Source organism: Pseudorca crassidens, chromosome X (assembly GCF_039906515.1).
Source record: "Pseudorca crassidens isolate mPseCra1 chromosome X, mPseCra1.hap1, whole genome shotgun sequence".
Taxonomy (NCBI): domain Eukaryota; kingdom Metazoa; phylum Chordata; class Mammalia; order Artiodactyla; family Delphinidae; genus Pseudorca; species Pseudorca crassidens.
This window is the reverse complement of record NC_090317.1, coordinates 29,013,276-29,157,454: the sequence shown is the minus strand read 5'-3', so window position 1 is coordinate 29,157,454 and position 144,179 is coordinate 29,013,276. Positions and strand designations below refer to the sequence as shown.

General features: G+C 40.3%; 2 protein-coding genes, 1 long non-coding RNA gene and 1 pseudogene across 6 annotated transcripts in view; 2 read left to right on the top strand and 2 right to left on the bottom strand.

The window, feature by feature from the left end:
• The window catches only part of LAMP2 (lysosomal associated membrane protein 2), a 35,807-nt gene extending 10,936 nt beyond the window's left edge, over positions 1–24,871 (bottom strand). Inside the window, exons 1-8 of one of the 3 annotated variants that reach the window (XM_067723295.1) lie at positions 24,652–24,871; positions 13,801–13,919; positions 12,893–13,106; positions 8,224–8,382; positions 7,109–7,296; positions 6,181–6,303; positions 2,845–2,908; positions 2,257–2,421 (exon numbers count right to left, since the gene is read on the bottom strand). In XM_067723295.1, coding sequence (XP_067579396.1) covers positions 2,257–2,421; positions 2,845–2,908; positions 6,181–6,303; positions 7,109–7,296; positions 8,224–8,382; positions 12,893–13,106; positions 13,801–13,919; positions 24,652–24,715 — 1,096 coding nt within the window. In that variant the 5' untranslated portion in view covers positions 24,716–24,871. The remainder of the gene's footprint in view (positions 1–2,256; positions 2,422–2,844; positions 2,909–6,180; positions 6,304–7,108; positions 7,297–8,223; positions 8,383–12,892; positions 13,107–13,800; positions 13,920–24,651) is intronic. The other 2 variants (XM_067723297.1, XM_067723296.1) reach the window with 2 other exon arrangements.
• A 57,859-nt stretch (positions 24,872–82,730) lies between these two features.
• Positions 82,731–115,721, bottom strand: CUL4B (cullin 4B). 2 transcript variants are annotated; one of them, XM_067723324.1, is made up of 21 exons: positions 115,605–115,721; positions 114,317–114,865; positions 112,111–112,226; positions 102,247–102,350; positions 100,718–100,787; positions 99,876–99,949; positions 98,914–99,076; positions 98,545–98,634; positions 98,164–98,246; positions 97,462–97,529; positions 96,415–96,533; positions 95,617–95,809; positions 94,157–94,261; positions 93,552–93,662; positions 93,004–93,095; positions 91,787–91,894; positions 90,802–90,915; positions 89,688–89,793; positions 88,414–88,586; positions 85,935–86,087; positions 82,731–83,833 (listed from the first exon to the last, which is right to left on the bottom strand). In XM_067723324.1, the coding sequence occupies exons 1-21, from the start codon at positions 115,630–115,632 to the stop codon at positions 83,738–83,740; spliced, it is 2,715 nt and encodes a 904-aa protein (XP_067579425.1). In that variant the 5' UTR covers positions 115,633–115,721; the 3' UTR covers positions 82,731–83,737. The 2 variants fall into 2 exon arrangements, with proteins under 2 accessions (XP_067579425.1, XP_067579424.1); XM_067723323.1 differs by having other exon boundaries at positions 93,010–93,095; positions 115,605–115,720.
• On the top strand, positions 115,083–137,940 carry LOC137217068 (uncharacterized). Its single transcript, XR_010939999.1, has 3 exons — positions 115,083–115,120; positions 124,283–124,329; positions 137,876–137,940. It is a non-coding gene; the product is annotated as an uncharacterized lncRNA (long non-coding RNA).
• Positions 135,893–136,304, top strand: LOC137216934 (large ribosomal subunit protein P1 pseudogene; annotated as a pseudogene).
• Positions 137,941–144,179: the final 6,239 nt, after the last annotated feature.

The following is a 144,179-nucleotide window of genomic DNA, read 5'->3' as shown; positions in this document are numbered from 1 at the left end:
GATATTCAAAATTCAGAAATGCTCTTATAAGATCAACTTAAAGTAATTAAGACAGGTATATTTTAGTGATAAAGCTACATAAAATTATGCAGTGTCCTAGAATTAAAATCCTAAACCTTATTTGTCCTTTCATTCATGTATGTGTATATATATAGATATATATGAATATACACTCATTTATATCTGAGTAAAACACATACATGTGTCTGTATTTCTTTGTATATATTCCAAGTGCTTTCCAAAATAGGAGTATTACTTTATCAGAAATGAAGAGAGCTAATCTAGCCACATAGCTACATAGCAGGATTAGACTCTTGGTGGTAGAGTGAATGTCTTTTGGGAAACTCGGAGCAGATCAGGAAGGTTTAACTGTGGGATTAAAACAGCCATGCTGGCTCTGGAATCCTTTAGAGCAAAGATCGGGCAAACTATAGCCCGTGAGCCAAATCTGGCCCAAGGGCTAAAAATGCCTTTTGAACATTTCTAAATGATTGGAAAAAAAACAAAAGATGATGATTTTGTGATTCATGAGAATTATATGAAATTCAAGTTTCAGTATCCACAAGTAAAGCTTTACTGGAACACAGCCTCACTCATTTGTTTATTGCCTGTGGCTGTTTTCATGCTACAACAGCAGAGCTGAATAATTGTGACAGAGACCACATGGCCTCCAAACCCTAACACTTACTGTCTGAGCCTTTACAGAAAAAGTTTGCAGATTCCCGACTTCAAGTATATGCTTTTAGTGGCTGCAAAAGTCAAGAAACTGGGACCTCTTACTAATTTGAGTGTGTTTACCACATTTATCAATCTGGTCAGGGCTGGCAGCCCACAGGGGCTATTTTCCCCATTTCTAGACAGTAGTCTGATCCAGTAAAATCCAATCAACACTCTTACCTTACTGAAAGTCTATTTCCTCTCCTAAACAGTGAATTATTACCAGTGTGTTGTATTTATAGGTACCCACAGTCAAGAACCTAGCTCCACAAATAGATTACGCATTCATTATCAGTACTAAATGTTGTATACTCCTTTGGGTGACATTTCTAATTCTATGTACATAAAAACCAAAGTTTCAAATTAGAGAAAAACCACAGCTGACTAGACAAACAGGCTTGAGCGGATTTTACACTGCAAATGATTTTAAGTTCTAAACACAAATTTGGACCTAAAATTAAGGTAATAATGTAGGGGAGATCAATAAAGACTCAAAAGTAAAACTATTAAAGGATCAAAATAATTGAAGTTTGTAAGCAAAACTGACAAAGGGGGAAACGAATTCTTGAAAGTACTTTTAAATTGTGATTAACCCTTCTAATCACAAGAATGGTAGGGTGAAGAGCCCAATTTATTCTGGCCTAACCAAGTCAGGCTAGGTGTTCAGCACTACTGCAAAACTGCTGAGCAGCTCACAGCACATTCACTTTAAACACAGCTTCCACATTTCCTTCTAAACCATAGAATTAATTGTTAAAAAGGATGTGGATGACTGGGATGGCTCTGCTGGGCAGAACTGTGATCCACAAACCGTCAATTTTAAGTAATTGGTTTTAAAGGACAAGTCAATTAAGGAATTTTATGTACTTTTTCCTCTTCAAGCAAATTTTAATCTTGTAATGCCAAATGCATCTTTCATATTCATATAAACACACTGTAATAAGCCCTTCACAAAGCTTTCGCTAAAAATCTGATAAATACCACCATTAGCCCTGAGTAGACCTTCAAAAAGCCTCATTCACACTGGCACATGCTTTTAAAACTCTCCAGATCTTTCTGGCTGGCCAAAACATAGGTCATGATATCTGAGGCTTTCCTACTGCAATCTTTTGTCTTAACAAAATGAGACCAAACTGCTTTAATTCTGGTATGAAAATGTTTCCAGCGAGAAGATGGCCCCAAGAAGGCAGAGCAAGATGCTCAAAAACTGCTGCTCCCAAGTGCCACCCTTCCCACAAACTACAACCCATGGAGAAATGTCTACACCTTAAGTAAAGCTCACTTAAATCTCCTCAGTTTTAGCTTTAAAAACTTTGTTGCAAATGGTTTTGAGATCACAAAACAAATCTAATTTGAGCAAAATGATGAGCTAAATATAGTTACACAACTTGCTCAAGGCTATGAGAACTCTACAACAGAGTCTAGAGGTGAATTCATATTCCTGTATTTCAGTGCTTATATTCCCATGACTCAAAGGAAAAGCCACCCAGCAGTCAACCTAAGACCATAAATTATTAATAAAACTTGCTTGATTCTTACCTGTAGAATACTTTCCTTCCATCACATTGAAAGGCTGAACCCTTAGATCAAAGGTATTTATCTGAAATGCTCCAGACACTGAAACAGTCTGCTCTTTGTTGCACATATAAGAACTTCCCAGGGGGGCATCCCAGTAGCTGAGATTGTTATTTGCAATGCTAAAAACTTTAAGGGGGAAAAAAAAAACATGTTAGTAACTTCTTATCCCATCAACAACAACAACAAAAAAAAAATGGGACAGTCCCCAGGATTTTTCTGTGAAATATGGGGGCTTAGGGTACAGGGTCTGCCCACAAAAAGCCATTCTTAAGATCACTAGGTTCCGCATCTTTCTATAGATGTTTCTACAGTCTAAAACTCACTCACATCGTTAACTATTATCTACCATGCTTTGAAAATATGGGATACTGCAAAAGATAGAACACTCTAGTTCTAAGTTACTGATTTTAAGTTATGGTCAAAGTACAATTTTGACATAGAATCTTCTGGTCCATTAAATAAGGCACTATTTGGTAACAAGATAATTACAGTTTCTATTCTTTCAGTGTAACCCATACTCTTTTTCCCAGAGGCCAATGTTTTGCTTACCAGAGCCGTTAACCAAATACATGCTGACATTCACCTCCTTTAGATAGAATCGGTTTTCATTTTTCTGTGTGAAAAAGAGCTTCCAGTTAATCAATGCATCACAACTGTCTACAGGTACAGTTAATGTCTACAGAAAGAAAGCAATCTAATACTATTACCCAGAAGATAAAACCATGGATTAGACCTGGACCAGTAGAATAAACTGCAACTAAGTAAAGGGACTCAAAATGTGACAGAAACCCTTTCCCTCTTCATTTTGTTTCCAACTTTTGGACCAGAGGTGTGCTCATATGGTTCTTAGACACTCAGCAATTCACTCCCTCCATTCCATTCTTTCTATCACTTTCCGAGCCCTCACCACCTCTAGCCTGGATCACAACAGCCTCTTAACGGGGCTCCTTGCCTTTCAGCCTCTCCAGCTCTAACCTTTCCTTCGCTGCTATTTTCTTTCTGAAGCACTCATCTGATTAGCCAGTCATTCTAATTATTTCAGTGCTTTTAGTATGTACAAGGTAACATATCTAAGTGTTCCAGGGAGCCATCAAAATGGACCAGATATGGTTCCTGCCCCCACCGCGTTTGCAATCTGCCAGGTAAGAGAAGATAGATATAAATAAATAACCATATTACAAAAAAGTGATAGGTTATGAAAATTAAAAGACGAGACGTTACTTCCAACTAAGGGAGGAGCAAAGATAACACAAGCTTAGGGGTGGGCCATTTGAATTGGGTAGGATTCAATTAGGAAACAAGCAGAAATGAGTATTCGAGAAAGCAACCACATGAGTAAAGGTAGTCAGAAAATGAGCATAATCACAAGCACACGAGCATTTGAGAACTTACAAAGTGACAAGCGCTGTTCTTAAAACTTTACATATGAGGCTTCACGGAACGGAAGAATTACAACACCCCATTTTGTAACTGAATTATGGAGGGTGTTGAGTAACTTCCACAAGGCTACACAGTAGTCGGTGAGCTGGGATTTGGCACCAGGAAGTCTGGCTGCAGAGCCTGGGATGTGCACAGGGAACAGGGTAAGGGAAGCATGAGATTCATATAAAGGGAAAGAAGGAATCATAAAGCTGGATATGCAGGTTACATTGCATGGCAGGGAGGGGAGGCGTGAACTACCCTGGCATGGAATTTAGATGTTTTCTTGTCGGCAAAACAGGTTTCTGAGGAAGAGCTGAGCTTCAGGAAGATCAAGCTGATGCCAAAGTACATTGGGGGAGGGGAGGAAGAGATGGGACTAGTTAGGAGGCTGTGTGAAACATCCAGGTAAGAAGTAATGCAGGCCTGAATCAGTAGGGAATGAAAACCAGGGGGCAGACTAAGAGAATTTCAGGAGGAAGCATAAAGAGGACCTGAACAACCTTATCGCATCTCTCCTTGGCTTGGCATTCAAGGCTCTCTACAATTAGTCCCAAGTACTCTTCCAAACTTATCATTCACTAAACATGCTACATGTCTCATTCTCCACCTGGTCTTGATTGTGTTCCTTTATCCAGGGGTAGCTTGTACTTTTTCACTACTCCCCACCTTCTCCCCCATGTGTACAAATCTGACCCATCCTTGAAGGTCCAGCTTAAATGCCATCTTCTCTGTTAAACCCTCCTGACTCTACCCTAGCTAGAATTAATGGCTCATTCTTCTACACTCTTATAGCACTTTGTATCTTCCTCTGGTCTAGCACTCATCCCACAGCACTCTACTTGCCCAAAGAATCAATTCCAAAAGCCAGCATGACATTCAAGGCCTTCCATAAAAATGGTAATTATTAGTACATTGCTATCTTTACCACTAATCCATGGGCATCTGAAGAATACAGGCCTTCCTCTTTGTATCCCACCATAACATCCTGCATATACACCAAATTCAATAAATTATCCTTAGAAGTAAGTGTCATGATAGGATTGAAGGTGAGATGGGCCCCACTGAACTCTGGTGACACTGCAGACGTTTCTTGATTTTTCAAAGTACCTATATCATGGTTAAAATGTCACTATTTTGAATTACATTTTAGAATAGTCTGCTGGGCAATTAAATATTGTAATCATTAAATATTACATGTTTCCCCATGAGAGTCAGAAGAAACCATGTTCCTGTTAGGATCTTACCTCAGCTAGAAAGATCAAGCTCAATCACTCAAAAGGGGGTGAATCTAAAATATTACTTTCTTCATTCTTATTGACTATAATATAATCTCTGTGAGGTAACTTGGGAAGCCTGCTTTTATCACACTGAAGATGACAAGCTTAACTAGACATTCTTAATAGTGATTCACTGGTCATATATGTACTACAACGGAGTAATTATTTGAATGCTGGAAAGGGGAAGGTTTTTATAAACCTTTCTAAAATATAATCCTCAATTACTCAGCATGTATTCCATAGAGAAAAGAGGCTTTAGACTCAAAATACCAAGTTCAGACACAAAACAAAGACATGCCTAACTTTTCATATATCAGACGTTGAGACTATTTCCCCATCCCTAGATAAGAGTAATCCGATTTGAAAGCAGAACTGTTTTTTAGGCCCTTATACAATAACTTTGGTGGTCCAACATTTTCCCTCATTGATAGCCTATCTTCCCCATTCCAATCTGCTGTAACATGTGTACATACACATACACACACACACACACACACACACACACTTTGAAAAATTATGGGGTAACAACTGCTTCTGAGAAGGTGGAAATAAAGGTCCCCAATGATCAATTTACGCTACCTAGAAGCAGAACATGCATGGAAACTTCTGCTTAGGGTTCAGCCCTTGATGCGATCATGAACAACAAAAACCTGAATGCTGCCATTATAAACTATCCTGACGTAATGCACGTAAAGTACTTGCACAGAGCCTTGTACATAGTTGAGTACTCAATAAGTGTTAGCTATCATTATTACTGATACTATTATAAATATATAGCCTTGAAAAAGCCTAAAATATTATAACAGACAAACATGAGAATTTTCTAACCAATAGTAGAGAAAATATTATGGAACTTACTTTGTCTTTTATAAATAAACTTTATTGTAACATATATCTATATGGATAGATTAGACTTTTTTTTTTAATATGGGTTAATTCTTACTCCTACCCTAAGGTCTACATAAAAACAGAAGAGCAGAATTCGAGTCCAGCCCACAGAACATCGAAGTGACCCTGAGGGATTAACAGGGATCAATGGACTGTATACACTTTATAATTGAGTAGTGTTGAAATGGAAAATAGAGGTAATTATCCCTCTCAACAAATACACACACACACACACACACACACACCTTTTTAGACTTTCAGATGTGCTCCCCTAAGTTTTGATAAACCCGTTACTCACCACAGCAAAGACAAAGTCCAGATACTTGATGCTGCTGCTGCTCAGCCTAAGGAGAGCAGTTTGAGGATGGCAGCTGCCAGTGAAGTTGGTTGTGTTGGGATTGATGTTAATAACCGAAGCAACCTTCAGGGGAAGAAGAGGGAGAGAGGTACAGATGAACCATAAAAATCTACAGCAAAACCTTATACTCTAATAAGACCAAGTTCGTGGAGAACAAAAAAATCCTTTTGTCTCCTAGATATGGATACTTAAGTGTTTGATACCTTACTTTCAAAGCTGGCCCAGGTCCTCAAGCTATGACTCAGAAGACTTAAAAAAAAAAAAGGAAGACAACAGGAAAGCTTCCTCAAATAATGAGCCAAATGAAAACACATTTTTTAATGGAGCACAAGAGCCATCTGTCTAGCTTGTTTAAAATCCCAGGACTCTGAAAATGGGATTGGTTTGCTGGCACGCCCTCTGTAGCCCCAGTAGAGCACTGCAACCAGAAGTGCCATCGTACACCCCTACCTCTATCTGCCTATCTACCTATACCATTCAAGTCACCAAATAGCTGGAGAAACAGCTGCACTGTTCCACACCTAGTGTGGTTCAGGTAAAAGTGTGAAGGAGTTATATTTTAAACTAACTGAAATAAAGATCAACTGCTCGTATTCTGATCTACTGATGGCAAAAAAAATCTACACCCCAAAGAGTCCTTTAAACTACTAGGTTTCCTGCTGGCCAATACAACACCTTGACAGTGACATTAACTCTTCACGGTTATAATAACTCAAATTAATCAAAACTCTACAAGTCAACACAAATCTCTATTTAAAACTGCATCATTCTAATAACACTACTCTTGGGGTGAAGTCTGGACCCACTACATTTGAAAGGAGATACAGAAAGAATGTATCAATAAAAACAGGCAAACTATAAACTACACCTTATCATGAGTAATGTTCAGCTGCAGCCCCATGGTAGCCAGAAGACATGTCCCATTGCTATTTACAACTGAATAGGATCCAACCTCTGGCTTTTCCTTTGGAGAGGGTGTTGTAGTAGGAGATGGCACAGTGGTGGGAACGATGGGCAGCACTGTGGTTAAAGTTTTATCTTTATCACACAAAAACTCTGAAACAAAGGACAAAATAAATTTTTTAATTCATAAGGCCAGGGAAGAGCAAAATATTTCTCACAATAAAAGTCCAAAAGGGTTATATTTAGGGTAGAGAATATCTTAATAGTATTATTTTAAACTAAATGAGGCAGAGGTCCTCAAACTGCTGCTTCATATGCAGACAGTCTTAAGAGTTATGACATGGCAGACAGGCTCCAGACACATACAAATGCATTATCTACTCATGCGTGGCCACACACTCATCTTTTCATACCCTTAAGTCCCTTTGTTCCCCCAAAACTTCATCTGCCTCTGAGGTGAAAATCAGAGGTTTAAGTTTGAAAACAGTTTGCCCCTACCTAGGCCTGCCCTCTTCTTTTCCACATATAACCACTATAAGGAAAAATACTGTTTTTAACTGAAAAAAGTTTAAAAATCATTGAAGGATTTAAATACAAATGAACCTTTTATTTCAACCTCTTCTTAGGAAGTGTTGGTAGTTTTCCAGAACTGGTGCACGAGAAATTATTGTATTGCCAATAAAGTCACATAAAAGTCACAAAATCAATTTATAAAAGTCAAGATTAGAACACAGAAATCCCATTTCTCAGCCTTCGTCTTGGATCTTCAAAAGCTGAAGAGCTGAGGATCAAATGCTATCTGAGGATTTGTTCAAACAAAGATTAGGTTTTATCCAGTGAAAACACTGCAGGTAGCACATTTTAAAAGACCATTCCACAACATGTACATCAGAAACTTAAAAGTGCAAGTTCCACAAGAATAAGAATTGCTGTTATTTATAAAAACTTTACAGTGCAGAGTAAGGTGTAAGTCTTAACATATAAATACTTTAAGATAACGACTTCAACTAAAGCTACCTGGTATACTCTAATCTTAAGTTAGGACCCAAGTATAGAAATATATATATTTTAAGTACTCACCTTTTGTGCTCACTGTGCCATTTTGGACAAAAGCTTGTACATGAACATCCCAATAGTGCTGGACAACATCATTCTTTCCTAAGGTTAATAAACTATTGCATCTAAAGATGTCATTCAATGGAACTCTGAATGCCACATGGTCAGAAACAATAAAAACTCCTGTAAAAGAAGATTAACAGTAGCTATTTCCAAGAAGGTAGGAGGAAAGTGATCATATAAATATACATTAGAATTTCATCTCCTTCTGTCTGCCTGCCCCACCCCATTCCTGAAGTGACAAAAGACAAGGCCTGTTCAGGAACTGACAAATTCACTGTGGCTGAAACACAAGGAGTAAGAGGAAAGACGTGATGGGGATTAGGAAGGAAAGGTAAGTTGCAGGTGGTCACACTTTGAAGCATCTTCTATGATCTAAGGACAGGTTGGGCTTTATTTTGTTAGCAATAGCAGGTCAGCTTCAGTTTTTAAAGCTGGGAATAACAAATGTATCATTTATTTTAAGGAACATAGCAAAACTGCAGAGGTTAGGCAGAGCAGAAAACTTTTAAGGAAAGTCATTTAAGAGGGAAACTAGTTAGAAGGCCAATGAGCTGGTTAAGGGGAAAGGCGAGGAGGAGTTGCCTAAACCAAGATAGTGAGGGGCAGTAAGAAGAGAGTAAAGAGGCCAAATTGAAGACACAGAGCTAAGGTAGAATCAACAGGACTTAGCGATAAAACAAAGAAGAGAGATGGAATAATCAACGATTATTTTTGTGCTACTATCCCAAAGTAAGTTATAGTAACTAAAATGAGTTTTCGAAACCTTTTCCTGGATAGGATTTAAAGACTATTCCATTTCAGGAAAATTTCAGAATATGAAAGCAATAAGTTACCACCTTTCTGTGCAGAGTTATTATAATGCCTATATGGTGAAACTTCAAAAGACTATGATCACACTTATCCACCCAAATGGCTTAGCTTCTTTTGGAGAAGCAAGGAAGGAAGGTATTCAAGGCCCTTAATATAGGCTGCCTTCTGTGCCTCTCCGTCACATAGCAAGGCAGGACTTATGCGCCTTGGCACCCCCTAACGGCCAAAGGAAAAAAAATTTTAAACCAATGAACCAGAACATTTTTCTCCAAAACTGTTTCCCACTGTTAACATCAGTGAATAGATGTATGAACTAGCTGTATGTAGATAGGCCTCAAAAACAAAACGAGTGCAAAAACAAGCTGTAGACATACTGGAGTTACACTATAAATCTATGTCATTTTTAGGGCTTCCTTGGTGGCGCAGCAGTTGAGAAACTGCCTGCCAATGCAGGGGACATGGGTTTGATCCCTGGTCCGGGAGGATCCCACATGCCGCAGGGCAACTAGGCCCGTGCGCCACAACTACTGAGCCTGCGCTCTTGAGCCTGCGAGCCACAACTACTGAAGCCCGCACGCCTAGAGCCCGAGCTCCACCACCGCAATGAGAAGCCTGTGCACTGCAATGAAGAGTAGCCCCCGCTCACCACAACTAGAGAAAGCTGCACGCAGCAACAAAGACCCAATGCACCTAAAAATAAATAATAAATAAATTTATTTAAAAAAAGAAAAAAACATCATCAACAGTCTATTTAAGGAAACCATTTAAAAATCTCAAATAGTCGCAAATATTACACAGAAGCTAGCAATAAAAATTGCATCTTTCCCTGTTTAAAATAAAAGGGATGAGGGAATTCCCTGATGGTCTAGTGGTTACGACTCCATGCTTTCACTGCTGAGGGCACAGGTTCAATCCCTGATCAGGGAACTAAGATCCCACAAGCTGCACGGCGTGGCCAAAAAAAATAAAATTAAAATAAATAAATAAATAAAGGGGGGAGAGACTGGCATTAACCTTTCAGAGTCCACAGTTTTTCCATCAAATCTGTCAAATTAAACCCCATCTGCTTTTACTGCCACCCCCCTTGGTCTGGCTACTCATTACATCATCACTTGATTCCTATAACAGCCTCTTAAACTGGAATCTCTGCCTGTAGTCTCCTCACTTCCAATTAATCCTGCAGAACATTCTTTATAAACTACTGTCTCTGCTTTTGTTACATCATTCTCCTGCTTAAAAACCTAAAATGGTTCCCCAGTGCCTACCCCATCAAGCTATAAATGCCTTTCCTTGGCTTCCAAGGCCCCCTATAATTTAGACTCACTGCACCTAGCCAACTTGATTTTCCTTCTACTACACACACAGCCTCTACTTTAATCAGGCAGCTCTCCACTTACTGCTGTGCAGACTATGCTTCCCCCTGCTGGAAATATTCTGCTCAAAATTCTCCACTTATTCAAAATCTACCATTAGGCCGAGTTTCAGCTCAGGCCCTCCTTCTCTACACCAAGCTTTCTCACTCCTTCAATGCACGCTGACCTCTGCTCCTCATCAGGACCTCTTGTCCACAGGCATCCACTGATGGGCTCAGGGACTGTGTACCATATACAGTTTACTCTGTACTTTGAGAGGGTCTAGAGCTTTCCTCACATTGTCAGAAAGATTTATGAACCCTCCATGCCCAAAACACAAACAATAACAAATTCACAAGGATCTCAATGCTTTCCAATTTATCCATGTAACTTGGGTAAACAACTTCACTTTGTCTCTCCAACTAGTTTTTAAGCTCGGTGAAAGTCAGGGGCAAATCCTAATACTAGTTCTGAAAGACAATATATGGCAGAAAGCTAAATACCAAGATACCCAATAATAAACTTTCTTTAGTTATCCTCTCAAGCGAAGATATCAGTAAAAAGAAAACTAGGATTTAATTTCCAAGTCTCAGTTAGTGATACCTCCCAAGTTTTACACGAGCTCATTCACTTCTGGATCTTTAAAGTATGATCTTTTGATATCCCATAAATCCAAATGAATCACTCATCCCCAAGTCCAGGAAACTAAAGCCCATCTACCTGTGCTTCTGGGGTCAGGATGAAATACTATCTGTGAGAAATGCTAAGCTACTACAAACACCGTGTTAATATCCCAATCTCAGTGGAGGGGGGAGAAAGGAGAGAATTATATCCCTAACAAGACTGAAATCTCTGGGGGCTTCCCTGGTGGCACAGTGGTTGAGAGTCCGCCTGCCGATGCAGGGGACACGGGTTCGTGCCCTGGTCTGGGAAGATCCCACATGCTGCGGAGCGGCTGGGCCCATGAGCCATGGCCGCTGAGCCTGTGCGTCCGCAACGGGAGAGGCCACAACAGTGAGAGGCCCGCGTAATGCAAAAAAAAAAAAAAAAAAAAGACTGAAATCTCCATTATCCATGCCTTCAAAATATTTTAACACACATTTCAGTTCTAGTAGTCACAACAACGGCCTAATTCCCAATGCCTTCCCAAGTTCATTTTGACCTAAAATTCTCTCAAAATAGCAGCAAATGTTGATTTCAGTCATCTTACATTTTTTTAAAACTTTTTTCCCTTACCTTTTTTACTTTTCAGCCAAAATCCTACCTAAATGGTAAAAAAGATTTGAAGATGAACTATTTCTGCTGGTCTCAGGTTACTAAACTTGTACACATTTAAAATAGTTGCAGCTCTATTTACAATAGCCCAGAGATGGAAACAACCTAAGTGCCCATCATCAGATGAATGGATAAAGAAGATGTGGCACATATATACAATGGAATATTACTCAGCCATAAAAAGAAACGAAATTGAGCTATTTGTAATGAGGTGGATAGACCTAGAGTCTGTCATACAGAGTGAAGTAAGTCAGAAAGAGAGAGACAAATACCGTATGCTAACACATATATATGGAATTTAAGGAAAAAAATGTCATGAAGAACCTAGGCGTAAGACAGGAATAAAGACACAGACCTACTGGAGAACGGACTTGAGGATATGGGGAGGGGGAAGGGTGAGCTGTGACAAAGCGAGAGAGAGGCATAGACATATATACACTACCAAACGTAAGGTAGATAGCTAGTGGGAAGCAGCCGCATAGCACAGGAAGATCAGCTCGGATGCTTTGTGACTGCCTGGAGGGGTGGGATAGGGAGGGTGGGAGGGAGGGAGACGCCAGAGGGAAGAGATATGGGAACATATGTACATGTATAACCGATTCACTTTGTTATAAAGCAGAAACTAACACACCATTGTAAAGCAATTATACCCCAATAAAGATGTTAAAAAGAAAAAAATAAAAAATAAAATAAAATAAAATAGTTATTAGTAAAGGATTTTCTTATTCATTCAACATTTGTTGAATGCCCACTATTGAATGAAATAAATAATAGTAGTTAAGTGCATGGACTCTGTAAGCTCAACACACTTTGGTTCAAACACCAGCTCATGCACTTACTAGCTTGTGTGACCTTTGGGAAAGACATCTAATCTCATCAAGCCTCATTCCCTTTACCTGTAAAATTGAGATAACATCTACTTCCCAGGGTTGCTGTTAAAGATTAAGTGAGATGCTGCTGGCAACACACTTAGGATACTATTGATACATGGTACATAGTAAAGCACCAAGCAATGACAGCAAATATCCTTACTGTGTCCAACACTATGCCATGCAAGGGAATACAAAGACATGATGTTTCCATTACAAACAGGAGGACAGACTTGCATAAGGATGGCTTTTAAATTATTTACATTTCTTTTTATTATTAATCAAGAGCAAGAGAACACAACACAATCCAATTCTTAAGGTTACCTTTTTCTTTCGCATCAGGAAATGTTGTGTTATCATTCGTGTTGTAGGAAAATGAGATACTGTCGATTGAATAAAAAGACTTCTCCTCTGTAAAATTCACAATCCAGGAAAAACCAGATCCAAACTGCACTGCGATTTTGGGACCATTCTGGTCATCCCCACAAGAGCTTCCATTGTACGTTGCAGGACCAAGGTCTGAAATGGTTACAGTTTTCTAAAAGAAAAAAAAATCTGGGAGTTAGGCCCAAACAGGCAGCAATGAGCACAAGCATTTCCAAGTGGGGTGCCACTGCAGTTGACTTCACACCCCCCGTGGCCAGCCTGGCCCGTCTGTGCTGACCAGTCTCATATTCTTCAGCTACACACCAGTCCCTCTGGACAAATCCATGCAAGTCTAAAAGGAAAAGGAAAACCGACCTGAACCTCTGTTATTAAGTTGATTTTTTTAAAAAAATCAGATTGTAAGCAGGCAGGACCTTAACCAAAAGAAATAAGAAGGCAAAAAGGATTGAGAGGATACCCCACCCCCGCAAAGGAGACTTTAATAGCAAGCTATTAAAAAAAGGACAAGCTTTGATGTTAGTACATGTTACAAACACGATAGAAGTAGTTAGACCATACAGAAACACCATACAGTCTTCAGATTATTTGCCCTTAACCAACTCCAAAAAACCTCTGAAGAACTGATGAATTAAAATATTCATTCCTAAATAAATAAATAAAATAAAAAATATTCATTCCAACACTAAATAGAATACCTTCAAGTGTACATGCTAAAATAGCTCCACAGAATTTACACGTTAAGTCAGTTAACATATGAAATCTTATTTGTATAAATGAATACAAAGGCTAAAAAAAGTAGAAGTAAATTCCTACTATAAAACTCAAAGACAAATAAAAATACTTACATTATGTTTGTCTGTGGTCTCATAGCGTATTGTGAAATTCATCTGCCATTTTGCATAAAGGCAAGTGGCGTTTTCTGAATCTGTCAAATTAAGTTCCAATGCATAAGACGAGACAGCTCCTAGATTAAAAAGAGTAAGATTTTTAAATTGGACTACAAAAACATACATAAAATAAAAACAAGCTCTATCCAGCACTGAAGTTCAACCAGCTCTAAAATGAAACAAAGTATTTTTAATATATATGGTAACTTGGTGATTATCTTTTTATCGAAATCCTGTTGATAAAGTTAGCAATACCCCTTCCCCAAAAAGTTTACTCAACATAGGATGCTCAGGTAATGGCACAGACTGGTGACGTTTGCCTTTTACCTCCTAATAATCGTTTCCACACTCTGTGCTTTGCTAGTTTTGTTTTGGGCAATTATAGTTTACTTGTTAGGACTTTTGTTTTTTAAGGTAAATGAGGTGAAGGGGAAGCGTGGGAGGGGTGTTAAACTCCTGCTTTTCTCAAATCAGCTGGTGGAACTTTCTCTACATAAATAATGATAGATCTGATTTCTGTGGTCTTGCTGCTTTAAATCCTGTCACAAGCTATGTGACCTATGACACTTAGAAGTCTTGGCAAACTATTTTATTCCAACGTGAAAAAATGATGATGTGGGCCAGGGCTAAGCGTGTGTACCATATGACCAAAGGAACAGTACTGCAAAGGTTGTTAGATCCATAAGCAAAAGGTTAATTTTTATAAATGCAGCATTCATCATTTTTGTTTCATAATAAAATCCAATTGATTAGAAAGCCTAATTAATCTTTTGACATGGGACTTCCCTGGTGGCGCAGTGGTTCAGAAATCCAACTGCCAATGCAGGGGACATGGGTTTGAGCCCTGGTCCAGGAAGATCCCACATGCCACGGAGCAACTATGCCTGTGCGCCACAACTACTGAGCCTGCGCTCTAGAGCCGGCAAACCACAACTACTGAGCCCGTGCTCCGCAACAAGAGAAGCCACCGCAATAAGAAGCCCATGCACCACAAGGAAGAGTAGCCCCCTCTCGCCGCAACTAGAGAAAGCCCGCGCGCAGCAATGAAGACTCAACACAGCCAAAACTAATAAGTAAATAAATTAATTGATTAATTAAAAAAAAATCTTTTGACACGGACTTAAAGTCCCTTCCTACATTCTCAACCTGCTACCTCTCTTTTAGCAGAGAAACCTTTCAGGGACAAAAGAGCCTTGGGACTTTTCAGCTAACTTGACTCTGATCTTCTACACTAGGTTAAACATGGGGACATTACCTATTGCACTGAAGAGCCCAAGGACTCAAAATACGATACGCCAGCACACTTACCAGCAGCAGAAATGATGGGCCATCATCTAAGGATTTTCTTCACTGTCTCACACATATACCCAAGGGGTGAGCTGTTTCCTGTTAAGATAGCTGCATAGCCTTGAATGATACCTGAGCACACCAGCGTCACCTACAAGTGGGGACATGCTATAGACTACAGAGAATAAAGTCCTAAGAGGAATACCAAGAAGGCATGCCTCAGCAACAGCTTTCAAGCTGTACACAAAGCTCCCGTCATGCTCTGCATGCTCTGGAGACCGGGCTGCCTCACCAAGCCTGAATCTGATATGCTAAAGCTTGTGGTTGCTGACAATGCCTAAATGTATTGGCTAAGGTCCCAATAAGACCTTGTGAGGCCCAAGTAGGTTTTACAGGCTTTCTTTTCTCAGAACAATCTGGAATGGAGCTGGCATCACTGATCCAAGGCTACCCTGCAGTGGTGTTGAGAACTGCAGCTTAGAATTCTTCTAATCACCTGGAGGCCTGCTTTCCATACACAATCTCTCTTGGTCTTGTTTAAAGTCCCTCGTTTTAACATATTCTCCTTGTGAATATTCAAAGCATTCAAAACTATCAGAAACAACCAAGAAAAGTCTGGCACGTATTAATCATTTTCTTTCCAAAGATATTAGAGTAACAAACAAAACAGTGTAAAACAATGATTAGTATCAACGTGTGCTGGGGTGGAGAACTCCACGCTATGGAGCAGAAGGCACAGGTTGTGGTTCACATTTGCCACTACATTAATATCAAAACAGCCTATCTGCCAACCCATAAATGAGAACTGAGAAATGCTCTGAGGGTCCAAAACATTCTGTTCTCATGCCTTCATAGTCCTTCTCGCTGTGAGAGCTATGCCTTCACAGGGCTTCCTTGGCATCCCAGTCTACATCTCCAGCTGCACAGGAGCCACTTTTACTCAATGCCTATCACCTCAAACTCAACAATTCCACAATGAAAATCTACTCTTCGACTTCCTCCAATCGGAGCCCGCCTTCTCAGCCTCACTGGCTTGAAAGGAAAGGCAGGACCTTGTCCCGACACTCAGGCTCAAAAGGTTTTGGGAATTAGCTTCTACTTCATTCTCTTTGTTAAGTCCTATTGATTTTTTTCCCTTCAAATCCCCTCTGAAATCCAATCCCTTGCCTTTTATTTCTTTTTTTTTTTTTTTTTTGCGGTACGCGGGCCTCTCACTGCTGTGGTCTCTCCTGTTGCGGAGCACAGGCCCCGGACGCGCAGGCTCAGCGGCCATGGCTCATGGGCCCAGCCGCTCCGCGGCATGTGGGATCTTCCCAGACCGGGGCACGAACCCGTGTCCCCTGCATCGGCAGGCGGACTCTCAACCACTGCGCCACCAGGGGAGGCCCCTTGCCTTTTATTTCTATTCCAACTCCACCACCACACCCCTAACTTACTATAGATACCTCCTAGCTACCCCTAGAACTGCTGTCAGATTAATGGTCCTTAAATACCTCTTCCTGGGGCTTCCCTGGTGGCGCAGTGGTTAAGAATCCGCCTGCCAATGCAGGGGACAGGGGTTCGAGCCCTAGTCCGGGAAGATCCCACATGCCACGAAGCAACTAAGCCCATGCGCCACAACTACTGAGCCTGTGCTCTAGAGCCCACGAGCCACAACTACTGAGATCTGCGTGCCTGGAGCCTGTGCTCCACAACAAGAGAGGCCACTGCAATGAGAAGCCTGAGCATCGCAACGAACCGCAACTAGAGAAAGCCTGCGCATAGCAACCTAAGACCCAACATAGCCAAAAATAAATAAAATAAAAACTTCTTTTTAAATTAAATACCTCTTCTCTCAGGATACTTTCTTGATCAAAACCTTTTACTGGCTCCAAAATTCCCACATTAAATTTAAATTCCTCTGCCTGACTTTCAAAGTAATCTTTAATCTTGTCCCAACCTATTCGTTCAACTTCTCTCAAGCCATGTTCCCAGAACACACCCTTTAATTTGCCTGAACTTGTTCCACTGGTCCCATTCGCCATGCTCTAGTCAACCTCCCAGGCTTCTACTGCTCCTAACATTTGAAATCTACTTGTTCACCTCAGGAGGGATTTCACTCTTTCTCGCGGTCCCAAAATCTGAAACACCCGCCACCCTGCCTTTTTGTTACAATTTCTGGCAAATATCCCCACCCACTACAACAGCTGAAAATGTTAGATACTTGCTTTCCCAGCCTCCCTTGTGGTAAGGATGGCACTTACTTATACTAGGCTCACCCAGCAAAGGCATCCACCCCAGATTCTGAATAAGAGGGCGGTGAAATGCAGCCAAGAAGGGAACTATCACACTCAGATGGAAGTAGCTACAGCAGGATCAGGGTCCCAGGCAACAAGGCCAGAACAGCTAATGGCAGTGGCCAGCAGTGCAAGCTGCAGGTTAATGCTTGGTGATGGCAGTGCAGTTCAGTGGCATGTGTTAGGGTACTGAACTAGGCTTTGGGGTATATAGTCAAGAGCTCCAGTAATTCTGAGTTACCTAATGAACATTTTTTTATAAAGTAAAAATTTACTGATGTGTTACATACAGAAAAGTACACAGCATACATTCGGAAGGGATTTAAAGTGCACAAAGTATACAGCTCAAAGAATTTTCACAAACTGAACCCGCCTGTGTCAGGAAACATTGTGTCAGGAACATTCCAAGTACTCCTCAAAGTCCCCCGGTTCCCCCTTCCAGTTACGATTTCCCTCCCAAGGGCAGCTGCCATCCTGTCTTCTAACAGTATAGTTTACTTTTACAACTTGGTGTAAATGAAATCATTCACTATGCTCTCTTTTGTATCTGGCTTCTTTCACTCAATATTATGTCTGTGAGATTCACCCATGCTGTTGTGTGTAACTGCAGTTTGTCATTTCTCTCTGTGTATAGCCTTCTTTCACTACTTGTCTATGCTACTGCTGATGGGCATTTGGATAGTTTCCAGTTTGGTTCTATTACAAATGGACACATCGGTGAACACAGGTGAACACAGGTGTATGTGTGTCTATTGGGTATGTGTCTAGGAATGAAATTGCAGGGTCAGAGGGTTTGCACATGTCCCAATATCTTTTTAATAAATTCCTTTTCTGCTTAAAAAAAAAACAGTGAGATTTTATTTGTTTCTTACAATTAAGAACCCAAACTGATATGCTGTCCACTTTTCAGCAGCCATTTTCTCCATAAAGATTTCCTTGACTACAAAAGCCCTCAAGGAGCAGTCATAGTGCATAGCCCCACACCTGAGTGTATTTTACACTATCATGAATTATTCATTTATTTTATGCCTGTAAATCCTGTCTCCCCTACAGTCATAAGCTCCAAAACAACAGTTTTCAACTGTTACTTCGCAACAAACTGATGTGCCATGGTAAGTTATAGTATACAGCAAGTAATTTGTTAACTAATAAAAAAGTAACAAAGTCCATGAATGAATGATATACATGGATAGATTCAAGATTCCCTTTTCATAAGGTCTCTGCCACTCATTTGAATTTCAATATGCTCCCTTAAACAGATGATCTTATCTATGCCACAGCCCCCAGGCGTGTGTCTTTTATATGAATGTCATCCATCACAAGTGTCATGGTGGGGGAGACCATGTTTATTACTTCCCTCTATCTCCTATCATTCCTAGCAGTGCAGAATACGTATTAGATTCTCAATAAATACTGATTGATTAGATCAAGGTGAAAATACCATGCAATAACGACCCAGAACACAGCTTAATCTAATTACAGGAAGAGCCTTTAGCTCTTCCAAATCATGAACCCAACCTATCAGGCTTCTGGGTACTCCCTCAACCCCCATGTCCATTTTTCGCAATAAATTTTGACATGGATTTCAAGCTAGGAATAATCCTTTTCCCAGAAGTTAAGTTTATAGTTGAAACATTTACACTTTGGTAAAAAAATCTTCAGCAAGCCGTTTCCATCCTTATTGAAGTGTTTGAGTTTCGAATAGCCAAACCATTTTTGTCTAAAAGGCTTTGACATTAAAAAACCACAGCTGAATATATCCTAGAGTGTGTAATTATAGAGCTGACAGTTTATTCTCCAAAGAGAAGAAAAAGGCAAAATCAACTTTCTCAAATTCAAATATCCTCTTAATCTTGTTTCCAAAGAGATCATTTATAGGTTCTTTTAGAACTCAGAACAAACTCTGTTCTCCAAGCATGGCACACTGCAAAAAGTGGCTAGGTTTTTATAAGTCTATTTGACCCAAAGTGTAGTTGAAAAACATACATTTGTAAACAATATGGGGGTGGGGTGGGAACATAACACTAGTGGTAAAACAAAACCAATAAAAAACAATGATCTAAGAGGCAATATAATGGGACGATTAGGAGTCCCATCACTGGCATTGAAGAGCTAGAATTCAAATCAGGCAGTCCAATTTACTAGCTGTGAGACTCTGGGCAAGTTAACCTTGCTAAGAATTGTAGTGTGTACTTCACTTCTCCAATACATTCTTCGAAAGCATGAAAGCCCTTCAGAGCTAAGAGAACTTTGCCAAGCAAGTTAGAGATTCCAGCTTAAAAGTTTCCCTTCTAGGGGCTTCCCTGGTGGCGCAGTGGTTGAGAGTCCGCCTGCCGATGCAGGGGACACGGGTTCGTGCCCCGGTCCGGGAGGATCCCACATGCCGCGGAGCGGCTGGGCCCGTGAGCCATGGACGCTGGGCCTGCGCGTCTGGAGCCTGTGCTCCATGATGGGAGATGCCAGAGCAGGGAGAGGCCCGCGTACCGCAAAAAAAAAAAAAAAGTTTCCCTTCTAGTAAACACAGCACCTAAAGGGATCCTTCCCTAATTTTAGGTATGTCTACTTTCATCATACTTAGTTATGGACTCTTGTCCTCAAACTCATCAATTCAGAATGAGGTTGAGCAAAGGGTCTTAAAAACAAAACAAGCCAAAAAAAAAAAATCAGGACATAGGCAACAATATCTATTTACTCTTTCTTTTCAACTCATAGGTCTGTTAAGTCAAATTGACTGTTCCTCAATTCCTAATATAAGTACGATTACCGTTTCGGTTTCTGATACTCTGGATTTCTGGTAAATCTCTTAAAAACTAAAAGTAATAATAGATTTTAAGCTATGAAATAATTTTTTTAAGGTCAGAGAGTGGGTAAGGAAATAAGACTCAACACCATTCAACTAATGGAAAGGGCTTATTGCTGAGTGCTGTTTGGCAGACCTCCAGAATTCTTTTGCAATGCACAGCAGGATACCAACAAGTACTTATAAAGTACACTTTTGGATCTGATGGGATCTCTGATCATTTTAATCTGAAATTATGATTGGAATGCTTTTGTCACTACAGGAGGAAGAGCAGTCTTCCTGCACCATGGAGCACTGAAGTCAGATGTGAATATCTATAAATCCTATCAGATGTGATAACCAAGGACTAATGGATGAATAATAAGCCTGTCCTTTCAAGTATCTTTATTAAAGCTAGAATAATTTCAGCAGAATCTTGAAATCAAAGTTATCAGTGGTAAGGCTACAGAAAAATCTCAGTGCTTACTTTCTTGCTTTTTGATCACCTCCAAAAGATAGAGATTGGTTCTTTGTGGAAACCTTATTCTCCTTTTCACCTAGGACTTCCTAGCTCCCCAGGTGAACCTCCACTACTATGTAGGTGTATGTGAAGGGGTACAGGTAAGATACTAGCATTATTGTATGGGATTATAGTTTAATAAGTTGCTATCTGTACTGCTTAGCACTGATCTCGAAGTTCTCCAACGGAAAACACACACAAAATATCTTGCAAGACCTAATTTAAGGTTCACAGAAGAAAAAGGAGACTGAGTTGGTCTAGTTCACCGTCATATCCCCAGTGCCCACCAATGAAGACCCTCAACAAAAATTTACTGAGAGGTAACCATGTGCCACCTGGCCCTGTGCTAGGGAGGCAATGGGAAGTAACAGTACAGAAGACAGTCTCCACTCTCAGAGACTAAGACCACAGGGGAGACTTGACTATTACTGGGGGAAAAAAAGAGTGGAAAATAGGCTAGCCTAATAACCTAAGAGTTTGGGAAAGACAAGATTTACTCCTATTCCTCCAAATAAGTCACCTGGCTGGCCTCCTTCCAACACTCAGGTCTCTGCTCAAATGTCAGCCAACAGTGAAGGCCTTCTGACCACAAAATGTCAAGGAGGGTCAACCCCACCACCCACTCCCTATCGTCTGCTCTTCTTCCTCATTACCTGCCTCATTTTCTTCACAGTGCTTATCACTGAAATTCTATTATTTACCTGTTGGGCTGTCTTCCCCCACTAAAATGTAAGCTCCGTGAGAGCAGGAACCTGATCTGTCTTCTCCACTGCTCTATCTATCCCTTTCACCTAGTGGCTGGTACACAAAAGTCATTCCTTAAACAACTGTGGAAAGGAGGGACTCCTACCAGTGAAGTACACACTCAGGACACTTATATCAGGTTTTTTTCCCACCCAGAAAAGCCTCAACCCTATAAAAACCAGACGTCAGACTAGTTACAGCAATCAATAACCACAGAAATCTGAAATCTATGTCACAAAGGGAACATAAGCAGTGATGCTACGAAAAGTTTTTCACCACTACTCTCTTTGTAATGCCTCTATACAGCTTTTCTTCATAAAGGTCTCTAGTCAGTTATAATTCATTCAAATAAATACCAGCATAACTTAATCTCTGTGAAAAAGACAAATACATAGGCTCTGAGAATTCTTTTCTATATTTACTCTAGAGCAACTATTTTTAAAAGCTACCTGCTGCAGCTGGGATAGTGTTATAAAGTTACAAAGTGAAAACGGCCCAGCTGGAAGCGAATGAGACCATAAATTCAGGAACAGATCCTCCTTCGTTGGTACCCTCTGCAGTAGTCAGGAACAGCATGAAATTCATAGCAGGTACTTTACAAATATTTCTTGACTTTTCAAAAAACTATTCTTGGTATCCATTTTGATATATAAAAGTAACATGCAAAACCCACCACGCAACTGAAGAATTGCTAAATTCTTAAGGAAAAAAAGAACACATGGAAGGAGTTTGAGCTCCACACTGAACCAATAGCTGGCAGCACAAGCAACTGTAGAGAAAAGGGAGTTTCCATTTCATCCCGGTACCTCTGAAAAATCTGACCTACCTACATTATTAACTTTTACTTCTCCAAACCCTGTTCTGAACTTGAAAGTGGAGGGAATCAATCTTGGAAATCTTCCAAGAGAATGAATCTAGTTAGTCCCAATCAATAAATGGCAAACTATCAGATGAGCTGATGGGTTCTTTTATGTGCTTCTTTTTGCCTGTTTATTTTCTGCAATGAGCAAGCACTGCTTTTGTAAAAACAAAACAAAAAAAAGCTTTCATTAAAAAAAATTTAATGACATGAAAGTCAACAAGACAATGATTATTTTTTTTCACTTTCTCTAAACAATAACAGTGTTGTTTGTGCAGATCCAATTGGCAGTGAACTACTGATTACCAGATGCCTTGGTCAGATGTGTTCTAGTCAGTGATAAGGTGCTTTTCGTTGTAAACAATCCTCTCTTAGGGTCGCTTGGCCCTCACTGAGTACTTCACAGGGGAGTTAAGGCTTCGAACTGTGTTTGAGCAAAGCCTCTGTGGCCCACTTTCAAGAAGGGCTACAGAAGAGTTTCCTGCACTGTGTGCACAGCTGGACTCTCTTTTGGCATCAGGACCCTTTACTCTATCCACTGAAGACCTCAAAGAGCTTTGGTTTATGTGAGTTACATCTATTGGTATTTGCTGTACTAGAAATTAAAACTAAGAAGTGAATAAAACACATCAGACCCATGAGAGTGGTGATGTCATCACACATTCATTCTATAGCCTCTGGAAAACTCCACTGTACTGATGAGAGGATGAAAGTGAAAAAGACAAATGTCTTAATATTATTCTAGAAATAGTTTTGATCTGACAGAACCCCCTCCCCCGGAAAGATCCTTGAGAATCACTAGATTAGATCATCAAGACCCCTTCCAACGCCATGGATCTGGAGCGAGATTTCTCATCTTTTGGCACTACTGACGTTTTGAGGTGGATAATACTTTGTCGGGGGTGGGGGAGTGCTGTCCTGTGCATTGTGGGATGTTTAGAAGCACCCCTGGCCTCTTCCCACTAGATGCCAAAAGCAATCCCCAATTGTGACAACCAAAAATGTCTCCAGATATTGCCAAATGTCCCCTGGTTGAGAATCCACCATTCCAGGGTGTTGATTTTATTCTACTGAAATGTGAATTACAAAATGTGCACCTCTCACTGCCTTCTCAAGCCCCTAATATATCTACTTCCTCTCTACTCCCATCTGGATCTATTCCTTCTGATCTTTTATTAGGTCACAAACAGCAAGAGTCAGTGGTAGCAACAAGCACAGGATTTATCAGTTCAGGAAGAGATATTCTGGTCAAAGTTCACCTTTCAGGCATTAAAAGGCCTCAGGGACCCAATGCTTGGGGGTGGGGTGCATCATAGCACCATCAGCCAACATTCAGCCAGTCATTCTTAGGACCTGGTAACAACCCAATCCTTAGGAAATTACCTACCCTCCTCCTCCTCCGAAAACGAGGTAATAGGCCAGTTGTGTGAGAGGGAAGAAGAAATGGAGCTTCTGAAGGCAAAGAGGCAGTATACAAGACTCAGATATAGCATCCCTCTAAAACCTCAACATCTGGGGACATTTCTGTCAGGGTCTAGCTGGGAGGAAGTAACAAAACTGGTAAAAAAAAAAAAAAAAAGGAAGAAGAAAAAAAACCCCACGATGTCTTCAGCACCTCCAAGTCAGATATTCACTCCCCACCAAAGTTCCTACTCATCCCTTTTAGTCTCCAGAGGTTGGGTCCAAGTTTTCTCCCCTGGAAACTGCCCCAGCCACCTTAGATCCCTTCCCCATCAAAACTCCAAGTACCAAACTCCAATCCATCATCATTCTTCACCTCTTTAATCACCCTTCCTCCACAGCGTCAAATTCCTACCCCCCACCACCCAAGCCTCTCACTGCCTCTCAGAATCTACTCGTATCTGTTCCCCCCACTTACCCCAAGCTTTTCTCCACGCAGGCAGTCTCTTCCCTCAGTTTTCTCTCCCGCCCCACAGTTTTCCACCATCTTCAAAACTCTTGCCTGATACTAGGACCAAGATTCTAAATGTCTATGACACCCAGAATCTGCACGTACCGCCCTCCTATGCTCATCACTCCTTAGTATCTCCCCCAAGTTACTCTTTCTAACCCGAGGTGCTCCACTCCTCTCTCTTCCCTACCTACTCCCTCGGCGTCCACCCCCCCCCTTACTTGCCCCGTTATGGGCCCTTCTCCCCTGCCATCCCTCGGTCGGGCCTTCTCTAGGTCATCGCTCGTCACCTCGGGCCAAGCGCCGAGGCCCAGTGTCAGTCGTTCAGCTTCTCAACCCCCTCTCCCCGGACCAGTCTTTCAGGTTGTGGCCTCTGAACTGGGCGCCCCGGGCCCAGGCTCAGGGACTAAGCAGGAGGGCCCGACAACTCACCCAGGACGAGGCAGAGCAGAAGGAGCCCGGATCCCGGAACCGGGGCGAGGCGGAAGCACACCATGATCCCGCAGGGCAGGCTGCTGCGGCGAGAAGTGCAGCGACAGCAGAGAAAAGCCTCGCGGAACCGGGTCAAGAGCGCCGCTGACCACCGACCACAACGCTGCAAAACCCAGGACTCGGCGCTTCAGCACCGGTCATAAGACCAGGGGCGGGACTCTTTCTTGCCTTCAGCCAGTCACCGCGCTTGAAGGCGGCCAGAGGGGTGGTGATGCATGGCCCGGTGGGCGGGGTGACCACGCCCTGGCTTTTTGGTTCACACTCATTCTTGCGCTCCTAGGAGATGGGTGCGGACGGCCGTTTCTAAGGCTAAAGAGAAACGAACTTTTTTGGGGGGGCAGGGGGGCTAGATGGCAGAGATTATTTCAGTTCCGACTCCTTGAGGAAGGAGAGAATACTTTTGCTGGAGTAAAAATGGTTGCTAGGCATCGCAACGGAATACCTACAAAAATAATACATGATTATTCTCCAAACACTGATGCCCATGCAGTTCATGTCATTAAAAGGACAAGGGAGCTAGAGGGTGATACAGAGTCACTGAACGCCAGAGCAGGGCTTGGCCTTGAAGTTCACCTAGTTACAACACCCTGTTTTTCAGATGGGGAAACTGAACTCAGAAAGAGGAAGAGTCTTATTTAAATATAGAAAGAAAGAAAATGAGAAAGAAAGAAATAAAATAGAAGGACAAAGGGAAAAAAACAAAGATCATCCATGTTCCTACTACACAGAAAGACACTGTTATCTATCTATCTGTCCATCCTTCAGGTTGTTTTTCCTCTGCCTATACACATGTAAATATTCTTTAATTAGAATTCATACTAAACATACTACTTGGTATAGTTGACAGTTGGACGGATGAAACCTGAAATATTCAACAAACGAAAGCATTCAAAAACTATAAAAATCTCAAGTTGGGATAAAGCACTGATTCTCAAATATTAGTTTCCAAAAGAATTATATGGGGATTTTTAATAACATATTAACTCCTCAACCTCATTCCCCAGAGATTCTGAAACAGTAGATCTTTGGCAGTCCTAGGAATCTGTTTTTATTTTTTTAACAGGAACCCCAAGTAATTCTGATTCCTATGGTCCCCAGACTACATTTTGAGCAACACTAAAATAGAGCTTCAAAATCACCTAGTCCAGGAGATCTTAATCTGGTTCCAATGGATGAACTTGGGGTCGGGGGGTGTCTGTGAATCCCCAAAAATTACATGCAAGGTTTCTGTATGTGTATTTTTCTGGGGAAGTTTATAACTTTTACTGATTCTTAAGTGGGACCTGTGACTCCTCACCCTAACACCCGCCCCTGCTCAAATATTAATATCTAGCCCCCACTGTCTTTTGCTTTAATGTGATTAATTCCTGAAAGTGAGAACACTTAGCAATGAATGTGTTCTGTCATGGGTGAAACTGAGTCATGAGCAAGTGACTTCCTCTAAGAGGGACTGACATACACTACAGTATTAGGCACTGCCTTTAGCAAAACAAGGTCATTTGACTGCCCCACTATCAATAAACCTAGGCAACAGCTATGTCCTGAAGAACCCACAATTGAGTTGAGCACTCAGAAGTTGCCCCCCCATTCTTAATGGAGCAACTCTCTCCCTTCTCCCTCAGCTGTAAACTGCCTAACTTTAATGTTCAGTGAAATTCTAAGTTCCAGAAGAAGAGACAAAAGAGGATGATGGAAAGAACATTGGATGGGCAGTCAGAAGAGTTGGGTATGAGATACCACTTACTGGCAGCATGACCTTGGGTGAGTCAATTCATCTCTTTGAGCTTCTATATCTTTATCCAAAAATAACATAGTGTGACTAGAGCTGTTTCTCAATCCTGGCTGCACATTGGGATCACTTGTAGGGCTTAAAAACTAGAGATGCCCCTTGGTCCCGCCCCTTGAGATTCTGATTCAGTTGATATGGAGTTGGGCCTGGGCATTATGTTTTTCTCAAAACTCCCCAAGGCAATATTAATGGGCCAGACATGATCTCTCTAAGGTAGCCCCAGCTTTACAATTCTAGGATTCTATGAGAGTAAAAAGAAAACAAAGTGTCCCAATGAGTCAAACATTCCATTTAACAAATTGTTGTCCTGAACTTCTTGCAGATGTCATCAAATGAAAGCATGGAACACAGAGAGATATCAGCGGCCTTACAAGCGAAATCCACCACCATCACCACCTTTTCCCCTGGCAAAAACAAATGCTCATTCCTTGACTGGGACAGCCTCCTTCAGGAGACAGAACAATGTTTTGGGGGTGGTGAGTAAAGGTTGGGTTATTTTGTCAGAAGAAACAAGCCAAAAATTCTCAAACCTTTGTTTGGTCTGAGTGTCCATACTTGCAGTTGTTTAATGTCCCCTCCTCCAACACTGTGAGAACTACTCCCTTTTTTGTGCACTGTCTCCCATCACCCCCACCCAGTTGAAAGAACTTGACCAGAGCTCTTCTGCAGGAGAGGCAGATCCGTATGTGGGACTAGGGTCCATGGTTTGAGGAACTTTGTGAGATCCCCTGGGATCTGAGCTTCACATCTGTGGACTTGATTATTGATACTGCTGTAAACAGAGCGCTTTTACGTGCACTTCCTCTCCTACCCGACCTCGTACCCCCACCTAGGGCAAAACTCCTCAGTCCCCCACCACCATAGGTAGATTCTGACTCTTTGGAGCAGCTCTGAGAGCTCATGACTTTTTAGCCAGGCAACAGGGAGTCACCGGCAAACACTGCCCTAAATGTGAACACACTGAATGGTGGCAGAAATAATGACCCTCTCAGAGTTGGTAAATGACAAAACAATGAGATGTGTGGGTCCGAGGGAGGAAATGAACAAAAAGATACAGATTTAGAATGGAAAAAATGACAAATGCTTATTAAATAAACGAGCGACCCTGAGGTACTGGTGCCATCTGTTGAACGAAGAAAAACCCACTGTCTAAAAGTTGGGAGTTCTGTTTTATTGGGGGAGTTTACTGAGCACTATAGCCCGCACCCGAGACAGCCTCTCAGAGAGCTCTGAGGAAGTGTTCCAAAGAGGCAAGGGAGGAGCCGCGATATAGAGGAGTTTTTTGCTGGAAAAAAAAAAATGTGGTCAAACATGAAAAATTACTGCTAATCACAAAAAAAAACAGACATCTCAAGTTAATGATTTTAGTGCTTTTCTCTGTATGGGAAGATGCAAGAATCTGGGCTCATTGCAATTATTCCTTAGATATGCATCTTCCCTATCTAGGGCCACTATCCTGTTTTCCTCCATCCTGAATGCCCCTGGGGCGCACTGTTGGGGGTGGCTGCCGAGGCTGCTGGCTTGGTGGTGGGCGACATTCTTTGTTTACTGAAATGGCAGGCTACATTTTTTTCTCCCCACATCATGCAATTATTTTATTTGCATTCTTTCTCTGCCATTTTTCCTTTCCCTACTCATTTTTTTTTAGTTTCTCCTACACTCCTTTTTCCTTTCCCCTCTGGCATGGCCCCCTTTTCTGGGTAAGCCTCCAAACTGTGACTGTACGGTCATCACTCAGCCCAACGGAAAGGTCACAGTGGGCTCAAAGGGCTGCCAGCCTCGAGCTAGAGTGCGCTGGGTGAGTGGAAACAGGCCATTGGAGTTATTTGTTTCCCCCAGCAGGATTCTTCTCGACCTGTCCCCCAAAGATCTGGTCTAACCTGCTAATGATTCTCAACTTGCAGCATGCATCACAATCACCAAAAAGGCTTCTGAAAACACAGATCACTGGGCCCTACTGTGGAGTTTGAGCCAGTCTGGGGTGGGGCACGAGAATCTGCATTTCTGGCAACTTCCCAGGTGATCCTGATGTTGCCATTCTGGAAACTCTGAGTAAAGAGACCCCAAACCGAGGTCACCTGTCCTCTGGGGAATGGGGTTAAGAGGTGGGGGAGAAGAGACTTTCATTAACTTCTACAGTATTTCAATTTTTACAGCAATCAGATTTTTTTTGTAATAATGGTTTTTAAATTAATGAGTGCAAATCATTTTAAGAAATCAAATAATTTTTAAAGTATGAAATTTAAGGGAAACACACTTTCTAAAAAAATTTTTAACATCTTTATTGGAGTATAATTGCTTTACAATGGTGTGTTAGTTGCTGCTTTATAACAAAGTGAATCAGCTATACATATACATATATCCCCGTATCCTCTCCCTCTTGCGTCTCCCTCCCACCCTCCCTATCCCACCCCTCTAGGTGGTCACAAAGCACCGGGCTGATCTCCCTGTGCTATGCGGCTGCTTCCCACTAGCTCCTGGACTCCAGTCCCACTCCTCAAAGTAATAACTGGTAACAATCTCTTTTTCTCAACTCTTGGGAAAAAATTATGCATGTACCTGCATATATATTTACATTTTTTAAATTAGATAAATACGAGCATGCTCTACATATTGTTTACTGACTTGCTTTTCTCACTTAGTGGCATATCTTGAAGATGGTCTTTAAAAGTCGTATAGCTTTGCCTCATTCTTCTAACTAGCTTTCATTGCGTAGCTGTACCATAATTTATATTTATTTATTTAATTTTGTCTGTGTTGGGTTTTTGTTGCTGCATGCGGGCTTTCTCTAGTTGCAGCGAGTGGGGGCTACACTTCATTGCGGTGCGCGGGCGTCTCATTGCGGTGGCTTCTCTTTGTTGTGGTGCACGGGCTCTACGTGCACAGGCTTCAGTAGTAGTGGCACGCAGTCTCAGTAGTTGTGGCACACAGGCTCAGTAGTTGTGGCTTGTGGGCTCTAGAGTGCAGGCTCAGTAGTTGTGTTGAATGGGCTTAGTTGCTCCGCGACATGTGGGATCTTCATGGACCAGGGCTCGAACCCATGTACCCTGCATTGGCAGGCGTATTCTTAACCACTACGCCCCCAGGGAAGTTCCTGTACCATAATTTATAAAACGCAAATATTCTTAAACCCCTCTTCCCCAAACAAATCCCTAGATCTGTCTGCAGCATCACCCTGTGGTTAACATAGGAATTGCATCACATAACAACACCATTAATAATAAGGGAATTTTAATAAATTACTTAGACTTATGTCACTGTTTTGAAAAGTGGAAACTTGCCACAAGGTAAGCACTGCTGGTGTGGCCGGAGCAGAGTGAGGTCCAGCCATTGTGATGCTGAAGTGGATCTTTGGAACCCATTCAGCCATCTGATTATCATGCAACATTAGGAAGGTCATTCCATGCTCTGTGTGCATCTGATATTCCTCGCCACACACCCCCCTCCGACTTGGAGGAGAAGGGACATAGCTGATGGAAGGAAGTTACTTCTTAGAAGAGGGACAACTTTAAACACTAGTTGGTCTCGTGTGTGTGTGTGTGTGTGTGTGTGTGTGTGTGTGTGTGTTTCACTTTAATCATTTAAAGAGGGGTGGTATAGTGCAGTAGTTGAGAGCAGGGCTGTGGCATTGTACTGCATCGATTTGACTCCTGCCTCTACTACTTACTAATTGTGTGACCTCTGGGCCTCAGTTTCCTCATCCATAAAATGGAGATAATAATAGTAGTACCTATGACGTAGGATTATGGCAAGGATTGAATGAGGTACATGAAAAACTCTGACAAGTAGTAAGCACTTGACAAACATTCCTGTTACTGTTATTAGTCGTAGTAATTGTAGGGTTCCCTTCTCTCTGCCAGTGTGTCATAGACCTAATGACTTCTCACTGGTGCTCACTGATTAAGGAAGGGCCATTGCTATCCTTCATATTTAAAACTTTTTTCTATATAAATGCATACATGTCCAATGAAGAATGCTTGTAAAACATTGCTAAACACCAAGAGGAAGATTAAAATAACCTGTGGTCCTACTTCTGCCTAGAACATTCCTTCTCCTCCCACCTCCTCCAACACCAGGCTGGCTTCTGCTTCTCCTTCAGGTGACATGACTCTCTTCCAAGAAATCTACTTTAACCAGTCAAGGCTGAGTTAAGGGGGTTTCACCAACGTGCTCCCCTAAAGCTCTGGACTTCCCTCATCATGGCGTTCAGCACACTGTAATTGTCCGTTCACTGGCCCAGACCCCACCGGAGCCTGTGAGCTTCTTTAGGGCAGAGGACATGGCCATTTTTTGTTTAATTTATTTTTTATTGAAATATAGTTGATTTACAATGTCGCAATAATTTATGCTGTACAGCAAGTGGGACATGGCCATTTTTTTCACCGATCTATGCTCATAGTAAGCGCTCAGTAAATGCTTATCAAATTCACGAATGAATGGCAAGTCTCAGAATAGGTTCTCGCTTTTGGAGATCATATGGCCTAAGTGCTGAGCTGGCGGAATGGTCTCCCCAGCAGAATATTTCCCAAGTTTTTTCCATCTGTGTCACATCAGGGAAAGTGGCAAGATACATGCCTTCTTTCCACTAGACCAGCCCGCTGACCGAGGACAAACTGCTAACTTCCGCTTCTACCACTTTCTCTTCGTCTATATGTCTCTCTGTCGCACTCTCTCTTTCTTTCTTTCTTTCTTTCTGTCTCTCTGTCTCTGTCTCTCTCTCTCACACACACACACACACACACCCCTCCCTTAGCTCTTCACTGGAATCTCCACATTCTCTTTCAACTGAATAGATTATGAAGGAGAGGGACATTAGGACCCACAAAACTGTGAGACTGTGTGTTGCTTAGGCAATAATGTCATATCATTCCCTTCCTTTGCAGTTGGGGTTTGGAGGAGAGGGTTCAGAGTCAGAGGTTCTTACCTCCCCACTTTATGACATTGTTGATAGTGACAATAACCTGAGGCTTCAAGTGTAACTGAGAAGGCTGCTGCCAGCTCTTTGGAGTAAGATGGCAGCCACTTACTGCAGGCTCCTGATAGGGAATGATAGACATTTAAAATCAGAAGAGCTCTTGTCTGCTTCAACCCCTTCATTTTGCCCAGGGAGGTCAAGTTACTTGGCCAAGTAGGCAGCAGAGCTGGGAATAGAACTCTTACCTCTGTATTTGTTGCCTAGTGCCCTATTCTCAGTTAGCTCAGACCCTGTGCTCTAAAAGGCCCCCTTCATTAAAATTTCATGTCATTGAGAAAGGCCAGGAAAACACTGAGGGCCCTGTTCAGTTCCGGAATTTATTAAATGGAGACCTTAGCGCTCTTATGAATTGAAATGTGTAAGTTTCCTAGCAACTTCACTCTTCCAGATGTTATTTATTCCCTTTTCCGGCTGACTGTTCATGGAAGTCCTTGTTGGCTTTACAATGGGCTTTGAGGAAGACAGTCCATCTGGTCAACTCCTTCATTAGGGATGTAATAGGAGGCACGAACAATAAGTACACTTCACTTGATTCCATCCCTTTCCTTCCATCCATATCCCCCCCCCCCTTTCTCTCCAGACACAGTGATTTCTGAGAGCCAGGGTGGCTTCCAGGGTAGACACAGCCACCTGCAGACCTGTGAAACCAGGATTCAGATACCAACCTTCCTGCCGCATCCAGCACAGGGCTCGCACCTAACACTCGCTCACGCTCCTCAGCATAAAACCCAGGAAAGCTGGTTTCTGAGCCCAGTTTGGCCACTACTCACTCCGTGGCCTGTTCAGGTCACTTAATCTCTTTAGCCACTTAATCACAATTTCCTCTACTGTCTAAGGGTTTGGACAACAGCAGTGTTTCTCAAAGTGTGTTCCAGGGAGTCCATGGGCTCAGAGGAGGTTTCTCAGAGCAGATGGGCAGGACGTCCTGACTTTCACTCCACATCAACAAGAATGGCTCCAGTTTTCTCTGTTTTATGTATTTTTTTTAATTACTGCTAGATCTTTACTTATTTATTTAATTTATTTATTTTTGGCTGTGTTGGGTCTTCGTTGCTGCACGCAGACTTTCTCTAGTTGCGGCGAGCAGGGGTTACTCTTCGTTGCAGTGCGCGGGCTTCTCATTGCAGTGGCTTCTCTTGTGGCAGAGCACGGGCTCTAGGCGTGCAGGCTTCAATAGCTGTGGCACGTGGGCTCAGTAGTTGTGGCGCATGGGCTTAGTTGCTCCGGCATGTGGGATCTTCCCAGACCAGGGCTTGAACCTATGTCCCCTGCATTGGCAGGTGGATTCTTAACCACCACACCATCAGGGAAGTCCCCAGTTTTCTCTGTTTTAGATCATGGGTTTTTGTGGGAAATTTTGCTTGAACAAAGGGCTCTGTGGCTAAAAAAAAACTGCAAGAAACTTTGGACTAGAAAATCGCCATGGTCACTTTCAGCTGTAACAGTCTAAAATCCTAGCTTCTTTCTGGGTTTCCAAGATAGGCCTGTCTGATAATGAAGGATTCTGGTATCTTTTGTTCTAAAAAGAGCAGCTAAAATGAGAAGACTTGAAGAGCACATCCATGGCAGGCCTCTAGGGTCACCTCTAAGCTGGTGGCACCAAAAAGATAGTAATGGCTACACGTGTCCTATATGCCAGGGATTGTTGTAAGCCTTTCACATGGAATTCTCACAACTCTATAAAGTAGGTATTATTGTCTCTGTTTTACAGATGAGGAAACAGAAGCACAGAAAGGTTAAATAACCTGCCTGTCTTTGTCAGCTCGGGCTGCTATAACAAATTACCATAGACTGGGTGGCGTAAGCAACAAATATTTATTTCTCACAATTCTGGAGGCTGAGAAGTCCAAGATCAAGGTGCTGGCAGATTCAGTGTCTGGTGAGAGCCAGAGCTGGTTGACAGACAGCTACCTTCTTTCTGTGTCCCCGCATGGTGGAGACATCATCTCTCTCATGTTTCTTCTCATAAGGGCACTAATCCACCCTCATGACCTAATTACCTCCCATAGGCCCCACCTCCAAACATCATTACGTTGGGCATTAGGGCTTCAACATATGAATTTAGGGGGGACACAAACATTTGATCATAGCACTGCCCATGGTCACATGTCTATTAAGTGCAAACCCTGGCAGTCTAGCTCCAGTGTCCATGTTCCTAACCATTACCCTGGTTGTACAAAGTCTCTAGCACCAGGTGCTGTTTCTAATCTCTGAAAATCCATCTGCCCATTGGACATACCCACTCAAACAGCTCATTGTCACCTCAAACTTAATTTCTCCTAAACCAAACTCATCATTTCTCTTGTTCCCCAAGCCAGATGACCCTTCCCATTTCCTTTGTCCTCATGAAGATTTCTAGACTTTGTTTTTAATGTCTTAACTTTATCTTTAATCCAGCTCCTCCATACCCAAACTAGCCACTCACCAAATGCTGTTGATGTTTCTTTTACTATTTCTCTTGAATCTATCCTTAGCACTCTATTCCCACCCTAGACCAGGCCGTCATTGTCTAGCTGCTCTCCTTGACTCTAATCCTTCTTACACACCAATGTCACATTGATCTCTCTCAGATATTGCTCTTACCACATCCTCTTACTACTCAAAACCCTTTCGCTAGCTCTCTCTTTCTGACTATATTAACTCTAGATTTTTCTGCTTGGCTTTTAAGGCCTCCACAATCTAGTTCCTCTCTACCAAGCCAATCTTATCTTCACAGTATACATTCTCTTCTCTAGCTTTGTCGGTCTCCTTATTGCTACATAAGTTTTCATTGACATTACATCTGTGGCAGACACGACTTGTTGCTTACCAAAGAGTCATTCCCCCTACTTCCTTAGTGACAGAACCTTGATTATGTTACAGGTGAAAATGTGCACAGCTCCAAGAGATGAGTCACAATTGCTCTAAACCACTCATGCAAGCCTTTGGTAGTGATGGATATAGGAATGACCAAGTGACCTAGTTCTGGCTAATGAGACATAAGGAGGACTCTGAGGGAGCTTCTGGGAGAGATTTTTCCTCTCACAAAATGAGATGAATTGGAAAAACACTCCATCAACCTCTTGCTTGAGGTACTAGAATTAGGATGTGATGTTTGGTGCTGTGGCAGCTATCTTGGAACCATGAGGGGAGACATCATTGTTGCACTGAGGATGTCAGAGCAAAAAGACAAAAATGTCAATGATATGGTTGAGTTGCTACACAAACCCTGGGACTGCCCACATCACAACTTCTTGTTAAGTGGGATAATAAAAGTCTGTATAACCTTAAGTCACTGTTAGTTGGGGAACTTTGTTGCTTGCACTTGAAGTCATCAGAACTAATATCCTTCATCCATGAAGCTGTCCATTTGTTCCACCAACAATTCAAATCCTGAAATGCTTTCAAGATGCAGTTCAAACCCTCCTTCTCTGGTGAGCTTATAAACTAGCATTTAACATGTGTCCTACAGTTCGGTACTTCATTACGATGTTTTGTATAGCTTTTCACTCTAGCTTCTCCGAGGTCCATTTTGACTTTCCAACCAGACTAAGTTCCTTGAGGAGCATGCCTTCTACTAGCATATTTTTCCCCAGCGCTGCCAGCAGTGCTTAACATGGTGCTGCAGTCATCAACCTTCCTTGTCTGAATAATAATGGTGTCTGTAAACTATTGGAATGTTTAGTGCTGAATAAGAGGCACCTTATGTCTCTCCTCTCAATAAGTTCTTTTTTTTTTTTTGCAATAAGTTCTTTTTTTACTCCAGCACAAATAATTCAAAGTCCAAAGTAAGCAGGTGACATTTTATGAGCTCAAAGGGGTTTTTTTTGAGATTTGACACGTTGTTAAATATTATTTAACCCCGAAATCTATACTGTGGAACGAAACAGACTCATAGACATAGAGAACAGACTCGTGGTTGCCAAGGGAGAGGGGTGTGGGGGAGGGATGGATGGGGAGTTTGGGATTAGCTGATGCACACTAGTATATATAGGATGGATAAACAACAAGGTCCTACTGTATAGCACAAAACTATATTCAATACCCTGTGATAAACCATAATGGAAAAGAATATGAAAAAGAAGGTATATATATATATATGTATAACTGAATCATTTTGCTGTACAGTGAAAATTAACACACATTGTAAATCAACTATACTTCAATAAAATTTTAAAAAAGAAAACAGAACTTTAGGTATACAATTTTATATATAAAATATAGATTTTACCTAAAGATGTGAAAAAAATCTATATTGTGGAACATATAAATTCGTGTTTCTCAGTCAACTATACTTCAAAAAAATCTGTGTTTCTCAATAATGACTGCACAGTGGAATCACCTGAGGAACTTTTTAAAACATACAGATGTCAGGATCCCACCTCCAGAGATTCTGACTTAATGCCAGGTGTGGTCTGTTTGTCAGAGGTTTTAAAAGGTCTCTGCGTGATTCTCCTGTACAGTCAGGGTTCAGACCCACTGCTATAGATCACTGTGTGGAAGTCCTAAAGCAGGGTTCTTAAACTCTAGTGTCCATAAGAATAACCTGTGCTTTATGTCAAATGATAATTTCTGAGCCTCACTACCAGAGAATCTAAGAGTCTGGTTGGGGCCCAGGGATCTGCATTTTTAGAAAATAGCCAGGTGATTCAGGTGTATTTGGTCTGTGGGATACATTTTGAGAAACTCTATCCTAAATGAAAACATATCTAGAAAAGTCTGTGGTCCATTTACTTGCTTAAAAATATAGTTTTGGCAGAAAATTAATCTGTCGCTGTTGTAAGTCAGATATGGGAAAAGCAATTATGGTTCTCTGCTCTAAAGAAAAAAAAAAACCCAAGATTTGTTCAGTGTTTAATGAATCACACCGAAAGACAATGCTAATTTCCAATGCGTTAGAAGTGACTATAAGTATGGAAAAGAAAGAAGAAAATTGTGTTTTAAATGATAGGAATATTTTCCTTAAAATTAAGTGGTCATAAACTTTGCAAATGATCCAAATCTAGGAGCTCGAGCTATTCTGATGATTCAGATTCAAATGCATCAAGATTTCTAACAATGTGGAACAGACTGGTACAGTGGGTCCAAACCACTGAGATAAAACTAAACAGAGATCAACATAAAGTCTGCTTTGACTTTTTTGTTTGTTTGTTTTTAGTGTTTCACAGGTACAGGATGGAAGAGACCATACTTGGCGAAAAAGATCTGCAGGTGCTTATTACTGACAAGCTCAATGTGAGTCAACAGTGTGACTCTTAAAAAAAAAAAAAAAAAAGGTGTAAAGTGCAAGCTTGGACCACTTAGGTAGAAAACTCGAGTCAAAAGAGGTGATATCCCCATGGACTCTGCCCCGGAGTCATAGATCCAGTTCTGGGTGGGTTACCACAGTTTTGGGACATTAAACCAGAAAGCCTCCAGGAAAGGGAGACCAGAATGGAGAGAACTGCGAGATCTCCCCACGGGGACTTGCTCATGCTGGAGAACAGAAGTCCTCACGGGGTAGCTGTCTTCAAAGTCCTACAGGTTGAACTGGAGAGGACATAGGAAGATTAGTTTGAAGTCAGCAGCCAGGATTCAGTTCAGTAGGAAGGAAGAGTTTCTAACCATAAGATCTTAAAAAGTAAGAACTCGCACTGACTTGTTCTGAGTCACTTAAAGTGTATTACAAAGAAGCTGAAGGAGCATTTATCCAGAAAATGCAAAATGCATTTCAGCACTAAAAGAAAAGTTAGATAAGATGACTTCTAAGCACTCTATCAACTTAGATCCCACAGCTTTCTGAAATTCCTCGTGCCTCAGTAGTTGTTAAAGCAGGGAATTTACAGTGAATGAAAATACAAAGGACGGCGATGTTATAAAAGGAAAGGGACCACGTGATAAAGAATGCAAGCAGCCTATAGAAACTGGAAAAAGCAAGGAAACTCATCTCCCCCCAGAGCCTCCGGAAGGAATGCAGCCCTGCTGACACCTCGATTTTCGGACTTCTGACCTCCATAACTGTAAGATAATAAGTTTGTGTTGTTTTAAGTCACCAAGTTTGTGGTGATCTGTTAAAGCAGCAACAGAAAACTAATACAACCACCCCTGTATGAAAGACTAGCAAGTTTTAGGGACTAAGAGCCCTGAGCATTTTGCCCCCAAAGTTGGCATTTATAAGATTTTGATGGAAAATGTTGTTTTTGTTTTTTTGGTTGGTTTGCTTGCTTCCTTTGCCACTTAAAAGTCCCAGAATAAGAGCACATGCCAGTTTTCAATGGTCTCAATAAAGAGTTTGGTTTCTCATCTAGCCCTCTAGAAACCTGCACATCTGGACAACAATTGTGGGGCAGTGTGAGGCCCTGTCTCCGTTTTCCGTGCCCTCCCCACCCTTCCCTCCCCTCTGCCACTCAACTTCCAGGAAATCTACCTAGAAACATCTTCATCTGATGACTTCTTTCCAACTCAGGGGCTGCTCAAGCACTCATACCTTCAACTTGCATCCTTGCTAACATCTTGCTTTGTAATCTAGTATCTAGCCATTTACTCACTTAAGCAAGATGCTCTGCCCCTCTCCATCCGCATTAGCGGCCTTTCTGTTCTTCATGTACAGTCACACCCCCGGGCCTTAACACTGGCTGTTTTCTCTGCCTGGAACATTCTTTTTTTTTTTTAATTTATTTTTTTATCGAAGTACAGTTGATTGACAATGTTTCAGGTGAACAGCAAAGTGATTCATATATATATATATTTTTTCTTTTTCAGATTCTTTTCCATTATAGGTTATTACAAGATATTGAATATTGTTCCTGTGCTATACAGTAGGTCCCTGTTGTTTATTTATTTTATATAGAGCAGTGTGTATCTGCTAATCCCAAACTCCTAATTTATCCCTCCCCCACCCTGCCCTGAATAGTCTTCCCTCAGATATCCAGATGGCTCTCTCACTTCTTCCAAGTCTTTGCTTACCTGTCACTTTCTTAATGGAGCCTGTCTTGACTACTCTATTTAATACTGAAACACCCTCCTACACCCACACACACCCACACACACATACCCATACACAAACACTTTCAAACTCCCTTTTCCTGCCCATTTTTTTTCACAGCCCCTGTCTCCTCTTAACATAAAATCTAATTTATTAATTATTATGTTTATTGTTTAGGGTCTGTCTTCCCCCACTAAAATGCTAATGACACAAAGTGCAGGATTTGTGCCTTTGCTGTTCACTGATAGATCCTAAGCATCAGGTACAGTGCCGGGTACGTAAAAGATACTCAGTAACCATTGTTGGAGGAATGGATTTATTCTCCTCCCTGTGCTGACACTAGGCCAGATCAGAGGGTACAGCTATGAAAGAATAAGACGCCGTGTGACCTAGAATCGGCCTGCCCAATATTACACACAGGTTTGATTTTTTTAAAAAATAAATTTATTTATTTTTGGCTGCGTTGGGTCTTCATTGCCGTGCATGGGCTTTCTCTAGTTGCGGAGAGCGGGGGCTACTCTTTGTTGCAGAGCACGGGCTCTTGGTGCACGGGCTTAAGTAGTTGTGGCACGCGCGGGCTTTGTTGCTCCGAGGCATGTGGGATCCTCCCGGACCAGGGCTCGAACCCGTGTCCCCTGCATTGGCCACTGCAACACCAGGGAAGTCCCAGGTTTGATTTAGTTTGACCGGCCAGGCTATAAACACCTGGGGACAAGTACACTCTTACTTCCCTCTAGTCCCCAGGCGCTCAGTCCCTATCTCCCCCTCCTCCCCACGCCTAATCACTGTGCCGGTGCTTGCCTATTCTCTCCAAGTTTCTCTCCTCTACTCAGTGGAAAAGAGTGGGAAGGGAGTCACATCACTCCTGTCCCTGATCTAGATACTTGTGGATATACATGGTGTTGAAGCGCTGTGGATAAAACACAAAGGATGCTTAGAACATAGTTTTGGGGTTTTTTTCAGACATATATTTGTAGGAAAACCTCAAACAACTCCCAAACTAAAAAAAAAAAAAAAAAGTTCAGGTGTGTATTACCTTAAGCAAACCCAATAAATGAGAACTCAAAAACTGCTGAGGGGCAGCAGAACAGATCAGCCCAAGATGTAACACTTTGCCATGTGTATTGTTTTGAGATGAAGGCAATTAAACTCCAGCAGACTCAGGAAAAGCTTTTTACCTCCCCCTTAACTGCCTAGAAGAATTGAGGTAGGGGGCCAATACGAGGAAGAGAGCTATTCCCAGAGAGAACTTTTATATCACAAAGACTCCCTTGCAAGGCATGGCAAACATTTGTTTACTAAACATTTCCTCTTCCCATCTTCCTGTGAATTGTTTTCCTCCCCTTTGAAGCCCCAGACCCCTACCCCCTTCTCCTTAGCTCAGGAAGGTACAGAAGCCTTAAGTACCTGGCTGCCAGGGACTCGTCATTTTCTTTGTGGGTCTTCTATACATATGTAATTAAATATAATTAAAATTGTTTTTCTCCTGTTAATCTGCCTTATGTCAATTTAATTATTAGATCAGCTAAAGAATCTAGAAGGGTAAGAAAAGTTTTCCGCCCTTACACTTATAAAGGTAGATTTGATCTGGGAGTGGTTATTTGCATTTCAAAGGATGCCTCACTTCACAGAAAGAATTTACCACAGGGCTATTTCAAATAGTTTACTCAATTGAAAATACTGAAACTGAATGTCTCAAAATGGAGGATTAAGTGAAGCATGTTACATTCATACAATGGACTATCAAAGGGTCATTAAAAGTTATACAATGGGAAAATGCAAACATTGTAATGAGGGAGAAAAAACTGGAAATAAACAAAATTGTATAATTACAATGATTTTTTTTTTTTTTTTTGCATTACGTGGGCCTCACTGTTGTGGCCTCTCCCGTTGCGGAGCACAGGCTCCGGACGCGCAGGCTCAGCGGCCATGGCTCACGGGCCCAGCCGCTCCGCGGCACGTGGGATCTTCCCGGACAGGGGCACGAACCCGTGTCCCCTGCATCGGCAGGCAGACTCTCAACCACTGCACCACCAGGGAAGCCCTACAATGATTTTTTAAAATACATGATAAAAAGCCTGGAAGGAAAGACTCCAAATTATTAACAGGGATTGTTTCTGAGTGTTGAGATTGTAAATAACTTCCTTTTTGTCTTTTTAAAAAATATATTGGTTTATTTAATTTATTTTTTTGGCTGCGTCAGGTCTTAGTTGCATGCAGGATCTTTTGTTGTGGCACATGGGATTTTCATTGGGGCATGCGGGCTTCTCTCTAGTTGTGGCCTGCAGGCTTCTTTCTAGTTGCAGCACATGGGCTTCTCTCTAGTTGTGGAATGCGGGTTCTCTCTCTAGTTGTGGTGCACGGGCTCCAGGGCGCGTGGGCTCTGTAGTTTGCAGCACGCCGGCTCTCTCCTCGAGGCACATGAGCTCAGTAGTTGTGGCGCGCGGGCTTAGTTGCCCCACGGCATGTGGGATCTTAGTTCTCTGACCAGGGGTCGAGCCCGCATCCCCCTGCATTGGAAGGTGGATTCTTTACCACCGGACCACCACGTAAGTCTCCTTTTGTCTTTTGAATTGTCTGATTGTCCACATTTTCTATAATAGCTGTAGTATTTTTATCATAAAGATTAAAATAAACTTTTAAAAATAAAAATCAAGGTTTGAGTTTTAAAAATTCAATTCACACAAAACTTCAGAATTGTCACTGCTGGGGTGTGTCTGGTGAGGGGGGGTGGATTCCAGGACATCTGTTTATGAAGTCTTTATATAATTTTCCCATTTGTTTAAAAATAGGTCTATAATAATCCAATAACTAAGGGAGAGGAGTGGGAAGAAAAAAAAACCTTTTAAGATCTTTTCGAGAAAATGTGTGGCAGTTGCTTCCGTGGAGAATGAGGGAGGAAACTGTCAAGTGATCATTTAAAACCCGTATCTTATCATTTTGCGGGCTTGAAATGAATTGGTTAAATGAATTTAACCCGTGATTTATTTGTTCTTTGTATCCAATGGGAGAATTCCCCATAAAAGTTCAAAACTGGTAGATAGGACTATACAAAAAAAGGTGAAGGCGGTGATGACAAACCAATACATTAAAGGAGGCCGTTCGGAGAAATCGCTGAGTCAAGAGTCGGGCAGTCACGTGAAGATTTTAATAAAAACGAAACTTAACCAGAAGTGGTTGGCTCCCTGCCCTCTCCACCCCCTCTTGGTATTGTTACAGGAGCTGGGAACACGGGTTTCCGTGCTTTGGTTCCTCGGCGGGGCGCACCCGGACGGGCCAGGCCGAGAGAGGTGGCGGAAGGAGAGGGATCTTGGCCCGCCTGTCGCGCCTTTGGACATGTGGGTCAGCGTTTTGGGAACAGGAACAGATCGATCTGGGCGAAACATTGGCTTTTTGTGTCTCCTGCGTTTGGTACCTTCGGAGGGCCCGTTGCAGCTGTGGGCGGCCGCGATTGCTGCCAGCGGTCAAGGCGACCTTGCTCAGCAAAGCGACTATTGTACTTTGAGCTAGTGACTCCGGAGGCTTTGCCGCTTTCCAGGCATTCCTCCAGGAGCTTTCTCCCCCTGTAGGCCTAGCCTTTAAACGCAGTTTGTTTTTGCAGTGCGATGGTGCTTTATTCTTGGCCTTGGCGCCAAGAGTAGCCTGCAATTCTGACCAGTTAGTCACGGCCTCTCGGAGAAAAGAACAAAAAAGTGCGGCGGTCCTTTATGTCTAACGTTGGTGATTCTGAGTTCACCGACAGTAGTTGCTTTGAAGTCTTTCTCCAGCGCACTTAGTCACCTGGTATCCTTTATGGCGCAAGAATCTGTACCAAACAAAGCCTGGCTCCTCTCCTGGGTTGGCTGTAGATGACTTGGATAGAAAGAGACACCACAACTGTTTCGTTCATATGCATATTTCAAAGCTCATGAAATTGTACCTTTTAAATATGTGTAGTTTATTGAATGTCAGTTATGCTTCAATAAAGCTGTTTAAAAGGAACACAGAGGATTAACTAATAAATGGTAATCAAGACTATGTAAGTATGGGAATACCTCAGAGATATTGCGGGTTCGGTTCCAGACCACAGCAACACAGTGAGTGACACGAATTTTTTGGTTTCCCAGTTCATATAAAAGTTACATTTACATTATATTGTAGTCTATTAAGTATGCAATAGCATCATGTCTGAAAAAAACGTACATACCTTATTTTAAAATACTTTATTGCTAAAAAATGCTAACCATCATCAGAGCCTTTAGCAAGTCATAATCTCTGCTGGTGGAGGGAGGGTCTTGCTTCCACGTTGATGGCCGCTGACTGATCAGGGTGGTGGTTTCTGAAGCCTGGAGTGGCTGTGGCAATTTCTTAAAATAAGCAAAAATGAAGTTTGCCAAATTGATTGACTCTTCCTTTCACCAACGATTTCTCTATAACACGCAGTGCAGTTTAGTAGCATTTTTAAAATAAATTTCTTTTATTTTATTTATTTTGGCTGTGTTGGGTCTTTGTTGCTGCGAGTGGGCTTTCTCTAGTTGCGGCGAGCTGGGGCTACTCTTCGTTGCGGTGCGCAGGCTTCTCATTGCAGTGTTTTCTCTTGTTGCGGAGCACGGGCTCTAGGCACGTGGGCTTCAGGAGTTGTGGCACGTGGACTCAGGAGTTGGGGCTCGCGGGCTCTAGAGCACAGGCTCAGGAGTTGTGGTGCACAGGCTTAGTTGCTCCGAAGCATGTGGGATCTTCCTGGACCAGGGCTCGAACCCATGTCCCCTGCATTAGCAGGCGGATTCTTAACCACTGCGCCACCAGGGAAGCCCTGTTTGATAGCATTTCACCCACATAGAACTTCTTTCAAAATTGGAGTTGTCAACTAAAAAAAAAAAGCACAATGTAAAAGTTGAGAATTATGTTTTATTTGGTGGACTTACTGAGGACTATAGCCCAGGATACAGCCTCTCAGATAGCTCTGAGGGACTGTTCCAAAGAGATAAGGAGGAGGGGTGTGTGTGTGTGTGTGTGTGTGTGTGTGTGTGTGTGTGTGTGAGTTTTTGCCGTAAAAAAAAAAATGTAGTCGAACAGTAAAAGAGTACTACCAGTCACAAAAAAACAGCCATCTCGTTAATGATTTTAGTGTTTTTCTATGTGTGGGAAGATGCAAGAGTCATTGAAATTATCCCTTTGATGTGCACCTCAACTATCTAGGGCCAGTATCCAGTTTTTCTCCATCCTGAATCCCTTCAGTGTGCACCGTTGGGGGCGGCTGCAGTGACTGATGCCTTGATGACCACCGTCTCCTTTGTTTACTGAAATGGCAGATGACATTCTTTGTCCACTGAGTGAATCGTCTCAAACCCTGCTGCTTTATCAACTAAGTTTATGTAATATTCTAAATCCTTTGTCGTCATTTCAACAATCCATTAAGTTCTCTGTCTTATATGGGCACTGTTTGTGCTGCCCCAAAACAGTTACAATACTAATGTCAAAGATCACTGATCACACATCACCATAACAAATATAATAATAATGAAAAAATTGAAATATTGTGACAATTACCAAAATGTGACAAAAACACCAAGTGAGTAATTACTTTTGGAAAAATGGCACCAATAAATTTCTTGATGTAGGGTTGTCACAAACCTTCAATTTGTAAAAAATGCAGTATCTGAGAAGTACAATAAAATGAGGTATGCCTGTAACTGATAAAATGCAAAACTACATTTCTTTTATCTGTCACTGAGTGGTAAAAAAATTAATATCAATTGCCCTTTTTGGGTGACTTAGTTATTACTTATTTTAAAGCCTTCAATTTCTGTAAATATAGGCACATGGTTTTATTTGCACAGTTTTTCCTAGATGAGGATATTTTGTTAGTGTTTTATTTATAAGGGCTGTGACACCTAAGAAAACACAAAGCCACCATGCCTCAAAACCAAATAAAAACAGAAGGAAAAGAAAACATCACAGACCAGTAGGATGTAACAGGACCAGAGTCAGGAATCCGGCTAGGGAGTCAGGCTGACCTAGGTCTGAACTCAAACTCTGCTACTCAGACTCTGCTAGCTGTGTGAGTAGAAGTGAGTCCCTTATTTTCTCTAAGCCTCAGCTCCCTCACAGAGTCCTGAGTGAATCAGGGTCAGCAGAGGAGGAGCAGAAAGTGGGATCATTTGGCTAGAGCCCCTACTGTAGATGGGAGAATGACTATCACACAGGTATTGATCCTAAGTGAAATCCATGGAACGCTGGTGCTAGAGGCTGGGAGTCTGATGAATGTCTTCAAAATCTGGAAGCTTGGGGCTTCCCTGGTGGCGCAGTGGTTGAGAATCTGCCTGCCAATGCAGGGGACATGGGTTCGAGCCCTGGTTCGCGAAGATCCCACATGCCGCGGAGCAACTGAGCCCGTGTGCCACAACTACTGACCCTGAGCTCTAGAGCCCGCAAACCACACTACTGAGCCTGCGTGCCACAACTACTGAAGCCCACGCGCCTAGAGCCCATGCTCTGCAACAAGAGAAGCCACGGCGGTGAGAAGCCTGTGCACCGCAACGAAGAGTAGCCCCTGCTCACCGCAACTAGAGAAAGCCCGCATGCAGCAACGAAGACCCAACACAGCCAAAATAAAATAAAATAAATAAGTTTATATTAAAAAAATCTGAAAGCTTCCCAGGCCTTGAAGACCTTTAAGGCATAAATGAGATAATAATGAATGTGAAGGCTCAAAACAGTACCTGATACATAGTAAGGACTGCACTTAATCAATGGTACCTATTTTTATTTTGTTATTATTGGTGGAGGAACCACCTACCCCATAGTATCGTGAGCAGAGCGTTAATGAAATAAAGCAAGTAAAATTCCTAGCAGAGAGCCCGAGTCGTAAGGCATACTCAGTGGGTATTAGTTCTCTTCCCCCTTTTCTCTCCTTACTTCTCCTTGTTCACCTCAAATTCAGCTCACTCCATGAAGCTTTCCCTGCCTCACGTCCTGCAATGCAATGCCTGCGGCCTTTCCTGTGGCTGTGGGCCAGGACACGGAAGCATCGTGAGGGGGACCTGGATTGTGTCACCTGGTGCTGAGCTGCCCTGGACTTTATGTTCTTTAGCGTAGCTGCTGTGAGGGCAAGAAGTGGAGTGTCACGGCTTGGGTTTTCCAGAAGCGTATGCTGAAGTGGAATTGGGGTTGCAAGATGTTTAGAGATCAATATCTGCGAAAGGAAGTCGTGGGAGGCGGGACTGGGCAGAGGGAAAAGTCGAACAGTGATGCTAGCGTCACAAAGCCGTGGCCACCCCACGGGGAGGTCTGGAGCGAGTGTTGCCTGGCAGAGTGTCCCTCAAGGGGCTGACAAGTCCAGGCCTTTATTCTCCTCTCTCTCTCAATCACCGGAAGCAGGCTGCCCTGGCAAGAGCATGACCTCGTGACCTGACGTGGAAGCCAACCCTGAAGTGGCTGACCACTGGGGTCTGAGCACAGTCTCCGCAGCTGGGCAGCAGGTCCTTCCTTGAACGGGGATCGGGAGGGTGTGTTCTTTGTGTCCACCACATCGGGGGGTAAACCAACAACGCAGTAACACATACCAAATTGCTGATTGTTCAGAACACTGAATTCCAAGCGTATCTCAACATGTTAAGGAAGAGGATTGGCAGTCATCCCTTGATAGAGGAAAAGTGAGTTGAAATGTCTGTGCACCAGACACTTCTACATGTGCCGTAAGAGCAAAGTTTGCTCTCCCCAAGAGGAAAGGAGACCAGACTATTGCCAAACGGGTCCTGTGCTATTGGTAGGGTTTTATATAGCATGGGAGCAGGGTAAGTTAGGATGAGGAACCGTAAGGGCTAGAGGCAGACTAACTCTTAGCTGAGGGCTGCCCCAGAAATCGATCAGGCCTCACGACAATGTTTCTCATCACTTGGGATGCATGTTAAATTCCCAGACCCACCGCCTCTACACAATTCTACTCAATCAGAATCTCTCAGGTTAGACCCAGGAATCAGCATGTTTAATAGGCATCCACGTTGCTTCTGCAAGTTACAATTTTCAAACCCTGCAAATCTGAACAACAACCAGTGATAATCTCTCTTTCTAACCCTTTCCAGATAAGCATAATTAACCTCCCCATGAGGGATAAAAGGAAACATGCCCAGATCACAGCAGCCAGGGACAGCTCTCAACCTCAGGTTTCAGGTAGTGGTGAAGGATGTATTTGACACTGTCCAGCTGCCTGCCACCTGTACACTGGCCAGTTGTTCCCTTGCCTGTGAGTTCCAGATATGAGTTGCAGAAGCTGCCAGGTCACTAGTTAGCAGGGTCAATGGGAGATGTTGGAAAATACAGGTTAGGTGTACATGAAGGATGTGTCGGAAATAGAAGCTAAGCAGTCCTGCTAGACAGTATATAGAGCAGTCTGAACATTCTTGCAACAGTGGTTGTGTAATTTATGCATGGTATAAATCTACAACTATATTTTATTGATTGATAATGCTTTTCTATTTTACAGTAAATCCTCTTAGAAGTAATGAGTACCAGTAAATGAAAGTATGTGTTTATAAAAATCTAGGCACCTGGGGCTTCCCTGGTGGCGCAGTGGTTGAGAGTCCGCCTGCCGATGCAGGGGACACGGGTTCGTGCCCCGGTCCGGGAGGATTCTGCATGCCGCAGAGCGGCTGGGCCCGTGGGCCATGGCCACTGGGCCTGCGCGTCCGGGGCCTGTGCTCCGCAGCAGGAGAGGCCACAGCAGTGAGAGGCCCGCGTACCGCAAAAAAAAAAAAAAAAAAAAAAAATCTAGGCACCGAGTTTGATGTTATATATGTAGCTCACACAAAATGTCTATTGATGTTTACCATCCATGGAGGCTGCAGTGATATAACTTACCGCACAGAAACCAGAAGAAGCATCACCATCTACTTCAGAAGTCAGTACATAGTTATTCTAATAACAGGCTCGGTGTTGGCTGAATTAGCCAAACAAATGGTTCAGTGATATCAACTTTATATCAGTGCCTTCAGGTGCTTCAAATGGAAGAGAAGCTAAATTAATAATGGTTCAAGGACTTCCCTTGTGGCGCAGTGGTTAAGAATCTGCCTGCCAATGCAGGGAACATGGGTTCAATCCATGGTCCGGGAAGATCCCACATGCCATGGAGCAACTAAACCGGTGTGCCACAACTACTGAAGCCCATGCTCTGCAACAAGAGAAGCCACCGCAATGAGAAGCCCACGAACCGCAACGAAGAGTAGCCCCTGCTCTCTGCAACTAGAGAAAGCCCGCGTGCAGCAACAAAGACCCAACGAAGCCAAAAATAAATAAATAAATTTATAAATAATAATAATAATGGTTCAGTTATTTCCTCCAATGCATGGAATCAAATAACAATTTTGGAAGTTAATTTTGATGAAGGTTAGACATTTGTCAGCATTATAAATGCTACTGTAAGTTTAGTAACAAAGTGTAACATTGAAGGTAAAGTTTTGTTCTCAGTGATAAGATGAACACAACTTTTTAAATTAATTAATCAATTAATTTGCTTGTGCTGAGTCTTAGTTGCGGCAGGTGGGCTCCTTTAGTTGCAGCAGGTGGGCTCCTTTAGTTGCAGCTCAAGGGCTCCTTAGTTGTGGCACGTGGGTGCCTTAGCTGTAGCAGGCAGGCTCCTTAGTTGTAGCTCGCCGGCTCCTTAGTTGCAGCACATGGGCTCCTTAGTTGTGGCATGCGAACTCTTAGTTGCAGCATGCATGTGGGCTCTAGGTCCCTGGCCAGGGATCGAACCCAGGCCCCCTGCATTGGGAGTGTGGAATCTTAACCACTGTGCCACCAGGGAAGTCCCCAAGATGAACACAAATTTTTATTTTAACATCTTTATTGGGGTATAATTGCTTTACAATGGTTAGTTTCTGCTGCAATATTATACCTATTGAAAGAGAAGCTGTAGTGTCAAATTTCCAAATATAGTTTTTTCTACATATACTACTAGGGTCCAAACTTGGTTTTGTATATGACAAAGTTAATGTTGAATACCCAAAATAAGAAATAAAAACCCAGCATATGCTTTCTCGCTTTGCCCTCCATCGTCAGTCAGACGTTAGAAATGTTTGTGCTTTTGAAGAACCACTTTGTCAGTCCACCTAAGTGTCCTACAGTGGTATTGAACTTTTTACAGAGTTCTCTGAATTTGGGGTTATTTTATTCAACATCAGTTGGAAATATTTAATGAAAATATTCAACAAATAGAGTCCTAAAAAACAATCTCTTTGGCTTTTGAAGCTCTCAGCAAATAACAGCAAAAACAGGAAGGCATTGGAATGTATCCCTAAAAAAGGATTGGGGGCTTCCCTGGTGGCGCAGTGGTTGAGAGTCTGCCTGCCGATGCAGGGGACGTGGGTTCGTGCCCCAGTCCGGGAAGATCCCACATGCCGCGGAGCGGCTGGGCCTGTGAGCCTTGGCCGCTGAGCCTGCACGTCCGGAGCCTGTGCTCTGCAACGGGAGAGGCCACAACAGTGAGAGGTCCGCGTATCGCATAAAAAAACCCAAAAAACCAAGGGTGAGCATGGATGTGTATATTGCAGGTGGGGGAGTAGGTTCCATTTGCAGTAACATGGATGGACCTAGAGATTATTTTTTTTCTGTAGAGAGACAGATATGCCAATGAAACACCAGAAAGAAGATATCTGCTGTGTTCCAACAAAACGCTATTAAAAGTTTGAATCCTAATTACAGAAGTAATATATGTTTATTAAAGAAAAATTGGAAAATACATACAGTTTCAAAGAAGGGGAAAAGATCTATAATTTCATCACACAGCTATTAATAACCTTTATGTCCCTTCAGACTTTTTTCAACATATAATGCCCAGAAAATGCATATAATATCAACTGGACCAATACCCTAAATACAATTTTGTGCTCCGATTTTCATAATTTTTTTTGAATTTTATTGATTTTTTTATACAGCAGGTTCTTATTAGTCATCAGTTTTATACACATCAGTGTATACATGTGAATCCCAATCGCCCAATTCAGCCCACCACCAACCCCACCCCCCCGCGGCTTTCCCCCCTTGGTGTCCATACGTTTGTTCATCTCAGCTTCTGCCCTGCAAACTGGTTCATCTGTACCATTTTTCTAGGTTCCACTTACATATGTTAATATACGATATTTGTTTTTCTCTTTCTGACTTACTTCACTCTGTATGACAGTCTCTAGATCCATCCACGTCTCAACAAATGACTCAATTTCGTTCCTTTTTATGGCTGAGTAATATTCCACTGTATATATGTACCACATCTTCTTTATCCATTTGTCTGTCAATGGGCATTTAGGTTGCTTCCATGACCTGGCTATTGTAAATACTGCTGCAAGGAACATTGGGGTGCATGTGTCTTTTTGAATTACAGTTTTCTCTGGGTATATGCCCAATAGTGGGATTGCTGGATCATATGGTAATTCTATTTGTAGTTTTTTAAGGAACCTCCATACTGTTCTCCATAGTGACTGTATCAATTTACATTCCCACCAACAGTGCAAGAGGGTTCCCTTTTCTCCACACCCTCTCCAGCATTTGTTGTTTGTAGATTTTCTGATGATGCCCATTCTAACTGGTGTGAGGTGATACCTCATTGTAGTTTTGATTTGCATTTCTCTAATAATTAGTGATGTTGAGCAGCTTTTCATGTGCTTCTTGACCATCTGTATGTCTTCTTTGGAGAAATGTCTATTTAGGTCTTCTGTCCATTTTTGGATTGGGTTGTTTGTTTATTTAATATTGAACTGCATGAGCTGTTTATATATTTTGGAGATTAATCCTTTGTCACTTGCTTCATTTGCAAATATTTTCTCCGATTCTGAGGATTGTCTTTTCATCTTGTTTATGGTTTCCTTTGCTGTGCAAAAGCTTTTAAGTTTTATTAGGTCCCATCTGTTTATTTTTGTTTTTATTTCCATTACTCTAGGAGGTGGACCAAAAAAGATCTTGCTGTGATTTATGTCAAAGAGTGTTCTTCCTATGTTTTCCACTAAGAGTTTTATAGTGTCCGGTCTTACATTTAGGTCTCGAATCCATTTTGAGATTATTTTTGTGTATGGTGTTAAGGAGTGTTCTAATTTCATTCTTTTACATGGAGCTGTCCAGTTATCCCAGCACCACTTATTGAAGAGACTGTCTTTTCTACATTTAATATCCTTACCTCCTTTGTCATAGATTAGTTGACCATAGGTGTGTGGGTTTATCTCTGGGATTTTTATCTTGTTCCATTGATCTATGTTTCTGTTTTTGTGCCAGTACCATATTGTCTTGATTACTGTAGCTCTGTAGTATAGTCTGAAGTCAGGGAGTCTAATTCCTCCAGCTCCGTTTTTTTCTCTCAAGACTGCTTTGGCTATTCAGGGTCTTTTGTGTCTCCATACAAATTTTAAGATTTTTGTTCTAGTTCCGTAAAAAATGCCATTGGTAATTTGATAGGGATTGCATTGAATCTGTAGATTGCTTTGGGTAGTATAGTCATTTTCACAATATTGATTCTTCCAATCCAAGAACATGGTATATCTCTCCATCTGTTGGTATCATCTTTAATTTCTTTCATCAGTGTCTTATAGTTTTCTGCATACAGGTCTTTTATCTACCTAGGTAGGTTTATTCCTAGGTATTTTATTCTTTTTGTTGCAATGGTAAGTGGGAGTGTTTCCTTAATTTCTCTTCCAGATTTTTCATGATTAGTGTATAGGAATGCAAGAGATTTTTGTGCATTAATTTTGTATCCTGCAACTTTACCAAATTCATTGATTAGCTCTAGTAGTTTTCTGGTGGCATTTTTAGGATACTCTATGTATAGTATCATGTCACCTGCAAACAGTGACAGTTTTACTTCTTCTTTTCCAATTTGGATTCCTTTTATTTCTTTTTCTTCTCTGATTGCCGTGGCTAGGACTTCCAATACTATGTTGAATAATGGTGGTGAGAGTGGACATCCTTGTCTTGTTCCTGATCTTAGAGGAAATGCTTTCAGTTTTTCACCATTGAGAATGATGTTTGCCGTGGGTCTGTCGTATATAGCCTTTATTATGTTGAGGTAGGTTCCCTCTATGCCCACTTTCTGGAGAGTTTTTATCATAAATGGGTGTTGAATTTTGTCAAAAACTTTTTCTGCATCTATTGAGATGATCATATGGTTTTTATTCTTCAGTTTGTTAATATGGTGTATCGCACTGACTGATTTGTGTATATTGAAGAATCCTTGCATCCCTGGGATAAATCCCAGTTGATCATGGTGTCTGATGCTTTTAATGTATCATTGTATTCTGTTTGCTAGTATTTTGTTGAGGATTTTTGCATCTATATTCAGCAGTGATATTGGTATGTAATTTTCCTTTTTGTAGTATCTTTCTCTGGTTTTGGTATCAGGGCGATGGTGGCCTCATAGAATGAGTTTGGGAGTGTTCCTTACTCTGCAATTTTTTGGAGGAGTTTGAGAAGGATGGGTGTTACCTCTTCTCTAAATGTTTGATAGAATTCACCTGTGAAGCCATCTGGTCCTGGACTTTTGTTTGTTCGAAGATTTTTAATCACAGTTTCAATTTTATTACTTGTGATTGGTCTGTTCATATTTTCTATTTCTTCCTGGTTCAGTATTGGAAGGTTATACCTTTCTAAGAATTTGTCCATTTCTTCCAGGTTGTCCATTTTATTGACATAGAATTGCTTTTAGTAGTCTCTTAGGATGCTTTGTATTTCTGCAGTGTCTGTTGTAACTTCTCCTTTTTCATTTCTAATTTTTTTTTTTTTTTTGCAGTACGCGGACCTCTCACTGTCGTTGCCTCTCCCGTTGCGGAGCACAGGCTCCGGACGCACAGGCTCAGCAGCCATGGCTCACGGGCCCAGCCGCTCCATGGCATGTGGGATCTTCCCGAACTGGGGCATGAACCCGTGTCCCCTGCATCGGCAGGTGGACTCTCAACCACTGTGCCACCAGGGAAGCCCTTCATTTCTAATTTTACTGTTTTCAGTCCTCTCCCTCTTTTTCTTGATGAGTCTGGCTAATGGTTTATCAATTTTGTTTATCTTCTCAAAGAACCAGCTTTTAGTTTTATTGATCTTTGCTATTGTTTTCTTTGTTTCTATTTCATGTATTTCTGCTCTGATCTTTATGATTTCTTTCCTTCTGCTAACTTTCGGTTTTGTTTGTTCTTCTTTCTCTAGTTCCTTTAGGTGTAAGGTTAGATTGTTTATTTGAGATTTTTCTTGTTACTTGAGGTAGACTTGTATAGCTATAAACTTCTCTCTTAGAACTGATTTTGCTACATCCCATAGGTTTTGGATCTTCGTGTTTTCATTGTCATTTGTCTCTAGGTATTTTTTGATTTCCTCTTTGATTTCTGCAGTGATCTCTTGGTTATTTAGTAACGTATTGTTTAGCCTCCATGTGTTTGTGCTTTTTCCGTTTTTTTTTTTAACCTGTAATTCATTTCTAATCTCATAGCATTGTCGTCAGAAAATATGCTTGATATCATTTCAATTTTCTTAAATTTACTGAGGCTTGATTTGTGACCCAAGATGAGATCTATCCTGGAGAATGTTCCGTGTGCACTTGAGAAGAAAGTGTAATCTGCTGTTTTTGGATGGAATGTCCTATAAATATCAATTAAATCTATCTGGTCTATTGTGTCATTTAAAGCTTCTGTTTCCTTATTTATTTTCATTTTGAATGATCTGCCCATTGGTGTGAGGTGTTAAAGTCCCCCACTATTATTGTGTTACTGTTGATTTCCTCTTTTATAGCTGTTAGCAGTTGCCTTATGTATTGAGGTGCTCCTATGTTGGGTGCATATATATTTATAATTGTTATACCTTCTTCTTGGATTGATCACTTGATCATTATGTAGTATCCTTCCTTGTTTCTTGTAACATTCTTTTTTTTAAAGTCTATTTTATCTGATATGAGTATTGCTACCCAAGCTTTCTTCTGATTTCCATTTGCATGGAATATCTTTTTCCATCCCCTCATTTTCAGTCTGTATGTTTCTCTAGGTCTGAAGTGAGTCTTTTATAGACAGCATATATATGGGTCTTGTTTTTGTATCCATTCAGTGAGTCTGTGTTTTTTGGTTGGAGCATTTAATTCATTCACGTTTAAGGTAATTATCAATATGTATGTTCCTATGACCATTTTCTTAATTGTTTTGGGTTTGTTTTTGTAGGTCCTTTTCTTCTCTTGTGTTTCCTACTTAAAGAAGTTCCTGTAGCATTTGTTGTAGAGCTGATTTGATGGTGTTGAATTCTCTTATCTTTTGCTTGTCTGTTAAACTTTTGATTTCTCCATTGAATCTGAATGAGATCGTTGCCGGGTAGAGTAATCTTGGTTGTAGGTCCTTTCCTTTCATCACTTTAAGTATATCATGCTACTCCCTCCTGGCTTGTAGAGTTTCTGCTGAGAAATCAGTTGTTAACCTTATGGGAGTTCCCTTGTATGTTATTTGTCATTTTTCCCTTGCTGCTTTCAATTTTTCTTTGTCTTTAATTTTTGCCAATTTGATTACTATGTGTCTTGGCGTGCTTCTCCTTGGGTTTATCCTGTATGGGACTCTCTGAGCTTCCTGGACTTGGGTGGCTATTTCCTTTCCCATGTTAGGGAAGTTTTCGACTATAATCTCTTCAAATATTTTCTCTGGTCCTTTCTCTCTCTCTTCTCCTTCTGGGACCCCTATAATGAGAATGTTGTTGCATTTAATGTTGTCCCAGAGGTCTCTTAGGCTGTCTTCATTTCTTTTCATTCTTTTTTTCTTTATTCTGTTGTGCAGCAGTGAATTCCACAATTCTGTATTCCAGGTCACTTATCCGTTCTTCTGCCTCAGTTATTCTGCTTTTGATTCCTTCTAGTGTAGTTTTCATTTCAGTCATTGTATTGTTCATCTCTGTTTGTTTTTTCTTTAATTCTTTTAGGTCTTTGTTAAACATTTCTTGCATCTTCTCGATCTTTGCCTCCATTCTTTTTCCGAGGTCCTGGATCATCTTCACTATCATTATTCTGAATTCTTTTTCTGGAAGGTTGCCTATCTCCACTTCATTTAGTTGTTTTTCTGGGGTTTTATCTTGTTCCTTCATTTGGTACATAGCCCTCTGCCTTTTCATCTTGTCTATCTTTCTGTGAATGTGGATTTTGTTCCACAGGCTGCAGGATTGTTTTTCTTCTTGCTTCTGCTGTCTGCCCTCTGGTGGATGAGGCTATCTAAGGGCTTGTGTAAGTTTCGTCGGACCTAGAGATTATTATGCTTAGTGAAATAACTCAAAGACAAATACTGTATGATATCACTTATATGTGGAAATGAATAAATAAAAGAATGTATATAGCAAAACAGAAACAGACTCACAGATATAGAGAACAAACTAGTGGTTACCAGTGGGAAGAGGGAAGGGGGGAGGGGCAAGACAGAGGTATGGGATTAAGAGGTATAAACTATTATGTATAAAATAGATAAACAACAAGGATATATTGTACAATACAGGGAATTATAGCCATCATTTTGTAATAGCTTTTAATGGAGTATAACCTATAAAAATACCAAATCACTATGTGTGCTGTACACCTGAAACTAACATAATATTGTAAATCAACTATACTTCAATAAAAAAATAAAAAATTAGATAGTATGTTAAAAAAGGAAAAATAGGGTGGTTTACAGAAATGAGCCAGTTGAAAGCATGAACAATTTGAAATTTCTTAACCATCAAATGCAAGTTTGAAAATTATTGCAGACACTTTAAAAAATTTAAAAATAATAATACCATATTGAAAAAATACATTCTTCACGAAGATACCAATGATGCATTATAAAAGGCAGGACTAAGAAACTGATCAGACTATTTGAACATGAACCAATATTAATTACTCTACTTACGCTATTTTTATTTTTTTTAATTTATTTTATTTTTTGGCTGTGTTGGGTCTTCATTGCTGCGTGCTGGGTTTCTCTAGTTGCTGCGAGTGGGGACTAGTCTTCATTGCAGTGTGTGGGCTTCTCATTGCAGTGGCTTCTTTTGTTGTGGACCACAGGCTCTAGGCGTGCAGGCTTCAGTAATTGTGGCACGTGGGCTCAGTAGTTGTGGCTTGTGAGCTCTGGAGCACAGGCTCGGTAGTTGTGGCGCATGGGCTTAGTTGCTCTGCGGCATGTGGGATCTTCCCAGACCAGGGATTGAACCCGTGTCCCCTGTGTTGGCAAGTGGATTCTTAACCACTGTGCCACCAGGGGAGTTAAAAAAATTTTTTTTTGGCCATGCTGTGTGGCATGTGGGATCTTAGTTCCCCCACCAGGGATCAAACTTGCGCCCCCTGCCGTGGAAACATAGAGTCTTAACCAGTGGACCACCAGGGAAGTCTTCTTATGCTACTTTTAAATGTTCAGATAATCAATATCAATAACTTACATCTTGCTTTAATATACACAAGTAGATTTTTCATTTTTTAAAAAAGGATTTTCTTTTTGACCCTGGGTTTTGCACTCCAATATAATTAAATCAGTTTGGTGGAAAACTTAATATTTCAAAAATTATAAGGTTATTTTTAGAATTCCCTTCACTCTCAAAAGTGTCTTGGTTTGGACAAGAAGTTATATTATCACCGTAAGTATAGCATACTTAGCACACTTGCTTTGGCAGCAGCTGGCCAGGGCTTCAATCCCAGCTCTGAAATTTAGTAGCTTTCTGACCTTAAGTAACTTATTTGATCTCTCTCAAACTCAGTTTCCTCATCTTTAAGATGGGAAAATAACAGAAACTCTTTGAGTTGTTGTGAGGATAAAATGAGATAACATGTATAAGGCACTTGGCACAGTGCCTTGGCTTATCTAGCACTCAATAACCATTATTGAATTATTGATAAATATCATTATCGTTTTTATTATTATTATTAGGCTATGTTCGTGATTGTTGTCAGACTTTATCACTGACTTGGCATCCTAACATTAGCACATTGCTTGCCTGATCTTGTCTTTGGTGATCAGGAAGATTCACCAAATTAAATTACTGCATGGACCAGCATTTTCAAGAATATTTTTCGTAGAATATTGGCATTGCAAGATGCTCTTCCAGCAAAGGGTTCTGCAGTCAACTGACAGTGGGAATCTATAGTCATGTCTTGCAAATTCAGAACATGTACTGTATTAGCACTGCAAAATGTGAGAACTCCTACAGTCAAGAAACACTTTTATTTTGTTTAACACCCCATTTTCCAAATTTATTTGATAATGTAGCCTCTCCTCTCTCGATTGTGTGTATGTGATACCTCAAAATTAATAGAGTATTCTACAAAGCATATTCCGCGAAACATGGATCTTGTCTAACTTTTTCATTTGAAAAATGGGAGGCCTAGTTGGGAGAAGGACTTTTCCAAGGCCACACAGTAATAGTTGATACATAGGTCTCGATTCCAGGTCTCCAAATCTTTGTACCTTTTCTTCTAGGAAAGTCTCTTTATATGTAACAATCTTTGTGTACGGATACAATAACGTGAAATGTAGGTTAATAAGTAGCTGTGTGATACCTTTGAAAATTCAAGGCCAAGGAAAATTTTATAATAGCCAGAGGTTTTGTATTGTGAAACCTGCAGCTTTAACAGCCTTCACGTTCTCTGGGACTGAGGGTTTCTGCACATAAGCAGAAACCGCAGATCACAGGGACTGTAGATCACAGTTAATGGGACATTGTCTCTTGAACTGACACAAGATGAAAGCCAGAGGGCGCTCGTTCCCAAGGCTATCAATTTAGATGCAAAGAGTAGGAAGACACAGAAGCAGCAAGTTTCAAAAAGACTGAGGAAGACAGAAGATACTATGGCTGAAGGCATGATAATGTTTAAGATATAAAGCCATGGAAGACAAATCAGAAAAGAAAGGGAGGCCAAATAGGAGTACATCAATGTATAAAACTTCTGTTTCATAATCAACAAAATGAAGAAAAAAATATAATTTGAAAATAGATATGTGTATGTATGTGTGTATTTATGTATATACATACATACATATATCCTATACAAATCTGAGACCAGCAATTTTCCAACCAGCCAAAATATGTCAAGTTCATATTAGATGAAATAAGATAGAAATAATTGCTAATATTTATTAAGCACATTCTATGTGTTAGGTATGTGTGCTATCTCATGAACACTTAACCAAGCCTATGAAGTATTATTAGAGCATTGTCCTCATTTTACACAGGTGGAAACTGAGGCTTAAAATCTTAAATAACTTGTCCAAGTTCACACTACTAAGTATCAATAGAATAAACAGCTGAGACTCCAAGTGTCTCCTTCCAGAGCACCCAACTACTCCTCACTCCCTCCCCATGGGTTATAAGGCCCTGTGTGGCCTGGCTCTGGCTTCTCTCTGCAGCCTTTCTCATCACAATTTGCCTCCAGCAGGACTGAAATACAGTTCCCTGAACAGGTCATGTTCCTTGCATAGGACCCTCTTTCCTCCATCTTTACCTGACTCAATCCTACTTCTCTTTCTGGTCTCAGCTTAGACTTCACTTCCTCCACAAGTCTCTGCTCTGCAAGTCTGGCTTAGGTGACCTTCCTCTGTGCTTCCATAGCTCCCCATCATTTCATCACACTGCATGGCAGTTGCCCTTTCCTGATCTGTGCCCTCTGTTAGATTGAGAATTTGGGGAGAGCAGACACTAGATCTCTCTTGCTCCCGACTGCATTTCAGCTCCTGGCATAATGCCTGGCATATAGTAAAGTTCCCTATACACACAGAAACTCCTCTATCTGAGACATTTCTTAGAGCCACAAAGCTGTATGGAGGGCAAATGTCATTAACTCTGTCTGCCACCAGCAGCTTATTGACTGTCATTTTGGTCTCTGGCATTGGCATTCATTGGATGTGTTTGCTGTGATTTTGCCTAGGTTTGAGCAGTTTAATGAACATTATTAACATATATCTGATACATACAAAAGCAGTGAGAGTGTTGAAAGTCCTAGTAATAAGTGACGTAGGGTTACAATAGAAAGGAAATTAGAATATGAAAATTACAAGTGCTGCACAAAAATATACATGAATAGTTGAAGAATAGTAAACATTCTGATGGGCAAACACTAGATCATGTAACATGTGAACAATGATGAGCCTATGGAGGCCAAAAAAGTCAAGAACTATGTATTTTGTCTGAGGAAATCGGTGTCCTAAGCTAGTTCCTAGAGCACCTTATTTTGGGGAGAGCTAGAGGTCTTTGCCCACTTTCCGGAAGTCATTTTTCAATCCTTTTACGACACTACTATCAGAGCTTCTCTGAAAACTATTATTGTGAAATCTTGAATTTAAAGATGTTATGGGAAAAAAAGACGTTATGGCAAAGAACCAGGATAATCAATCTTTATGAAAAAGGGCTACAGCCTTTAAAAAAAAAGCAAGTTCCTCCCATTGCATATCTCCTTGTTCCATTTGTATAGAATTTTACAAAATGTTATCTAGATTTTGTAATTTATTATAATTCCTTGAGTGCTTTTTAGAGGTCAGGCACTTTGGAACTCACTTAATCCTCACAATGTCTCTGTGAGACAGATATTATCCCATTCTACAGATTCGGAAACTATGGCTCTGAAAGGTTAAGTAACTTCCCTAAAGTCACACAACTATAAAGTGTTTATATTGGAATTGGAAGCATAATTTTGTTGAATCCAACATGCTCTTTACACTACACCAAGTTTTCCCTATTATCTAATTTCATCCTCACAACAATCATGCAAATGAAGGTAAGAAAATTATTTTCCCCATCTTCAGATGAAGACAGGGAAGCCCAGAAATGCTCAAGGTCCCACCATTAGGTAGTGATAGAGAAGTAAACTCAAATCTTTTTTTGCTGCACCTCACAGCTTGTGGGATCTCAGTTCCCCGACCAGGGATTGAACCCAGGCCATGGCAGTGAAAGCCTGGAATCCTAACCACTAGGCCACCCCTAGGGAACTCCCTAAACTCAAATCTTTTATTTCTAAGTGCAGTGCTCTTTCCAGCTCACCATAATTTTACTTCTTCATAGATTGGTTAAACGCTAATGGTTGGAGCCTTTGCAAGGGTTGGACATTCTTAATGGCCAAGGAGCGTGTGCCTGAGGGGAGGTGGGGGAGGGGCTGGTGTGCTCTTTTGGTGGGATGAGGAAGGGAAGCAGCAGCAGCAGAGGCCCTGGCCATTGGATTTTGTCCCCCAGCTACTAGGCACTTCCCACCGCACTGGCCTTTTGGTGACATTCCTAATCTGTCCAGCGAAAACTGTCCATCACTGACCTGTACTCCTCAAATGCAATCCTGGCCAGGCTATGTGGGGGCATGATAGATTTCGTGTGTCCTTTCAAAACACTGTGTTCTGGATTATGAGACCTTTGGACAATTGATTTGATGACAAATTGGTCTTATATGATTAATTGCCAGCTTGTGTCTTTAGGGAAATTGAACAGAATGACCCATTTGTGTATTAACTCTTTATATGCTATCCTGGAACCCAGGGCTAGCTGGGAGGGTCCCAGGGCACTGGGGCAGATATTAAAGCCTGAGGACAGATTCTGGTCAAATTTTTTGAAATGATTTCCCTGAGAGTTATATGTTTTGCATTTTAATGAGATTTGTACCCATTTCTGATGTGTTTATCCCTAAGAATTCCAAATATTACTATTAGTTTAGCTTGCCATTAATCTGATATTGAACTCTTTCTCATGCAGTTGCATAATACTTATGCACAATACTAATGCATAATACTCAAGATAAATGTATGGAAATGTAGAAGACTTCTGCCTCCAGCCAAGGGGGAGTAACAAGGACTGAATTCACCCTCTGCCTGAAACAAGCAAAAAAGAGAGAGAAAAAAAAATACAAAATTCATGAAACAATGATTTTTTAAGATACATCAGGCAATGAAGAAAAAGTGATCCCTGAAAGATGGTTAAAAAATAAGGTGAGTCCTCTGATCGAGACCGGCTACATAAGCTGCAAAGCCCAGTACAAAATGAAAAAGTAAAAGCCCTTATTCAAAAGGCAGGAAAAGGGCTTCCCTGGTGGCGCAGTGGTTAAGAATCCACCTGCCAATGCAGGGTACACGGGTTCAAGCCCTGGTGTGGGAAGATCCCACATGCCGCGGAGCAACTAAGCCCATGCGCCACAACTACTGAGCCTGAGCTCTAGAACCCACCAGCCGCAACTACTGAAGCCCATGTGCCTAGAGCCTGTGCTCCACATCAAGAGAAGCCACCGCAATGAGAAGCCCGCGTACCGCAACGAAGAGTAGCCCCCACTCACTGCAGCTAGAGGAAGCCTGCGCGCAGCAACAAAGACCCAACTCAGCCAAAAATAAATAAATAAATTAATTAATTAATTTAAGAAAAAAGGAAAAATGTTTTCCTTTCTTCCACATTCTCTCTCTTAACCCATCATGGTGGTTTTTATGTGCTACTTAATGTTACATTCCCTCAGACATGGGATACTTGAAGAGCAAGTGCAGACCCTCAGAGGTACCCAGAAGCTGTGCCCTCTGACAAGGCATGCACACACACGCTTGCAGCAAACCAGCTGTTGGCTTCTCCCTCATGCCACCAGCTGAATCAGTGCCCCCAGGAAGACGAGCCAGAAATCCCCACTTCCCATGGGTCTGACACCCCAAACCACTGTGGTTTAGGCAGCCCCAGAGTATTACAACTTCTGTGCCAGGATGGGTAGGTAACTGGAAGAAAGTAGGCAAGAGGTTCATCCCAGCTGAATCTCCTGTTGAATGTACTGTGGAACTGCCAGCTTGGGGCAGGGATGGTTGCCACCATGCCCCACCCTGAGATTCCACAGAAATAGGCATCTGATTCTGACTCTCCCTGTGCCCATGCCCAAGCCCCCACTGGAGAGAGAGGGTATCATTAGTTGCTGGGCGGGGGACGAGGGAGGAAGCTGAGGTGCCAGAGATAGGAGAGTGGTTAGCAAGAACTTATCCAAAGAGGCAGTGAGACAGAGAGAGGAAGGGCCACATGTGAACCCTGGCTCCAAGCCCCCAGTGTATGCTCTGTTGCACCACAGGATTTCACTTACAAAACACAAATATAAGATTATTATGAATTTCAAGATGGTGGCCACAGAGCATTAAATCCAAACATGGGCCCTTTTGGAGCTTGGGGCCCTGCACTACTGTAACAGGTCCATGAATCGAGCCTGTCTACCAAAAAGGGGAAACCAAGGCAGCCTGGCAGACTTCCTAGATTGAGTAGGCACAGCTGAGCATCTGGAGACTCCAAGGCAACTGGAGCACATACAAAAGAATACCAGAGAGGAGAGAACTGCACAGAGGCAGACCTCCAAAGATCTGCAGATGGTGCCCCTCAAGTGTTAAGCAGAAAACTAAGCAGTGCATTCACATGAGGAAAATAACTCACACAGAAAAGAACTATCTGAAAGAATTTGAAGAAAGAATGCCCGGTGCTCACATAAGGCCAGGAATAGTGCCTGTTCCCACCAGCCAGAATAGAAAACCTCATGATTCACAGGGCATTGAGTAGAGTAGACAGATAGGTCTTGCTGGAGTAGCAGAAAATAATCAACACTAGGAAGCTCAAGAAGATTCACAGAAGTACAAAAATATCCAAGACCCAAATGGTAAAACTGACAGTGCCTGGCATCCAATTAAAATAACTAGATGTGCAAATAGGCAAAGAAACACAACCCATAATAAGGAGAATAATCAATTGATCAAAAACAAAGCAGAGGGATTAAAGCTCCACAATCAACTTGATATACCCTGCATCTGTGGAATACCTGAATAGACAACCAGTCATCCCAAATTAAGGAGCCCTGTGGATGAAAGGCTCTTGGGGCTGCAGCCAGGAGTCAGTGCTGTGCCTCTGAGGTGGGAGAGCCAACTTCAGGACACTGATCCACAAGAGACCTCCCAGCTGCACATAATATCAAACAGCAAAAATTTCCGAGAGATCTCCATCTCAACGCCAGCACCCAGCTTCACTCAACGACCAGCAAGCTACAGTGCTGGACATCCTATGCCAAACAACTAGCAAGACAGGAACACAACCCCACCCATTAGCAGAGAGGCGGCCCAAAATCATAATAAGTCTACAGACACCCCAAAACACACCACTAGACGTGGACCTGCCCACCAGAAAGACAAGATCTAGCCTCATCCACCAGAACACAGGCACTAGTACCCTCCACCAGGAAGCCTACACAACCCACTGAACCAACCTTAGCCACTGGGGACAGACACAAAAAACAACAGGAACTACGAACCTTCAGCCTGCAAAAAAGGAGACCCCAAACACAGTAAGATAAGCAAAATGAAAAGACAGAAAAACACACCGCAGATGAAGGAGCAAGATAAAAACCCATCAGACCTAACAAATGAAGAGGAAATAGGCAGTCTACCTGAAAAAGAATTCAAAATAATGATAGTAAGGTTGATCCGAAATCTTGGAGATAGAATGGACAATAGAATGGACAAAATGCAAGAATCAGTTAACAAGGACCTAGAAGAACTAAAGATGAAACAAGCAACGATGAACAACACAATAAATGAAATTAAAAGTACTCTAGATGGGATCAATAGCAGAATAACTGAGGCAGAAGAACGGATAAGTGACCTGGAAGATAAAATAGTGGAAATAACTACTGCAGAGCAGAATAAAGAAAAAAGAATGAAAAGAACTGAGGACAGTCTCAGAGACCTCTGGGACAACATTAAACGTACCAACATTCGAATTATAGGGGTTCCAGAAGAAGAAGAGAAAAAGAAAGGGACTGAGAAAATATTTGAAGAGATTATAGTTGAAAACTTCCCTAATATGGGAAAGGAAATAGTTAATCAAGTCCAGGAAGCACAGAGAGTCCCATACAGGATAAATCCAAGGAGAAATACGCCAAGACACATATTAATCAAACTGTCAAAAATTAAATACAAAGAAAACATATTAAAAGCAGCAAGGGAAAAACAACAAATAACACACAAGGGAATCCCCATAAGGTTAACAGCTGATCTTTCAGCAGAAACTCTGCAAGCCAGAAGGGAGTGGCAGGACATATTGAAAGTGTTGAAGGAGAAAAACCTGCAACCAAGATTACTCTACCCAGCAAGGATCTCATTCAGATTTGATGGAGAAATTAAAACCTTTAGAGACAAGCAAAAGCTGAGAGAGTTCAGCACCACCAAACCAGCTCTACAACAACTGCTAAAGGAACTTCTCTAGGCAAGAAACACAGAAGAAGGAAAAGACCTACAATAACAAACCCAAAACAATTAAGAAAATGGGAATGGGAACACACATATCGATAATTACCTTAAATGTAAATGGACTAAATGCTCCCACCAAAAGACACAGATTGGCTGAATGGATACAAAAACAAGACCCATAAATTTGCTGTCTACAAGAGACCCGTATGCTAACACATATATATGGAATTTAAGAAAAAAAAAATGTCATGAAAAACCTAGGGGTGAAACAGGAATAAAGACACAGACTTACTAGAGAATGGACTTGAGGCTATGGGGAGGGGGAAGGGTAAACGGTGACAAAGCAATAAAGAGGCATGGACATGTATACACTACCAAACGTAAGGTAGATCGCTAGTGGGAAGCAGCCGCATAGCACAGGGAGATCAGCTCGGTGCTGTGTGACCGCCTGGAGGGGTGGGATAGGGAGGGTGGGAGGGAGGGTGACGCAAGCGGGAAGAGATATGGGAACATATGTATATATATAACTGATTCATTTTGTTGTGAAGCTGAAACTAACATACCATTGTAAAGCAATTATGCTCCAATAAAGATGTTTAAAAAAAAAAAAAATAAAAATAAAAAAAAAAAACAAAACAAAACAAAACAAAGCAGAAATGTTAGAATTAGCAGAGAATATTAAACCAGTTATAAATATATTCAACATGTTCAAAAAATTAAGTAGACACATGGAAGATATAGAAAAGACACAAAATGAACTCAGAGATAAAAACTACAATGTGTAATATGAAATATATACTGGATGGAATTAACAGCGAATTAGGCATTACCAAAGAACATATTAGTGATTTGGAAGGCATAGCAATTGAAACTACCTGACAAAAAAAAAAACAAAACAATGAAACTGGACCCCTATCTTATACCATGCACAAAAATCAACTCGAAATGGATTAAATAATTTAACATAAGACCTAGAACCATAAAATATATAAAGAACACATACAACTCGATAGAAACAAAACAAAAAAAAAACCAAACAAAAAATCCAATCAAGGGACTTCCCTGGTGGTCCAGCAGTTGGAGTCTGCCTTCCAATGCAGGGAATGTGGGTTCGATACCTGGGCGGGGAACTAGGATCCCACATGCCACAGGGCAACTAAGCCCGTACGCCGCTCAACTACTGCGCCCACACACCACAACTAGAGAGAAGCCCGTGCGCCACAATGAAAGATCCCGCATGCTGCAACAAAGAACCCATGTGCCGCAACTAAGACCCGATGCAGCCAAATAAATAAATATTTTTTAAAAATCCAATCAGGACTTCCCTGGTGGTGCAGTGGTTAAGAATCCGCCTGCCAATGCAGGGGACACGGGTTCAAGCCCTGGTGTGGGAAGATCCCACATGCTGTGGAGCAACTAAGCCTGTGCACCACAACTACTGAGCCTGTGCTCTGGAACCCACAAGCCACAACTACTGAAGCCCGCGCGCCTAGAGCCGGTGCTCTGCAACAAGAGAAGCCACCACAATGAGAAGCCTGTGCGCCGCAACGAAGAGTAGCCCCCGCTTGCCACAACTAGGGAAAGCCCACACGCAGCAACAAAGACCCAATGCAGCCAAAAATAAAAAAAATAAATAAATTTTAAAAATCCAATCAAAAAATGGGCAGAGGAACTGAACAGATATTTTTCTACAAAAGACATGCAAATGGCCAATAGGTACATTAAAAGATGCTCAACATCATTAATCAAGGAAACACAAATCAAAGCAATGAGATATCACCTCACACCTGTCAAAATGATTATCATCAAAAAGTCTACAAATAACAAATGCTGGTGAGGATGTGGAGAAGAGGGAACACTTATGTAAATTGGCGCAGCCACTGTGAAAAACAGTATAAAGGTTCCTCAAAAACTTAAAAATAGCCCTTCCATATGATTCAGCAATTCCACTTCTGGGTTTACATCCAATGGAAATGAAAACAGGATCTTGAGAAGATATCTGCCCTCCCATATTCATTGCAGCATTGCTCACAACAGCCAAGGTATGGAAACAACATAGGTGTGTCCATCAACGGATGAATGGATAAAGAAGATGTGGTGCGTGTGTGTGTGTGTGTGTGTGTGTGTGTGTGTGTGTGTGTATAAACAAACAAAACAGTTATGATTAAGAAGTAAATCTTTCCATTTGTGAAAACATGGATGGAGCTGAAGGCATTATGCTATGAGAAATAAGCCAGAGAAAGAGAAATACGGTATTGTATCAGTAACATGTAGAATAAAAAAAAAAGTCCAACTCATAGAAACAGCAGAAAAATTGTTGCCAGGGGCTGGGACAGGGGTGGGGAAAATAGGGACAGGTTGGAAAAGGGATACAAACTTTTAGCTATAAGATGAATATGGTCTGAGAATCTAATATAAAACATGGTCCCTATAGTACTTCCCTGGTGGGGTCCAGTGGTTAAGAATCCACATGCCAATGCAGGGGACACAGGTTTGATCCCTGGTCTGGGAAGACCCCACATGCCGCAAAGCAAATAAGCCCGTGCACCACAACTACTGAGCTGTGCGCCATAACTACTAAAGTCCGTGTACCACAACTACTGAGCCCGCATGCTGCAACTACTGAAACCTGCGTGCCTAGAGCCCATGCTCCGCAACAAGAGAAGTCACTGCAAAGAGAAGCCTGCGCACCGCAATGAAGAGTAGCCCCCACTTGCCGCAACTAGAGAAAGCCCATGTGCAGCAGCAAAGACCCAGCACAGCCAAAAATAAATAATAAACAAACAAACAAAACCATGGTCACTATAGTTAACACTGTATTGTATAATTAAAATTTGCTAAGAAGGTAGAACTTAAATGTTCTCACAGAAAAAATAAATGAGGTGATGGATGTGTTAATTAGATGGTGGAAATTCTTTCACAGTATATGTATATATATATATCTCCATATCAAATCACCACAATGCACTTTAAATATCTTACAATTTTGCCAACTATACCTAATTTTTAAAAATTAGTTATTTTAAGAGGATATCATTTGGGAATATGTCTTTCATTTGACTGAGGACCAATCTGAATATGAAGATCAACACATGTGTAGCGAACAAACATTTCAAGGCTGACTGTACAACTTTTAAAATTTCTCATCCTATTTGTAGTATAAAATATACAAATAGGGTTTCCCTGGTGGCACAGTGGTTGAGAGTCCATCTGCCAATGCAGGGGACACGGGTTCATGCCCCGGTCTGGGAAGATCCCACATGCCGCGGAGCGGCTGGGCCCATGAGCCATGGCCACTGAGCCTGAGCCTCTGGCGCCTGTGCTCCGCAACGGGAGAGGCTGCAACAGTGAGAGGCCTCCGTACCGCAAAAAAAAAAAAAAAAAATATATATATATATATATACACAAATAAAAAAAGGGTTAGAATTTTCCTGAAGACGTCTTTGTAAAGTATGTGGCCATGCTATGTATCATGAAGGGAGGGGGTTGGGGTAGGGAGGGGAGAAGTGGATGAGTTGGTAACTCCTTCACCTCAAGCTTCCTTGGGATAGTTACTTCCACTGAGATGACTTGGAAGTTTGAAGTGTGTTTAGGGCAATTCAGCACCCTTAGACCAGGTGTCTGCCATATGTCTGAAAACTAAAGAGAGCTATGGCAACAGGATGGAGGGATCTGTGTGGGAAGCAAATATACTTTCTCTGATTGCAGAAGTGACAGAAAGATGGCTACATTCTTACTGACCTGAACTTGAAGAGTTTATTGTCATAATACTAAATATGTTAAACATCATTCATCTAACATTTCTAAGTATCATGTTTGCTATAACGCTGGAAATTGAAGATTTATGTTACTTTATAGATATGTAGCTTACTAATATCTTGCTTGAAACACATCAAACTGGTTCATATTTAATATGGTTTGCCTTTTCTTTTACCAAAAAATTATTTAATGTAGTGTACCCTCCCTCTTATTGTTGGTGTCTTTATCCTAGAAAGCAGAAAAAATTAAAACAATAAACATTGCATGTTCCAAAGCTTGAGAAATCTTATACAATGATTTATTCATGGTTCCTAATATATAACTTCTGATTTCTTGATAATATACTACTTAGAGAACTGAAACTATTAACTGAAAGACTTAAAACAGTATAAAATTGTAACCAGAAAATTAATTTTATTGGCTTTTGAAAATTTTTGTCTGTGTTGGGTCCTCGTTGCTGCATGCGGGCTTTCTCTAGCTTCTGCAAGCGAGGGCTACTCTTCACTGTGGTGCGGGGATTTCTCATTGCAGTGGCTTCTCTTCTTGCTGAGCATGGGCAGGTTAGCTGTGGCACGTGGGCTCAGTAGTTGTGGCTCGCGGGCTTAGTTGCTCCGCGGCATGTGGGATCTTCCCGAATCAGGGCTCGAACCCGTGGTCCCCTGCATTGGCAGGCGGATCCTTAATCACTGCGCCACCAGGGAAGCCCTTATTGGCTTATTTTATAATTGTTCATATATCAGAAACATTCTTCTCAGTAACAAGAGACAAGGGACTATACATAAAAAATATAGCCATTAAGTAAGAACTCTTAAACTTGAGTTGTGGATATTATTCTCGTCATCACCTGTTTAGTTTGTGACCTAGATAAATGCTACTTGCATTAATGATTTAAAGAAGGAAATAATCTATTCTATTAAATATCTTCCCTGTCCTTGAATACTTGTACAGAACAAGGTAGTTTATAATAACAGTTAAATATCAGATGTATATGATCACTAAATCATTTAGTTTTCATTAATATTAAGATATATCAATTTGTAAATGATAGCAGAGATGCTTAACCCAAGTCTTTAAGAGCTCATTTATTTTTGACCCATTTTTAGGTATAAATTGAAACTTCTAATAATAATAAAAACTGCTTTTGAAAACAAACAAGCAAACAAAACTATCCAAAAGGAAACACAGAGTGAAAAATACCAAAAAATGTAAAGACCATTAATGAACTGTGTGACCATTTCAAATGGCCTAATTGGAGTCCATAAAGGAGGGAGAGGGCAGAAAAAAATATTTGAAAAAAAATAGCAAAAAACTTTCCAAACTTTATGAAAACTATAAACCCACAGATCCCAAAAGCTCAATGAACCCCAATTAGAAGAAACAACACCATAAGGAACACCGTAATGAAAGAGCTCAAAACATGTGGCAAAGAGAAAAACTTAAAAGGAACCAGAGGAAAAAAGGCATTTTGGAGGTTTGGCAGACTGCAGGAGAGGAGTGAACGTCTGTGGTTCTACTAAGTTTGGTAATCTGGAAGAAAATAAGTGAACTGGAGACATTAAGAGGCAATGCTCCCAGAGATAGCCTCATCCACCAGAGGGCAAACAGCAGAAGCAAGAAAAACTACAATCCTGCAACCTGTAGAACAAAAGCCACATTCACAGAAAGATAGACAAGATGAAAAGGCAGAGGGCTATGTACCAGATGAAGGAACAAGATAAAACTCCAGAAAAACAACTAAATAAAGTGGAGATACGCAACCTTCCAGAAAAAGAATTCAGAATAATGATAGTGAAGATGATCCAGGACCTCGGAAAAAGAATGGAGGCAAAGATCGAGAAGATGCAAGAAATGTTTAGCAAAGACCTAGAAGAATTAAAGAACAAACAGAGATGAACAATAAAATGACTGAAATGAAAAATACACTAGAAGGAATCAATAGCAGAATAACTGGGGCAGAAGAACGGATAAGTGACCTGGAAGACAGAATGGTGGAATTCACTGCTGCACAACAGAATAAAGAAAAAAGAATGAAAAGAAATGAAGACAGCCTAGGAGACCTCTGGGACAACATTAAACACAACAACATTCGCATTATAGGGGTCCCAGAAGGAGAAGAGAGAGAGAGAAAGGACCAGAGAAAATATTTGAAGAGATTATAGTCAAAAACTTCCCTAACATGTGAAAGGAAATAGCCACCCAAGTCCAGGAAGCGCAGAGAGTCCCATACAGGATAAACCCAAGGAGAAACATGCCGAAACACATAGTAATCAAATTGGCAAAAATTAAAGACAAATTATTGAAAGCAGCAAGGGAAAAACGACAAATAACATACAAGGGAACTCCCATAAGGTTAACAGCTGATTTCTCAGCAGAAACTCTACAAGCCAGAAGCAAGTGGCATGATATACTTAATGTGATGAAAGGGAAGAACCTCCAACCAAGATTACTCTACCCGGCAAGGGTCTCATTCAGATTCAATGGAGAAATCAAAAGCTTCACAGACAAGCAAAAGCTAACAGAATTCAGCACGACCAAACCAGCTCTACAACAAAATTTCTCTAAGTGGGAAACACAAGACAAGAAAAGTACCTACAAAAACAAACCCAAAACAATTAAGAAAATGGTAATAGGAACATACATATTGATAATTACCTTAAACGTGAATGGACTAAATGCTCCAACCAAAAGATACAGGCTCACTGAATGGATACAAAAACAAGACCCATATATATGCTGTTTACAAGAGACCCACTTCAGACCTAGGGTGGGTCTGAAGACTGAAAGTGAGGGGATGGAAAAAGATATTCCATGCAAATGGAAATCAAAAGAAAGCTTGGGTAGCAATACTCAGATCAGATAAAATAGACTTTAAAAAAAAGAATGTTACAAGAGACAAGGAAGGATACTACATAATGATCAAGGGATCAATCCAAGAAGAAGGTATAACAATTATAAATATACATGCACCCAACATAGGAGCACCTTAATACATACGGCAACTGCTAACAGCTATAAAAGAGGAAACCGACAGTAACACAATAATAGTGGGGGACGACGTTAACACCTCACTTACACCAATGGACAGATCACCCAAAAGGAAAATTAATAATGAAACACAAGCTTTAAATGATGCAATAAACCACACAGATTTAATTGATATGTATAGGACAGTCCATCCAAAAACAGCAGATTACACTTTCTTCTCAAGTGCCCACAGAACATTCTCCAGGAGAGATCACATCTTGGGTCACAAATCAAGTCTCAGTAAATTTAAGAAAATTGAAATCATATCAAGCATCTTTTCTGACCACAACGCTATGAGATTAGAAATGAATTACAGGTAAAAAACCATAAAAAACACAAACACATGGAGGCTAAACAATACGTTACTAAATAACCAAGAGATCACTGAAGAAACCAAAGAGGAAATCAAAAAATACCAAGACAAATGACAATGAAAACACGATGATCCAATACCTGTGGGATGCAACAAAAGCAGTTCTAAGAAGAAAGTTTATAGCAATACAATCCTATCTCAAGAAACAACAAACATCTCAAATAAACAACCTAACCTTATACCTAACAGAACTAGAGAAAGAAGAACAAACAAAACCCAAAGTTAGTAGAAGGAAAGAAATCATAAAGATCGGAGCAGTAATAAATGAAATAGAAACAAAGAAGACAATAGCAAAGATCAATAAAACTAAAAGCTGCTTCTTTGAGAAGATAAACAAAATTGATAAACCATTAGCCAAACTCATCAAGAAAAAGAGGGAGAGGACTCAAATTAATAAAGTTAGAGACGAAAAAGGAGAAGTTACAACAGACCCTGAAGAAATACAAAGCATCCTAAGAGACTACTACAAGCAACTCTATGCCAATAAAATGGACAACCTGGAGGAAATGGACAAGTTCTTAGAAAGGTATAACATTCCAAAACTGAACCAGGAAGAAACATAAAATATGCACAGACCAGTCACCAGGATTGAAATTGAAACTGTGATTAAAAATCTTCCAACAAACAAAAGCCCAGGACCAGATGGCTTCACAGGTGAATTCTATCAAACATTTAGAGAAGAGCTAACACCCATCCTTCTCAAACTCATCCAAAAAATCGCAGAGGAAGGAACACTCCCAAACTCATTCTATGCGGCCACCATCACCCTGATACCACAACCAGAGAAAGATACTACAAAAAAAGAAAATTACAGACCAATATCACTGATGAATATGGATTCAAAAATCCTCAACAAAATACTAGCAAACAGAATCCAACAACACAATAAATGGATCAGACACCATTACCAAGTGGGACTTATCCCAGGAATGTAAGGATTCTTCAATATACGCAAATCAATCAATGTGATACACCATATTAACAAATTGAAGAAGAAAAACCATATGATCATCTCAATAGATGCAGAAAAAGCTTTTGATAATATTCAACACCCATTTATGATAAAAACTCTCCAGAAAGTGGGCACAGAGGGAACCTACCTCAACGTAATAAAGGCCATATACAACAAACCAACAGCAAACATCATTGTCAGTGGTGAAAAACTGAAAGCATTTCCTCTAAGATCAGGAACAAGACAAGGATGTCCACTCTCACCATATTATTCAACACAGTTTTGGAAGTCCTAGCCACAGCAATTAGGGAAGAAAAAGAAATACAAATTGGAAAAGAAGACGTAAAACTGTCACTGTTTGCAGATGACATGATACTATACATAGAAAATCCTAAAGACGCCACCAGAAAACTACTAGAACTAATCAATGAATTTGGTAAAGTTGCAGGATACAAAATTAATGCACAGAAATCTCTGGCATTCCTATACACCAACAACAAAAAATCAGAAACAGAAATTAAGGAAACACTCCCATTTACCATCGCAACAAAAAGAATAAAATACCTAGGAATAAAACTACCTAGGGAGACAAAAGACCTGTATGCAGAAAACTATAAGACACTGCTGAAAGAAATGAAAGATTAGATACCAACAGATGGAGAGATATACCATGTTCTTGGATTGGAAGAATCAATATTGTGAAAATGACTATACTACCCAAAGCAATCTACAGATTCAATGCAATCCCTATCAAATTACCAATGGAATTTTTTACAGAACTAGAACAAAAAAATCTTAAAATTCGTATGGAGACACAAAAGAGCCCGAATAGCCAAAGCAGTCTTGTGGGAAAAAAACAGAGCTGGAGGAAGCACACTCCCGGACTTCAGACTATACTACAAAGCTACAGTAATCAAGAGACAGTATGGTACTGGCACAAAATCAGAAATATAGATCAATGGAACAGGATAGAAAGCCCAGAGATAAACCCACGCACCTATGGTCAATTAATCTATGACAAAAGAGGCAAGGATATACAGTGGAGAAAAGACAGTCTCTTCAGTAAGTGGTGCTGGGAAAACTGGACAGATATATGTAAAAGAATGAAATTAGAACACTTCCTAACACCATACACAAAAATAAACTCAAAATGGATTAGAGACCTAAATATAAGACCAGACACTATAAAACTCTTAGAGGAAAACAGAGGAAGCACACTTTGACATAAATCACAGCAAGATCTTTTTTGATCCACCTCCTAGAGAAATGGAAATTAAAAAAAAAAGAAACAAATGGGACCTAATGAAACTCTAAGCTTTTGCAAAGCAAAGCAAACTACAAACAAGACAAAAAGACAACCCTCAGAATGGGAGAAAATACTTATAAACGAATCAACGGACAAAGGATTAATCTCCAAAATATATAAACAGCTCATGATGCTCAATATTAAAAAAAACCCAATCCAAAAATGGGCAGAAGACCTAAATAGACATGTCTCCAAAGAACACATACAGATGACCACGAAGCACATGAAAAGCTGCTCAGCATCACCAATTATTAGAGAAATGCAAATCAAAACTACAATGAGGTTATCACCTCACACCAGTCAGAATGGGCATCATCAGAAAATCTACCAACAACAAATGCTGGAGAGAGTGTGGAGAAAAGGGAACCCTCTTGCACTGTTGGTGGGAATGTAAATTGATATAGCCACTATGGAGAACAGTATGGAGGTTCCTTAAAAAACTAAAAATAGAATTACCATATGATCCAGCAATCCCACTATTGGGCATATACCCAGAGAAAACCGTAATTCAAAAAGACACATGCACCCCAATGTTCATTGCAGCACTATCTACAATAGCCAGGTCACGGAAGTAACCTAAATGCCCATCAACGGACAAATGGATAGAGAAGATGTCATACATATATACAATGGAATATTACTCAGCAATGAAAAGGAATGAAACTGGGTCATTTGTAGAGATGTGGATGGACCTAGAGACTGTCATACAGAGTGAAGTAAGTCAGAAAGAGAAAAACAAATATCATATAGTAATGCATATGTGTGGAATCTAGAAAAATGGTACAGATGAATCGGTTTGCAAGGCAGAAATAGAGACACAGATGTAGAGAACAAATGTATGGACACCAACGGAGGAAAGCGGCGGTGTGGGTGATGGTGGTGGGATGAATTGGGAGATTAGGATCGACATATATACACTACTATATGAAATAGATAACTTATAAGAACCAAAGGTGAAATAAGTTCAGATGTAAAAAAGCAGAAAAAACTCATCACCAGTAGATCCCCCAGTAAAAGAAATGTTAAATGATGTCCTTCAGAAGAAAAGTGATACCAGATGGAAATCTGGATGTATACAAAGAAATGAAGAGCTTTGGAAGTGATAACTCCATGGGTAAATATGTAAGATTTAAAAAAATCATTTAAATCTCTTTATAAGATATGTGACTTAAAAACAAGAACAGTGTTTTGTGTAGTTTCCAACATATATAAAAACAAAACGAATAAAGATCCAGAGGGGAGAAATGGAAGAACACTACTGTGTGATTCTTATACCGTAAGTGAAATGGTATAATATCACCCAAAGGTAGAATATGACAGGTTAAAGATGTATAACTATAAAATCTAAAACAACAAAACACAGCTATAGTTAATAAACAAAAGTGAGAAAATAAAATCATAACAATGCTCAATTAATATTAACTTTATGTCTAATTTACCACTTTTTCCATTTATGAATCATATTTTTGATTTGATATCTAAGAACTTTTTATCATAAATCCCCATAGATTTTTCCCTGTTTTTTTCTAGAAGTTTTATGTATTACATTTAAGATCATGATAAAATTGGAAACATGAAGCCAATTTAAGAGATAACATTAAGTGTACCAACATTTGCATTGTAAGGGTCCCAGGAGAAGAGAGAGAGAAGGGGATTCAAAATGTATTTAATGAAATTATGGCTGAAAATTTCCCAAACCTGAAGAAGGAAACAGATATCTATACAGGAAGCACAGAGGGTCCCAAACAAGACGAACCCGAACAGACCCACACCAAGACATATCATAGTTAAAATGGCAAAAGTTAAAGATAACTAAAGAGGTCTTGGGACTTCCCTGGTGGTCCAGTGGTTAAGACTCCGGGCTTCCACTGCAGGGGGCATGGGTTGGATCCCTGGTCGGGGAAAATCCTGCATGCTGCATGGCGGAAGTTCTATAGGCAGCAAAAGAAAAACAAAATCATATACAAGGGAATCCCCATAAGGCTATCAGCTGGTTTCTCTGCAGACACTTTGCAGGCCAGTAGGGAGTGGCATGATATGTTCAAAGTGTTGAAAGGGAAAAACCTACAACCTAGGATACTGTACCCAGCAAGATTACCATTTATAAAAGAAAAAGAGATAAAGAACAAGACAAGCAAAAACTAAAAGATTTCATCAATACTAAACCTACCCTGAAAGAAACATTAAAGGGTCTTCTCTAAGTGGATAAGAAGAATGTATAGGAAAGGGAAAATCCCACTAGGAAAGGCAAATATATAGTAAGGACTGAGAATCAACCACTTAAGCCAGTATGAACATAAAAAGACAAAAAATGGTAAAAGCACCTATAACTAAAATAAACAGTTAAGGGATAAGCATGAAGATATAAAACAGGACATCAAAAACACAAAATGTGGGGAGGGGAGTAAAAAAAATGTAGACCTTTTAGAATGTTTTTGAACTTAAATGACTACTGGTTTAAAATTAGTAGATATAGGACTTCCCTGGTGGCGCAGTGGTTAAGAATCCACCTGCCAATGAAGGGGACACAGGTTCGAGCCCTAGTCTGGGAAGATCCCACATGCCGTAGAGCAACTAAGCCTGTGCACCACAACTACTGAGTGTGTGCTACAGAGCTTGCGAGCCACAACTACTGAGCCCACGTGCCACAACTACTGATGCCCGTGCGCCTAGAGCCCATGCTCTGCAACAAGAGAAGCCACCACAATGAGAAGCCCGTGCACCGCAACGAAGAGTAGCCCCCACTCGCCGCAACTAGAGAGAGCCCACACAGAGCAACGAAGACCCAACACAGCCAAAAAATAAAATAAAATAAAATAAAAAATTAGTAGATATAATTATAGACCAACACATGAACCCCATGGTAACCACAAATAAAAAACCAACAACAGATACACAAAAACTAAAAAGATAGGTACACAAGCAAACTACTAAGGAAAATCATCAAACCACAAGGGAAGAAACAAAAAGAAGAAATGAACAGAGAAGAACTAACAAAAACAACTGGAAGTCAAGTGATAAACTGGCAGTAAGTACACAACTATCAATAATTACTTTAAATGGCAATGGACTAAATGCTCCAATCAAAAGACAGAGGGTGGTTGATTTGATAAAAAAAAAAATACACTTGAATATGTTGCCTACAAGAGACTCACACCATAAACAAAAATTAACACAAAATGTATTAAAGCCTAAATGTAAGACCTGAAACCATAAAACTCCTAGTAGAGAACATAGGCAGAACAGTCTTTGACATAAATTGTAGCAATATTTTTTTAGATCTGTCTCCAAAGGCAAAAGAAATAAAAGCAAATATAAACAAACGGGACCTAATTAAACTTAAAATCTTTTGCAGAGCAAAGGAAACCATCAACTAAAGGAAAAGACGACCTATGGACTGGGAGAAAGTATTTGCAAATGATATGACCGACAAGTGATTAATATCCAAAATATACATAAACAACTCATACAATATCAAAAAAAAAACAATAAAAAATGGGCAGAAGACCTGAATAGACATTTTTCCAAAGAAGACATACAGATGGCTAACAGGAACATGAAAAGATGCTCAACATCGCCATTAGAGAAGTGCAAATCAAAACAGTGAGATATCACCTCACACCTGTCAAAATGACTATCATCAATCAGTCTACAAATAACAATTGCTGGTGAGAATGTGAAGAAAAGGGAATCCTTCTACACTGTTGGTGGGAATGTAAAGTGGTACAGCCACAATTGAAAACAGTATGGAGGTTCCTCAGAAGACTAAAAATAGAACTACCATATGATTCAGCAATTCCACTCCTGAGTATATATCCAGAAAAAACGAAAACACTAATTCAAAAAGATACATGCACCCCAGTGTTCACAGCAGCATTATTTACAATGGTCAAAATATGAAAGCAACCCAAGTGTCCATCAACAGAAAATTGGATTAAGAAGATGTGGTATATATATACAATGAAATATTACTCAGCCATAAGAATGAAATTCTGACATTTGCAGCAACATGGATGGACCTAGAGATTAGTATGCTTAGTGCAATAAGTCAGAGAAAGACAAATACTTAAATGTAGAGTTAAAAAAGTAGTACAATGAATGTACATAGCAAAACGAAAACAGAAAAAGATAGAGAACAAACTTGTGGTTACCAGTGGGGAGAGGGAATGGAGGACAGGCAAGTTGGAGTATGGGATTAAGAGATACAAACTATTATGTATAAACTACATAAGCGACAAGGGTATATTGTATAGCACAGAGAATTATAGCCATTGTCTTATAATTTTAATGGAGTATAATGTGTAAAAATACTGAATCACTATGCTGTACACCAAAACTAATATAATATTGTAAATCAACTATACTTCAATATAAACATAAGAAAATAAAGCTTCCAAGAAAAAAATATTCTTAAGACCTTGTGGTAGGGAAATACTTTTTCAACGATACAAAAAAGTTCTAAACATCAAGGAAAAGATTGATAAATTTGACTAAATTAAGAAATTCTGTACATAAAAAGTCATCTATAAGAGTGTAAAAAGTGGGACTTCCCTGGTGGCACAGTGGTTAAGAATCCGCCTGCCAATGCAGGGGATACGGGTCTGAACCCTGGTCCAGGAAGATCCCACATGCCACAAAGCAACTAAGCCCATGCGCCACAACTACTGAGCCTGCGCTCTAAAGCCCGAGAGCCACAACTACTGAGTCCATGTGCCACAACTTCTGCAGCCTGCATGCCTAGAGCCTGTGCTCCACAACAAAGAGAAGCCACCGCAATGAGAAGCCTGCACACAGCAACAAAGAGTAGCCCGGCCCCTGCTCGCCACAACTGGAGAAAGCCTGCGCACAGCAACGAAGACCCAACGCAGTCAAAAAATAAATTTATTTTTTTAAAAGTGTAAAAAGTCAAGCTACAGTGTATCATACAATTGTCTCTAGTCATATGCAGTTATTGAGTACATGAAATGTGACTAATCCAAATTCAGATGGGCTGGAGGTGTAAAATACAGTCTGGGTTTTGAAGACTTCATATAAAATGTAAAATCTCTCTAATAATTTTTATATTGATTTCATGTTGAAACAAAAATACTTTGGCTATGATGGCTGTGATGATTAACTTCATGTGTCAACTTGACCAGGTCACAGTGTACCCAGCTATTTGGTCAAACACTATTTCAGGTGTTGTCTCTGAGGGTGTTTTTGGATGAGATTAATATTTGAATTGGTAGACTGAGTAAAGCAGATCGCCCTTCCTAATGTGGGTGGGCCTCATCCAATCATAGGCTTGAATAGAACAAAAAGGCTGACCCTCCCATGAGTGAGTGGGAATTTCCTCCTGCCTGACTGCTGTGGTGAGACATCAGTCTTTTTCTGCCTTTGAACTCCAACTGAAACAGCTCTTCTTGTTTCTCCAGTCTGCTGGTTTTTTGGACTGGAACTACACCATTGGCTCTACTGACTGCAGATCATGGGACTTCTCAATCTTCATTACTGTGTGAGCCAGTTCCTTATGATAAACCTCTCCCTCTCTCTCCACACACACTCACTACTTGTTCTATGTCTCTGGAGAACCTTAATAGATTGGGTTAAATAAAATATATTAAAATTATTTTCACTTGTTTATTTTTGACTTTTTTATAATGGCTACTAGAAAATTTAAAATTACACGTGGCTCACATTATATTTCTATTGGTCACTGATGATCTAACATATATAAGGAACTTCTGTAAAAAAAGAAACAAATTTATATCCCCCAAGTGCTTTAGATATTGGAATTACCTGATACAGGATACAAAGTTACTAGTGTAAGAAAAATATTTAATTAAAAGAAAGAACCACAAAAATGAGCAAGCAACAGCAGATTATCAAAATGACTAGGCAGATTTATATAAGAAGCAAATAAGACTTTTAGAAATAAAAATATAAACTGTTGAAGTTAAAAGTTTGGTGAATGAATTAAAGAGAAGATTGGGCTCTGAAGACAATTAGTTTATTGGAAAACAGTTCTAAAGAAATTACCAAGAATGCAGCCTTAGGGATGGAAAATATGATGGAGATAGAGGATAAAATAAGAAACTCTACATGTCTGACTTAGTTCCAAGGGGAGAAAAGAGAAAGAATGGAGGAGAGGCAATATTTGAAAAACAAAATAATGGTTGAGGGCTTCCCTGGTGGCGCAGTGGTTAAGAATCTGCCTGCCAATGCAGGGGACATGGGTTTGATCCTTGGTCTAGGAAGATCCCACATGCCGTGGAGCAACTAAGCCCACGTGCCACAACTACTGAGCCTGTGCTCTAGAGCCCACAAGCCACAACTACTGAGCCCATGTGCCACAACTACTGAAGCCCAAGCACCTAGAGCCCATGCTGAACAACAAGAGAAGCCACTGCAGTGAGAAGCCCGCACACTGCAACGAAGAGTAGCCCCGGCTACCCACAACTAGAGGAATCCCACGCACAGCAACGAAGACCCAACACAGCCAAAAATAAAATAAATAATAAAAATAAATACATTAAAAAAAACAGTAAAAAAAAAAAGATGTTATGGAACCAGCTTTTAACTTGGAGGAAGGGACAAGAAAACAAAAAAAGAAAAAGAAAATAAAGTGGAGGGAGGGGACATGAGCCAAGGAAATGTAGCTCTAGAGGGAGTGTGGCCCTGTGAACACCTTGATTTCAAGCCCAGTAAAGCTGATTTCTGACTTCTGGCCTCTAGAAATGTGAGAGAATTAATTTCTGTTGTTTTAAGCCACTACATTTGTGGTAATTTGTTACAGCAGCCACAGGAACCTAATGCACCTACTATGGCTAGAAACTTCCCTAAGTGTTTGAGATACATCAATGAACAAAACAAAGGTCTCTGCCCTAATGGAGCTTAAACTTTACACTAGCGGAGTAAACAGACAATATGCCGTAAGTATTGTTAACAAGTAAATTGCATAGTATGTAAAAGGTAACAAATGATATGTAAAAAAGGAAAAAGAGCAGGGTGAGTGTGGAATTGGTAGTGTGTGTGGTGGCATTGGTGGGCAAGTTGAAATTTTAAATAGAATAGCTATGGTAAGCTTCACTGAGAAGGTGGTGTTTGAGCAAAGACTAATGTTTTAATTTGTGGTGTTCATTTTTAAAAGAGGACAAAACTAAAACACTGAACAACAACACTGTGTTAAGTTGGGGGAGAGGTGATCAGTATTAAAGTGTTTTAACATCTTTATATTAATTGGGAGGAAAATTTAGATATTTTTGACTTTGTTAAGCATATATGCTAACATATCAAGGGTAATCAGTAAAAGAAAAGAAATAGAATATATAACTTCCAAATAAGTAGTGGGGAAAATGGAATAAAAAAATAAACAAAACTCAATATATATTTTTTAAAGCTGAGAAAGAAGAAAAAGCAAAGAAAATTAGAAGAGATAAAGAGCAACCAGTAAGATGTTAGAAACAAATGCAAATGGATATAATCTTCCAGTTAAAGGACAGAAATTATCTTCAACTATACCTCAATAAAAAAATAAATGTGTATTATGAAAAAAATGACAGAAACTGTCAGATTAGGGGAAAGATGAGAAAATCCATCTAATATGGAAGAGACACACCTAAAATATAAGAAAAGGCTGTTAAGCAATGAAGAGATATACCAAGCAAATACTAGACAAAAGTCAGGGTAGTTATTTTAAGACAAAATATTAAAACTGACTCAAGAAGTAGAAAATCTGAAAAAAACTATTAAAAGATTGAATCAATAATCAAAAAATTCCCCATAAAAGAAAGCCCAGGACCAGATAGCTTCATGAATTCTAGTAAGTATTTAAAGAATTAACACCAATCCTTCTCAACTTAAATCTAGACTAGTTTCATACTGACTTTATGAAACTACTTGATTCTGAGGATTTGGATGAAACAATGTTTCTACTTGTGCTTGATTTTTCTAAAATAGAACATTTAAGAATAAATACTCACCTTGAGGATTCCTGGGAATCATCTGTTACCATACCTTCCCCTCCACATTCCTACAGCATTACTATCAAACCACCACAAAAATTAAAGAGAAACTTAAAAAATAACAAAATTGACAACTGTGAATTCATTAAAGAAATCATTAGGAAGAAGATGTTAAGTTCTGTGGTTTTATAATATTCTTACAATATTTGAATTTTAAAGATCTTCTCCAGAAACTTTTTTTAAATAAAAGTTTTATTGGAGAAAAATAGAACCACCACGTACACAGGGAAAAGAGCACAAAAATTCAACTGATACAGAACTGAAAGTCACAATTATCCAATGTTGTTTGCGATTACTTTTCAATTTCTTAAACAGCTCCCCTCAATTTGTTTAATAGTCTCACCAATTTTTTCAGCTGAAATAGCATCAAGTTTTCAAAAAATTAAGAGCCTCAGGGAAGGGACCAGCTTTCAAGATAACAAAGGTAACACCAAGAGTCTCCTAATGGTACCAATTCTACCTAAAAATTCCTTAAGAGTAATTATCGAGTCTGGTGGAACAGTCTACGTATCTCACAGACCATCAGGGATGAGTTAGAACACTGACTTAGATGGTCCAGTATGGAGAGAGGGCAAAAAAATAGCTGCATTTCCTTGTCAGATAAGCTCAGTTAAGGAAACCAGGGAGGCTCTAAGAAAATACAGGCAGGGCTTCCCTGGTGGCGCAGTGGTTGAAGAGTCCGCCTGCCGATGCAGGGGACACGGGTTCGTGCCCCGGTCCGGGAAGATCCCACATGCCGCGGAGCGGCTGGGCCCGTGAGCCATGGCCGCTGAGCCTGCGCGTCCAGAGCGTGTGCTCCGCAACGGGAGAGGCCACAACAGTGAGAGCCCACGTACCGAAAAAGAAAAAAAGAAAGAAAGAAAGAAAAGAAAATACAGGCAATGGTTGCTCAAAAATAGTTAGGAAGGCATTCTAAATACCACATACTGCGGACAACAGTGTGTAAGTTTGATGTAGTTATAAAGAAAACAGGCAACTTTAAAAAGAATAGCTGGTCACAGGTCTTTGAGAACTCAAGAAAACAATCAATAGCAAACACAAGAGCCAAAAGTCTCAGTTGAGGGTTAGTACCTAGGTATTCTTCTTAATGGTTCCAAATAGTCAAGGAAATACACTGCTGCAAAAAAGCATTAAAGCAGGCTTCCCTGGTGGCGCAGTGGTTGAGAGTCCGCCTGCCGATGCAGGGGACGCAGGTTCGTGCCCCGGTCCGGGAGGGTCCCGCATGCCGCAGAGTGGCTGGGCCCGTGGGCCATGGCCGCTGAGCCTGCGCGTCCGGAGCCTGTGCTCCGCGACGGGAGAGACCATGGCGGTGAAAAAGCATTAAAGCAGTTCTGATTTTTTTAAAAATCAAAACAAAATTTCTGCTTTTCCTCCAAGATCAATTCCCTTCAAAGCTTCAAGGAAAAACAAACAAGGAAGCAAAACAGAACCCCAAACACCAAAACAAAAAACCACTGATGGTAAAAGAGAAGACTTTTACTCACATTATCAATTTGAAAAACAATACTTCTGCTATTTTCTATGTATGAACAATCCTAGGACATTCCCCTGAAAGGTAGGTGTCCAGTGGCTATGAGAACTCTTTATCTTCAAGCAATTTTGAAAGGAATAAGATCAGCATAATACAGAATTTGAAATTCCCAACTAGGGGGTGTATGGGGGAAATGAGGAAGGATCTAGTTCTATCTAGGGCTTTAGGAAGTTAAAATAAGGATGAAAGGAAATGCTTATATGCCAACAAAAAGGAGAGTTGAGGTGCTTCCAAAAAAAAAACTTTGGTAGAGAAAATAGGAATGCTAAATCCCAGGAAGCCTGTAACAATCTACAATTGGTCCAAGTTAAAGACAAAACTGTCCAAACAACATTAAAGTCTAAAGGAAGTTGAAAACTAGTTTATGAATTTTTGCTCTTGTAAAAAGTTACACAACACGTGGGTTTTGGTCTCTTTTGCGATGTTCATATTATATTCATTTTTAATATGAAGAAAGAGTTGGATTTTTCTCTCCTACCATGTTCTTCTAGTACAACTGACCAGCAATTTTCTATTTCAGCTATTTTTATAAGTACCTGTTAATCAGCACAGTAAACTCAGGGCTGAACCATATACACACATCCCATGGGAACATTTTAGGATGTGTGTATACAAGACTATGTAAGCAACTGTCCCTCTGCTTGAAAACTTGTTTCCAAATAAAATTTTTAAAAACATCCCTTTCAGTGTAACAGAACATTACTTAGTAAAATATCAATAGCTATGACAACTTATTTTTCTCTTCAAGGGAAATCACAAAACAGGTGAACAACCAAGTCCAGGGTGGTTTTTCTATTTGATAAATACATCCAGAACTCTGTACAGTAAATAAAGTTTGCATGCAGTTTAAGTATCTTTAAATGACATTTTAAGCAAATAAACCTTTTGCTTCATAATTAATGGTGTATAAGAACCCCCGTCCTCTTTTTTTTAATAGCCATAGGGACCTCTTCCCCAGTTCCAAATAGGAATCATGAAGACCAGGTACTTTCTTAAGAGTTTTCTGCACATCATACTAAATAACATGCAAAGAGTTCAACAACATTCTTCTTAAAGGTAAGTATTACTCTTTAAATGGGCATGTTAACCACTGAAAAGTCACTCAACTATTTCCATTACACTGCTTCATTTGGTCATTGGTAGTATAAAAGAAGTCAAATAATAACAGGTTAGTTTATCCACTGGTTACTGTTTATGACACCAAATGCTCCAAGGCCAACATTTTATGCAATATAATTGTACTGGTTTGGATTTTCTTTATCTCTTTCCATGTAGTCCCGGTCAATTAAGGATTCTATTCTCTTCTTAAGATCAGCAGGCTGTAAGAGAAGGCAAATTTTCAGTGCAAAGCTCATAATCACTAGCTCAAGCCCATTTACCAATACCCCAAAAGAACAGTTTTGGCTCATTGATTTAATGTATTTAATCTCCTTAATATTTTTTAATTTTTATTTTTTAAATCTCCTTGATTTTTTAAAGAGGAAAGTATAATGAAAATAAACCAGGTTAAAAGATGTTTTTACACTATACATACACTGTCACATCTTATATTATTTATTTACCTGTTTATCTATTTATCTACCTATCTATCTATCTATATCTATCTATCTGGCTGTGCTGGGTCTTAGTTGCGGCAGCATGAGGGGTCTTTGTTGCTGAGTGCAGGATCTTTAGTTGTGGCATGTGGGATCTAGTTCCGTCACCAGGGATTGAACCCAGGCCCCCTGCACTGGGAGCGGGGAGTCTTAGCCACTGGACCACCAGGGAAGTCCCCTGTCATACTGTTATACAATACTTTACTTTTCTATTTTAAAGAGGTCTTCTAAGAACCAGCTATTCTCTGCACAAATACAAAAGACTACCATAACTTCACAAAAGGAACACAGTATAGTTTAAGGAAACAGAATGCTATTTAGTTTTGCCAAGATAGTTTGAGAAAATAAGTAGACCCTAAATTTGGACAAAAGCTGGTTCTCAAAGTCAGGTTGCATATTTATAAATTAAATAAAAAATGTACTATGGAAATCACTATTTACAAGAATACTACAACAAATGGTTTGATAAGTGAAGTATCATCTAATTCAGATCTTCGTATTTCAGGTTTAAGGTTTAACTGTTACCTGCTATAAATGATTTGAATTTTTGAATCCTATTTGTTGAAAAATCATTGAGAAAGATTATAGCTTATTCTCATGATTGCATTCTTAGCTCTTGGGTAACAAAATTCCACTGTCTTTTGTATCTAGCCTATAAAGACAATATAATCTTGCTTGCTAACGGTTTTTTAGATTGTGTAAAATGGCTACTTGATCAAGAAAGGTAAAAAGGGAAAGTAGTTTGATGGGGCAGCCAAAATTTCACCGAAGTTTGAATTCCAAGATTTGAAAATCAAAATGACTTTCTCTTAATTATGGTGAAAGACCTAGAATATCAGCACAATATTTATTACAGTGATCCTCTACCTTCCCTAGCTAGCTAGCATTAGTGATCTCTCTGGCTAGAGGTCAAATGATTGTTAAGGCAGAACATGAGGGTGAGAGTGTGGTAATGAGAAGGCAGTATTAGGTTTGGAGGAGAGAGAAAGCCTACCTTATTAGCAGTGACAGCTAATGAGCACTTACGTGCCAGGCCCAGTGCTAAGTTTTACATATATTATCTCATTTAAGCTCCACAATAATCCTAAGAGATAAGTACTATTATCATCTCCATTTTACAAAAGAGGAAACAAGCTCAAGAGGTGAAATAACTTACCTAGGCCCAAAGCTCATGAGAACCCTAACAGCCAAGAGTCTATCCAAACTTTACGAAGTGTTTATCATCATAAGAGTTTGGGAATCTTCTAAAACATGAGATACAGTCCAGTACAACACCACATTGTCTAAGGCGCTTTATTACTGGGCATTTATAATGGAACATGTCCATGTGACGACTAATTTGTTTGCCAGAACTACCGCTAAGCTTTAAAAAAGATGCCTAATGATTACTAGTTATCTGTATAGTTTTTAATGGACACTTACACAAGCTAACTAAATAGATTTAACTTAATTAAAATAACCAAATCTGTCAAATAGCTAGGTATTTCAAGGAGAAAAAGGAAACAAAAATAACAAAGAAGCTCAAAAAAATAACGTGAATAAACTTGAAAATTTCAAAGACTCACTTAGCAGCTAAACTTTCAGGTATAGGAGCTTTTATAAATTGTTTTCCCCTTTTGTCACAGATGCCCACATATGCCAACAAAGGTTTTTCTGGAATCATATATATGAGCATAAGAAATGAAAACTTTTGTCCCTCCAAATGGTCTTGAGGTTTTATTCTATGTTTGTAAGACTTGTGTCTGAAAAATCTAATTTTTATATATAATAAACTCAATATTTTTTATATATAAGCAGCTCAATAATAAAATACAGAAGTACCTACCTTTACTGGAAATTTCAACTGGTTGTACACTTCTGAAACAAGGAGATTGTGGCTAAGTGTCTTTCTCATCTTCATAATTCGAACAATTGCAGCATCAATTTGATACTGTCTGTCTTGAAATACTCTTTCTGTGGTGCTTGCTTGTTCCTCAACCTAACAAAAAAGTTTTAAACTTAGGAACTGTACCTGAAGTGAAACTTGATTACTTATACAAATTGTACATTTTAGGGACATGACACAGTTAATGCTTTAAATATGCTGAACTATCAAAAGAAACCTTATAAATACTGACAAGGACAGAAAAAACCCTACAAACATAACTCCTATCTGGCCTAATGTCCTGTATCAATGAAGTAACACCAATATTAGTTAATAGAAAAATACCATCTTTGAGCTGCTTTTCTAGAAAGAGAAACAGCTGATGCAGAATTTATCATTTTCTTTTACTCTCTTCTCAAAATCTTAATGTGTCACAAGAGGTTATTGACCAGATTTCTGTACGACATTAGTTTATCTGTAAAAGTGACCGATTCTGACATCTGACTCAAAGTATGATACTAACCAGCTAAGCTAACCAGTAGTCAAACTTTTTTTTTAACATTTTATTTTATTGTATTTTATTTTTTTGGCTGCCTTGCATTTTCGTTGCTGTGCAGGCTTTCTGTAGTTGTGGCGAACGGGGGCTGCTCTTTGTTGTGGTGTGTGGGATTCTCATTGCAGTGGCTTCTCTTGTTGCAGAGCATGGGCTCTAGGAGCGCAGGCTTCAGTAGTTGCGGCTCGCGGGCTCTACAGCACAGGCTCAGTAGTTGTGGTGCGCAGGCTTAGTTGCTCCGCGGCATGTGGGATCTTCCCGGACCAGGGATCGAACCCGTGTCCCCTGCATTGGCAAGCGGATTCTTAACCACTGTGCCACCAGGGAAGTTCCAAATTATTTTTCATTAATTTTTATTTTGTAATATATAAATCAGAAACGCACAGTTTAAAAAAAGTCAGTTAACCAATTCTAATGCTAAAGCAAGAATGTTCCTCTTTAGCACCTAAATTAAAAGAGTAGTTTGGGCTTTTCTTTTTTGTTGCCTCATCACTCGGCATGCGGGATCTTTATTCCCCTGACCTGTGCCCTCTGCAGTGGAAGCGCAGAGTCTTAACCACTGGATTGCCAGGGAAGTCCCTAGTTTCGGCTTTTTGCAGTTAGTTTCTTTCTGATACAGCACACGTTTTAAAATAACACAGTAATCTAAGGGAATATCACGCCTTTGATGTGAATGTTAACGAGACGGGAACTTGTTTGCGACCCTGACTTCTATCCCTATTATAAAACTTTTTCTCAAGTACTGCATTAAACCTTGTTGGAATTGAAACCAACTGGTTTCAGGAAATGCTGCAGTTGTTGGTTTCCTTAATAAAAATCTCTTACAAATTCAAATGGCAAAAACAAACAAAATATTCACTGTTGATCAAAGAAACACTAACTAAACCTTCCAATTTTTCACCAAGCAAGCTGGCAAAGATTAAAAAAAGAAAATATAATCTTTAGTGCTGGCAAGGGCACAGTAAGACAGGCACTCACATTAGACAGTGTAAATTGGTCCAATCTTTCTAGAACACAAAATGGCATAATGTATTCAGACTCTTAAAATGTTCACACTCTTTAACCCAAAAAATCTACTTCCATGGTAAATTCGTAAGGAAAGGATCAGAGAGATTAAGATTTAGGTACAGAGATGTATCTTGCTGTTTTATTTACAATACTAAGAAGTTATGAATTTAAGTGCCCAACAATGGACATTGGTTGAATAAATTATTATAGCTGTGTAAAAGAATATTGTGTGGCCATGTGCCATTTTATAAAGATGCTTAATGGCATGGAAAAATTCTAAAGACTTGGGGCTTCCCTGGTAGCACAGTGGTTAAGAATCTGCCTGCCAATGCAGGGGACACAGGTTCGAGCCCTGGTCTGGGAAGATCCCACATGCCGCGGAGCAACTAAGCCCACGCGCCACAACTACTGAGCCTGTGCTCTAGAGCCCGCGAGCCACAACTACTGAGCCTGTGTGCTACAACTACTGAATCTCGCATGCCTAGAGCCCGTGCTCCGCAACAAGAGAAGCCACCGCAATGAGAAGTCTGTGCACCGCAACGAAGAGTAGCCCCCATTCACTGCAACTAGAGAATGCCTGCGAGCAGCAACGAAGATCCAATGCAGCCTAAAATAAATAAAATAAATAAATTTTAAAAATTCTAAAGTCTTAATTTAAACACACAAAAAGCAGGATATAAAACTATCAGGCCCAATTGTGTACACCCCTGCCCCCTCAAAATCTGCAAAATCAAATACTGAAATACACTGAGCTAGATATAGGCATAGATAATGTTAATGTTAGTGGTAGTATTCTAGGCTAAAACCTTCTTTATAAATATTTATTATGAACATATATAATTCCAGTACATTAGAATGAGGAGAATGCAAAAGAAATACCGTTTCTTTCATCTGAATTTGATTGATCTTTATCCTGAAAAGTTTGTGCTTGAAATCATCGTTACAAATGAACTTGTCACCATCTTCAATATCTTTACCCTTTGGATTTTTCGCCAGAACTCTAGCTTTGCCACAAGCCAATGACTGCAGTGTTCTTCTTAACTCCCCATCCTCTGAAGAAGAAAGAGTGGCTTAGTTATTTGTTACTAACTCATCAACACGCACAGCTACATTCAACCTCAATCTAGCTTCTACCCCACCCGTCTAATAAAACTGTTTCCTTTTTTCCCCAAGATCATGAACAACTTCCTCTTTGTCCTATCCAATGGCTTTTTTCCTGGTCGTCCTCTAAAGGCTTCAGTTATCATTCCGAGTGAATAACCACCACATCTTCAGAAATGACATCTCATTTTCCCCAGTCCTACATTTAAAGGATACCTCCAGCTGGCTCTTTTACTATCATCAATTTTAGTATGTCCAACGTTTTATTCATCATCTTCCCCATAAAACTGTTTTCTTTCCAATTGTTAGTTATGAATCTACCAACCTCCTCTGTTGAGAAACCCTGGAATCATCTTTTAACTCTTCCCTCTCCTGCATCCTCCACGTATCTAGTAGTTGCTTCCTTAGAGATGCTTCATCTCTTCTCATTGGCCTCATTCTAGTCTAAGCTCGTTATCACTTTACGCCTGAATTACCCCATTAGCTTCTGGACTGGAATCTCTTCATCCTTCAAGCTGCCCTACTATCTACTGATTATAGGCAAGCTGCCCAAATAAGTCACTTCCAATATGTCACACACTTGAGATCCTACAATGTATGTTTCACTTGCTAGATCTGTAAGGCTCTCCATAGCTTACCTATCTAACTTTGTATCTCACTACTCCATGCTGCAGTTAAACTTTTTATGACTCCTGCCCACACTGTGCTGATTCCTTCCTCCACGCCTTTTCTCATGGTATTTCCTCTTGCAAAATATGCCTTCTCCCTAACTTAAATCTGAAGGCCCAGCCCAAGTCCTACCTCCTTCATGAAGGCTTTCCCAATTGTGCCAGTCCAGAGTTATCTCTTGCTTCACTGAACTCCTAACACACTCTGTCAGCACCACAGATTGGTACTTATTGGTTGTGAAATTGTCATTTCTCCCTTTCCCCATGGTTGTAAGTGCTGAGGAGGGGGATTATCCCTTTATAGTCCCCCAGAGCTCTTAACCAAGTGGAGTGTACATAGTGGACACCGAAAAATGCATGCTAATCAAACGATTCAACACAAACCTATTCCGGTAGCCTGCTTGATCTCTTCTAAACTGAACTCTTCTCCCTCATTAAACATTAGCAGCACCAGTGTTTGAAAAAGAGAGACCTGGAGTTCCTTTTTACCCTGTTGGAGAAACAACAGTGTTTAGCCATCATTTTTTTAAAAACTGCATGAAAATTAATCGAATAACTAATCTCTTACTGGAAAAGCATTTTTCAATTAGTGGATTTAGAAACTCGGATTAACATTATCCAGAAAGGCCAGTATGTTCAGTGTAGGGTTTAGGTGTGATCCTACCTAAAACAGGAGGAAGGATTGGGTGACCTTTCTACAGGTCTTTTTTTAAGCCTTATAATTAAAACAACAAAGTAATGAAAATTAATAACTCGGTTTTATGTGTCATTACAGATATTTATCATGAGCAACAAGAAATCACTATTTCAATGCATTTTCAACTCTTCTGATTCAGATTAGTCATGAAAAGCTGTAGGATTTTTTGAAATTGATATAAGAACTGTTCCCCTTAACGCCCACTCTATTCTCTAGCTCCCAGCAACAAGAAAAGAAGTTTCCTGTCAAGAAGTGGCAGCGTGGGGGCTTCCCTGGTGGCGCAGTGGTTGAGAATCCGCCTGCCAATGCCGGAGACACGGGTTCGAGCCCTGATCTGGGAAGATCCCACATGCCGCGGAGCAACTGGCCCCATGTGCCACAACTACTGAGCCTGCGCTCTAGAGCCTGTGCTCCGCCACAAGAGAGGCCACGATAGTGAGTGGCCCCCGCTCGCCGCAACTATAGAGAGCCCTCGCACAGAAACGAAGAGCCAACACAGCCATAGATAAATAAATTAATAAATAAAATTTTAAAAAAAGAAGAGGCAGCATGAATTTTGCATCCACAGGTGGGGAAAGGGTGTGGGAGAAAAGGGTTATTGGTTTTGGTTTTGCAGCAGGGCCCAATCAACAGTGGAAAAGACCACATTCTTATAATATACACAGGGCTGTGACAAGCTATCACTATCTCATGCAGATATTCAGGACAAATTTATAAAACACCTTAAACCTTCAAATTAAGAGGGATGACCTTAATATCAAAGATGAAGGTGAAAACTAAGTTTGGGGAACATCCACTTACCTCTTTAAATTCTGCCTTTAGCACACAGTGTCCTAGGGTTGACTGCCACTGAAGTTTCCTGCCACTATGTTTGCCTAGGTAAAAGGTCTTGAAAATCTCCTGAAGTTTTACCATCTACAATAAATAAAACAAAACTTTATTTAAGCTCTGTATCCAATATCACGTTCACCACTTTTTATATTTATCTGGTGTAAAAATTTCTGGAAGTTTTAAAGACTATACAGAGCAGGTCCACTGATCACTTTGATGTAAGGTAATAACCACCAAATCTAATGGCATTAATCAGTCTTTACACTCTCTGATCTGTCTGCAACAATTTATCATCCCCTCTTTTGAAACATTCATCTCCAATGTCTTCTGTGTCTCTGCAACATGCTGGTTCCTTTATCTCATCATTGCTTCTTCATTGGATTCCCTCACAGGTACCTCTTCCTACCACCTACCAAATGTGAGCCTTTTTCAAAGTTCTGCCTTAGGCCTGTTCTTCCTGTTTCCACATTCTCCCTCTTAATGAGGGAGATCTGCTCCCTGGGCTTCCATGATTATCTCCATGGAGGACTCTCAGTATCTATCTCTCTAGCCTTAACCCTTTTCTAAGCTTCAGTCCTGGGTTAAGACATTTCCCCAGGAGTTAGGTTGGATTTACTCAAGCATCCATCACTCAGCAGTCCAACCCCCAGGTGATATACGGACAAGAATTTTTGAGAGCTGGGCAGAGTGATGGGTACAATCTGGGGAACTGAAAGAAGAGTCAAGCAAATTGGCCCTGAACTCAGAAACTTGGCATCTTTAGCTATGCTCTAATGATATAAGTACAAGAGTAATATAAATAAAAGAGTAAAGTATTAAAAACAGTTGACATTTGGTGGTGGCGTGCTTACTGACAACAAACTTTTAAAAAACTACATATTTTTCAATGATAAGCAAAATAGAAATGTCATGTATTTCTATGCTTATAACTCAAGTCCTAAACAGCAACTCTTACCTCTGGTGGTAAATGAACTTCCATAGGCACATATGTTGGCCAATAACCCATCGTCAGGATATTCACAGTTAATTCAATATTCCCAGGTACATTCTGGTTCTGCATATACTACAATAAGATCAACACACACACTGAGATCTTAAAAAATAAAAGTGCATACATTTCATGCCATAATAATGACCCATTTAAGAAGTTCCCCATTACAAAACTACATGTGAATACTGACGATCTTTAAAATAAAAGGCAACTATTAAAAGGACTATAAATGAAGCCTATATTAAGTGCACTAGAAAAGTACACTGGGTAACATTTTGCTACAATGGCACACAAAGATCACGTGACTCTGTTAGAGGCATTAACGACTTAAATAAATAATTTCTCACATATGACTGGGCTGTTACAGGATTTCTTCTCCATTCCTTTCCCCATACCACCTGCAGTCCCCATCTCTGGAGACCCCTGTGTGGCTTAGAAAACCTGGCAGCAACCCCCATTCCTCACCCCACCAGCCAGCCCAAGTCTCTGGTTTTTCATCTGCTCCACTGCCTGTTTGCAGGGGGTGGCCTGAAATGGGGAAGGAAGAAGGGGAAAGGGCAAAGCAAATAAACCCTATTCTGTAGCTACTACAGGGCCCATGATCCTACTGACCCTGATCTTTCTCGAGTCTTCCACTCTCATTTCCCACCATAGCAATATAGTGGTAAAGAAGTCATTATTAAAACCCTAGGAGAGGAAAATCTACTTTGCTATCACTATTACCTATAATCTCAAAAATTTAAAACCAGCTTCTACCAACATCTGCAAAACTATGGATCTAGCTTTTCATTCCCAATGTCCCTAAAGGCCTTATACAACCACTCTATCACTTCTCCTCCCTCCCCATCACCAGTTTTGAATATGCAAACTCACCAACAGCGATTAGATGCTAGAAGCCCTGTTCTCACTAGCTACAGCTTTTCTTGTCCTTACTTCTGTTCAATACATTTTATTTCTATTTTTGTGTTATCTTGGGTGTATACTGAGAATAAATTTTGAAGTAGGTCAAATATACTTACATTTCATTCGTGATTTTTTTCCTCTACTGTGACTATCATCTAAGTTGCTATGAATTATTTATAACAAATACATGTTTCTATTTATCCTCTTCAGTACAAACCAAAGTAAGGAGATAACTAAATACATTTAAGTTGGAGGAATTAAGTAAGAGTTTAACTCACTTTTACCTGTTTGAACTGAATCATGATGTCTTTAGAAAGTTCCATGTCTTTAAACATTCCTTCAAGTTTGCTGGTGAAAGCAGCTCCACATTCTATTAAAGATGTTTGTACATTTACAGTATTTTAAAGTGGTAAAAACACAGAATTTAGAATTGAAAACATGAAATATAAAACTTACTTTAGCATGAAATATGATCTGTAACTATTCATAAGAACAAAAAATCCTTACCCCAAAGTGTATGCCCCACTAATTCAGAGTCAAATCTTTAATCCTGTAGTAACCTTATCTACTACTTAGGCATAAGATAAATGGGAAACTTTTATACAAATAATAAAAGAACAATGCTTTATTTAAAAAAAAAATCACAACAGCTCTGGATATGTAAATAGGTTGGAAACCTAATGAGCTTACTCAATTTACGTTTTTATCATACGAACATACAATGATTAACAAAAGAGGCAACTGACTGAAAGAGTTTTAAAAACTAAGCTAACATTTTCTCTCAGAAATCAAAGAAGAAAAGGAACAGAAAGAATGACAAACATACCATGTTTAAGTTTGGACAGCATTGATTTTTCAGCATCCACAGATGCACTCTTCCCAACTAACAGGCGCTTGGCTAAATCTTTCTTATAGAAGGCTTCAAAAACATCCTTGCCTATGTTAAATAATAAAACACAACTCTCATAATACTCCAATATAAGGTTTTGACAAAATTGACTCAAAGTGCTTAATAAATCGCACCATTACTCCAAGTTATTTAAATTTATAGATTTTATCCAAGTTTGCTAAATGCAAGAAACATTAGAGGTAGGTTTTTGTGCCAAACCTTTCAAAAGTTCTTTGCTGTAAAGAATTAAGACTGAATTAACTTTTCTTTAGAAAAGCTTTAGTCAACTAGTAGCTTTAGCATCAATATTCTAGAGGTTAAAACAAGTAGCAAAATTCAAGGCTCTTAATAGTGGAAAAGTCAAAGCACAAGGCAATTAAGTAACATTCCTCAAGTACCCCAATAAATTAAATGCAAGGAATGTAACAGAATTTTAAATAGCTAACCCCCAAATAAATATACCTTCTAGGTTGGTTATACTCGCTAGTTTCTCTGTTGAGTGCTTTGTTTTAAAAGAAAAATATTAAAACAAAAATACATACCATAGATAAATCTAAATATAATCATAATCTTATCCAACATTTTCTCAAGTTCTTCATCTGTAGCTTCTTTGTTGCCTGCGCGAAGCTTTGAATCTACATACTTAGCTAAAATGGGGGGAAAGTTTGTTGTTTAGTGATCATGTATCCATAAGGTACTGGTCACTATAAATACCAAATAGGAGTATGATACACTGACTTTTTCAATGTTTCACATGTATACATGCATTTTTAAAACAGTCTCCAAAGTCAGGGAGACCAAGTGACTTGTTCAATGTCACAGAGCTAAAAAATACAAGAGTCTCAACTCAAACCCAAGTCTTCTGGCTCCACATCTAATGTACTTTCTACCATACTGATGCTTACTGAAAATGGGATATGCGGGATATGGGTACCCCGGGGGCAGGGGGTGTATACAGCCCTGTGCTGGGGTCATCAAAGCCATTGAAAGACATGGCACATCTTCTGGAGTATTCATTTTACACTGATGGTAGGCAATCTTAAACCCTTTTCTATTAAAACAAACCAGATACATTACAGAGTAGGAGGCAAATTTTGCAAAAATTTTAAGGGTAAGTAGTAAATCAACAAAATTTCATCCTTTTGGGACTTCCCTGGTGGCGCAGTGGTTAAGAATCCACCTGCCAATGCAGGGAACACGGGTTCGATCCCTGGTCCGGGAAGATCCCACACACCACGGAGCCACTAAGCCCGTGTGCCACAACTACTGAGCCTGCGCTCTAGAGCCCGTGAGCCACAACTACTGAGCCGACGTGCCACAACTACTGAAGCCCGCGCGCCTAGAGCCCATGCTCCACAACAAGAGAAGCCACCACAATGAGAAGCCCGCGCACAACAACGAAGAGTAACCCCCGCTCGCCACAACTAGAGAAAGCCCGCGCGCAACAACGAAAACCCAACGTAGTCAAAAATTAAAAAAAAAAAAAATTTCATCCTTTTGGCGAAGGACCTTCTCAGCTACCTCCTCCTCGACATTAAGTGGTACCCAGGTGGGAAAAACTGAGAACTGAAGTATACCACACCTTTTACTCTAAATGGGCCCAGATTATTAGGTTTATTTTCATCCTGGACATTCTACCTTTCTCACTGGCAACTGTAATTTTGTGCTACCCTTTCCTGGAGCCCTATGTGTGGGCCTCAAGAAATGGCACCCTGCCTCACCTCTAAATTGCAGGAGGCTTGTAAAACAGCTATCAAGCTTTTTATAAATAAAAGTAAGTAGGGTCTTACAAAGAAAGACCATGTTTGACATGTGGGTTTTGAGATATTCTTTAGCATGAAGGACTTATTCCTTGCATCCAGCTTCTTAGAAACCACCAAGTATGCAACTCCAAATAAATTAGGTGTTAATATACAAAACCTTGTCAAAATTTCAGGTTAACTGGAACTTTATGAGTAAAAGAAGAATATTAAAGAACCGGGAAAAGGGACTAGAGAAATACCTATAAGTTCAGCAGGTTTGTTTGGTCTTTTGTTAATGAATGTTTCAAATGCTTCTTTCATGGCGTTGATAAATTTTTCATTCTTCAGGAAACAGATATCAATTATATGGTCAACCTTATCTTTAAAATCCAGCAATTCTTGAACCATGGTTTTATCCTTTTCAGGATTAATTACAATAGTGCTACCAAATGCCTAAAGAAACAAAAATGACTTTCTATTAGAATTTAATTATCTACAATGAAAACAATCCCCCAAATCATATTTTAAGTAGATACACATACTTTAAAATCTCAAAAAATTAAGATAAACCTGGCTTTGAAGTCAATAAAATAAAAAAATAAAGTTATAAAAACATCCAGACTGATGCCATTCATCTATAGTCATAAAATAAGTAATGGCCACTGGCTATGTAATATCATAATGGGGCATTATTGTAGAAGTCTCTAGGGTCTTTTTCCTACTTTTAAAAAAGTCGGGTTGAATTTTTAAAAAACAGCAATCTGCCTTCAGTGTAAGATCAAAGAAAGGAAAGAAATTTGGATCCAAAAAAAGCCCTCTTCCTTTTTCCACATTCACTGCTATAATTATTGGAGCTAGAAATCACATCAGACATCAAGAAGAGAACTGTTTTATTGCTAATTTGCCACACAGCTATCATTCTCAGGTTGACTGTTCCCAAAATGCCCATTACTTAAAAAAAAAAAAGGATCTAACAAATAAGAAATTCTTGCTGATATGTACTCTAGATGTATAGATTATAAGCCATGAGAGAGAAAAAAACAGGTTAATGTTAATACCTTAATGTATTCAATCCATTGCTGCAAGAGAACCTGAACGCCACCTCGAACTCTACTGAAGAGCTGATACAGGAGAGATAAATCTTGAATTCGGTTTTCATCAAGGAGGCTATTTAAACCTGAATTTTGAAACATTTGGTATTAAAAAAGTGAACAAAAATGTCAGATATTTTAATGAAAAATAAGTTATTGTGATACTGGTCTGAACTATGACTAGTCTGTGATTTTAATACAGAGATGTGCTTTGAATTAAACTCAAAGAAACAATCACCTTTCCAAGTGAAAACTAACTATAGGGAACTTTATATAAAAACAAAAATTGTGTAATGGTTTGTATCATTTAGCATAGTAGATGAGATGTATAAACCAACTTATAAAAATTGGTTTATATAAATACACATTATAAATACATCATATGTGCAATAGCCACATTATATTTGCATTAGTATACACATATATATATTTCAGAGTATTGGATATGGCCTGTGGTATATCAAAAAACATGCATCAATAGGCCAAGTTTAAATGAAGTTCTAAAGTATTTGATTTTCAGAATGAAATAAAAGTGTAACTGCATTAATGTACTAAAATACCTTAAACAAAAGAAAAGATGGCTGGAGAGAAAGGTAAGACTTTTTTGCCTATTTGTAGCATTGTCAAAGTAAAATTCAGGGTATACTCATAGATCACTTAGGATTAATAGAAATGCTTGGTTTTATATGCTAGAAACAAAAACATTTCAGTGCAAAAAGGAATGCATTTCCTTATTACTTCAGTCTTAAAAATTAAATCAAGAATTCCCCAATTCCCACTGTTTCTTTACTGGAGTTGGTAGTCTCCTCTCATCTCACTCCCTGTATCTTTAAGTTAAGGAAACAGGCACCTCCTGAAAGTTTACTGTGATGAATAGGGAAAAGGGGTTGTGTCCCTCCTCAGAAATGCAGCCACACGCTACCAAACTTTTAAAAGGGCAATCTTTAAAAATTTTTCTACTTGTTTGCTGCTACCATTTTAAAAGTAATCTCTTATTTGTAAATTACCAATTACCTTTCTGAAGAATTGCTGTTAAGTGTTCACCTAGAAGTTGTTTTTCCACAGTAGCAATTAATGACTTTCTACAAGGAAAAAAAAAGTTTAGAACTATTGACTTTGACTTTCCTGAAAATTTATAATCTCTCCTGGGGGGAAAAAATCAAATAGCTCATTATATGTTAATTTCAATATTCCTATTCCTATGTATAAATTTATTGTGCTCAGAGTTACTCTACTTTATGACTAGAAGGAAAACATTGCATATTTCAGAATTTGTTACATCACGAAACAAATATTTTAAGGGCCTTGCTATGGCTGGCTTTTCCCAAATTTCTCTGCTTTCACTAGGAAAGTAAGGAATTTATCTGTGCTGCTTACAGGAACTCCTTGGTTGGTAATATTTAGGAAAGCACAGAAATACTTTCTCCTATGAACACCCACTGAATTTTAATCGGCCTGAAGATTTCAAAGATCACATCAGCTTGTAATACTATTTTTTAATTACATCCTAAACACATACAGACAACCAATTATCAAATCCTTGATTAAATCTAATTAAGTAGGGAAAATAACAACTCGAAGGTTGCATTATGAAAACAATTGTTAAAGACTCAAGATACCTGAAAACAGTTACTAACATGTTTGGGGATGCCCAAAGTGCCTTAAGTGATTCAACAACACAGGTTAAGGCTATTAGGCTGAGCATGTAATACTTACTGGGTGGTCTGATCTAAGTAAGTAATAAGTCTGTCTGCTTCTTCTTCTAGACGTTTGTTAACATGATGAAGATATTCAGGAACCTACAAAGATAGTTTTTTATATTATTGTTTTCCTCCCCATAAATCATTCAGAAAATGTCAACTCCAAAAGATCCTGGAAGCAGCCCTGTCAAATGTGACAGGGTTGAATCATGTAAAATTATAGGTAGAGTTTATGATCCAGAATTCTGGCCTTTAAGAAGAGAGAAAAGAAAGGAGCACCTAAGTGAGAGAAAAGCAGCATAATGTTGGGAAGATAAATGCAAAGGGAAGCTTATGTTCAATAAAGTAGGGTCTATTGTGAGACACAGTGGATTTATTAATCATGATTTTTAAATACCTCTCTTTCCTGCATTAATTTTTGGCCTTCGGCTGCATAAAGTCGGTTAGTTTCTTCCAAAAATCGTTGTTCAAAAGAATCCTGATAAATCTGGGAAGGGATAACAAAATAAAGGAGTTCAATTATCCAATAAATGTTTATTGAATGCCCTTAATGGGAACAGCACTATGAGTTTGGTTTCTATTTTTTGGCCATGCCTCGCGGCTTGTGGGATCTTAGTTCCCCAACCAGGGATCGAGCCTGGGCCCTCAGCAGTGAGAGCGTGGAGTCCTAACTACTGGACCGCCAGGGAATTTCCCTGAGCTTGCTTTTTAAACATCAAATTAGGGATAGCAATCAGCTCTGTAGTAAGTGAAGTAGTTGACTTACTTGCAAATCAGAGAGCATGCTTAAAAGGCTTCTCAGTAAACTTCTGTCAATTGCTTCACCATTCCTTTCCCTCTCAATCAAAAGAAGAATGCCATCAATTGTCTTATTCTGGACTTTTTGATCACTTATAATATGAGCCCTAAATAACTCCAGTCCCATATCCCTAAAATAAAAAATATATATAATTTAAATTAATTGACAACAATACCACTTCTGGAGAGGCTTAACTTCTCACCACATGTTAGTTAGGGTTCCAGGCTTTGAAGCAGCAATTGTAAAAGTATAAAATCCACACATTTAATTTTAAATAACATTATTAGATTAAAGCATACAGGAAACTCATTTTGTCTTTAATGAAAACTGAAGCTAAATTACCATCTTCCTCCATAACTAAGTTTTACTGTATTATTTTCTTTGGTGGATTTCTTCCTTGGTCAAATCAAGAGGCAAAATTAGTTCAAAGCTATAAAATGGTCTTCACTGTACTGGTAATGAAGGCTTAATTGCTCATTTGTCATCTGGCTTCAGTACTCAAAAATCAGTAAACTCTGATAATTGCTGTAGGTAGATGCTAGGCACATGATGGGGGGAAGAGCTCATTATACTCTTCTGTTTTTGTGTATACGTGGAATTTTCCACAATAATGTTAAAAGATAATGAGTGAAATCTTGATCAGCAACAAAATGATGCACACTCAGACAATCCAGAGCAAACTTTAATCCCCTTGGCTGACAAAGAAACTTCTTCATAAGTTATTATATGCCCAGGGAATGTTAGCTATCTCCAATATTAGCATAGGCAAAACATAATTAACAAGGTAAAACTGCTATAAACAGAAGTCTAGAAGCCAAATATGAGTTTTTAGGAGAATATTCACAGTATCACTCTCTTCTATCAGTGTAATTAAGATTTGACTATGATTTGTTACAAATCTTTTCATAATTTTTTTCTGGTATCCTTACCAAATGGAGGGTAGCATTGAATTTTGAAGAACGTAAGTCCTATCCAGAAACAAAAAAATGCTCCTGATCATGATCTGCCAATGAAAAAAAGAAATCAAACAACTTTTTATATTTTGTGAAGCTGAAATATTTTATAAAACAAGATTGCAGGGTTTGCTTGTATATATACCAGACTACTAGGATCAAACATGCAGGTAAACACATCTACCTGAGAATATGCCCACACCATTTTTATTAAACCATTAATAAACCTTAATTCTTGCTGTAGTTTCCAGAAAAAAAAAAAGACACTTAAAATGGTCTATGACTTCTTTGCAATCTGAGAAGCAACTAAAAATAAAAACAGAATAAAGGGGCATACAATTTTTCCTCAGCAACAGTCCTCAGGGTGAAACTGCCTTAAATTGTATACGTGGGATTTTGGGTGGGTGGGATGGATTTTAAGATTTTTAATTTGCAGAATATAAGGTTTAAAATAATAGCAGATTAGGGAAAAAGGAAAAGGTTGTGATCTGAATAATCTAAAATGCAGAACCATCAGGCACCTTCACAAGTAACCAAATAGCGAGTGGGATAGCCATCAAGACTGACAGGCAAAATGTAACTTTTTTAATGAGATAAATACTTTTTGCTTAAGTGCTACAAAAATAAAAATGATCGTAAGGTGCAAGTCATTCTAAAATATTGGTTTACCTGTAACTTGCAGTTTTAAAATAGAAAACTCAACCAAAATTAGTTTCAGTCCCCCCATTGCAAAGCTTTTAAAACTAGCATTCCTGTATTTGAAGAAACTTATTTTAACTACAATATTTAGCTGAAATGTAATGCTTTTTCCATCTTACCATCTGTCTGCAATGGTTCTGCCAACATCTATCGATCTTCTTTAGAAAAAGAACACTATCCAATGAATCCGTGAGATATACGTTAAGGATATTTTAAAAGCGCTTAGTACAAGTAATATATGCAACATAAGAGCACATCTGTCTTAAATACGGAATGCCCTAGGTACTAAATGAAACTAAACAGCACTTAATTATGAAACAAAATACTACTTCTTAAACTGTAAAAACATGTTAGATCCCACTAAAAAAAAAAATACCTCCAAAAACAAGTCTTAGTGGGACTTCCCTGGTGACATAATGGTTAAGAGTGAAGTAAGTCAGAAAGAGAAAGACAAATACCGTATGCTAACACTTACATATGGAATCTAAGGGAAAAAAATGTCATGAAGAACCTAGGGGTAAGACAGGAATAAAGACACAGACCTACTAGAGAATGGACTTGAGGATATGGGGAGGGGGAAGAGTAAGCTGTGACAAAGTGAAAGAGAGGCATGGACATATATACACTACCAAACGTAAGGTAGATAGCTAGTGGGAAGCAGCCGCCTAGCACAGGAAGATCAGCTCGGTGCTTTGTGACCACCTGGAGGGGTGGGATAGGGAGGGTGGGAGGGAGGGAGACGCAAGAGGGAAGAGATATGGGAACATATGTATATGTATAACTGATTCACTTTGTTACAAAGCATAAACTAACACACCATTGTAAAGCAATTATACTCCAATAAAGATGTAAAAAAAAAAAAAAAAAGAATCCACCTGCCAATGCAGGGGACACGGGTTCGAACCCTGCTCTGGAAGATCCCACATGCCATGGAGCAACTAAGCCCATGCACCACAACTACTGAGCCTGCGCTCTAGAGCCTGCGTGCCACAACTACTGAAGTATGCACGCCTAGAGTCCATGCTCCGCAACAAGAGAAGCCACCGCAATGAGAAGCCCGAGCACCACAATGAAGAGTAGCCCCCGCTCACCACAACTAGAGAAAGCCCGCACGCAGCAACGAAGACCCAAAGCAGCAAAAAAAAAAAAAAAAAAACACCAAACCAAAACAAAAAACTGTCTTTGAAAAAAATGAAACAAACAAACTAACAACAAAAAAAAACAACAAGTCTTAGGGACTTCCCTGGAGGTCCAGTGGTTAAGACTCTGCACTTCCACTGCAGGGGGCACGGGTTCAATCCCTTGTCGGGGAACTAAGATCCTGAAAGCCACTAGGCCAAAACAACAAAAAACAAGTCTTAGACATAACTGAGCATTGTGTTTTCAGTTTATTATTTCCCAATTATCTTTCCTCAAAAAGAGTAAAGACATAAAGACATTTTATTTATTTACATTAATAGCACAATGTAGATTTGGACCCTAATTAGAGATAAAAAGTCAAATTTTGCATCTTCTTACTCCAGAGGCAAGATGAACAAAAAATAAATCTACAAAACACAGGCATTCCATTTCAAGCTGGGTTTAAAAGTGAGGGACAGAGAGGGAGGGATAGATGAAAATACAAGGTTTTTTGTTTTTAAAAGGATATTCTCTGAACTGATGAATTTGTGCTTTGATGTGATCTTCACAAATCTGTCTCAGCTGTTTGTACAAGTTTGCAGAAATCTTGTAAGAACAGAGATTTTCCACAGCCTGCAAAATTAAACACATACTTTCTTACGGAGTAAATGGGGAGGGGAGGGGGGATTTCTTGATTATTTACATCAAATTCCTATTATTTGTTATTTCTACCATGTCGGCTTATTAAAAAGGATTATTCGTCCATTTAAAACACAAGGTAAGGGCTTCCCTGGTGGCACAGTGGTTGAGAGTCCGCCTGCCGATGCAGGGGACACGGGTTCGTGCCCCGGTCCGGGAAGATCCCACATGCCGCGGAGCGGCTGGGCCCGTGAGCCACGGCCGCTGAGCCTGCACATCCAGAGCCTGTGCTCTGCAACAGGAGAGGCCACAACAGTGAGAGGCCCTCGTACCGCAAATAAATAAATAAATAAAATAAAACACAAGGTAAAATAGCAAAATATCAACATGGGTAGTGAACATTTTTCATAACCAGTGTACTATACCAACCCCCCCACACACAAATTAATACATTTATTGTGGCAGTACAGGTTAAGGATGGAGGGAATCAAGCCAAATTCTCACCTTGTGAAGACCAATTTGTAACAACTGCTACATATAAATTCTGTCTTGTTCTTAAAAATGTTAATTGTTTTCATAAGCAGAATTCCATTTTGAGTTTGAAAATAATTTCACCAATTGTTTATTAGATGGGCTGGGTGGTCCAACCACTACTGAAATAAAATTTGTTTATACTTTCTTTGGTTTTCCTGAACAGAGCAATGCAGAATTTATTGCTAGCAGTATTATAATGAGTATGATATAATTATACACAGGGATTTTTCTCCAACATTGCAGCTTAAGAATATTTAAATAAATAGAGGTTTTAAAATTTGCACAATGGGATAAACATTAATTACTAAAGAAATACTGAATTTTTACTTCATTCTAATAGTTGAATTGGCCTTTTATACTCAGATCCAAAAGGACAAACTTGAGATTTCAGTGAGTTTCTTCTTAGGTGCATCAAAAGACTTTCAAATTTAATACAACAGGCATGGTAAAACTCTTTGGATGAACTCTGATATAATCTACAATTTCAACTATTAATGACTTAAGTATAACACCAGGATTTTTTTCTCACCACAACACAAGGCAAAAATTCCATTAAAATTGACTCTAAGGGACCATCCAAGTCCTCTTGGTTGGAGTGGAATTTTATAAATATGTAGCTGGAAGTCATATTCCCAGCATGCACGTCCAGCAAATAAACTAGCAAATGAAAAGAAAGCTTAAAGGAAACCACTTATACCAAAGGAGGAAAGGCACTACACCTTACCAGGAAACAGCAGACCACTTAGATATAGCAGCTAAGGAGGAATAAGAAGGCTAAGTCTCTGCTGGCCACCACTTTCCATGGGGCCTTGGGTCAGGCCACAAATGCCTAAGTGTGTGTTTACGTTTATTTCATGTGCCTGACTGGTTCACATTAGTCCTCTATGGACTCTCTTCCTTCCTCCTTTAGTAGTCTTCTCATTGTACCTTGGTGTTCCTTTTGAGTGACTAATTTTCTCAGCATTTCTCGTTTTCCTGCTTAGATTCTGTCTTTGTATTTCACCTTCTCCACATTTCCCACCTGCAGTACTTTTCCAAGTCCTCCTTCACCATTCCCTTCTGCTGTGTTACTCTTTCTTCCATATATTAGTTCTCATCGCATCTATTTATCTTCTTACACAAGATACCATATTCCCTTACTACTCAGCTAGGTTCCACTTCTTCCAATAAGCTTTCCTTAATTGCCTTGGCTACCAGTGACTCATTTGGCACTATCACCAATCATACCACACTGACTTGTCCCTGAGTCAATATTGTATCTCTTAATGTGTATATCCTGTCCCCCAACTCTCCTTAATGACAGAAAGAGACCATGTGCTCATGTACTATATGTTCTTTAATACTTTTTGGGCTTTGAACCAGGCGAATATAGTAAATATTCAAAAAACTAATGTAGGGCTTCCCTGGTGGCGCAGTGGTTGAGAGTCCGCCTGCCGATGCAGGGGACACGGGTTCGTGCCCCGGTCCGGGAAGATCCCACATGCCGCGGAGCAGCTGGGCCCGTGAGCCATGGCCGCTGAGCCTGCGCATCCAGAGCCTGTGCTCCGCAACGGGAGAGGCCACAGCAGTGAGAGGCCCGCGTACCGCAAAAAAAACCCCAAAACCAAAAAACAAACAAAAAAACAAAAAAAACCCCCTAATGTACCTATAACTAGCAATGTGTCCCGCACACAGAAGGGGCTTACAGCGTAAGGAGAAAACTGGTCAGAAAACATATAATTACAAGATACTGTGTTGGGTGCTATGACGGGGATAAGATAGAGGTGAGGTCCCTAACCCAATCTTTAGGGCAGAGGCAAGTCAGGAAAGGCTTCTGGAGCACAAGTAAAGAGGTGGAGTCCCAAAGACCCAGTGGGAAATGGATAAAGAGCTTATGGGAATAGTGAGAAATAAGAGAATTAAGCTGGTCTTCATATGCATACAGCTTCAGCTGTGTTTAGCTGGAGAATGGTTTAAGATATGAGAAGCAACAACAGAAGGAAAGGGAAAGGCAGGAGGATCTAAGGTGAGTTTTGAAGGTCAAGATGGAAGAGAACATCCTGCTTCTCTAATTTAGCCTTGACTGCTTAACATATAGACCAGATCTAGTAATTTCCGTTCCTTAAGAACTTTTCCATCAAGCTCTTCAGGTACCATTTATGGAGAAATCCCATAAGTGGTATAAAAAAATACAAAGGACTGAATGGTATGGTGCATGGTCTACTATCATTTATGTAAATTAAAAAAAAGGAAGAAAATTAATTTAAAAAACCTCCACACAGGGCTTCCCTGGTGGCGCAGTGGTTGAGAGTCCGCCTGCCAATGCAGGGGACGCGGGTTCGTGCCCTGGTCCGGGGGGATCCCGTGTGCCACGAAGCGGCTGGGCCCGTGGGCCATGGCCACTGGGCCTGTGCATCCGGGGCCTGTGCTCTGCAACGGGAGAGGCCACAACGGTGAGAGGCCCGCGTACCGCAAAAAAAAAACCTCCACACAGTTGTTTTTACACACATGAACCATTTCTGGAATGATACACCCAGTTACGTTTGTCAAGAGGGTTATTAGCTGGGGGAGCAGGGTTGGAAGATGGAGTGGAAGTGAAACTTTACTACATGCTCTGTAATACTTTTGGGGCTTTGAACCAGATGAATATTCTAACTATTCAAAAAACTTAAGTACTTGCCTCCCCCAATAAAACCCTATCTTCCCCACCACCATACTTTTTAGCATGGCATTCAAGGCTCAATAGTACCATTATTTTACTCTCATGTCTGTCTATAATCTTCCATACACCCCGTGATCTAAATACTCTGCTTTGCTCACTTTCAAGCAAGGTTTGTTTGGAGCAATCATGTGTGCCTAAAACAGTGGCTTCCAAAAGTTTTTGACAAGCCACAGTAAGAAATACATTTTATGTCACAATCCATTATACATAAAATTTATGTAATTGAAACAAAGTCTTCATGAAACTGTACTTACCATTACTATGTGTGATGTACTCCGATATTTTCTATTTTACCTTTTTTTAAAAATGCTGGTCACAAACTACTAATTTCATGAGCCTACTAGAATATAAGCACCTTAGGGGCAAGGACTAAGTGATCTCTATATGCCCATGGCATTTGTCCAGCTTTGCACATAGTAAGCAGTCACACAGTCACTGATTCAACAAGAATGGGGTGTTTACTAAGTACTCTGTCCTGTTAGGTGCTGGGATAGAAACATGAATAAGTGTTAAATCACTATTGAGGAGCTTGAGGTAAACTTTATTTTATTCCAGACCTTTGAAAAGCACTTTTAGTTTAGACATGTATCATTTTACATTTCACTAAACACTCTGGAAATCCCTAGAAGTTTGATCTGGTATAATTATTACTAATATAACCTTGTTTCACAGGTAACTATTTGTATTAAACATTCTGGATAATTCTATAAGTCTCTTAAATAAAACTATCTTTTTACTTAAGCTCCCAATCACTACTGGTTAAATATGCTGCCTTAAATCCTTTTTGCAGGTAGTTGGATATAAGATAAAAACATTCTAATAAGGTTTTAACTTTTATTCCTCTAAATCCCAGCCCCTTTCCTCCAAAATTCATACATTGCATCAAACATATGTTTGTCTGAAGAAAAAAAAAACTCCTAAGAAAATATAAACGTGTAGCAAATGAAATGCAAAACTATAGTTCCTGAAATTTGCAGAATATAAGATTTAGAAACAGCAAAGGCACAGGAGCTTGCATTTGGTACGAGGAAAAGAGTGGAAATGAGGGTAAGAAGACTAGAATAAAAAAATGAAGAGGATTAAAATAAGGATAAAAATACAAAGAATGCAAAAATAAATGGTAAGGGAGGAAATCTGGAAAATTTTCTGATTGAGCAACAACAGACACTTAAGAAATTAAATTCCCACCAGGGTGCTGAACTTTGGTCACTGGCCTAACAGGTTGGGGCTTATTTTTCAAACCATAATGTTTAAAGAGAGAAAGAAAAGCATACCACAAAACTTTTCAACAACTGATACAACAATAAAACTCAAAATTATGTCTTTTTACATCTAGTAAAAATGCCTAAAATAAGATAATCAAAATATATCAAAAGCTAAGAATTTGCAGAAAGGAAGCCGAACAATGAAACCTAAATTATTTCTCTTTTTACATCTAGTAAAAATGCCTAATATAAGATAATCAAAATATATCAAAAACTAAGAATTTGCAGAAAGGAAGCTGAACAATGAAACCTAAATTATTTCTCTTTTTACATCTAGTAAAAAGAGCTTAAATAAGACAAATTATCAAGGACTAAGAATTTGTAGTTGGGATAAATAGCAGGGATAGTATTAACAATTCAGTAAAAACAGGAGTAATAGTAACGTGACAGACTAAGCTTAAACACATCAAAGGTTAAACTTACAGAACATAATACCTAGTCATCAACATAGAATATAATAGCTTGTCACTTCTGCTAAGAATCTACTACCTGCTCTCCACTGACTGCTTAAGAAACCCGATTTTACAATGGAAAATAACCTATACTCAGATGGATGCACTATTTGCTTCCAGTCTTGCGGTCATGTACTTGATGAATGAATCATTAATTGAAAGGCTCCATTATTTAAAATTTATTTCACAAAAAGCTAACCAAACAAGAGTTCTCCTTATTAATGATGAAATCATTTTCATCGGAATTGAAGAATGGACTAAGCTTACCTTCTAAGATAATAGCTAAAAATTTATACTAAGAATAAATGTAACACTCATACAGAAACCAGCCAGCTCCAAAAAAGGTAGCTGATTTAAAAACACTACACAGCTATTCACACAAGGCTGAGAACATGAGGAAAATAATCCCATTACTTAAAATATCACTTAGTAAAAAAGTCACACACCAAAACCAAGATGCCAACTATTAAGATACTACATATAAAAACAAGACACATTCTTGAGCAGTGCAGAGGGACACTGTTCCTAGAGAGTTCTCTTTTTCTATTATTTTTTCACTTTGGCTAATGATGTTTTCTGATGCATATTTGGGATGTAATCTATTTATCAGCCAGCTGTTCTGGCCCAGTGTGGATTTAGAATTTAAAAACATGTGTGGCTTTAGAGATGTATAATAAAACATAATCTTAAAGATACCTTTTTTAAAGACTCAAATACTATTTATCATCATCATCACTGATGACACGGACATACAGCAGGCAGTGTAGTAAGTACGTTTTTGCAGTATTTTATTTACAACTGAACAACCCTGCCATATAGGTAGTCTCCCCATTTTGCAAATGAGGAAACCAAGGCTTAGAGAAGTAACTCACCCAAAGTTATCATGAGTGGCAGATCTCAAATCTAAGGCAGGCTGAACAACTCAAAAGTCAGTGCATTTAACCATACTCCTATCTGTAGTCAATCAAAAACAAACAAGCAAACAAACAAAAAAACCCAAACCAAAACAACATGAACCACTGCCTCACTCTTAACAGGATTTCAAGGTTGTGGAGCAAAGATAATTTTTTTTTTTTTTTTGCGGTACCAGTACCGGGCCCCTCACCGCCCTCACGGCCGTGGCCCCTCCCGCCTCAGAGCACAGGCTCTGGACGCGCAGGCCCAGTGGCCATGGCCCACGGGCCCAGCTGCTCCGCGGCAACGCGGGATCCTCCAGGACTGGGGCACGAACCCGCGCCCCCGGCAGTGGCAGGCGGACTCCCAACCACTGCACCACCAGGGAAGCCCGGAAAGATAATTTTTAAACTCAGGTACAAGTCACACTTAAATCACTTTTAAAAGACAACGTTTACTTATTGCAAATATACTCAGAACAGCACGTTCTTTTCTAGAAATTAAAAACTTACGAGGTAGTATATACAATCCACACTAGGGAAGACTTCCATGCTTAAGCCTTAAAGCAAAATGGTTTTTCATTCATAGAAAAAAGTTCTGCATAGACATATGCCAAGTAAGTGTTTACTTCAGGGACGGGGGTGGGGGGTGTGTGCTGAGGAGTTTGGAGAACTTTTGTTTGGTACACTACATACTTCTATATTGTTTCAATTTTAGAAGAGTACTTTTAAATTACATTTCAACCTGTTAAAAATCCAACAAGCACCTGAAATCCAGATGGTATGAAATAATTTTACTCCCTTTATCCTTTTATCCTCTTTTTTGAACTGGAACACCTCAAAATACTCTTTCTGAGAACAATCCCAAGGAGCATTTATAAAATTAAGGTCAAAAACAGCAAAAGAGCTAGAAACAAATGCTTTTGAATTTATTATTACAGAAGTAGGAAAGTATTATGAAAAATGCAAAGAGTGAAAAGTTGTAACGCTGACTTTAGGCTAAAGAAATGCAACTGAACAACAGTAGGTAAAGAATTCTGAAGTACAAGAAAGGAAAAACACAAAAAATGTGAGCTATGAGCTCTTGAAACACAAAGGGATTTAACAGAATCAACTTACCAGGAAAAATATTTTTTTAACCCAAAAGCTCTAGAAAAATATTCAAGGTAAAGTAAATAGGGTTCATTAGCAACTACAATCAATATGTTATAAATATGGGGACTTCCCTGTTGGTGCAGCAGTTAAGACTCTGAGCTCCCAATGCAGGGGGCCCAGGTTTGATCCCTGGTCAGGGAACTAGATCCCACACGCATGCTGAAACTAAGAGTTAGCATGCCACAACTAAAGAGCCCGTGAGCCGCAACTAGGGAGCTTGCCTGCCGCAACTAAGACCTGGAGCAACCAAATAAGTAAATAAATAAATAAATTTTTAAAAAATGTCAGAAATATGAAATATGTAAAGTAACACATTACTTAAATTAAAGATGCTGTATGCCAGCAAATCCAAAGAAACACCATATACAAGCACGAATGAAAAAAAATTACCTTCTTTTTTAAAATTTATTTATTTATTTTTGGCTGCGTTGGGTCTTCATTGCTGCGTGCGGGCTTCTTCCTAGTTGCAGCGAGTGGGGACTACTCTTCGCTGCAGTGCGTGGGCCTCTCATTGCTGTGGCCTCTTCCGTTGCGTAGCATGGGATCCAGGCACGTGGGCTTCAGTAGTTGTGGCACGGGGTCTCAGTAGTTGTGGTGCATGGGCTTAGCCGCTCTGCGGCATGTGGGATCTTCCTGGACCAGGGCTCAAACCCGTGTCCCCCGGGTTTCCCTGGTGGGGCAGTGGTTGAGAATCTGCCTGCCAATGCAGGGGACATGGGTTCGAGCCCTGGTTTGGGAAGATCCCACATGCCGCGGAGCAACTAGGCCCGTGCGCCACAACTACTGAGCCTGCGCTCCACAACAAGAGAGGCCACGATAGTGAGAGGCCCGCGCACCACGATGAAGAGTGGCCCCCGCTTGCCACAACTAGAGAAAGCCCTTGCACAGAAACAAAGACCCAACACAGCCAAAAATAAGTAAATAAATAAATTAATTTTTTTAAAAAGTAAGAAGACCCAACTGTCTTTAAAAAAAAACCCGTGTCCCCTGCACTGGCAGGCGGATTCTTAACCACTGCGCCACCAGGGAAGCCCCCCAAAATTACCTTCTTTGATGACAAAGTTTCTTTTCCTAAAGTAAGACTATTTGCTTCAAACACTGCACTACAGAGGTATGTGAAGTGCTGTGGTGTATTAGTGAAAGTGCACTGGACTAAAAACCTGGGCATCTTGGTTTAAGTCCCCTGCTCTGCCAATACACGACTCTAGACTTTGGAGTCCCTGAGACTCCATTTCCTCAATAGAATAGGGATGATAACTACTACCTTATCTACTTCACAAAGGGTTTCTATAATGCTTAAATGAGATAATCCTACTTTGTAGGCTGTCACATACACTATACAAAGAAAAGATACTGGACCACATAATCGCTTAAGGCCTTTCCAACTGTAATTCTACTTTTATTACTGTACCTCTCAGGAGCCACATGTGCAATATACCAACAGAGCCAAATGAGGTGGGCTTATCCTTAATACCTTAGTACTACTACTGACTACTCCCTGACACTTACATAGCATTATAATGCTTATAATATTACACAGCATCACTACTATGTATTCGGCACCATTCTGTTTGGCATGCATTGACGCATTAAATTTAAACAGCAACAGAAACTAGTGATCTCAATTGACCTATTACAAGTGAAAAAGTCATACTGTGCCTTATGAAAAAGTTTAACTAGTGATAACATCAACTTATATTTCTATCGTAGTGCTTCAAGGTGTTTTTCACAAACATCTTATTTGAGTCTTATAAGCAACGCTGTGAGGTAGATAGAGCAGGAGTTCTTCCCCCATTTACAAAGGAGGAAACAGAAGCTGAGAGAGGTTTAGTACCTTGCCCAAGACCACAAGGGTAATAGAGCCAAAACTAGATCCCTTTGTCTTTTGACTCCTAATCCACTGTTTGTCCATCACCAAACTATCTCTACAACTAAAATGAATAGATGAAAACTACGAATTCTGATAAACTGAACGAACATAATTTCTTACAAAGTACTCATCAATACAAAAACTCAAGCCATTGGATTTTTTTTTAATATGAAACTACTGACTCTATAATGGAAAGTAACTTCTTGAATTGGTTGTGGCAAAAATACAGTAGGTCAAAGTATCTTGGTAGCAAGAAGTCTAAATCAGGAATTGCCCTTAATTGTATATTTACGTTCAACACTTCAAATACAGATCCATTTGTTAAGCAAAAGAAACAAACCTGAACCTCAGACCAAGTTGCTGAACTACAACCTGCTGATCATTTTTGGGCTAAGGTATGTCTTGTAGACCAGGAGAAAAGACAACATAAAGAACAAGAGAAAGAAATGGCAAAAGTATGCTAACAGCAAAGACGTAGAATAAAGTATATGGAGAATATCTGCATTTCTTGAGGGCTTTCCTATATAGGTAACACCACTTAGCAAGAAGTATCACAACAGAATGACATGTCACCAGAAATCATCTTTGGGATCCAGGCTATAGGATTCTATTATAGGTCAAACTTATTACAGCTAGGTACTCCTAACTGTAAATCCTAATTAGAAGGGTCCAAGATAAGCCCAATTTATACCAATAAGACTGTACCCATAGTTTATGTCAGAACATATGGTCTGATTATAAAACAGAGTGCATATATTAATCAAGAAATTGTAATTAGAAGGGAACCAAAAATCTACATAAGCGCCCATTTCAGAAAGTAAAATCCATATACATTTCACCTCAATTTACGCTAACCAAATCTGGTAATCCAAGTTAATACATACCTGATAGAGTTCTTCTAAATTGTACTTAATCGAAGTACTATTCTGGATAGCTTCCACTGCTTCTTTCAGTTTCTGCCATGTTTCATCTGTGTAGTTTTCTGGTAATTTAGGCTTATCTAGATGATATGTAAAAGGTTGATAATCAGAATAATATGTAGGATATAGTAATGAAAAGATCCACAAAATACTAGTATTACTGCTCTTTAAGGGTAAATTGTTATAAGTATTATATCTAACTATTAAAGTAACCATTATATTTAGGCTTAGTATAAAGAATAAAATTTGAAATGCCAGAATACTGTGTAAGTCATTTTGACTCACCTATTAAAACTGAAGGTGAGGGTTTTTTCCTGCTATTGACTGAATTGCTTCAAAAAATAAAAATTCAAGAATGACAAATAAAAAATTAACAATCCTGATCCTATTCCATCATGTGTAAACCAAAGTCAACATGAATTTTGTACCTGAAACGTAAAATACTGAGTGCCTACTACGTACAAGGTACTTTATAAACATCTTAATTTTCCTAATAATGTCCTAAGGAAAGTATTATTATCCTTATTTGGCAACTGAAGCTGGAAGACTCATTTAGTAAGGCTTGCCCAAGGTCACCATAGCTAGTCAATGGTAAAACTGGGATTCTAACTCAGGTCTGTTTGACCCCCTTATTTATGTAGTATCTACAGGAATGGAGAGAAACATCTTAATTCATGTTTTAATTTAAACTGCATTTATGAGCAGAGTAAAATATTAAAAAATTAAAACATCCAAACAACTCCAGAACCTATGTAGCACTTTCAGAATGGAAAGGTACATCTTAATCCAGGCTTTAAACTTCACTGACCAGCAATGAGGTTTTTTTAAATTAAAACATCCAGATACCTTAATAATGTGTTTTTATTTTGGGAGGGGGAGAAAAAAACCCAAACAAAATCTCTGAAACCGGTATACAATGCAATTAGGGTCATAGCTCATCTCTTTAAAAATCCTTGGCTATTAAATTGATATATTTTAAATAAAACAGTGAACAAATTAGTCAATTACAATTCATATTTACTTCAGAAAAGTCTACTATTAAATCAGAAAGATTACAACACTTGAGAGCCTGGAGGTGGGAGAGGAGTGATAGAAAAAAGAAAAGGTTAAAAATAAACAACACTATACTCTGCTTAAAACAAAATAGAGCATATTACTGATTTCCACACTAATGTTGAAAATACAAGCATGGAGAATCTTAATTTTCTCAATACTAATATTTAGCCACAAGGCACTGTTCTGGTAAATATTACTTTAGTTCATTCATTTTACTTGCCCATTTAATAAACATTTTAGCATCCACTACTTGCCAGTTAAGAGTGTCGAAAAAAAGAGAAACAGAAACACACTCAAGAGATTAAAAAGTAATTCAGCTCAATTACATTTAAAAAAATTGTTGATTTTACATTTGCATCAATGCATTCACAGTACTCTCAAGCACATATCTCAAAAACTTGAAATGAACAAATTTTCCTAAAAGCTGCAGGTCAGTACTTTAGGACCCATTTCAGTGATTAAAAACAAAAAAGATGTAGTAATTGTTCCTATCTTTAGACTAGTGGTACACAGAGTTACTACTGTGTATACACAGTATTTTCACTTCCAAATCCTACCTTTGGAAAGAAATGAAGAGATCATAAATACTTTTCTCCAACTATTGCTTCCACAATGAGTTTCAAGAGTGTAGTATTCAACATTATAAATCTAACTATAAGTCTTCTTTGAACATGAAAAAAATCACTAGTCCTACCTGCATTTCTAGGGACTAGATAACGTGGCCTACTGAAGGATAAAAATAAAAATCCCAGCAGTGCCAAGGTTCACTATGCACCTGAAATAAATAAACCTTTTTAGAATACAAATTTCTCACCTGTAAAATCCGGATCAATCATATCGATTGTCAGTGTTATAAGGCATAACAGATTAGATACAATAGGCTGAGACAGACCTCAAAATACTGCACAGAAACACCTGGTGTCTGCTTCAGCACAAGGATACTAACCACCCCCGGAAAATGAACCCTCCACCCAAAAAGGACCTCCCTCCACCTCATTGATTATGCATAAAACATTAGGCCACCTCTATACTGTTTAATATATTAACAGAAATAGAGCACGTGACCACTCAAGTGTCAAATCCTTAGGTGATTATGGATTTTGGCCTTGGTTACCTTTAAAATTCTTGATCACTAACTTCTTAGCAGAGCCAGGCTTGCTGTTAGCAAAGCTAGAGACGGTGGTAGAAGATTTGGCTAGGCCGTTTGCGTGATGCACCGAAGCCACAGAAGAGATTAATATACTCTTATTTTTAAGTTGCTGCTGCTGAGATGTTGCAGCAGTTGGTGAAGATGAGGAGGAGGAGGAGGAGGATTCCTCAGCCATCTTCGCATCAAACCCTACAAACTCCAGGGTGTCTTCAAAACGCAGCTTCTTCTGTATCGGTACGTGGCTGGGAGCAGCCACTGAAACCCCCAGGCAGGAGAAGGACGAGGTTGAAGGGGATGCCGAATCCCTGGGTTGTAAAGGAGTGGAAGAGGAGGGAGAGGTGGAATCAAAGTCTTCTCTCTCGTTACTACTGTTACTGCCGCTGCTGCTGCTGCTGCTGTTTAACTTTCTCTTCTTGGCAGAGGTGGGCGGAGTGGTGCTGGTATTACCATCAGTGGCAGATCTGACCTCCTGAGCAGCAGCAGCAGCAGCTGAGGGATTGGGGGAAGAAAAACCTGTTGGAAACATGAAAATAGCGGGGTCAACAGGCAGACGAGCATCAAAAACCTACGTTTATATGCCTGAGTGCGTGTAGGAGAGAAGGTGGCAATGCTAGAGGGGGAAGGGAAGAAAGAGAGGAGAAACACAGAGGACGAGAAGGAAAGTGAAGGGGGGGCTCCACCGGGGGAATGGGAGGGTTTGGGAAGGAGGATAGGCTGACACCAGGAGTGAGCAGAACAAGGGGGGAGAGCGAATGAGGAGGCAGACAGGTAAACGGCCGTGCCGTCCCCCTCCCCTGCTTTTCGGTCTCTCTCCCCCCTTTCTGCAGGAGCGACTCAGTAAGTCTGTGAGGCTGCAGCTCCTCCTCCTTTTCTCCCTCTCTCTGGGAGGGGAGATGCCGTGGTTGGGGGGAGGGGGGAGGGGGAGAGAACCGGAGCTTGTTATTGTCAATAGCACAAGAAGCTAAAGATGGCGCCACTTCCGGTCACGCGGCGGCGAGGGAGGGGCGGTGTTAGTCCGCGAGAGTGGGGGGTGGAGAGCAGCACTGCAGGCGGCCGGGGGGCGGGGGAGCTGGCTTGTGGGGAGGCGGCGGGAAAGGGGCCGCTGAGGCGCCCGAGACGCTCGCGCTTGCTCTCCCTCCGCCTCCCTCTCTCGCTCCCCTTCCCAGGCCGCACTCTCCTCCCCCGGCCCACCGGTTACTTCCACCCCCTCCTAAACAGTCCCGCGGGAAGCTTCGCGCCGCAACGCCCTTACCGGAAGTGACTGAGCAGACACTTTTCATAGCGCCCAGATCCCGAAGCCCCCAGGTCCGCAGGACTTGAGTGGGGGTGGGGTGGGGGAGGGAGAAGGGGGGGCAGAGAAGTGGAAAGGGAGGAGGGGGCGGGCCTTCGAGACACCTTCGGAGCTCCTGATTGGAGCTTCCTGAACGCGAGGCGGGCAGGGAGGGGTGGTGGCGGGAGAAGGAGCGGGAAGGAGCCTGAAGGGGAGGGAAGGTGGTGACGGTGAGGGGCGGGGTGAGCTAGCTGGGAAAAAAGAGGGAGGGAGTAAAAGTAAGGGAACGGAGAATGGAAACTTTGAAAGCGATAAAGGAATAAGGAGGGGTTGCAAGGCGAGAGGAGTAACCCGAAATGGAGGAAAATAGAATCATGCCATTATGCCTAATGCTAGGGAGGAATGTCATGATGTTAAGATAGGAAAGGAAAAGAAAAAGAACTTATATAGAAAGAAAAATGAGTTTTTCATTCGGTTGAGCTATAAATTTTTTCTCTTTTATGTCAAGGACACAGCTGACCCAATACTGAGTGTTTTGATACCTTTCTCAGTAATGTAGTTGCAAATCCTTTTACCTTCCTACCAGGAGCATTTTCTAAGATGGCTGGCTAGAGTTAAGGGTGCATTCTTTTTTTTTTAATTAATTTATTTTTTGGCTGCGTTGGGTCTTAATCGACGGTGGCTTCTCTTGTTGCGGAGCACGGGCTCTAGGCACGCGGGCTTCAGTAGTTGTGGCTCACGGGCTCTAGAGCACAGGCTCAGTAGTTGTGGTGCACGGGCTTAGTTGCTTCATGGCATGTGGGATTTTCCCAGACCAGGACTGGAACCAGTGTCCCCTGCATTGGCAGGCGGATTCTTAACCACTGTCCCACCAGGGAAGCCCGAGTTAAGGGTGCATTCTAAGGCCAAGAAACAGGAAGGTAACTAACACTTCTCCCTAACACAATTCCCAGGACCAACCCCAAGCCCCATCAATCATTAACTCAGTAATTTACAGACTAAACAGAGCCACTTCTTTTACCAAATCCTGGTTCATACGTTTTGTCTCAAGACGTTTTAGGACAACAATATTGGCAAAAGTCAATCTTTTCTACCAATATAGTACATGAGTGCAAATTTTAAAATGAAGTAATCCTAAGAACAAACCTCTAAATTTGGTTAAATTAGCAACAATAAACCGTGTAAATCCCCTGTTGGGAGTTTTTATTTAACCTGAGGGTATTGGGGGGGAGGAGATGTAGGAGAACACAATGTCAAATAAAACTAAATTTGCCAACCTGTTGATCTTTCTAACTGCGGAAACATTCAAGGAGCATGTACTGAAAGACTCTGTATGCCAGACACTATACCAGGTCCTGCCATCAAGAAGCCAGAGGGAGAAGAGTCTCAAAACTAATTTCTATAACAGTACTATAACCAATGTACAAAGTGCTGCAGCAACAGGTGAAACAAGACATTTGAGAGAATTCTGGAATAGTCAGGAAGAGCTTCACAGAGGAATTGAGGTTTATGCTGGGTCTCAAAGAGGAAGTTTCCAAAAAGACAAGAGGAGAGAGGGTGAAAGCCATCCTGGGCAGTTGAAACAGGGGCAAAGCAGGGAGTTGTGAAAGGGCCTGGCCTGTTTATGGAAAAATGGAAAGTGCAGTGAGGCTGGAAAGTAGTATGTCTGGTTGAAAGTAAGAAAAATGAGGCTCAAGGATGCCTGGAACATGAAGCCAAAAATTTTGGAGTCTACCCTGTAGGGTAGGGTAGATGGTATGGAGACCAAACTGGGCTTTTAAAAGCAGGGTAGTGACAGGATTATGGATGGAGTAAAAGCAGTTTGTATTGTACAGTTTGAGATAGACAAATCAGAACCCTAAGAATAAATCAGTTTTCTTAATTTTGTTTACACAGGTCCACTTTTTATTTTTTATTGTCTTGAAAAGTCCTTGGTTAAAAAGCAAATCCTCCTAGAAAAGACACCAACTTGGGCCACTATCAGCTTTGTGCTGTTTGATGACAACAGGCTGAAAGCAAGGCTCTAATGGAACTAAGGCCCCAGGGCCACAGAGAAGAGAGATAAGAGGCCTCAAAGGGGGAAGATGGACTCCTACCTGTTTCGAATGAACCGTGTTGTTGTTCCTGTCCAAAATGAGACTGTAAACTCTTAAGGCCAGGGAAGATATCTGAAAATATTAAACCCTCTTTTATTCTGTCTCACATTTCACACGGTGCTGAACAACTGTGTAAATTCAGAGTAAATACTTACTGAATTGAGTATTTCATTGAATGAGAATAAAATAATGCCATGTCTTCATAAGGGAGGATTAACTGGCTACTTTTCAGGACAATGATAAAGGTCGTTCTAATTCATGTACTTATATTCCTTAGAAGGGTGTATGGATGGGCCAGCTGATAATGGCCCAAAGTGGTACCCTTTCTAGGAGGATTTGTATTTTAACCAAGGACTTTTCAAGACCAAAAAAAGAAAAAAAAAAGTAGGCCTTGTTCTAATTCATGTAATTATATTCCTCAGAAGGGTGTATGGAAGTGCTAGCTATTTTAAAAATTACAAAAATTAGTGCCATACAAAGATAAACTTTTATACTAACATACAGGATAGCTGAATCCTGTTAATATTCAACTACGTGGTAGTAATCATAGCTCCCAATCTGACACGGTTATCTAAGCCCTTCAGTCTTCCACATTACATGTTAGCTCTAAAAGCACAGATACTTGACTCTTGATCTCTAGCTCACTTTGAATGACCCAGTAGTCTAACCTACTAGTTAAGTTTTCCATGAAATATCCTTAAGTGAGTTTCATAGGAGAATATTTTTTCTTTTTTTTCTTAGTGGTTAATAAAAATCTTCCTTTTGAGGACTTCCCTGGTGGTGCAGTGGTTAAGAATCCGCCTGCCGATGCAGGGGACACGGGTTCGAGCCCTGGTCCGGAAAGATGCCATATGCCACAGAGCAACTAAGCCTGTGTGCCACAACGACTGAAGCCCGCACGCCCTAGATCCCGTGCTCCACAACAAGAGAAGCCACCACATTGAGAAGGCTGCACCACAACGAAGAGTAACCCCTGCTCGCCACAACTAGAGAAAGCCCGTGCGCAGCAATAAAGACCCAACTCAGCCAAAAATAAAATAAATAAATAAATTTATATAAATAAAATAATTAATTAAAAAAAACTTCCTTTTAACATTTTACAGTCTTAATTTATTTTGTGCCAGGTCAATTCTCACATATTTAGCACATCTTAATATGGATACGTAATTTATGTAATTTTTTTAATTTAACATTTACATTTTGTGGCACAAACCAACTTAGATATTACTATGTGATGTATGAAGACCAGGACTTTGTGTCTTTTTGGAACTTCGGACCAATTTAAAAGGAAGAAAAACCCACATTGCTTTGTAAAACATCTTTTACATCAAGAATCGACTAATTGGGGCTAACTAAAACATAAGCTTATATTCTATATACCCAAATGTTTGCCAACCAACATTAAAGACATTCTCAGCATTAAAATACACTTTTCAAGGTTAACTCAATGAAACCACAATAATCAAGTCGTGCAATGTAGGACACCATACAATTATGGCCATTATCAGACTAAACCCGATTGGGCACTTAACATATTCCATATACAGAATCTTTGATCTGGTGAGTTCAACTCATATCTTAGAAACATTAATAAAACTTAACAATGCTGCCAGATGAGGTACAGTTATTATTGGCCTTCTTTTAATCAAGTAAATAAATAAATCTGTAGCTATTTATAAAGGTAAGTATATGCATAAAGGAAGAGATACAAATAAAGACAGAGGACTATCTAATGTCCATTCCCCTATTTTTATAGGCATCTCTCTAAAAAGGCAGAGTGTAACCAGTTTCCCTTTTTTGATCATGCAGATTCCCCTGGGTGCGTGGTTTGGGGTCTTCTCCAGACATCTCTGAGGAGGGGTTTGTCAGTGAATACTCACTCTGTGAAGCCTTGTTATCCATGGGTGGGATCTTCCTTAAAAACAGGAGATAACTGCTTGCTCAGAAAGATGTTCCCGCAGCAAGCATTAAGAACGCGTCCAGAAAAGACAACTGCTGGGTAAAAGCAGGTTCTCTACCCACTTTTCCGAAGGACCATCTCTGAAGGAGGGAAATACAGAGGAGTCAGACCTAGCAGTGGTGACATAGTAAACATGTCATAATAAGGGTTTTGTTATGCTATCAGTAGCAAAGGACTGATAGGGGATGACCAAGGCCAAAGCTTAAGCAATGATGATCCAGCTACACAATGTGAATTCACCCTTTGTCCATCCTGGAGTTGCTTTATAAAGCAAGGAATTTAATAACAAATGCTGAACCTATGGTGTTCAGTAAAATGTAAATAAATGACACAGATCTCCTGTTTTTAACAAAATCCATTCTATGTAAAGTTATCTCATCAACTGAATATTTACTGACTTGGGTACATCAACCATTAGAGTACTTATCTCCTTATCTCAAGAGATTTTATCTACTGTTATAACCTGTGAACCATCTGGAAAGTAGATTTTTAAGAAGCAACAGTTAGGGGCAGGCAGTTTCCCCTGGGGGTTTGCGAGTGGGGGACGGATCAGTCACAGATTACTTCTTCCTTTGGTGCTGCCAAGCACTTGCTTATTCTGGAGTTGCTGGGCCTATTTTTAACCTTCTGCTCATTTTATCAATGACTCTCACAGCCCTTCCACCCCCACCCTGCTTTAAGGTTTGATCTTCCAATGGCTTCAGCTTTTCTTAAGAGCAGGGCCAATTTAGGTTTAAATCAGAGGTTCCCAACTCTAACTGCACAACAGAATTGCCTGGGGAGTTTTTAAAAAAAACACCTTTGCCCAGGTCTGCACCTAGTCCAACGGAATTAGAATCTCAGTGAGTAGGGCCTCAATTACCAGTTTTTTTAAGAAGCTCTCTGGGTGATTCTACATAACTCCAGGGTTGAGGCCACAACTGTAGGTGAAATAAGTACCACTGTGATTTGAATGAGGCTGATAAGCCTTTGTATTCCTTTTAATGCCTGAAATATCACAGTTATTTATTCATTCCTTTTGATAAAAATAGCCGCCTTCTCTAGGAATCCTTTTTTCAAATGCAAATTAGCCAGGAAGACTTAGTTCCTGACCCTTTTAGGTGAATGCTTCTTGGGAACAAAGGATAATACAAAAGTCCTAAGTGCCTGGAGGTAAACAGAACTATGTGTAGGCACTGCAATGTGGGTAGGGGAAGACAGTTACCATCAAGGGAGGAAAGATTTCTGAGAGTACATTTTGCTGACCTCACAGTATTGCCTGGGGCCAACCCTGCTTTGAGAGGACTGCATATTTAGCATCAAGTCAAATTTGACAGCTTCTCTCAGCTGCCAAAATCATGTTAAAAGAAAATTTTAATTTTTTAAATAAGCAAAACAAAGAGCAGACATTGGGAATGTAGGTTTGGAGCTATCCATAAATGCCCAACTTTTGAATTATCACTCACCATATGGATGTTTCTATTGCCAAATGATCTGTTTTTCCTGATTCTATTAAATGTTCTTTATTCCCACAGATAGCATTATCTCTCTTGCCAATTCATTTGGTCATTCAATAAAAATGTATTGAGCAAACTACTCTGGGCAAGGCATGGTGCTAGATGTCATAAGGGACTACAGATGTCATAAGGGAATACAGAACTAATACGAAATTCCATTTGCAGTTGATTTTACAGTTTTTCAAAGCACTTTCACACACAATCTTATTTTATCCTCATAACCACACTGTGAAATAGGTCAAGTGCCATCCCCATTTTACAGATGAGAAACATGCTCAGGGCAGGAGGTTAAAATGACTTGCCAAAGTCACAAAGCACAGACTTAAACCAAACCCAGCTTTTCTCTAACTCCAAATACAGTACTTCCCATAGTTTATAATTTAGTAAGGAGACATGCCATAAAAATGTTTCAAGTAATAGACAAGTTAGGAAAAAACGTTCAGAGCCCCACTCACCAGGAGGAAAAAATGAGGAATAATGAAACAACTCCTTTATGGAGATGAGCCAAATCACAGTGCCCAAAAGGAGCCCAAGCTTGGATTTAGTTCAGGCCATCATCAAGCACACAGCACACAGCACCAAGCAATGTACCTTCAAAGACAGAGTGGCAGTTTGGTTATAGAAAATCGGTCCATTCCCTGGCTGGACCCTCAGCCAGTGGCTGATCTTCACCAAAGGTTGAATCCAGCTCCTCCTAGCCAAATCCAGGCAAACACTGAACAAACCTTGCCCGAGGACCCATTATGATCCAGTCACTGAGTATACAAAGACAATCCTTGCCCTCAAACAGTTCTCAACTGGCCTAGTGGGCGAGGCATAAAACTACAGGGCAGAGCAGATAAAGGCTGGTAATAGGAACACAGAGGAGAGACACCTGCACAGCCTAGGAAGGTCGGGTGTGGTGGGGTGGAGAAAGGGTAAGGGTGGGGAGTTAAGAATAGCTTCCAGAGAAAGTAAATTTAAATCCCAGAGAGTAAGTGGGAACTAGCCAGGAAAGGGGAGTGGGAAGGATGGGGGGGCACAAAAAGGGAAAATGGGGAGCACAGTTAAATCCTGAAGGTGAGAGAGAATAAGGCATATTCAGGAAATTGCAAGGAGATAGTTCTCAGGAGTAGTTTCAGTCTTAACCAGAAACCCTGGAGTGCTCAGGACAGAAATCAAGGCAGCATCCCAGTCTCAAATCTGGTACAGCAATTCCTAGGCCTCTTAGCACTGAGCCTTACTTCTATACCCTACTTGCTGTTGGAGCTGTGGCTACTGATAATAATTCTTGCTTTGAGCCACACTGGTTCAGGAATTGGACAAGTTGGGCTCATCATTAGATACAGGAACTCAGAATCACAAAGGGCAGGAGGAGAGGGTGATGAGGCATGGGAAATAAGATAATGAGAAAGAAATGAGATGATACAGATGCATGTATGACCACAATATTGGACAATGCTACAGGAATTCAGACGAACTAGAGCAGGGTTTGGGAAATAATGGCCAGTGGACCAAACTCAGCCAGCTGCCTATCTTTATAAAGAACGTTTTATTGGAACACTGCCATACTCATTCATCTACATATTTTCTGTGGCTGCTTTTGTGCTAAAACAACAGAGTTCAGTAGCTGCAACAGACCATATGGCCCGCAGAGCGTAAAATATTTCCTACCTAGTCGTTTACAGAAAAAAAAATTGCTGACCCTTGCTCTTAAATATGCTAAGTGCTAAAAAAAGATACATGGAGAATGTTTAGTGGTGGCACAAAGGACGAAGTGATTCAAAACACACTAAGGATTTTCTGTTCCTAGTCTGCATCACCTTTGACACAGACTTCAAAGAATGGCAAGAGAATATTCTTCGACAGGATGACTAAATGTGGTATATTCACACAAGAAAATACTACACAGCATTGAAAAATAAATTGCAGTTACATGCATAAATCACAGAAATAATGTTACATGAGAAAAGCAAATCACAGAATACATACATACAATTTGGTAATTTTTTGTAAAGCTCAAAGATAAGAAAACTCATGGATATATAATGTGATAAAACTTAAAATATAGAAGGGAAATAATAAACACAAAATCCATGATAGGGGACTGCTTTAGGGGAAGCAAAGGGGGAGAATTTAGGTAGATTCAAAAGCATTGGTAGTGTTCTAGTTCTTAAGCTGATGATGGGTTCTTGGATTTTTGTTTTATTATTATGCTCCATAAATTACATGTCACACATATTCTTATGTATATATTAAAATTATATAATAAAAAAAAGTTTAAGTATAAAGACAGCAAGTGGTGATCAGTTGAACGCTAGAGCATAGCAGTTTGGAGAATGAATACCTGGAAGAGATGGAAAACGACAACTAGGACTGATTTTTGGAACATTTCTCCTGGATTCCCTGAAATTACTCAGGAGCTGGAGGAATCGCCCTCCAACCTGGTGGAAGAATAGACTTCCCATGGTCCACAAGATAGGGGCTTGGAATTGTTATTTGTATACTAATTATACAAATCTGATCTTAATTTGTAGTATCAGGATGGTGAGATCTGGAAATCTACAAGTTACCTGGAAAAGGGAACAATGTGTACAAAGACATGGAAGTATGAGGAAAATCATGGCCCATTTAAGCAAATGCAAGCATGACCATGCTGTGTGACTGATGTGCAATAGGCCTACAGGGAGGATGGCGGGAGACGAAGACAGGCAGGGTTCAGACCATGACGAACTTTGTACGGCATGCTCCAGAGTTTGGATTCACTCCATTAGGTCATGGGTAACCCACTGAAGGGCTTCAAGCAGTGAAGGGAGTAATATGATCAGCTGTACATTTAGAGATGTCCAGGTCTCAACAACCTTTGACTATAAAATGAGGTGACAGCTCCCCCCAATCCCCAAAGGTAACCTCAGTTAACAGTTTGCTAATTAAAGATCTTTTTCTATATAGTTAGCTATATACAGAGTTTTTGCTTTTTTAAAAAAATAGTTCACACTGTGTGAATTGTTCTGTGACTTTTATTTCGCTTAATATTATATCATGGACATCTTTCCGTGTCAGTATTCATAGATTTACCTCACCATTTTTATGGGCAGCATAGTACATTTAGCCTTCTGTATCCACCAGTTCTGCATCAGTGGATCCGGAGGGTGGAATGTACTATACCATTTCAGGTAAGGGACTTGAACATCAGGTATTTTGTTATTCCTGCAGGGGGTGGGGGGGACGTGAGGGCAAGGGGGAGGGGGGAAGGGGGGAGGTGGCGGGAGGGGGGAGGGGGGAGAGGGAGGGGGAGGGGTGGGGCAAGGGGGTCCTGGAACCAATCCACCGTGGATACCAAGGAACAACTGTATATGGATGTACATATTCCTGTCATTTTTAAAAAATTCTAATTATCACACTTTCTTGTTTTTTCTTTTCCCCCTTCCTTACTTTTGCTGGACTGACTGAATTTCCTTTTTTTTTTAACTATTAGTGGCTGGGAAGTTCTATGAACTATTTATATTCTATTAATGGTTACCTTTCGGTTTTGTTTACTTATACAAATGACACACAAACACATTTTTGTAAAAAAAAATACAAAAACAATATAGAAGAACACAGGATAAAAAGTGGAAGTGTCCCTTCACTGTTAAGTTTGGTGCACAGCCTTCCTCAGCATTTACGTACATATATATTTATATTTATACAAATAAGCTTTACTGTCTTTTTAAAAAATGGTATCATTACTGTACATGAAGTTCTACAATTTGCTTTTTAAACCTAATATACATTGGAGATCTTTTCATGATAGTACATGGAGATCTATCTAATTCTTTTATTTTTTTTTTTTTTGCGGTACGCGGGCCTCTCACCGTTGTGGCCTCTCCCGTTGCGGAGCACAGGCTCCGGATGCGCAGGCTCAGCAGCCATGGCTCATGGGCCCAGCCACTCCGCAGCATGTGGGATCTTCCCGGACCGGGGCACGAACCCGTGTCCCCTGTATCAGCAGGCGGACCTCAACCACTGCGCCACCAGGGAAGCCCTAATTCTTTTTAAAGACTGTGTACTATTTGCTAACAAAAACATACCACATTTTATGTAACCATTCCCCTATTTTGGGACGTTTGGTACTTCCAATTTTTTGCTACTACAAACATGCAGCAATGAACATCCTGTAACATATATCTTTGTGCATGTGTAAAAGTATTTCTGAGAAACCATATGATCATCTCAATAGATGCAGAGAAAGGTTTCGACAAAATTCAACACCAATTTATGATAAAAAAAACCTCCAGAAAGTAGGCATAGAGGGAACTTTCCTCAACATAATAAAGGCCATATATGACAAACCTACAGGCAACATCGTACTCAATGGTGAAAAACTGAAACCATTTCCACTAAGATCAGGAACAAGACAAGGTTGCCCACTCTCACCACTCTTATTCAACATAGTTTTGGAAGTTTTAGCCACAGCAATCAGAAGAAAAAGAAATAAAAGGAATCCAAATTGGAAAAGAAGAAGTAAAGCTGTCACTGGTTGCAGATGACATGATACTATACATAGAGAATCCTAAAGATGCTACCAGAAAACTACTAGAGCTAATTGATGAATTTGGTAAAGTAGCAGGATACAAAATTAATGCACAGAAATCTCTTGCATTCCTATACACTAATGATGAAAAATCTGAAAGAGAAATTAAGAAAACACTCCCAATTACCACTGCAACAAAAAGAAAAAAATATCTAGGAATAAACCTACCTAAGGAGACAAAAGACCTGTATGCAGAAAATTATAAGACACTGATGAAAGAAATTAAAGATGATACAAATAGATGGAGAGATATACCATGTTCTTGGATTGGAAGAATCAACATTGTGAAAATGACTCTACTACCCAAAGCAATCTACAGATTCAATGCAATCCCTATCAAACTACCACTGGCATTTTTCACAGAACTAGAACAAAACACTTCACAATTTTTATGGAAACACAAAAGACCCCGAATAGCCAAAGCAATCTTGAAATTCCCACTGTTGGTGGGAATGTACACTGATACAGCCAATATGGAGAACAGTATGGAGGTTCCATAAAAGACTAAAAATAGAACTACCGTACAACCCAGCAATCCCACTACTGGGTATACACCCTGAGCAAACCATAATTCAAAGAGTCATGTACCGAAATGTTCATTGCAGCTCTATTTACAATAGCAAGGACGTGGAAGCAACCTAAGTGTCCATCAACAGATGAATGGATAAAGAAGATGTGGCACATATATACAATGGAATATTACTCAGCCATAAAAAGAAACGAAATTGAGTTATTTGTAGTGAGGTGGATGGACATAGAGTCTGTCACACACAGTGAAGTAATTCAGAAAGAGAAAAACAAATACCGTATGCTGACACATGTATATGGAATCTAAAAAAAAAAATGGTCATGAAGAACCTAGGGGCAAGACGGGAGTAAAGATGCAGACCTACTAGAGAATGGACTTGAGGTTACGGGGAGGGGGAAGGGTAAGCTGGGACAAAGTGAGAGAGTGGCTCTCTCAAAACCTCAGGGCTCGGGTGGCGCAGTGGTGGAGAGTCCGCCTGCCGATACAGGGGACACGGGTTCGTGCCCCGGTCCGGGAGGATCCCACATGCCACGGAGCGGCTGGGCCCGTGAGCCATGGCCGCTGAGCCTGCGCGTCCGGAGCCTGTGTTCCGCAACGGGAGAGGCCACAACGGTGAGAGGCCCCAGGTCTCGGAAGACAATCGTTCGGTAAACACGCTAGCGACAAGGGCCAGACCGCTGAGCTAAGTTCTGCCCACTGAGGTTGGATTTCCTATGGATTTAACGGTTTTCAACAATGATTAACAGCAGATCTGACCAATCCCTTCAGGGGAAACCCCACTCACCTAACGAAGGCCTAGTTGGCGCCAAAAGCGAAAAAACGAACACTCAAAAAGATATGCTATCAAAAAAAAAAAAAAAAAAGATATGCTATCAATGGATACATTATCCAAAGTCTGGGTTATTCTCTCTTGAATAATACCACCTATGGGACATCAGCAGGTCAGCCAAAGTTGTTCTATTTCAAGACTGGTGCAATTCCTGCACTAACACCACTGAGTGATAGTGAAAGTTCTGACTCTCCTCGGGGTCTCCTCGGACACAATCCCAGCGCGGAGAGGGAGAGGCGCCAGGCTCCCCACGTGGTCTCCACTCAGTGGGCCAGGGTAGGAGAAGTGGGATGGCCGCCTCGAGGTAGCCTGCCCAGGGTGGCATGGGTGAGGGGCGGGGCACAGTTTTTCCGTGGCGTTTGGCTAGAGTACATCAGTTGTCTAAAATTTTCTGTCTTGCTAGGTTGGTCCTTTCCTCATCCTTTGTCTAGAGAGAGCAGAATTTGGGGGCCCTTATTTGTCTGTGCCGGTTGACATTTCACACATACCTTTTTCCACTACTGTGAATGGGATACTTCTTTTTCCTCTTTCTATTTCTAGTATTGCTAGAATAAAAGAAAGCTATTGGAATATAATAATAGAATGTTAATTGTAAAATCTACGTGGTGGGTATATTGGTGTTCATTGTGAAATTCTTTAAACTTTTCTGTATGTTAAAAAAATTTTATATTAAATGTTGGAAAATAAAACAAAATGGAACCACGTTATAATGCTTCAAAAAATGAAACCTATGGGATTCTGTACATTTATCTTACATCCAGCGTGTATTATTAGTTAGGACTCTTATTTCCAAGTGGCAGAAACCCAGCTTGAATAAGCTGAAGAGGAAAATGGAGTTTATTGGTTTATATAACTGGGAAGGACAGGGCAGATCCCAGACACACCTTGATCCAGAGACTCAAGTCTAGCCAGTACCTAGGCACTCATTTCTTCATCTGTCTTCTCAGCCTCTCTCTTCTCTGTATTGCCTCATTCTCTAAGACTCTTCCACATGGTAGAGACACAGCTATCAACTACTCTGGGGTCTACTTATGGTTTAAGATCTGAAGAAAAGAGAAGGCTACTTCTTTACCTCTGATTTGGAATATTCCAAGGAAGGTATTAGATCTCTGGTCTGGGTCATATGCCTACCTCTTGGAGCTGCCACAGTGTCCAGCAGGGTTTGATATTATGATTAGTCCATCCTGGGTTAGGTGCCCAGCTGTGTGTGCAAAGGGGGAATGGGGCAAAGTACTAACATTGCTCGTCCCACCAGGACTATATTGAAAGGACAGTGAAGGAGTGACAGATCTCCAAAGGAAGAGAAGTGCTATTACCAGAAGCAGGGTGGAAGGAATGCTGGGCAAACCAAAACAACAGATGTCCATTACATAGACTCCTCAGTTTTAATAGTTTTAAAATTGCATTTCTTGGATTCCCAATGCCTATAATCATATCATCTGCAAATAATTATACTTTTTTCTCTTTCCCCCTTTTTAGTTTTATACAGCTTATTTTATTTTCTTGGTTTATTACATTTTCAGAACCTTCAAAATGCTGTAGTGGGGCTTCCCTGGTGGCGCAGTGGTTAAGAATCCGCCTGCCAATGCAGGGGACACGGGTTCGAGCCGCAGCCTGGGAAGATCCCACATGCCGCGTAGCAACTAAGCCCCTGTGCCACAACTACTGAGCCCACGTGCCACAACTACTGAAACCTGCATGCCTAGAGCCCGTGCTCCGCAACAAGAGAAGCCACGACAATGAGAAGCCCGTGCACCGCAACGAAGAGTAGACCCCACTTACCGTAACTAGAGAAAGCCTGCGCACAGCAATGAAGACCCAACACAGCCAAAAATAAAAACAAAGTAAATAAATAAATAAAAAACAAAAACAAAAAACGCTGTAGCGGACATCCATGCCTTATTCCTGCAGGGTTGCCACGATAATTACTTCTGGTAGATAAGCGGATGGCCCAGGTCGGGTGAGTGGGGTAGGCTGTGGGAGGAGGCACTGTAGCCTGGTCAGTACAGGCCTTGTCCCTAGTTCCTGAGGACAGCTCTTGGAGTGGCCTAGTGGTGGTTGATGGTCTCTGAGAGTTGTTGCTGGTTTTTGCATTAAAGACCTTGCTCTTGGTGCTGAGGGTGGCTCTGTCTCCAGTGAGAAGGGCCTAGTCTCTAAAACCAGAGCTCTGCAATTGTTGGAGGCAGGATCTCTGAGCTGCAATTCAATGTTGGCTCTGCAAGAGCTCAGGGAGGTCAGAGGGCTGTCTCCTGGGACAGTGGCTAGTGGGGAGCAAAGGTTGCTGCCATAGGAGGCCCACTTGAGCAAAGTCTCGGAGCTTGAACCTGACCTCTCAGCCCTGTACATGGAATTGGGAGAAGCCCCAGATGGCAGAGACCTTGTCTCTGGGCATTGTACATAGCATTGGCAGAGACTACTATTTGCCTATATATGGTTCTGCAGGATATGCCCTGCACAAAGGTGTACCACTGAGGGGGTATGTGTGTTGGGGGTGGGAGAGGATGAAATCTAGCCCATACTCTGCTAGTCCACAAGCCTTGGGCCCTAATGCAGGGATGCCACTGTCAGCAGAGAAAGGCAAGCATTTTTCTAATTGGCCTACCCAAAGGAGTGCCTTTTTCTAATCAACTCACCCAATGGGGGCACTTTTTTGTGTACAATTTTTCTGCTCTGAGGATCATGCCTGCTAGTTGTCACCTTGTCTCTCTCAGAAGCACTGATATTCAGACACCAGATTTCTCAATCCTAATGGACCTTTATTAGAAGTCCTGACTAATCAGAAGCCAGCACTGGAAGATGCCCTTTCCCCTGGCCTCTCAGAGTGAGCACTGGCCACTCTCCTTGCCTCAGTGAAATTGACATAAGAAAATGACTTTGGTCAGATTAGATCAAGATGGCAGCCTAAGTGCTTTGTCCCCATCCTCCCCTCCCCAAATGTCTTAAAACATCAGAATAGCAAAAGGACCAAGAGTGGTATAATTAAAGGAAAGTGTATCATCAGCAGTTCAGAAATTGTGAAGAATCCGTTGAGGATAGAAATCAAATATGATTATATTGATAAGAAAGTAGGAGGAGCCCAGTCCAAAACGTGCAAGAGAAATTTACTGGATTAAATCCAGAGTAAATAAAATCTCAGAATGAATAAATGCAAAGAGCAGGGGAGGCTCTCTGGTCAATTAAAGAATTGTATTCAGAAAAGAAGGATCAGTTGGGCCCCTTTGTGATCAGTCCTACGTCTCCTTCCCCCAACCCAGTCCAAGGTTAAAGCCTAAAATTTCACACTAAAGAAAGTGAGCTATTTGCTTCCAAAAGTTTGCTACTGTGAGTGTAGGATCCTAGAAGAAAACAGAGCAGACCGTGGTGTAATCTGGACTTCCACAAAATATATGGAAAAACAAAAAAAGAGAAGGAACTTTTAACAGGAGAGAAATACACTAAAGTTCTCCACTGCCAGAGTAAAATTGTTTTGGAAATTTGCGGGGAGTAGGGAGAATGGCCTTTCTGTCTCATTCATAGTTACTTACCTTAAAGGGAAGCCTGACAGGTCAGCACACACAACCCACTTACACAAAGTCCTTCTGCTCAGGAGACAGGGCAGTCTGACACACAACTGCAGAGGGAACCCAGGCAAGCTATCTTTGCTAATCAGTGTGTCCCTTATTCACTAATATGCATAGACAACAAAGGATTACCAGAAATAGTTGGAGAAAATCTACAACATAAAAGAGAAGAACCGGGCTTCCCTGGTGGCGCAGTGGTTGAGAGTCCGCCTGCCGATGCAGGGGACACGGGTTCGTGCCCCAGTCCGGGAGGATCCCACATGCCGCGGAGCGGCTGGGCCCGTGAGCCATGGCCGCCGAGCCTGCGCATCCGGAGCCTGTGCTCCGCAACGGGAGAGTCCACAACGGTGAGAGGCCCCCGTACCGCAGGGAAAAAAAAAAAAAAAGAGAGAAGAACGAGGGTTGCAATTCAACCAACCAAAGATCAAAAATATTCTAAAAAGTTCCAAAAAGCAAAAGTGAATTTACAGAGCTGGCAACTATATACATAGCATTTACATTGTATTTACAATTATTTACAAAGCATTGACATGTATTAGGTATTATCAGTAATCTAGAGATGATTTCAAATATATGGGAGTTCTTATAATAACTATAAATAGAGTATAACCTTTAAAAAATGTGACTCACTATATTGTACAACTGTAACATATAATATTGTACAACCACCATACTTCAATTTGAGAAAAAGTATACAGGAGTTCATTTATTTTGTTTTGCTTTTTGTTTATTTGTTTTTTATATTCCACATATGATTAAAATCATACAGTATTTGTATTTCTCGGTCTGACTTATTTCACTTAGCATAATACCCTCAGGGTCCATCCACGTTATTGCAAATGGCAAGATTTCATCTTTTTATGGCTGAATAGTACTCCATTGTAACAAAATAAATGAACATACCAAACCAAACAAAAACATAGACACAGATACAGAGAATAAAGTAGTGGTTACCAGAGGAATGTGGGGAGGATGAAATGGGTGAAGGGGATCAACTGTAAGGTTATGGATGGAAACTGAATTTTTGGTGGTGAGCACGTTGTAGGGTATACAGAAGTAGAAATATAATGTTACACACATGAAACTTATATAATATAAACCAATATTACCTCAATAAAAATAAATAAATACACCTGAAAATAAAAAAATATAATAATAAACTATATGGGAGGATGTACATAGGTTATTTGCAAGTACTATGCCTTTTTTTTTTTTTTTTTCCGGTACGCGGGCCTCTCACTGCTGTGGCCTCTCCCGTTGTGGAGCACAGGCTCTGGACGCGCAGGCTCAGCGGCCATGGCTCACGGGCCCAGCCGCTCCGCGGCATGTGGGATCCTCCTGGACCGGGACACGAACCCCTGTCCCCTGCATCGGCAGGCGGACTCTCAACCACTGCACCACCAGGGAAGCCTTACTACGCCATTTTATATGAGACTTGAGCATCTGAGGATTTTGGCATCCATGGAGGATCCTGGAACCAATCCTCAGTGGAGACTGAGGGACTACTGTAAATAGAACAATTGTCCCTGAGTGGGGAAAGGGAAGGAGTGAAGTAATGCAAGGAACAAAACTCCAATTTTCAGATTCTAATTTTCTGACATATTCAGAACACATTGTAGGTATATTCAGAACCTTTGTGAATTACTCAGGTAGATATTACAGCAAAATGAAAGAAATGAATCCAAAAAAGAGGACGATGTGGAATATAAGAAATAGTGGTAAGCAAAGAAACAGTAAAACTTTGAGTTGTCCAAATGCTAGCAAAAAACAAACAAACAAAAAACCCCACTATTTGGATCAGACAAAAATAGAATTCAGAGCCAAAAATATTAAAAGAGACAAAAGGGTATTTAATATTGTTAAAAGGTACACTCCGGGCTTCCCTGGTGGCACAGTGGTTGAGGCAATGGGAGAGGCCACAGCAGTGAGGGGCCTGCGTACCGCAACAAAAAAAAAAAGGTACACTCCACTAAGAACGTGTGACAATCATGTACCTTTATGCACCTAACAACATGAATTAGTGACAAAGACTGTTAGGATACTAACAGAATACAAATTTACAAATAACCAATCATAGGTGGAGGATCCCCTTTCTTGCTCTCCCTTTCCTCCTTTCCCTCTTCCCTCCTTATCCCCTTTCCTGCTTTCTCCCCTACTTTCCCCCCCAAATATATATTTAGCACCTAATATGTGCCAGGCATTGTATTGGGTACTTTGGGCATAGTAGCAAGCAAAACAGCCTTGGTGCCTGCCACATGAAGCTTTCAGTCTAGTCAGGGAGATAGACATTATTCAAATATTCATTCAAATACATGTAAAATTACAACCGTGATGAGTGCTCTGTAGGAGAGGTACACAGAGGTGTGAGAGGTCAGGGAAGGTTCCCTGAGCAAGTGAAACCTCCCCAGAGATTTGAAGTTAACTGAGTGAAGAGGAAGAAAAAGTATTTCAAGCAGAGGGAAAAGTCTGTGCAAAGGCCCTGTGGTAGGAGGAAGCCCAGTGCATACAAGGGACAAAAGAGCTGGTTCGGCTGTAGACAATCAGCAAGTGGGGAATTTTATAAGATGAGACTAAAGGAGTAAATAGTCAGGGTCTCAGAGGTTATGTTAATTGTGTCCTTATTCTAAGCACAATAAGAATCATTGAAAAGATTAAAAGTGAAAAAGACAATTCTGACTGTAAAAGGTATTGACTGGATAAAAGTCAAAGCAAGGAGCTCAATTAGAAGGCTCTAACTGGGAATTCTCTGGCAGCCCAGTGGTTAGAACTCCAGGCTCTCAATGCCAAGGGCCGGGGTTCAATCCCTCGTTGGGGAAATAAGAACCCACAAGCCACATGGCGTGACAAGAAGGCTCTAACTATATGCCGGAAGATATATTAGAGGTGGTGCAAGTGGTCAACATTGAGAGAGAAGAAGAGAGTTTCAAGAGATTTAACAGGCAAAATTGATAGGGCTTCAGGGTGGGTTGCACATGAAGATGAGAGAGAGGACATAGCAAAGGTGACTCCTGGTTTCTGGCTTTGCAAAAGGCAAGTGATGGACGATGATGCCATTCTTGGAGATGGGGAACACTGCAAGAAAACCAGGTTATTGGTTTTGGTTTGTAGGGGGAGGTGGAAGAAAAGACTATGGTTTTGCATATGTTGAATTGGAGGTGTTTTGAGACATGTAAGAGGAGATGTGTAGTGGGCATAAAAATCTTTGTAGTTCAGAGAAAAACTGGGGACTTCAATTTGTGAGATATATGAACAGGGGGTAATTGAAGCCCCAGATATGGATGTGATTACTTAAAGAGAGACTGTAAAGTGAGAAGAAGGGTTGTAACTGAGTTAAATGTTAAGATTCAGTGGTTGAGTAAAGGAAGGTAAGGAGGTAGAGGGTAGAGAGGTATAAGGAAAGCCAGGAGAGTGATGTGTCAGATAAACCAAAGGAAGGGAGTATTTCAAAAAGAGGCAATGGTTCCCTGAAAGAAGAGCTACTGACAGGTCAAATAAATGAGGATGAAAACATGTCAATTACATTTAGCAACACAAAGGTCATTTTTGACCGTTCTAATTATTCTTTTTTTTAAATTAATTATTTTTGGCTGCATTGGGTCTTCGGGCTTCCTCTAGTTGCGGCGAGTGGGGGCTACTCTTCGTTGTGGTGCGCAGGCTTCTTGTTGTGGTGGCTCCTCTTGTTGAGGAGCACAGGCTCTAGGCATGTGGGCTCAGTAGTTGTGGCACACGGGCTTGTGGGCTTTAGAGTGCAGGTTCAGTAGTTGTGGTGCACGGGCTTAGTTGCTCTGCGGCATGTGGGATCTTCCTGGACCAGGGCTCGAACCCACGTCCCCTGCATTGGTAGGCGGATTCTTAACCACTGTGCCACCAGGGAAGTCCCCATTCTAGTTATTCTTTTCTAGTTATTCTTAACACACAATCCCAAAATTTAGTGGCTTAAAACAAAAATGTAATAATAATTATTATTATATCTGATAATCATTTGTGTCAAGAATTTAGACAAGGCACATCAAGCTCATTTTGGCTTCATGATGTCTGGGGCCTCAGCTGGGATGACTTGAATAGCTGAGAACTAGAATATTTGGGGGCAGGCTGGACATCTTTTTCTCCAGACAGCCTCTCTGCGTGGCTAGCTTGGGTCTTCTCACAGAAGGACGGACTCAGGGTAGGCAGACACATTACATGGTGCTTCAAGAGTCCAAGAGTAAGTGTTCCAAGAGGCCTAGGTGGAAGCTGCAAGGCTTCGTTTGTCCTAGCCTTATACATTCCAGAATATCACTTCTGCTGCATTCTTTTGGTTAAAGAAGTCACTAAGACAAGCCCAGATTCAAGGAGAGAAGAATTAGACTCCAGAGAGAGAGGTGCTGAAGAATCAAGAGAGAAACAGGATAATTGATAAGGCAAGGTTTCTGAGGAAATGGAAAAGAATGGAATACCAAGGGCAGGTGGAGAAATGGGTCTCAGAAGGAGGGGTAGTTCTTCTATTGTCAGAAGAATGAGAAAAGTTAAATGGAACGGGATGAAGGTAGACAGTTGTAAGTTGTTTGTTTGGTACCAGGCAGATGAAGGCAATCCCATCTTCCTTTCCATTTTTATGTATAAAGTAGGATGTGATGGTTAGGGGAGGGGTGGCAAAAATTTGAGAAAAGTGGAGAAGGTTTGAAATAATTCAGAATAACTTAATAAGAGATAAGATTGGAGTTGCTGGCCAGACTTTCAGGCATATTTGAAGTAAAATATTTCTCTAAGAAATCATCAGATCATGTGAATAAGTAAGGATATACAGAAGATCATAACACTACTCAACAAGGTTGAATATATATATATATATACATATATATATAATATATATGAGATTACCCTGTCCAAACATAGATTGTGTTTTCTTTGTAAATACCCATAGAACATTTTCCAAAATGACTCATTTATTAGTCTGCAAAAATGCAGAAATCATAGGAGTAACAGTCTCTGATCACAGTGCAATAACATTACAAATTAGCAACAGAAAGAGCCCCCAAAATCAACACACTTAGAATTTTTTTCTGGTTAAAGTCCCTTAGATAACAGCTTTCTTGAGATAGAATTTATATGCCATAAAATTCACCCCTTTAAAGCATACAGTTCAATGATTTTAGTATATTCACAGAGTTGTGCAACCATTTCCACATTCTAATTTTAGAACATTGTCATCACCCCATAAAGAAATCCTGTCCCTTTCCTCAGCTGCCACTTAGGTGTCTAAGGCCGCGTTGGGGTGAGGCCCTCACATCATCGGGCGACTAGAATTGCGCCGGGCAGCCCCTGCCTAGCACTCCCCCGCACCATGGCCTCCGTCTTAGAGCTCGCCTGCATCTACTCCATCCTCATCCTGAACGACGATGAGGTGATGGTCATGGAGGATAAAATCAATGCCCTCATTAAAGCAACTGGTGTAAATGTTGAACCTTTCTGGTCAGGCTTGTTTGCAAAGGCTTTGGCCACTGTCAACACTGGGAACCTCATCTGCAATGTGGAACCTCAGCAGCTGGTGGACCAGCACCAGCAGGAAGTCCTGCCCCTTCCACCACTGCTGCCCCAGCTGAGGAAAGTAGAAGTAAAGAAAGAAGAATGTGAAGAGTCTGATGATGACATGGGCTTTGGTCTTTTTGACTAAACCTCTTTAGTAACACGTTCAATAAAGAGCAGAGCTCTTTGCTGACCAAAAAAAAAAAAAAAAAGAAATCTTGTATTCATTAGCTGACACATCCTATTCCCACCTTTCCCCATACCCTGGCAACCACTAATCTGCTTTCTGTCTCTATGTATTTGCCTATTCTGGACGTTTCATATAAATGGAACTATACAATGTGTGGTCTTTTGTGACTGGCTTCTTTTACTTAGCCTAATATTCTCAAGGCTCATCCATGTAGTAGCATGCATCAGAACTTCATTCCTTTTTATGGCTGAATCATATTCCATTGTATGGGTAAGCCATATTTATTTATTTCACCAGTTGAAGGATATTTCTGTTGTTTCTGCTTTCTGGCTATTATGAATAATGCTGCTATGAACATTCATGTACAAGTTTTTGTGTGGGCATATGTTTTCATTTCTTGGGTAGATACCTAAGAGTGGAATTGCTGGACCATTTGGTACCTCCATATTTAACATTATATGGAACTGTCAAACTGTTTTCCAAAGAGGTTGTACTGTTTTATCTTCCCACAGCAATGTGTGAGGGTTCCAGTGTCTCCACATCCTTGCCAACACACGATATTATTTGTCTTTTTAATTATAGCCATCCTGATAGGGTATTTTTAAAACATTTAACAAACTCTTTTAAGATAGTTTTACATTTACCGAAAATATGTAAGAATATTACAGAGAGCTCCTATATACCCTGTACCCAGTTTTTCCTATTGTTAGTATTACTGTGGTACATTTATCACAACTAATGAACCCATATCGATACACTATTCATAACTAATGTCCATATTTTCTTCAGATTTCCTTAGTTTTTACCTAAATGCCCCTTTTTTTCTCCTCCAGGATCCCATCCAGGAGACCACATCATCTTTAGTCATAGCTCTTTAGGCTCCTCTTGGCTGTGACCATTTCTTAGACCTCCCTTGTTTTTGACTACCTTGACAGTTCTAAGGAGTCCGGTCAGATATTTTGTAGAATATCCTTCAATTTGAGTTTGTCTGATGCATTTTCCATAGTTATACATCATACCAAGGGTACATGCTATCAACATGATTTATCATTGATGAGGTGAACCTTGACTGCCTGGCTGAGACAGTGTTTGGCTTGTTTCTCTACTGCAACACTACTCTCTTTCTCTTTTTCCAAACTCCACCGTCTATAAGGAAGTCATTATGCACATCCTACACTTAAGGAGTGGGCAGTTATGCTCCACTGGCTTGAGAAAGTATCTACATAAATTATTTGGAATTCTTCTGTACAAGAGATTTGTGTACTCTCCTTTAATTTATTTATTCAATCATTTATTAATATCAGTATGGATTTGTTGATATTTATTTTATACTTTGAATTATAATCCAATGATAATTTTGTTGCTCATATTGTTTCAAATTTGGCCATTGGAAGCTCTTTCAGTTGGCTCCTATATCCCTTTGACATACCTCTATAATTGCAGGCGGTTTTTGTTTTTATGTTTGTTCAGTTTTTTATAATTAAAAAAAATTTTATGGTGCTCCCGACTCATTTTATATTTTCCATGCTCCAGTCCTAGAGTCAACCATTTCTCCATGGAGCCCTGATTCCTTCTATAGGAGAATGGAGGAAAATTTGGTGCTATCTACTAAATGAAATATCCACTTAACCCTCAACTCTGCAATTCTGTTAGGTATGTAGCTTAAAGAAATAATGGCATTTGTTTTGAAAGAGGTATGTGCAAGCAATTTTTTGTGTGTAAGCATTTAAAATGCAGTATTATATGTATTGATAATTCACTTAAATATTTATTGCATGCTTATTATGAGTTCAGCCTATTCTAGGCCTTAGGGATATAGCAGGGAGTCAGATAAAGTCCCTACCTTCTTCTTTTATTTTATTTTTTTTAAATAAAATTATTTATTTATTTATTATTTATTTTTGGCTGTGTTGGGTCTTCATTGCTGTACATGGGTTTTCTCTAGGTGTGGCGAGTGGGGGCTACTCTTTGTTGTGGTGTGTGAGCTTCTCATTGCGGTGGCTTCTCTTGTTGCGGAGCATGGGCTCTAGGCACACGGGCTTCAGTACTTGTGGCTCGCAGGCCCCAGAGCACAGGCTCAGTAGTTATGGCGCACAGGCTTAATTGCTCCATGGCATGTGGGATCTTCCCAGACCAGGGCTCGAACCCGTGTCCCCTGCATTGGCAAGCAGATTCTTAACCACTGCGCCACCAGGGAAGTCCCAAAGTCCCTACCTTCTTTTTTAAAAAATTTATTTTATTTTAATTTATTTTATTTTTGGCTGCATTGGGTCTTTGTTGCCATGCGTGGGCTTTTCTCTAGTTGCGGCTAGTGGGAGCTACTCTTCATTGTGGTGTGCAGGCTTCTCATTGCGGTGGCTTCTCATGTTGCGGAGCGCGGGCTCTAGGCGTGCAGGTGTCAGTAGTTGTGGCACGTGGGCTCCAGTAGTTGTGGCATGCAGGCTCAATAGTTGTGGCTCACGGGCTCTAGAGCGCAGGCTCAGTAGTTGTGTCCTACAGGCTTAGTTGCTCCGTAGCATGTGAGATCTTCCCGGGCCAGGGATCGAACCCGTGTCCCCTGCATTGGCAGGCGGATTCTTAACCACTGCACCACCAGGGAAGCCCCTACCTTCTTGAAGCTTACTATCTACTGGGGGAAACAGACAATCAACAACAACAAAAATAAATAATTTTAACGTCAGGCAGTCCTGTCACTCAGGGTACTGGCAGAAAAGAGAGGTGCATTCAAACAGAAGGATTGATAAGCATTTAATGAAGGAGTATTTACAAAGTTGTAAACAATAGTAAGTGAAAGGACAAGAAATGATTCAGCAGCCACAGGTGGGAGGGGAATGAGAAGACATTACCGTAGCTTGGCCCTGAGTCAACCTGGAGAGGAGTATGGCAATAGGAGAGAGTCACCGGACAGGAGCGTCACAGCTGCTGGAAAATCACAGCAGGGAGGGAGCTGGGGAATAAATGCTACAACTCCAGTCTCTCCCACCCTCCTGTCTCTTGAGGGTATCTCTCACAGGCAAAACCAAAGGGGAAACCAGAAGGCAAGGAAACCTATTATTGCAGATCATAAAGATCTGCTGCAGGGCACAGAGCAGGGTGGAAAGGGGGAGAGTGGATCCGGAGAGGCAAAGTGAGAATATTCAGAGCAGTAGTGATAAGTGCTATGGGGAAAAGTAAAGAAGAGTAAAAGAGAGAGTGTAAAATGGTGCACTATTTTAGATAGTGTTAAGATGAGGTGGCATTTGAATAATGGAGTGAGTGAAGTAAAGGAGGTAGTCATGTGGATATCTAAGAGAAGCACAATCTAGGCAGAGGGCAAAAGTGCCAAGGCCTTGAAGTGTTATTCATACAATGAAATATTATACAACAATCAAGATGAATGAACCACAGCAACATGCAAATATACATGGGTGAATCTTAGAAAAGTAAATATGGAGGGGGAAAAATTAGGTTCCCAAAGAGTACATACAGCATACAGCTGTATAAAGTTAAAATACATTATAATAAAAATTATACTTTTAAGAAAGATATATATATATCCATATATGTATGTAGATATGTACATATCTATATATGTATGTGTATATATATATATGTGTGTGTGCATATATATGTATGACATAAAATTGTATTAAATGGAGCACCACAAAACAATGAACACAGGATTCAGGATAATGATTCTTTGCCAGGGGGTGGGGGGAGGCAGAGGAATGAGATTAGGGCCATATGGTTAGATTTAGTTATTAGGTTCATGGATACTTATTATGTTATTTAAAAAACTAATTAAAAATGAACCATACTTGTATTAATAAAGAGAATGTGCCATGAATCAAAGATTATGATTAATTTAATTCTATTCATCCAAGAACCAATGAAAAAAAATAAGACTCTGAGAAGCAAGGGACCATGCTTGGCATGCTTGTGGAATAGCAGGAAAGCCAATGTGGCTGGAGCAGAGAAAGGGAGAGTAGTAGTAGATGAGATGGAGTGGTAGATGGGGGCCAGATTGTGTAGAGCCTTCAGGGCAGGATGAGGACCTTGGATCTTATTATAACTGAGATGGGAAGCCACTGGGGGTTTTGCGCAAGGGAGTTACATGATCTGACTTATGTTTTAAAAGGTTCATCCTACCTGCTGTGTAAAAAATAGACTGTAAGGCAGCAGGCATAAGAGTGAAAGCAAGAAGCAAAATAAGTAAGAGATGAGTTTGGTAGTCAAGGTGACAGATGATAGTGAATTTGACTAGAGTCATAGTGTTGAAGGTATGTGAGAAGCGATCAGATTTTGGATATATTTTGAAAGTAAAGGTGATAGTATTTGATGATGGACTAAATGAAGGATGTAAGAGAAAGAGAGGGCTTCAGGGATTTTTGATCCAAGAAAACAGGTGGGTGGGACTCCCATTTATTGAGATGAAGAAGATTGCGTGTTGGGGAAGGGGCTGAAATCAAGGATTCTATTTTGGACATGTTTCATTTGCAGTGTCTATTATTCAAGTGGAGATGTCAACTTTGGATAGTTTGAAGTGTAGAGGAGATATCCAGGCTGGAGATTTCAAATTGGAAGTCCAAGGTATATAGATGGTATGGAAAGCTATGAACCTGGCTAAGGAGAATCAGGAGAGGGTGGTGTTAAGGAAGTCAAGGTACCAAAGTGTTTCAAGAAGGAGATCATGGTCAACTCAAATACTACTGAGAGTTTGAGTAAAATGAGAACTGAGTATGATTTTTGGTTTTGGCAAGGCGGAGGTCATTATTAACCGAACTGAGTAAAGAGATGGGGGCGGGTGGTAGATGGCATTTTAAAATACTTATTTATTTATTTATTTTGGCTGCGCCGGGACTTAGTTGCAGCACGCTGGTTTTTCGTTGTGGCATGCGGGATCTTATAAATTTATTTATTTATTTATTTTTGGCTGTGTGGGGTCTTCGTTTCTGTGCGAGGGCTTTCTCTATTTGTGGCAAGCGGGGGCCACTCTTCATCGCGGCGCGTGGGCCTCTCACTGTCGCAGCCTCTCTTGTTGCGGAGCGCAGGCTCCAGACGCGCAGGCTCAGTAGTTGTGGCTCGCAGGCCCAGTTGCTCCGTGGCATGTGGGATCTTCCCAGACCAGGGCTCGAACCTGTATCCCCTGCATTGGTAGGCAGATTCTCAACCACTGCGCCACCAGGGAAGCCCGTCATGCGGGATCTTTACATGCATGCGGGGATTTAGTTCCCAGACCAGGGATCAAACCCGGGCCCCCTGCATTGGGAGCGTGGAGTCTTACCCACTGGACCACCAGGGAAGTCCCTAGATGGCGTTTTTAAAAGGAGAGACTATGGCAATACCTTATTGAGAAGGTAACATTTGAGCAAAGGTCTGAAGGAGGTGAGGGAATTGGTCATGTGGAGATCTGGGGTAGAGCTTTCCAGGTAGAAGTACCAACCAGTGCAAAGACCCTAAGATGTGGTGTGTTGGAAAATAGCAAGGCAGTCAGTGTGACTGGAGAAGAGTAAGAAAAGGGAAGGAAGAGTAGCAGAAAATGAAATTGAAGAGGTAACAGGAACCTAGACAATTAAAGACCTTGTAAGCTATTGTACAGATACCGGTTTTACTCTAGTTGAGATGGAGAGCTGTTGGAGAGGTTTGAGCAGAGAAAAGACTTTACTTTGAATTTCACTTTTAATAGGAAAATCTGGCTTGTGCTGAAAACAGATTGTGGTGCGAGACAGAGGTAAAAGACCAGTTTGGGGGTTATTGAAACAATCCAGGCAGTAGATAATGATGGCTTGAACTAGGATGGTAGCTGTGAAGGTCATGAGAAGTGGTTGAATTTTTGATATATTTTGAAGAATCAATAGGACTTACCAATGACTTGGGGGTGGAGTGTGAGAGGAAGAGGAGTGAAGGAAATTCCTAAGATTTCAGGTCTGAGCACATGAAAGGATGGAGTTGTCAATAACTGACGACTGTGGATAAAATAGGTTTGGGGACAGATGAGTGTATGAGGGGACAGAATGGAGAGAGTCTAGAAGTACAGTTTTAGACATGTGTTTGAGATGCTGGTAGAAGTGGGTAGATGGGGTGGTGGGAGTCTGTGAAAGGTGTTGGGGGTTGAAGGAGAGAAATAGTCATCTAGGGGAGACTGAATGGCTTATTCTGAGCTGTCCAATACTTAGCCACTAGCCACATGTGACTACTGAGTACTTGAAATGTGGTTAATATGGCTAAGGAACTGGTTTTTCAAAGTCTATCTAATTTAATTATTTAAATGTAAACATAAGTAGCCACATGTGCTAATGGCTACTGTTTTGGTGAGCACAGATTACAGAATATTTCATCATTGCAGAGAGTTCTATTGGACAGCACTAGTCTAAGGATATATACTATAATTGCCAGGCAGCATTAAGGGCCCACTTGAGATTAGCGATCATGAATTTAAAATGAAGCTGGTTAGCATGGCTGTGTGTGTGTGTGTGTTTTGTTTTTTTGTTTTTTTTAATTTATTTATTTTGGTTGCATTGGGTCTTTGTTGCTGCACGGTGTGTGGGCTTCTCACTGCGGTGGCTTCTAGTTGTGGCACGTGGGCTCAGTAGTTGTGGCACACAGGCTTAGTTGCTCTGGGGCATGTGGGATCTTCCCGGACCAGGGCTTGAACCCATGTCCCCTGCATTGGCAGGTGGATTCTTAACCACTGTGCCACCAGGGAAGCCCTGTGTGTGTTTTTTAAAAAAAATTTAATTGAAGTATAGTTGATTCAGAACGTTGTGTTAGTTTCTGGTGTATAGCAAAGTGACTATATATATATATATATATATATATATATATATATATATATATTTCAGATTCTGGTACTTCATAGCTTGGTAATCTTGGGCAAGCTACTTTACCTCTTTTTTCCTCAGTTTTCTCATCTATAAAATGGAAATAATAATAGTATCTACTTCATAAAGTCACTCTGAGAATTAAATAAGTTAATACATGAAAGCACTCACAACAGTGCCTGACATAGCGTAAGTAGTCAGTAGATGCTAGCTATGATTATGGTCATTATACTTCCATGTTGTTTGAATGTTATACGATGTGGGTGTATTCATGTATTTCCATTGAAAGAGCTGAGAGGAAGGAGCCAGTAGAGACGGAGAGGTTGAAGGTATAGGACAGAGGTAATGACAGCTTGAGTAAGGTTACTGAAGACCTGTACATGAAAGGGATCTGGAAGATGGAGGAATTAGACCTAGCTTGGAAGAGGGCTCTCTCTCATTTTAACAGTAGAGGATGGCTCTGAATATATTCCTAGTTTAGTAGTAGTAGGTAGTAGGAAGTTGGTTTCCCATATGGAGACTTCTATCTTATCTTTAAGAGGTGAGTTATTTGGTAGATTGAAGGGGCTGTTGAGGTGTTGGAGTTTTGAGGAAAATGGGCAAGCTTTGAAAGAATCACTGGGGAGAATGAGAGAGTGACCTGAAAACATGAAAGGATTTCCCCAGGAATATTGAAGGTCCATTTGAGGCTGGTGACTATGAATTCAGGGTGGTACCTGTTTATTTAACTGTGATTTTTCTCTTGCAGTGCTTAACGACTCTAGGGTGGAGAGGAAAGGCTGTGAACCAGGATCTTCAATGAATGAGTAGAGGACAGCAAAGAGGAAGTCGAGGTGTAACCAGATAGTATGAAACTTGGAGGAAGAAGAATCAGCGGTTTTTTTTTTTTTTACCTGAGGGTGAAGGAGGAATTGTCTAGAAGTTGTAGTGTGGCTGGAAGAGGGCATCACATCACCTCCTGACTCCCTAGTACATGCAGCGTCTTGGTGTAAATCACTTTCACTTGAAAGGGCTGTAAGGGAAGCTCCAATCTCATG

Coding starts and splice junctions, on each gene's coding strand:
- CUL4B (XM_067723324.1), bottom strand. CDS start 115,632: ATGAAAAGTGTCTGCTCAGTCACTTCCG. Junction 86,088..88,413: donor AAATTCAGATGAAAGAAACG/GTATTTCTTTTG, acceptor CTTTTTTGTTAG/GTTGAGGAACAAGCAAGCAC. Junction 83,834..85,934: donor AGTTGAAATTTCCAGTAAAG/GTAGGTACTTCT, acceptor CTTCTCTTACAG/CCTGCTGATCTTAAGAAGAG.